The sequence below is a fragment of the Falco rusticolus genome, chromosome 10 (assembly GCF_015220075.1).
Source record: "Falco rusticolus isolate bFalRus1 chromosome 10, bFalRus1.pri, whole genome shotgun sequence".
Classification (NCBI taxonomy): Eukaryota; Metazoa; Chordata; class Aves; order Falconiformes; family Falconidae; genus Falco; species Falco rusticolus.
Window position 1 is genome coordinate 37,395,423 of NC_051196.1, and position 140,331 is coordinate 37,535,753.

At 47.2% G+C, this 140,331-nt stretch overlaps 4 protein-coding genes across 19 annotated transcripts in view; 2 read left to right on the forward strand and 2 right to left on the reverse strand.

Moving 5' to 3' along the window:
• The first annotated feature begins 3,552 nt into the window (after positions 1-3,552).
• On the forward strand, positions 3,553-49,060 carry NCOA6 (nuclear receptor coactivator 6). 6 transcript variants are annotated; one of them, XM_037401575.1, is made up of 16 exons: positions 3,553-3,743; positions 10,888-10,990; positions 15,716-15,868; positions 15,969-16,243; positions 18,065-18,220; positions 18,799-18,921; positions 20,329-20,457; positions 22,171-22,986; positions 25,876-26,022; positions 26,944-28,063; positions 34,751-34,872; positions 35,782-38,751; positions 40,355-40,423; positions 42,357-42,393; positions 45,054-45,202; positions 48,460-49,060. In XM_037401575.1, exons 4-16 carry the CDS (start codon positions 16,009-16,011, stop codon positions 48,504-48,506), a joined length of 6,120 nt encoding a protein of 2,039 aa, XP_037257472.1. In that variant the 5' UTR covers positions 3,553-3,743; positions 10,888-10,990; positions 15,716-15,868; positions 15,969-16,008; the 3' UTR covers positions 48,507-49,060. The 6 variants fall into 6 exon arrangements, with proteins under 6 accessions (XP_037257472.1, XP_037257473.1, XP_037257477.1 ...); XM_037401576.1 differs by lacking the exon at positions 3,553-3,743 and adding an exon at positions 4,595-6,780; XM_037401577.1 differs by lacking the exon at positions 3,553-3,743 and adding an exon at positions 11,913-12,018 and having other exon boundaries at positions 6,812-10,990.
• A 4,247-nt stretch (positions 49,061-53,307) lies between these two features.
• TP53INP2 (tumor protein p53 inducible nuclear protein 2) lies at positions 53,308-69,691 on the reverse strand. 3 transcript variants are annotated; one of them, XM_037402789.1, is made up of 4 exons: positions 69,566-69,691; positions 64,120-64,459; positions 59,899-60,208; positions 53,308-58,559 (listed from the first exon to the last, which is right to left on the reverse strand). In XM_037402789.1, the coding sequence occupies exons 2-4, from the start codon at positions 64,241-64,243 to the stop codon at positions 58,307-58,309; spliced, it is 687 nt and encodes a 228-aa protein (XP_037258686.1). In that variant the 5' UTR covers positions 64,244-64,459; positions 69,566-69,691; the 3' UTR covers positions 53,308-58,306. The 3 variants fall into 3 exon arrangements, with proteins under 3 accessions (XP_037258686.1, XP_037258689.1, XP_037258687.1); XM_037402792.1 differs by having other exon boundaries at positions 59,899-60,028; positions 69,566-69,688; XM_037402790.1 differs by lacking the exon at positions 69,566-69,691 and adding an exon at positions 68,895-69,048.
• A 24,689-nt stretch (positions 69,692-94,380) lies between these two features.
• On the forward strand, positions 94,381-135,192 carry PIGU (phosphatidylinositol glycan anchor biosynthesis class U). Of its 8 annotated transcripts, none has more exons than XR_005106566.1 (14): positions 94,381-94,624; positions 96,376-96,440; positions 97,719-97,778; positions 98,763-98,825; positions 100,389-100,498; positions 101,701-101,801; positions 103,803-103,900; positions 106,138-106,292; positions 106,780-106,923; positions 107,749-107,873; positions 109,672-109,814; positions 112,531-112,640; positions 112,887-113,241; positions 135,004-135,192. XR_005106566.1 is itself a non-coding variant. In XM_037403038.1 (13 exons), exons 1-13 carry the CDS (start codon positions 94,495-94,497, stop codon positions 113,071-113,073), a joined length of 1,491 nt encoding a protein of 496 aa, XP_037258935.1. In that variant the 5' UTR covers positions 94,381-94,494; the 3' UTR covers positions 113,074-114,232. The 8 variants fall into 8 exon arrangements, 4 of the variants coding, with proteins under 4 accessions (XP_037258935.1, XP_037258939.1, XP_037258936.1 ...); XR_005106567.1 differs by lacking the exon at positions 135,004-135,192 and adding an exon at positions 121,071-121,357; XR_005106568.1 differs by lacking the exon at positions 135,004-135,192 and adding an exon at positions 118,576-118,986.
• Positions 114,849-140,331, reverse strand: part of SAMHD1 (SAM and HD domain containing deoxynucleoside triphosphate triphosphohydrolase 1) — a 27,034-nt gene continuing 1,551 nt past the window's right edge. Inside the window, exons 1-15 of one of the 2 annotated variants that reach the window (XM_037403037.1) lie at positions 139,095-139,207; positions 136,550-136,622; positions 135,191-135,351; positions 133,361-133,476; positions 131,609-131,679; positions 130,404-130,559; positions 128,171-128,271; positions 127,954-128,062; positions 127,272-127,363; positions 125,810-125,925; positions 123,436-123,575; positions 120,869-120,958; positions 119,501-119,605; positions 118,993-119,130; positions 114,849-116,889 (exon numbers count right to left, since the gene is read on the reverse strand). In XM_037403037.1, the coding sequence (XP_037258934.1) occupies positions 116,767-116,889; positions 118,993-119,130; positions 119,501-119,605; positions 120,869-120,958; positions 123,436-123,575; positions 125,810-125,925; positions 127,272-127,363; positions 127,954-128,062; positions 128,171-128,271; positions 130,404-130,559; positions 131,609-131,679; positions 133,361-133,476; positions 135,191-135,351; positions 136,550-136,622; positions 139,095-139,135 (1,632 nt within the window). In that variant the 5' untranslated portion in view covers positions 139,136-139,207 and the 3' untranslated portion in view covers positions 114,849-116,766. Of the gene's footprint in view, positions 116,890-118,992; positions 119,131-119,500; positions 119,606-120,868; positions 120,959-123,435; positions 123,576-125,809; positions 125,926-127,271; positions 127,364-127,953; positions 128,063-128,170; positions 128,272-130,403; positions 130,560-131,608; positions 131,680-133,360; positions 133,477-135,190; positions 135,352-136,549; positions 136,623-139,094; positions 139,208-140,331 lie in introns of those variants that run through there. The other variant, XM_037403036.1, reaches the window with a different exon arrangement.

Below are 140,331 nucleotides of genomic sequence, written 5' to 3' on the forward strand. Positions count from 1 at the left end.
TCACTTTCCAGAGTCAGAGCATTCATAAAATGTTACATGTCTTGGAGCAGACCTTTTCAGGAAGGGAATGATGCAGTTCTGTGCATTGGATCTCACTGGTGGAAATCTGGGACTTCCTGGTGTGGGACAGCATTGATCCATCCCTTGGGCACAGAGGTTTACTGTGCAGAGCTGCAAAGTAAGTGGTCAAGCCATTGTCACTTCAGTACTTTGCATGGAATATCACAAAACACTTTGAAAGATAAAATTACTCCTTATTAACTGAATTCACCGACTCACTTCTGATGCTGGAGACTGCATTCATTTGGGAGTTAAAGACTGGGTTTGATTCGAAAGGGCACCTACATGCCCCAAGGTACAATTCCACAGCAGTTATTCAGAATCTTAAAATAAAGCATGTTCCTAAGTGCTCTGCTGGGTCGTGGCCAGTGTTGCAAAAAAGGGAAAATTTAAAACAATTGGAAGGTGGGACTTAGGCCCCTCAGTCATGGCGAAGAGAAGTAAAGATATTTTGAATGATTTCCTATTTCTCTGTTTAAAAACTGCATCAGTATAACACAGATGTGTTCAATATGGAAACCTTTAATCTGCTAATTGGCCCAGTGTCTCTGATACTTTTGAGTCCATCTGTTGTGATGAGATCTGATTAATTTAATGTAAGGTACCAAGAAATACCCAGTGTTCCCTTCTGTACAGCTGAGAGACACATTGTAAAATAAAGGGCCATATTCTGGAGATGTGTGTGTGCAGAGTAATCGCGTTGATTTCAGCCCAGCTACTGCAGATGTCTAAGAGTTCTGAAGCAGAGTTTGTTCTGAAGGTTTTACATGAAAGTGTCAGTGAGGAGCTCAGAACACAAAATACAAACCAAAGTGGCTGAGAAAAACCATGAAGGAATAAAATAAATCCAAGCAAAATAAAGGGAGGGGGAAAAAAAGATGCCTTTTCCACATGTGACTATTGTGATCTGTAGGGCAGTCGGCTTGTCTTTGCCCATGTTTGCATTGCTCCCCATTGATGTCCACTGTTTTTTACAGTGGAGACAGGCTCTGCCAGTAAGCTATAGCTCGGTTAATCATATTTCTCACAAAGGCTTGTTGGCATTCATGCACCCAGACATGGGCACACTTCCCTAGCGATAGGTACTGCTGTTCACCTGTGTGCTGATGGCACTGATGGCTGTGTGGAAAAGCCTGGAGGGGGGACAGGGCAGGAGGTGCCACTGTCCTGCAGCTGGGGGACAAAGGTGCCCTGGCCCCTCGGCTGTGCCATTTTGTTGCCATTGCTGTCCTGCTCAGTGCCCAGGCGCTGAGAGGGGCTGGCACCTGCCTCGCCTCCCCTGCTCTGGACAGGGGCAGGTGCTGCTGGGGGTGCTGGGGTGGTTAGGGAAGGGCTGGGGGTCCTGCTGCCCGTGGGCACAGTGTGAGACTAGCCGAAGAGCAGCCCTGGGCACGCCGGGCATTCCTACACGCCAGCGAGCCGCTTGGCCAGCGTGCCCCGCTCAGTGCTGTAGGGGGCTGGGGGCTGCCCGAGGCAGGCGAGGGCAGAGCAGCCGGGGCAGCAGGCTCAGGTCTGGTCTCCAGGGATGATGGCGGGTGCCCTGCAGCTCTGCTGCAGCTCTGCCGGTGTCTCTCTCAGGGGTTTCTCGACTCAGGCACGTCCGAGAGCACCCGCTCAGTGCCAGCTGGGCATGGCCATCTGGGTGGCTGCTGGGTCCCTCGGGCCAGGACATCTCGGAGCCTCCCCCACCTGCTGCACAGCTTGGGAGGCTTCCATGGACTGATCCCATACATGGACATGGAGAGGAAGAGGAGCCAGGCCTTGGTAAGCACTGAGATGAAACCTGCAGCTCTTTCATGAACACAGCAAAACCACTGAAGATTTTATAAGGTTTTGCAAAAAGTCAGGTGGAGTGGGAAGGGCTCCTGTAGCGCCTGGGTATTCCCATCACAGCAGTTTTGGAAAGATCTTCCACACTTCAGTGTCGGACATCTGCACGTTCCCAAGGAAAGGAGAGCGCTGACAGGCAGAGCTGGTGTTCAGGAGGGCAGGGCACTGTCTAAGAATGAAACCCCTCCGTGGGGAGGGCAGAGGAGCTTGGGGATTAGGAGCAGTCACGCACTGAAAAGCGCTGCCCAAGGGGCCTCCAGCAGGTGCAGATTGTCCTGGCGCAGCCTTTTGGGGAAGGTCAGGCTGCAGAAGGGAGAAATTAAATGCAGCTGGGTTTAAGAAGTGTCTGCTGAAGTAGCAGAATACATGATGGCAAGTGGGGAGGAAAGGTGGTTCTTGGGTGTTGTAGGGGTTCTTCCCTCAGCTGTGTGTCCCCAGCCTGCCTCAAGCCACAGTGAGAGGCAATGGCGGGGCACATCCACGCTGCTGCCAGCCAGCTCCCTGATGGGCACCAGTGCAATGCTCCCCCTCGTCACCCCGGGGCTGATGGGCACCTCAGTCACCAGGGGCCTGAGCAGGGGCTTTTCACCTGGCTGCAGTGCACCGCAGAGGTGCTGGCGGTGGGGTCCCTTGTCCCAGGGGCTGGAGGAGGCACAAACAGAAAAGGCACGAACGGAGCAACACGTTGGTGAAGAACTGGGTGCTGGTCTGCTGGCGGGGAGCCTCGATGCTGCGGCCAGTGCCATCTGTTTGCAGCTTTCCACGCACAACAGCATTTAATTATTAAGATAAGTCATACACTAACCATGGTGTTCGTTGTTGTTTTTTTTTTTAATGGAATGCATTTATAAGCCAACTTAAAAAAAAGGGATTTTTTTCTGTGTTGTGAGCTATAGCAGATGAGATTGCTGTATTTAAAAGCTTTTGCAAAATAAACCCCCCATATTCCTCGTCATTTAAAATGCAGTGATCTGCCTAAAGCCAATGCCGGGGGGTGGTGGTGCGAGGGCTGGCGTGGTGTGCGGGCCTGTGCCACCCCCCGGGAGCTCCCTGTGCCACCGGCCTGGAGCCCGCGGGACCCGACGCCGTGGCCCCCGCCCGCCCCCCCGTACCCCGCGTGCCACCCCCGCGCTGCTCCCGCGGCGGATCCGCTACTGCCCCGGTCTGCGACAGCCACCTCCCTCCCGTACATCGGCCGCGCGAGAACGGGGCTTTGGAGAGAGCTGGAGAGGGGCGCGGGGCCGGTAACCGGGCTCTGGTGACAGCCGGCGCCGCGGCCCCGGGGGGCGGGGGGACGGCAGCCGGCAGCCCCCGCGTGGGGCGGGCCGGGGGCCGGCGGGAGCATGTCCCAGCTGCTGGGGACCCCGCCGCGCCCCCCTCCCCCGAGCCGCCCAGGCGGCCGCGCTGCCCGCGGGCCGGGCACGGCCCCTCCCGCCGCCGGCGGGGAAGGCTCCGCGGCGGCGCCGGGGGGGGCCGGGCCTACGCTGCCGCGAGGAAAGCTACCGCGCGGGGCTGCGGCCTCGGCGGCCCCCCCCCCCGCTCCGGGGGGAGCGGGCGCCCCGGCGGGGGTCCCCGCTCCGCAAGGCCGCCCCGCGCCCCGGCGCCACGCGTGGGGGCGCAGCTCCCGCTCGGGCCCGCGCGCTCGGACGCAGGCGCGCGCGGGGCGGGCCGGGTCACGTGCCGCGGCGGCGGAGGGAGGCGGTGGCGGCGGCGCGGCGCTGGCCTGCGCTCGGTGTCCCGGGCGACCCCCCCCCCGGCGGCCCGCGCCCGTCCGCCCCCGCCCCCGCGGGCCCCGTGCGCCCCGGCGGCCCCCGCCCTCCCGCGCGCGCTCGTGGCGGCGGCGGTGGCGGCAGGTGAGGGCGGGGCGGGCCCGCAGCGGGGCCTCCCGGCGGGGAGCGAGCAGCGCGCGGCGGAAGCGGCGCCCCGCGGTGTCAGGCGGGCGGCGGGCAGGCCGGGCCCGCGGGCCGGGCGGGCGGCGCGGCGGGAGGGGGCAGCCGGGGCGCGGAGCGGTGCGTGGGCCCGGCGCGGGGTGCCCAGGCCGCGGGGCGCCGGAGGGCTCCTGGGCGGGCGCCTGTCAGCCGGGTGCGGGGGGCCGCGGCCTGGCGCCCCGGCCTGGGCTGAGCCCGCTCGGCCGCGGCCTGCCGCGCCGCCTCGCCGGGCCGGGGCTGCCCGTGCCGCGCTGCCCCGCCGGGCCGGCCCCGGTCCTCTGTGGGCGCTCGTGTCTCGACCTTCCGCCGCGCCCTGTGGCAGCCGGCGGGCGGCCCGGGAGCGGGATGGGGGGGCGGCCCAGCGGTGCCACGCCGTGCCCGGGGCAGCGCCTCCCGGCCGGGCGCCACAGCCGCGGGAGCCCCGCGGCCCCGGGACGTCGCCCCCGCGCCCGGAGCCTCGGCCCTTGCCCCGCGCGGGCGGTGGCGGCTCCGTGGGGTGGCAGCTGGGACGCGTTGACGTTTCTTCGAGCCCGAGCTTTTGTCTGACTGTCTCGGCAACTCTGGAACGCGGCCGGGGAAAGGCTTCAGCGCCGTCCCTGGGTCTGGTTCCTGCTTTTCTCTGAATCTCACCCCCTTTCGGCCGTCGCAGCAGGCCGGGGGTCCCGTGCCCGCTGGCCCCCGAGGGCAGCATGCTGCAGCTCCGTGGGCTTTGTCTGCCCCGACCCCCGGCACGCGGCTCCACGCCTTCCCCAGGCTGAGCCGGGTAAAAGCTCTCTCGTGCCAGTTTTACTAGAGGACAAACAGTGCCTTTTGTTGGTATTTATAATTACTGCGCATTGTAGCCTTTCTGGCTGGTTCTTTAGCCAAAGCATCTTTCAGAATTTCCCACATGTGAAAGTGGCCACAGAGAGCAGATGGTGGTCTTGCAAAGGGTTGGCCAGTGTCATAACCATGACTTTTGGGTTCAGCAGCTCTTTTCCAGTTATAGCAGGTGTTTCTAGCTTTTCTGTGCATCTCATGGAGAGAGAAACAAAGGTCTTGAGGCCCATATCCAAAATGGCCAGGCCTGTGAGCCTCTGGGCTAAATGCACTCCTGCAGCAAGACATCAAGGTGTTTGCTACGCTCTTCAAATATTTGCTGAGCTGTACGGCTTCCTTTGAAAGCTAACTGGCTGTATCTGAAAAATTTTCCTAGTAATACTGTATTCTGACTCTCCTATGAGAAAAAATTTAAATCAGCACAGGGGAAGCTGCACACAGACCTGATCTTCTGTTGGGAAATGACATTTCTTAGTATTTTAAACCTACAGGAAGGTGTTCTGTTAGGCTTTGGATTTTGGCTGGAGAAACTCCCAGCAGCACTCTCCAGTCATTCTCTCTGGAAAGCCTGTTCTTTCTATAGGACTTGGAGGGAGGAGTTTTTGCAACAGGCTTCCAATTGATGCAATAACGTTCCGTGATTCTAGTAAAAAAAATAGGTGCTTCCTTAAAATCAAAACCGACTGTGTGGGGAAACCTGAGAAATCCAGCCCTGCCCCATGCATCTCTAAACGAAGTGTTAGTGTTTTCATTTTTCACTGGCTTAAATACTTGAAAATATGAGGGTGTAGAAGTAAATTCTGCTGCACAATCATAATGCCACTGTTTTGTTTTAAGTATGGTACTGTCAAAGATGACGTGCCTTTGTAGTAGATATTAGATATTTCAAACATAACTGCTGAACAGATTTGTAGTATACTTTTATTTTCTAATACCATATTGATTGCTCTTGGATGGAGCTACAACTGAGTTACACAGACATACTAAATGTCATAGATTTGCAGTGGCAAAGGGTTTGCTACTGAACGTATTGAACAGTTAATATGGCAGTAACAGTTTGATTGCATTGGGAATAGTGAAATTTTTTAGGTCATTAGTGTACCTCTGAAGAGAAGGCATGATGGTGGTGTCTGTTTCAAAATCATGTGGTCTCTATTGAGAAATACAGATGCTGTGGCGTGGAGAGAATAGAGCGAGCAGAACGCCTGTTGATGTGTAGACCATCGAACAGCAAGACTTAACCCTGTGTACTGCAGGGCCTGTGTTCAAGTGTAAACTTGTTCCTTAACGCTGGACTAGAGAAGAAGTAATGGGAGAGAATGCGTAGGGTTGGGAAGAGTTAAGGGGCAGAAGTGGAAGGAGAGCTAATCCTAGCTGACATGGAGCAGAGAAGATGCATTGTCAGACTCCAGGTGAGGTGTTCTCCATCTGTTAGCCAGATGACCGATCCACCTTTGCTTTACTGAAGCCCTGGGTATTTTGTGTTTTCTCTTGATGCTGTTACGAACTCTGCTGTCCCCTTCTGAGCGGATCAGTGACGTTCTTCAGCAGGAACTGCCCTTTGCAGATAACTGAGAATTTCTGCCATGTAGTCAGCATGTACCTTAGTTTGTATGTGGTGGTAGCTCAAGGTTTGGCTCAAGATGCTTGGATTGCCTAGTGCCCTGGCTAATTGGAAGGAAGGAAGGAAGAAATCATCTTTTCAATGATGCTGCTGGAGTTGAACGTTCATCTAAGCTTTACATTACACAGAAAGATAGTAGTGGAAGTTTTCCAGAGGTCCAGGAGACTGGGATTTTTCTTTAGACCATTGGGGGTCATTTTCCATCCAGTGTGTCCTCTGCCATAAGGATGTTATTAACACCATCCTCCTGCGCTCTGAATAGCACATCAAAAATTGCTATTGTGATTAAAAACAGAAACAAGAAGTGAGTTCTGTCAGGTATATGTTGCAGCCTTGAGGTTGTGTCACAGTAAATAACTTCTTTATGTATTTGGGAAAAAAGAAAGGTGACCAGTGCACGTCACGGTGTAGCCAGTTTGGGAGCTGGGTTGAAGGAGGGGGTGCGCAGGGGACTCCATTGCTCTGAGAGCCATCATATTTCTGGAACTGAGAGGACAGCGGCCTGCTTCTCCAGCTTGAGTGAGTAGTCTTGAAACAGCCCTGCACAGGGGTTTGGATCAGATTTGTATGAAAATTGAAAAGTATAGGAGATGCATGATGCCTTGTCTAAATTCGTTTGTCTTCGTGTAAACCAGTGATTTGGGACAGGGAGCTGGTTGTGCGGAGTTGCATATGTGAGCCTGTGCGTTAGGTTTGTTGCATGAAAGGGAACGATCTAGTTATTTGCACCAAAAGATGCATGCTATTAAATTCTCCCAAGTCCTGTGCACGTCATTTTAATTTTACAGTTTTGATTTTTTAAAAAATCAAATGATCTACCAAGACTGTGCAGCTGGTAGGAGATGGTGTTTCTCGTCATGGTTTCTGGGCAGTGCTTGCAGAGACTGAAGTAAGCCTCTGTGTTCCGCATACATGTGCGCAGGCATGCTTTCACAAGCCTCCCTCCTTGCTGGATGGCACAAGGAAAATGTGAGGCATTATTTCTGCCTTGCTTCCTGGTAAATTGGAAGTTTTGGTGTCTGTAGTAATGTTGTTTTTCACGGCAGCGAGTGGAGAGCACGTGAGAGATGAGATACAAGGCTCATATTAGCAGTTCTGAGGGGGTCTTTTTCGCGGAGAAGCTGAGGAGTTAGCAGTTGCGGTCTTGGGACTGTGGCTGTAGGAGCTGAACCTCGCAAGGCAAAAATATTGCCGGTTTTTTTAGTGAGGCTCAGTTAAAAGTAATACTGGACAAGAAAGAGCACCTCATGTTCTGGTTGCAGCATGGGAAAGTGTTCCTTTGCAAGGGCTTTTTGGGGAACTTTTCCCATCCCTGCAAGAACACATTGCTGTTTAGTTCTGTTGCATCCTAGTTTTACCGGAAGGTGCAAAGTTGGCCAGTGATTACGTGGTTCACAACAGCAGTAAGTGACAGTAATTAATAATGCTTTTGAAATGTGATTCTTCCAAAAGCCCAGAGCAGCACAAAGTTAAGCTGCAAGTTTTTATAGAGTCAGGAAACTCTCAGAACAATCTGGACTTTAACAACAAAAGCTGTACCTACTTCTGTTATATTAAGATTTTTTTTTCTTGGTTTTTGGGTCAGGGAAAACAGTCTCTTCATTACTGAGTGCCTCATATCAGAGGAATTACTTTTAAGCTGTTTGTTTAAATCTTTTCTCCACACTTTATAACATTTCAGAATTTTAAAAATTGTAGTGAAATTTCCTAGACTTTTATTACATGTAAGAAGGAAGAATATTGCAATAAACAAGAGGTGCAGTTTTCAGTCAAACCTTAGTACCGGACTTGTAATCACTAGAACACCTGGGCTGGTTACATTGATGTTTGTGAAGCTCAGTGAGAGTTTGGTGACAAAGGACTACCTGTGGGGCACGTCAGCCCAGAAAGGTTTGGTAGTGGTTACATTCAACTTCAAATAAAAAGCTTGTCACAACACAAACAGTGAATAGATTGCTACTTGAGGAGTTTTCTCGTAGCCTGTGGAAGGCAAGATAAAATACACTTTCTTGTCAAGATACATCTGATTTTAAATAGTATCTCATTTTATTTGTTTGCTGATTGTATTGATGGATCTCTGTGAAAAGTTATGTACTGCAAATCTCCGTCTAGTATTTATCTGTTACAGGCTATAGTGTATGTCTCTCAAATGGAAGTATCCTTAACATGAAATTAATAATTCAGCTATGGGAATTGATTGATCAAATATTACGCTGTGTAGACTGTGGCTTCCAAGAAAATTGGTGACTGAGTTAACTTGTGGTTTAGGAAGAGGACTGGCAGCCTTCTTGTGTTGGAATCTCAGCTGCCAAAAGTGGGAATTTCTACATGGCTAACTTAGCTGTAGTTGAAATTCATTCTGGAGTTGTTATGTTGCTTTTTAAAGCAACCCCAATGATCTCATCGGTCAAATTCTGTTGAAATAAAAATTAATAGCTCAGTTAGACATGTCCATTGCAGCTTGGCATGAGTTGTGGGGTTTCAACAAACTTTATGAAACTAACAAACCAATGTTCCACTAAATCTGCTGTCAAAATACATCAAAGTACACTGCGAAAGGTCATATGCGTTACAACAAGCTGTAATTTTCTCCTTGTCGGAAGCATTTGGGTTTACGTGTTTTATGCTTGAGGGCTGTAGGAGCGCAGCAGAGCAGTATGAGGAGGGGCACGTAGCTCTCTATCAGCAGGAGTGAATGAAGCCTGCCTTCCTCTAGACTTGCTTTGTTTTCTTGATGTTTGGGAAAGCACAGGCTCTGAAGACCCTTTTCTGTAGTTGGAATGCTTCCCAGGGCTGTTCTTGCAGATTCTTCGGTGGCTGCTAAGGTCTGTGTTCAGTCCCTGGGTGTTTCAAAGGTCCCTGTCAGGTAGGTTATTGCAGTGAAAGCTGAAGTTAATGAACCAATGTCAGTTGGTTATTTTCCTTAACCAAATTGGAATTGTCTCCCGTACAATGGGAATGAAGACCACAGCAGTTAATTGTTCTTCTTCCCATAGCCTGGGCTGGCCATGCTCAGTTTCTTACTGGAGCTTGCTAGGACAGCCCATCTTTCAGTCCTCTCTTCTCTGGAGCAGCTGGGTGCCCACAGACCGTCTCATACCCCTGCCCGTGGTGAGGGAGGGCCACCCTTTCCCTCAGAAGGGAGAACTGGAGGAACAGAAAGCCCCTCTGTTCCTTGTACTAAGGAGTTCAGATGATTTTCCCTCTGGCCCAGCACCCTTCAGCCAGATGTCAGCTCTTACCTTGTCGTGCTAAGGCATGGATGGTTTGACTGGAAGCTGACTTTGGTAAGCTTTGAGGGCACCTTAAAAACGGCTTTTACTGGGCAAGTAAGGACTGTCCTTTCATGTGAATGCTTAGCTTTGGAGATAACCAGCCAGTTTCTTACATGACTCAGTTGTAGGCCATCTAAAGTAGCCTGTGGAACATAATTTTATAAAAAGCATGGAAAAAATAGAATTGATGCAGTATCTGCTATAGAACCTGGAAAGCTTTTTTATATTTGGCTTACACTTAATAAACGATAGTAAAATTTCATATTTTAGATTTTGGTTTTGCTTGTCAACTTGGTGTCTGGTCGCGGTATTTAGGCAAGTCTACAAAGGGATGGAAAGAGCAAAGTTACTGCTTATGATTTAGACATTCAGGTGTTCTACTTGGTACTGTACTGCTTCTTGAATTACAATGCTTGTTTAGAAATATAAGAAGATGCCAGAGGTTGACTGAAAGAGCTACAAAGCATGCATAGTCTGTTTTAATGTGAACACTGTTTCCTTCCCTTGGAATTGCTGGACTGGCAGAAGTGCAAAGGCTATGGCACAGTACTAAGGCTTTTAAAAGCGATTTTACCTTGTCATCTAGATAGAAGATAGCAAATTTCTGCTTTGTCTTTCTGAGTCGTCTTCCCTCTTCTGCTTCCCCAGTTTGCTTTTGGGTAGTCCCTTTCCCCACTGATGAGCAGGCTGGTAAGTAAGCAGAAAATCTGCTTGAAAAACAGCACTGGGTTGTTAATATAAATCATCTTGATTTGAGGGGCAGTGTTTTGTTTTTGCTGAAGCCATTAGCTTTACTGCTGCTTTTTCATTACCCTGAGAGGTTTGAGTGCAGCTTGATGAGACTATGAACAGGACTAGGTTTTGGGATTGGATTCACCTTGCTTTGTTGGCCATCTGCAATAAAAATGTCTGTCTGAGGTGGCTGTGGGATCATAACGTGTTCCTGCAATGAGCTTAACCTGAGCCACTTTAGGCGCCTCCTTAGGATAAGCTGAAGCATATCCTAGTTGTGCCAGTTTGTCTTCTGAAGGTGAATTGAATCTAGAAGAGTTTATCTTAAGACTTAAATATATTATTCTTGATAAAACTTGCCCTATTTAGAAGAATAAAATGTTATTTCCAGCCAAAGGGAGTATTCAGTTTTTTGCCTAAAGTAAAAGGTTGATTTTTCCAGATCCTTGGGTTTTGCTGTTAATATTTTAATATAGTAACACATGCTTTTTACATTACGAAGGAGAGAGTTGGATTTGGTGCAAAACTGCATGTTAAAAATCAAAGTATTCACTGTTACATTCAGTATTTTTGGTTTTTTTGCATCATTGTATTATGAAATGCAATGGTTTTCTTTCAGGATTACATTTTTGGGAGTTGCTGTTTAACCATGTTTGCCAGTCTGGAATTACCTGAAGGCCTGTTGCATGCTGCAAAATACTGAAGTCGTGGAATTTGGTTTGGTAGGTAAAATAAGCATATGATGCATCTAAGTATCTCTCGTTCTTACATATTCTCCTGCTAACTGTCCCACTGACAGGTCCTTGCTCGTAATCTTTAAGTGTATTTGGAGGGCTGGGTGGTCCCTGGAGCTGACTTTTCAGCCTGCTGTAGAGGGCTGCGACATTTGCCATCAGGTTTGTAGCTGTTGTCAGACCTTCCTTCCGAAGAGGACAGTTGAGACGCTTTTGTGGTGTTATCCCTCTTTCGTGTCAAAGTCTGATGTTCCAAATTACTGGAACTACCCCTAGCTAAGTTATGTAAGAGGAAATTTTACTACATATTTCACTTTAGTTTTAGGTATTCTTTTTATATTATAACAGACTTGACTGCAGTCTCATTTCTGGACTGACTTCTCTTCCTCTTCCCTGTTGCAGCTTTAAATGGTCAGTGTGAGAATGAGGACCCTGCTCAGTTCTGCCTTCTGCCATCTGCTAGTGAAGGACATCAGTCCATCCTTCTTTCTGCTGTCACCCTTTCCAGTCCTTTGTGTTATTTGGAAGAGTACTTTTTCAGGTGTAGAGCAGGATTTTAGTACTTTTTATTTAATCGGGCTCCCTACATATTTGTTTTGAGAGGGTGCATGTTCTGGTGTGACATCAGTTGTGAAAGTGTTTATTCTGAGTTGGTTGAAATGTACAAACAGCTTGTAAATCAATAGACTGTGTGGCAGAAAACCTCAGACAAGTTATTAGATAAAGCCTTGTTCTGATTTATTTGCTTTGTGTGGTGCAGTGGTTAGAAGAAAGCAACACAAGAGCTTTCAAGTTCTGTTTAAGAAACAAATGGACATAACTTGAAGTTTGGATCAATTGACCGGGTCTTAGGATGAGAATACCAACATACCAGGATGTTGGTTTTTTTCTCCCCTTTGATTTTTTTCAGACTCTGGAGACCACCAGCACTCCCGTTTGGTGGTGCTGGCGCTCCAGACCCTGCTGGCTTTCCAGTGTTCAGCTGCTTCCCAGTTAGGGATTACTGGCTGTTTCAGGTTTGTTCTAATCCCATCTCTCCCAGGGAGTGGATGGGATTTTCAAAGCACTGCCCAGTCACGTGGCACTGGGTTTGTCATGCAGGCTCCTTTTACTAACAGGGCTGTTGGTGGGGGGACACATGGCATGACAAACTGCCTTCTGTGGGGTGCGGTGCGACCCAGATCTAGGCTGCGGCATAGCTGTATCCCACATGAATTCTTCTGCTGGAGAGTCTGTCTTGTACATTGTAGTCTATCAGCTGTATTATCCGTGCGCTGAGTGTGCCCAGGAGCTCCAGCCTCCAGCAGCCCAGGGTGTGCCCTGTGCCCAGCTCGGACCCTCTGCTCAGGCTGCCGCCCCCTACCCCCATACCTGCTGCAGGTGCGTTCAGTCTATTACCTGGCTGTTTATCCCCAACTCTTACTTCAGTGACATCTTTTTAATAATTAGACTATGTTGAGTAAGACCAACTTTATAATAAGCAGGCATAACACTTTATGCTGCTGCAGCCTGTCCCAGGCCAGGTTGACGGTAGGTGGTTGCCACATGGTAGCACTGGACTTGCTCTGAGTTTCCAGAGACAGTTGTCTAATGGGAAGTATTAAATTGGAAACTCTAAAACAACAGAGTGCAGGGGCAGGAAGGAAGCCATGCATGTTCTTTGAATGGAAAATGATATTCAGAGTCCTTTTTTGTGCTGTCACTTGAACATGAATGCTCAAGTTTATGAAATGTGCTGTGGTTATGCAGATCAGTTCAGGTATGGTTCTTACTCATCAGAGATACTCTGTGGTCTGCTGGGAGTTCATCTAGCTTATAGGAATTGTTGAATGACCAGAGTTTCACCTGTGTGTGCTTATGCTAAAGGCTTTTTGTGCTTATGTGGAAGAGCGTTGAGCAAAGGTATGTGCTAATTATGGTCATGTGCTGGCTTGTAATTTATGGAAGTCAACCCTATAACCAGGAGATTACAGAATTTGTTAGGATGAGGGATGCAGCTGGGATTCATTTAGTTTGAGATGGATGGCGTGCTGTGTTCTGCCTGAAGAGGAAGGTTTTGCAAGTCATTACTTTCTCCTGTCATATTTGAGATAAATTATACCTGAAGATAGGAACAGACTGAACTGTGTTTTTGAGAGGGAAGGTGGATGTAGCAGAGATCCTTGAGGCACGTAATGTGAACAAAAAATGCAAAGAGAGCTGTAGCTACATGTTCTTATCCAGAAAGTAAAATTTAAAGCTCAATCTTGGTCGTTTTTTTTTCTTAACTCGAGCTTTCCCTGCAGTCCTATGATTTTCTGCATCACATGAAACAAGGCCTGTGGCCCTTTGGGATTTAGCAAGCTATATTTTAGTAGTGTTCAGGAGGGACTGTAATTTCAGCAAATTCTGTCAGATTTTGGCACGTTGAGGTGAGGCTGGTGGAATCTGATTTAAGCTGCAGCACTTTCACGAAGCCTTTACGCCATGGTTTAAACAATCTGGAAGTCTTCTGCTCTTCCACAGAGAAGATGGATGATTTAAACGCTTCTATTCAAAAAAAGAAATGTTTGTGTTCTTACAGAGAAATATTTACTACTTTGGTGTCAGGGATTGTCAGAAGTACTCGTGTTTCTTGCCGCAAATGGAACACCCCATCCCCTCCAAATAGTTGTGCTTTTTCAACATGTAAGAGCCTGTATGTTGAGCTGAGCTTTTCTCTCCCTGAAAAACTTACTCAAGGTTTTCAGATAAGTATTTTTCTATGTAATTTTCTTCAAAATACAGTGCTTATATTTCACAGGATGCTTGCCACGTTTGGTGCACAGAATGACTGTGCTTGGTCTTTAAAAAGGTTATTTGTGTAGGACTCCCAGCTCCTTTCCTCCCAAAGTCGGTGTGTGAGTGTAATGAGTGATGCAGGAATGCAGAAGGAGAAGGAATTCTCTCCTGATTGGTGTAAAGCCAGCTCTGGCAAGGAAGTTCCCTGTTCAATAAATTATGTGTGAAAATAAATTAAAACAGCTTTTCACAGATGCTTATTAATTTTCATTCTTAATTTTTTGGGCAGCTTATGTGAAACTGAGTAGTTTAACTTAGTGGAGTTGCCAGACACTCGGACCTTTAAACTATATCTGTAGTTTAGGTACAGAGCTGAGCTGCAAGGAGTCTGGGGAAAGAAAAGAAGATATAATTGTCTCCATGTTCTCCTGGTAATGAATTTTAAAAATCTGTGTCTCTGTTCCCCATGTTTAAAATTTCCCTGGTAATAGTAAGTCATTTATGAAAGCACTATAGAAATAGATCAATGACTGTGAAATATTTTTACTTACTTTCTGTTGCAGGACTGCAGAAGAGCTTGTGAGACAAAATTAGCTTTGTTTTTAATCTGAGGTTTGCGTCATATGTGAGAAGGAAGGCCTGGTGCTGCAGTATGAAGAGTGTAACTATATGTAATATAGGTGATTATTCATTAATGCCATTTAGCCTAGTGCCTAGTGTGGTGGTAGGGTGGCAAAGGAGAAAAAAAAATATTTTGTAAAATCACAGTAAGTTTGTGCATAGAGACATCACCAAAAGCTAAGGGTATTTTGGACTTTCAAGTCTTTGTTTTTTCATTTGTAATATTGTCCCTTCAGCAACTTATTGCGAGTGTGAGAACAATGTAGAGCTGAATCTAAAGCTTGTCTAACATAGTTGTTGTTTGGGTTTTTTTTTTTATTAGAAAAGGTGGTTTTCTGGCCCATATCTGCAGCTCACCTTTAATCTCAAGAGCTGTGGTTTTCATTTGTGTTGGGAACTTGAACCACTGCCAGAAACCCAATCTGTATCCTATTCAAGGGTATATCATCCCAAATGAAATGTTGTGGGTGGGTTCTGCTGAATACTGACAGCTTTGGAGTTACGAGGTCTTGACAGTCCTGGCCTTTGAATTGATTTGCTTTTGACAGTGGTGGTCAGGAATGGGTACCGTTTTTGGTTTTGACATCAGCTTTGGCTGTTGATGTAGATGGTTTTGATCTGCTAGCAACACTTGCAAAGTGTTGAGTGTGAGAAGAGAGGTCTTGCCTGGAGGAGTTAGTGCCATAGCCCTTGTAATGGCTTGTGTTGCAGTGGAAAAACGTGTATTTTAACTAAACATCGGTATTGTTCACTGTAGATGTAGGGATAACTTTGATCGTAGGTTGTACTTCTGTACACATAACAGCTTAGATTACTATCATAATGTCAAGTAAAATTTATTGCAAAGTCTAGACATTTTATAAATTAAAGAACGTCAGGTGTGTGGCTTGATTTTTCTGAATTCGTTCTTATCCAAGCTCAATAGGGGCATGGGGGGAGTTGTAGGCTAGCACAGGAGGGACAAATTTGAGGTTGTAATGTGCATAACCAGCTGAAAACACCTAAATCTTCATAAACTTTTAGAAAGAAGGCATAGTATGCCTGAGATTTCCCTGGATGTAAAATACTTGTCAAATGCTAAATTTCTCCTAGTAAAAATATGCTATGGCTTTCCTACTGCTGAGCCTATTGCATCTGCAGTCCCTAAAACTAAATCTGGTGGCTTTTTCCTATGTTTCTATAATTAAAGTATTGCATTTCCTGGCTGTCAGGCACTGCAGAATTGATACTGGGTGTTTGCTTGTCCTCTGTACTATACGGAGACGAATGTAATTGATTTTCTTATTCTTTTCTTTTTCCCTCTACTTTCCTTTCTACCTGACTATCATTTAGGTCAACTGGAATCCTTCTCAAGTCATGTGCAGCAGGGTTCTGTCAGGAAACCACTTCTGTTTGTTCTAGTAGACGAACAGCTTGGATACTGCAATGGCCACTGTTTTCAAAGCCGCACAGTTTGTCTCGCAGACCCTAACATTGAGTCACCTGGTAGGTTTTTCTGTTAGTGGTCTTATGTGCTGTTGAAATAGTTGTTACTATCTTTACACACTTACTATTACACTTATTATAATTTTTTTTCCCCTCCAAGCATCATCTTAACGTCTGACAGGCTACCATTGTTGGAAACAATGGTTTTGGATGATCTACCAAACTTAAAGGATACATATGCCCCCTTGTACTCCTCCACTATGGAAGACTTAGAAGTGGATTTTGATTCAGGACTGGAGGAAGATGAACTGAAGCAGAAGGCTGCTCCTGAGGATTCTACGATCTTTGTAGCTTTTAAAGGAAATATAGGTGACAGAGATTTTGAGCAGAAACTAGAGATTATATTGGAGAATGTCCCTGGCCTTTTACACATGGGTAATGTACCTTCTTGTCATTTTTCATCTGTCCTTAAAATACTCATTTACCTAGGATGCTTGTACAAAGAAGTAGATTACATAGTTTTCAAGGTCGTTAGTTTGTAATAAGATTTGTTAGGGTTATTCTTGGTGAATTTGGGAGCTGTTCTTCTGAGAGACATAGAGTTGTCTCTCCAGTTGTTTTATTGTTTAAAACTGATTTCATTAGTGAGTTCATTTATTCTTATTCAGTTCCCATGTTTTACTTGGGTTTTTTTCCCTCTTTCATTCATCTCCATTACACATTGCTGTGTTATATGAAAGTGAAACCAGGCTTGTCCACACAGGAGGTGGTTTTTTGCTACCAAAACCATCCAATGCAAACCACTGCACTTCATCTGAGAATAGCTTCACTCTGGAGTAATTGTGTCAAGTCAAGACCTTACTGCCCTTTTGCTGCTACATTGACCTACTCTACCTGATGATTATTTTTTTTTCACTGATGGGGGCTCTGGAGTACTCTCACATACTGCTGTATGCCCACCGAGGTCTGGGGACAGCTGTGTAGCTAGTGAATGGTAACAGGCTTTTTGAACAATGACATCTTTTACCAGCACCTTTAGATCTGGAAAAAGATGTCTGTCCACTGTCTGAGCATCTTTGCAAAGGGTCATATGATGATTGCTTGTACGACGAGCAAGGCTATGTAACTGAGCAGCTATAAGTAAAACCTTTTTTTTGTAGACAGCTCTCCCTTGGTAGGGGGTGCAGTGTTGTGATGTCTGTGGGTCACTGTGTGTGGATCAATGATATGTTTCCTCCTCACCACCAGTTTCCCCAGAAATGCCCCTCATCTGTTATTACTTGAATGGTCAGGTTAACAGCTTAATTTCTTGTCATTAGTATAGTTTGCTATAGAAACAAATAAAGACAGGTGGGTTGCCTGAAGTGCAGTGACAGGAACACGTAACTAGAAGAGCCTTGGGGACTGGGACCACAGCAGCACTGATCTGACTTGGCATGATGTCATATAATCGCGGTCTAGAAGCCAGGGAATTGCCCGTACACACTCCCTCTCCCTCTCTCTGCTGTTTGTGAACCAAGCCTTTCCTGATAGCTACAGGTTGCCCTCCCAGCATGCTGCTCTTCTGTTCCATGGTCTTTGGAAATCAACTGTACAATGTTGTTGTACAAAGAAACCCCTGTACAATACAAAAAACTGTACAAGGAAGAATGCACCTTTCTTCTTCAGGCAGGCGGTCTTTATGTTTAAGCAAAACTAGTTTTCTAGATTACGTTTTAAAATGTTCATTGCATTGCTTGTTTTTTCAATTGTCTGCACTCAATTGACTCGATTGTCAAGTTAGTAAATAAAATTGGTTTAGACTTAACAGATGTCACGTTTGAAAAATGAGAAGCTTTGGTACTAATATCTAGAAATACTGAAACTGATAATGCATTTTTTTATATGTAAAATATTGGAACATTAATAAAAGAATAGGACTGCTCAAAACTCCTCAAAAGGAGATTTTTTAAAACTACTCCTGTCATGTTTCCAGGAAAAAACTGTTTGTAGGTAGAAAGAGGACAAGTTTAATAATACCGTTACTGTAGCAGCAGAAAAATTGCTAATTTTTGGAAAATACCTGAAGTGGTTTGGCAGGATCAGTCACTGAACACCTGTGCTGGAGAGATCTTCTGTACCTGAAACTAACCACTGATAATGTTCAAAGCCAAGTAATTATTTCAGTTTTTTCAGCTGTGATTTTTTACCAAGTTATTTCATCACACATGTTTGAAAGCTGCCTTTGCACTGACTCTTGACTGTTTTTCTTTTAAGAATCCAACCAGTTAAAACTGCAGAAGATAGAGCCTTGGAACAGTGTCCGCGTTACCTTCAATATACCCCGTGAAGCTGCTGAGCGGTTGCGAATTCTGGCTCAAAATAATAACCAACAGCTCCGTGACCTGGGAATACTCTCGGTTCAGATTGAAGGTATTTCACACCTAATTTGCTTCCAAAGGCATTAAGCTAAAATTTAAGTATACTCAACCAGCGATTTTGTGTACTTTGTTTCAATACTTCTAATTCTGTAATTTGGAGAATGACTTCTGTGGAAATATAGCTTAAGACCTCTGTTCTTTCAAGAATAGGTTTAATAATAAATACAACAGCTGAAAATCCTCTGAGCGTTAGGAAATCTCCTGAAAAAATTATCAGTGTTAGCTAGCAAAGTGTGCCCTCATTTTTTTCCCCTAATTGTTTCTTATGTGGCTTTCTTAAAAACAAGTTTTCAGTGGATTTTGCAGTTAAAATACCCATTCTGACAGTTGTCCTCTCAGGACACTCTCAGGATGAAACCAAGGGCATTTAATGCTTGTCATGGTGTTTGTTTTTGTTAAAATTGAAATCCAGAAAATAAGGGTAGTGCAATGCATAACTGTCCTAAAGCGTGCAACATAGGTGAAGTTTGTTCTTCTTTCCTTGACACCTTTTAAATGTCCTTTTGAAAGCATCTGTATTCTGCTTTTCTGTGTATCATTCAATTCACGCCAGTTGTGCCTTACTTTTAGGGGAAGGTGCTATCAATTTAGCTTTAGCTCAAAACAGAAGCCAAGATGTCCGGATCAACGGGCCCCTGGGAGCGAGCAACTCCATGCGAATGGAAACAGGGTTTCCCATGCAAGGGGGACAAGGTAAATTTCCCCGATGTTTATTTGCTTAGCTTTATACACTTTGAAATCTGTTACTAAGCTAATCATAACATTTCACTGATTATAGCGACTATTGTTTGCAGAATTTTAATTGCCATTTTAATTAAGGTCTGTTCTTGTTTCTGTACTGTCAAACCACGTCCCACATTGTGTAATCTAAATAGCTGGCTGTTTTGTCCCACAAACATTGGAGTGATTTAGGTGGGGCAGATTGATTTGTTTTGGTTTTGGTGGTTTGGGTTTTGTTGTTTTTTATTTTATGTAAAAACTATTAAAGTACATGAGTCTAGTATAGTGAATTCACTTTGAATTGCACACAAGTTATCACAGTTTTGTTTGGCTACCTTTAATGAAGATGAGCATAATCCTTTATTCAGTGTATAATAATAAACTATTTTAGATTAAATCCATTATAATTATGGGAAGGGCAAGAAACTGTCATTGTTAGTCTCTATTTTCTGGTAAACTTTTAAGGTCTGATTATAGATAATTTTTGTGGAGGGGTGTAGCTTTATTAAACTCTGCATTTTAGAGCATTGTATATGCATGATAAATCGTTAACTACAAGAGTCATTTTTGTGGTGAAAAGTTAAAAGAAAGCTACTACATAATTTATTTTAATAGCTGAATCGTCAGGCAAAATAAACTAATTAGTATCTTGGTAAATAATTTAAAGCAATTAAAAAAACCTGGAAGTGTTTTTCATCAGTGGTATTGTAAGATGCTTGTATGGCTGTTGAGGAGAAGGAATGGAAAGAACATTTCACCTCTGTAGAAACCTGATTAAAGAGTAGTTAAATCATTGTGCTTAACAAGGAATGTGAGACATGTAAAGGAAGGTTTACTCTGAAAGTGGCTGCTCTGATCTTCCCTGTGATGATCATGAGCTTCATTTCCTGCAGGTCAAGGGTATAAATGTAACAATAATATAACCAATAGGTCAACAATATAAACCATTTTATAAAAAAGTAGCCTCTGGAAGTGAAACATTGAAATTCTTCTCTTACAACACCTCAGTTACTTTCTAGTTTCAGATTTTGCAAAAACCTTAGTACATGTACAACTTTGATACTGTCTTGTCACTTGGTAACTCCGGAGGCAAGTCATGCTCAAATAATTCAAGAGTTGGTAGTGTTTCCTTCTGATGCCTTTTTAAAGGTTTGGTGCTAAAAGAAAAGCTTCAGCATGACCTTAACTTGTTTTATACCAGGGAATCTAAACTTTCAGACAGAGATATGTGTCCTCAGGTTATTTTGGACAAAGAATTCTTTAAGTCTAAAGAAATGTTTTATTAACAAATACATTTTTTTTTCTTGTTAAAAAAGTATCTAAAATTCTTCTCTATGTAAAAACTGCAAGACTTGTTAATTTCTATTTTTATTTCTTAAGGTTTAATAAGAATGAGCAACGCTGCAGCTGTCATGATGTCCCAGAGTGGAAGTGTGCCCTCCTCTATGGTGGCAAGTGGTGCTAGTACTGAGCTGCAGCCAAGAACACCTCGGCCTTCCTCACAGCCAGGTGGTAAAAATTTAGTCACAATACTGACCTGAAAGTGTTCTTGAATTTTGATTCTTCAGAACACAGGCTTGAGCATGTAATCATAAGAGTATTCCAGAACTGTCCTGGAGTATTTCCTCTGCCCTTTCTGGAAATTACTCCTTCTGTGACGCCTCCCTGCTTCTATTAATCTGGTAAAACTTTTCAAATACTTTGGGTGCCTGTCACCAGCTTGCTTGGTATTTTGTTCAAATGCATTGAGCAGCAGCAGTGATGTTTGTGCAGTAGAACTGTTGTGACTGAACTTTGCCTTTTGATAAAGGCAAGAGAAGGATCGGCTGAATGAGGCAGATGTCTCTGGTAGGAAGCAAATGCACCAGACTGAGCACAAGTGCTTTTCAGGAGGGGTAGGTAGACTGGAAGTTTGAGGACTGGGGATCTGGGATGTGTGAATGTTTAGGGTTTATTCTTCACAATTCTGCCAGTACAAGTTATTTACATTTTGGGGCTACAGAAAAAGAAAGGGAGTTATTTGTCCCTCCATAAAATGGTGGCAGTACTTGTCAGCTTCAGTGGACCTCTGCAGTGTTTATTCTTACAGACAGCATTTTTCATAAATGTTTTAAATATTCTGGGAATATTAGTTTATGATACTACCTTACTTCCTTGTTCTGCCACTTTTTTTAACTGGTAGGGACAATAGCCCCAACAAGTGGGTTATACATACGAACAGGGGGATGAGAGGCTGGCGAGCAGCCCTGCGGAAAGAGCTCTGGGGGTCTGGGCCGGTGGCAAGTGGAACACGAGTGGGCAGCGTGCGTCCGCAGCCCAAAGGCCAGCTGTGTCCAGGGGTGCGCCGGGCATGGCACAGCGAGGTGCCCCAGTGGGGCGGCTGGCCACCCCATGCTGCACTGGTGCGGTCCCACCGCGGGTTCTGTGCGCAGCTGTGGCACCGCAAGCGGAGGACGACATCGGGCTACGAGAGTGTGTCCGGAGGAGGGTGACCAAGATGGTGAAAGGTCTCAAGGGCAAGACTTAGGAGGAGTGGCTGAGGTCACTTGGCTTGTTCAGCTTGGAGAAGAAGAGGCTGAGGGGTGCTCTCATCACCATCTGCACCTTCCTCAAGGTGGGCAGAGGAGGGGAGGTGCTGTTCTCCACTCTCTGGTGACCAGCGATAGGACACGAGGAAACTGAATAAAGCTGTGTCAGGGGAAGTTCAGACTGGACATTAGGAAAAGGTTCTCTTCACTGGGAGGGTGGTCGGTCCCTGGAACAGGCTGCCCAGGGAAGTGGTCATGGCACCAAGCCTGACAGAGTTCAAGGAGTGTCTGGATGATGCTTTTAGTCATATGGTTTAGTTTTAGGTACTGCAATGAGCAGGGAGTTGTGTCAGTGATCCTTATCGATCCCTTCCAACCTGAGATATTCTGTGATTCTATGTGTCTAGAAGACTTTAGTCTGTAGCAACAAGCACTGCGGAGCTGTCATTCTTTATTGTAGAGGTTATAAATTGGTAAGACCTGGCTTCTCAGGATTCTCAAACATTTTGAAAACTTTTAGAGCATTGCCTGTTCTGTCTGTCGGAGAAATTGGAATACAGGAATGTGAATTTTTGTGCAGAGTAAGCAAATGCAAGCAAGCAATTTACCCTTTCCTGTTTTGGGGTGGGTTTTGTCTACAGGAGGTTATTATTTTTTTTTTTTTTTTTTTTACTTTTCTTTGCTATTTTAATAGATGCAATGGACCCACTTTTATCTGGGCTAAATATCCAGCAGCAAAATCATCCACCTGGATCTTTAGCTCCCCAGCTCCATTCAATGCAGTCAGTTCCTGTAAACAGGCAGATGAACTCAGCCAACTTTCAGCAGCTACAGCAGCAGACGCAGTTGCAGACACGTCCTCCCCAGCCACATCAGCAGCCACAGCAGGGTATTCGACCTTCATTTACTTCACCAGCACAAGTTCCAGTTCCCCCTGGCTGGAACCAGCTTCCTTCTGGAGCAATTCAGCCTCCTCCAACCCAGGGAGCGTTGGGTACATTGACAGTAAACCAGGGTTGGAAAAAGGCCCCATTGCCTGGACAAATGCAGCAGCAACTTCAAGCAAGACCACCTCTAGCAACAGTACAAACTCCTACTCATCCTCCACCTCCATATCCTTTTGGAAGCCAGCAAGCTTCCCAGGCTCACTCAAACTTTCCCCAAATGAGCAATCCTGGCCAGTTTACTGCTCCTCAAATGAAAAGCCTTCAGGGGGGGCCCTCACGGGTTCCTACACCACTACAACAACCCCACCTGACCAGCAAGTCTCCTGCTTCCTCTCCCTCCTCCTTCCAGCAGGGATCTCCTGCATCATCTCCAACAGTTAACCAGACGCAGCAGCAGATGGGACCAAGGCCTCCCCAGAGTAGCACACTTCCCCAGGGATTTCAGCAGCCTGTTAGTTCTCCTAGTCGTAATCCTATGGTGCAACAGGGGAATGTACCCCCCAACTTCATGGTGATGCAGCAGCAAAACCAAGGTCCACAAGGTTTACATCCTGGTTTAGGAGGTAAGAAGTTCTGAGACCTTTTATTTTAAAAGGAGAAGAAACATAAAATGGCTAGAACTAATGTTGCTGTTAGTTTTGAAAAGATCCTTTGAAAGACAGGATAAAGGCATAGATAGAGTATAAAGTGGATATGGGTGAATTTTAGCATCAGTGTCACTTCATTTCTACTAGCTATCTCTGTCCTGCAGTGTCACAGTGATAACCTAAGGGTAGACACAGGGCCACCACAGAAAGAAATTGCTGTATGCAATTGCTCCTTAGGTCTGCCAGTCTTACTCTTCACGATTCTTCTGTTACCTTTAAGCAGGTTATTCGGAGATGGTGTGAGTTTTTTGTTTTCGGGTTGTTCTTTTTTTGGGGGTGGGGAGGATTGGTGATGGTGGATATTTTTTATTTTGAGAAAGAGAGAGAGACAGAGCATGTTAAGAACAAATGAACATTTTCTTTCTCTCTTCAGCTTCCTCTTCCACCATGTACATTTTCTGCTACAGAAGTGAGGCATTATTTTGCATCTTCCTTTCTAAGTTGTGGATGTCTCTTCTTGACCCTGTCTTTATTTGTCATTGATTTCTTTCCATACGAAAGAGGAAAGAGCTATTACTGCCATGCTGTTGTACTCCCTATTCTAAAATTTAAGAGGTCAAGGGATGTTTTAGCTGTGCCTTTGGCTGTGTTGTCTTTAGGGTTTTTTTCTTGGACCTTGGCACTCACATCTTTTACTTAATACTCCTAGAATTCTTCTCTAACAGTAAAGGAATTTAATTTGTCAGTCCCAAGATCTCTTTTGTGTCCTTGGTGTTTTTTTCCCCTTGAGCCTTTTGTAGTTCTGTGCCAGACTTGTAGCACTTCTTTCTGTTCACTTGTTTGTTCATCTTTCTCTTGAATGGCTGCCCTCAGGTACCCATACACAAGCTCTTGCTTAAGCCTTTGAAGTATTTTCTTCCTGTGCTTACACAATGAGCCACATGCTCAAAATATGAGCCACCTACACACACATATATATTCTAGTTTCTTGCATTCTCACATTGTACGTCTGAAATCTGTCCAAAAAGCTGTAAGGAATACCCATTTCTTAAGTCTGCTGACCTGGACAAGGTTCTTGGTTTCACTGTTTGTACCATGGGTCTCATTTGGATCCAGGTGAATTGTCTCTCAGTTGCAAGGTTCTGCTCTTTCAGACTGCTCTTAGGATCTGCCAGTGCCCTATACTTGGTATACCTTATCTTGTCTCCATCTGGAAGCAGTTACTTATTGTTTATTATAGTCATATTTCCCTACAGTATTGTCTGACCAGTCATGTGTCCCCGTCAGGAATCATTTCCTCTAGGGTAGCATAGCCATGACCTCTTGATAGTATAACCTCTGTATTCTCCTTCCTTTCTAAATCAACCTACTACAAACAAAACGCTACTTTTTGTGAGTCAAAAATGTTACTCCAAATAAGCTATCAGAATATATCATTTGGCCTCACTGTAGACCTTACCGCTAAAATCGGTGATGCTGCTGTGAGTTACATCCTCAGCTGATTTAAAAAGACAAGTTTCTGTTGGTTTCAGCAAAGCTGTGTTGCTTCCACTTGCTGAGATTTTTTGCCTGGCTTCTGTGCATGCTCATTCCTTGCTGCAATTTATATGTTAATTAAGTTGTAATTACATATTTTTTAATTTTTAAGCCATCTAACATTTAAAGGTTTGGTGTACATGAATACATTCAAATGCTTTCCATTTCACTGAGTTAATTTAGCAAATCAGAATTTGTATGAGATTTGGAGTAGGCCAAGTTAACACTGTTTTTTTTCTCAGTTCAGGCATTTCTATGTGCAAAACTTTTGGGAAAGTTTAGCAGACCTAAAACTGGAGAGTCCAGTGATGTGATGTTTCGGGGTGTATGTTCCATGTTTGCAGGTGTATCATTTGACCTGTAAACTTGACTGTCTTGAAATATTAATTACAAAACTAAGACCACGTTAATTAACACAAGCAATACAATTAAGTGTGCAAGAAAGCTGTCACTGTAGAAGGAACCAAAATCAAATTCTGGCAGTGTATCGTGGGTCAGAAAAAAAGGGAGGGCAGGGTTGTTTCTAGGTCTGTGGCATCATCTATTTGGCAGTGAGTTAAAAAGAAATGGGTTCTGTTAAATCCATTTATGCTGCTGTGTTGCTAGTGCTGCTCATGTTGATAGGTAGAGGGAAGGTTTTACTTTCTGTCCCAGGGCAGCGGTGCTGTTTTGGTATGTCACAGTGTGAGTGTTGTGCCAGATAGGGGCCTGGTAAATTACTTGCTCTTGCAGTAGGAATCGCAGGATTACTTGAATGAGCAGCCATCTTGGACTCTGGACATGCTGTCTCATGAGGTTATTCGGCCCGCTCTGGTCTGAGAAGTTATTTTGAATGTGCATACACAAAGGAGTGCGAAGGAGTGTGTACCTGGTGTGTTACAGTGAGAGTTGTTGCTGAGAGGAACACATCTGTAACAAAAATGTGCATTACTTGTGTTTGCATGCATGGATTAAGTTAAGGGCCTGATCAGAGTTGAGATGCAGTAGAGAAGAAAACAACAAACTATGTTACTTTAATTTCTAGTTTCTAAGAAGTCTAACATGGACTTTTTGCCTTCTCTGTGGGATAAGTTTTGTACTTAGATTGTAGTTTGAACTGAGTCATAGTAGCTTGTTAGGCAGAATTTTTGCACAGATAAGAACTATAAATGTCTTCAGTGGGTTATTGACAAAATACACAAAGTGTATATTGACAAAAAACGCTTTCTGCCTAAACCTGTAATGTGACTCAAAGATAAGATTCTTCCTCTCATACTCCCAATTGTAGATTTTTTTCTTTTTTTGCTTCCTGTTGTTCATACTTACTAATAAGAAAATTCTTGTGTTCAGGAATGCCTAAGCGCCTCCCCCCAGGGTTCCCTGCAGGCCAGGCTAACCAGAGCTTCATGCAAGGTCAGGTGCCTTCCACAGCTCCAGGAACACCGGTGAGCAGCGGAGCACCGCAGCTGCAAACTAGCCAAAATGTGCAGCACACAGGTTTGTTTGGAATGTGGTGTTCCTCAGTTTTTTCCATTCTTTTGGTAGAAAATTACACCTTTACTTGTGTAACACAGATACTAAAACATTAAACTCTTGTCATGAACAGGGAGTTAGCTAGCGGGGTCTGCAGGGGCATTCTGTGTGTATTGCTAAAGGAGGAAAAGAAAAGCATGAGGCTGATCATGTTTTTCAATCAACCTAACTGTTGTGGATTTGGGCTGGGTACTAAATAGTATCTGTTAAGAAATCAAATGGAAGTAGCACTGAAATTTGAAGGCTATGGGTAATAAAGATACAACACAAAAGGAACTTGTGCAGAAAAAAAAGTGGTGTTAGAATCTTGTTCTGCTTTGAAAAGATTGTTTATTAGTTCCTTTGAAAGCTTTGGAAGTCTACTTAGAGTCACTCCTGTAAAAATTAAATCTTTAGTTCACAAATGTCTCCATTTAAGAATTCGATGATTTGTCTGTTGTCTGGATTATAGATAACCTGATCAAGTCATTTCATCAGTACCCCATGTGTATTTATTCTTTTAACCCATTATAAAATAAACCTCAAGGTTTGAAGCTTATTTTGGTTAGAAATTATTCTGTTGAGTTAGGTCGTATCATGGAAGATTTTCAAACTTATGTACAGATAACAACTGAAATTAAATTTCTGTTATGTCTTCTGCAGTGAGGTGCACCGGAACTACCAGTCTAAGTGTTAATTTTGAGATGTATGATGTTCTGTTTTGACAACTAACATGTATCTGTAGCATCAAACATTGCATCACAGGACTGCAAACACGTCAGATATTCAAGTTCATTGGAAAAGGGAGGAAAACAATTTTGAAGTACTTACTCAACATCAAAAGTTGTAAAAACTTATACCACTCCAATTAGTTTCTTACTGGATTTTTTTTTTTTTTTTTTTAAGGTGGCCAAGGATCTGGACCTCCTCAAAATCAGATGCAAGCACCACATGGCCCACCTAATATGATGCAGACCAATCTAATGGGACTTCACGGAAATATGAACAACCAGCAGGCTGGTGCTAGTGGGGTGCCACAAGTTAACATGGGCAACATACAGGGGCAGCCTCAGCAAGGACCACAGTCTCAGCTTATGGGAATGCATCAGCAAATTGTATCCTCTCAAGGACAGATGGTAAATATTCAGGCTCAGGGATCGCTGAACCCTCAAAACCAGATGATACTTTCTCGAACTCAGCTCATGCCGCAAGGCCAAATGATGGTGACACCACAAAACCAAAATCTTGGTCCTTCTCCCCAAAGGATGACCCCACCCAAACAGATGATTCCCCAGCAGGGACAACAGATGATGTCTACACACAGTCAGATGATGGGACCTCAGGGCCAGGTCTTGTTACAGCAAAACTCAATGATGGAACAGATGATGACCACTCAGATGCAAGGAAATAAACAACCTTTTAGTACTCAAAATCAGTCCAATGTTATGACGGGGCCAGCTCAACTGATGAGAGGACCAACCCCAAACATGCAAGGAAACATGGTGCAGTTCACTGGGCAGATGATGGCACAGCAAGGCCCTGTGAATGGTAATCCTTCTCAGGTTATGGGAATTCAAGGGCAGGTTTTAAGACCCACTGGACCTGGTCCTCACATTTCTCAGCAACTTGGGGACACTACTACTACAACAAGTAATGATGTGAACTTGACACAGATGTTGCCCGATGTTTCTGTGCAGCAGCCAAACATGGTGCCTTCTCATATGCAAGCAATGCAAGGAAACAACAATGCTTCAGGGAGTCATTTCTCTGGTCATGGGCTCCCTTTCAGTACAGGGTTTAGTGGAACGCCAAATGGGAATCAGATTTCCTGTGGGCAGAATCCTGTTTTTCCTGTCAATAAAGATGTTACACTCACAAGTCCGCTCTTGGTTAACCTTCTACAAAGCGATATATCGGCAGGACACTTTGGTGTGAACAACAAACAAAATAATCAGAATGCCAACAAGCCGAAGAAGAAGAAGCCTCCAAGGAAGAAGAAAAATAATCAACAACTAGAACAAACAGCGTAGGTTTAGTATTACATTGCTTTTATAAGGGGCATGGGGAAGCTCCACAGGCAGCTTGTCAATATTTTTTCAGGAAGTATGGGGTGAGAAAGGATCTGCATTGTTTCATATTCTGGTGATTTCTCTCAAGAGTTAAATGATAGCCCACTGACAAGTCTGCCACAGAAAGTTTGTTCAAGACTAAAAAAACCCCATGCAAACATCCCAGCTCAGTTATAAACCCAATTATAGCAGTACTGGTTTTTACCTTTACTGGGTAAAGGAAGCATAGAGTTTGCCACAGCCATTGGAAGGGGACGCTGCCTTTTTTAAGCAGTCTGACAGTTGTGATCAGAGGTTGGGAAGTACTTTCAGAAGAATTAAAAGCATCCGTATAACATGTGCAGTAGATATTTGCTGGGGGGTTGTTTCTCTAATTATATGTATATCCTGACATGTTTCTGCCTGGAGTTGTGCTGGACTTCTCTCTTGAAGCTGCAGCTAGAATTTAGAGGGAGGAATCTGGTGCTTTCTGGGTCTGATGATAACAGGCCCAAGCAGTGCTGATCTTCTTTGCCTAGGAGAGATTAGGAAGGAGAAATATCCAAAGCTTTTGAGAGGAAAGAGGCAAATGAATAATATTGAGAGATAAGGAATGAATGTACCTGCTTAGCGGAAATATGAGATTGCTGAATTTCTTCATTCCTCTTTGGCCAGCATATTCTTTATTGGCCAGCTGTCCTGTAACCGTTTGCTGTTGACGGTTTACCCGTACCAGCACAGGTGGTAGACTACTGCTGCTGTAGCATTATTCAGGGACATTGACAAGAATCCACCTGATGGAACTTCTGAGGATTGTTTCCAGTCTGCTTTAGAAAAAAAAAATGGGAAAACTGCACAGAGAATTCCAGCACAGGGCTATCCAAATTTCAAAGTTAAATTCTTAAAAGGAAGCAAACAAAATGTAGCAGTGGCACATTAAGCTACTGGTGTGGCTCTGGTTCCACCAGTCCCATTCCTTTGAATAATCATTTTAAGTCTTTAACCTGAAGTTTACACTTTTCCAGAGGCAGATGTCCAGTTCAGTGCACAGTTGTTGGCATACAAGTACTAAGCAACTGTTCATTATTTTATTTTTCTCTCTTGGTTATTCAGTGTGTAGCCCCAACCTGCGTTTTCTGTATAGTGTCAAGATTCCTTCATGGGGATGGAATTAATTTTCCTATGGACATTGTAGTTTGGGACTGAGATGACTCACATCATCTATAGCAAGTGGTCCTTAGTGACAATTGTTAATTGGTGTATCTAGTACTAAAATAAAATTCAGGAGCTGTTATGTACATTTTACAGGTGCAGAAATGCCGCATGGCCAAAATAAAAGAAAGCATGCTAATTTAATAGACCTTGAAAAAAGTATTTCAAATACCTGCTGTATAATGATATATGGTCATGGTATGGCCTCTCAGCTCAACACAGCTGCAAACAGGCCATGTGATTTCAGATTAAATCTGAAGGAGTACACACTCTACAGCCAGCTGTGGAAACCTGCTCAAAGTAACTCAGCTAGAGCCAAGTGGCCAGCGTGCAGATAGAGTGCAGCTTCAGGGTGACTTGGAAACCCTGGAAACTGAGATACCAGCTCATCTCTTTCAGTGCCTAACTCATTATGCTTCCACTTCTGAAATGTGTAGGGCAGGGCTCCTTCGTGGCCAGGGAGGCGGTCGCAGACAGCCACGACCCATCCTGCTGCAGCGCTGCCGCAAGGAGCAGGGCAGGCTGGTAGGGAAGGCTGTAGGTGATGATGTGCTGGGCTTTCTAGCTTTGATAGTCTTTGGCTACATGAAAGGGAGGTATATGAGGGCATGTAGGTGTCTTCATTTTGCATTCCAGAAATTTTAAGAGCAAGTAATTTGGCAAGAGTGAGTTGTAACAGTGCGCTGCACAAGGTAGTGTCCTGTGGTCCAGTTGTAAAGAAAAGTAGCATAATAGTAGGATGTGCATCTTCCTGCTTTTGATACATTTGATCCCACAGAGAGTCTCAAATAAATAGCAAGCAGATACATTCCTGTTTGTTGTTCACCTGACATTCAAAGCTATGCAGATGTCTTTCAAACGGTAACTGTCTTTTCTTTGTATCAAAAACATTCATGTTGCATAGCTGCTACCCAACAGCAATCTGTATAGTGCTGGCAGACACTGCTGATAATTTGCAGCAAAGTAAAACATGCAAACCTTGCATCACTGTTAGTCATCTGCATCTTTCATGGAAAGTTTTGGTTTGGTTCTTTTTTTTTTTTTCCTGCCCCAAATCAAAGACAAAGATGGCCTTGTATTTCTAGGTAGGAAAGATCTGGTGCTATCTGTAAAAAAAATAAAATGCTTCAATTCTAAATAGATTCCAATAAAATAATAGTAACCAGTACTGGTAGCAAGCTGTCTTGCCATGGAAATGACAGAGGATTCAGAGGGAGCAGATGAGTTGGCACTCTCTTCTGAAAAGAAAATCTGTTAATCATTAAAGAAAAGCCTTGTTATGATTTTGTTTTCATTGGTCTTGCTGATGATCACCCAGCTTCATTGTGGCCTGAGAGTATCAGTAAGTGGATATATAAAGCTCTTCTGAGTTTACAAAGTCCTACAAGACTATTTACTTGTTAAAAGGCTTTCACAATAAAAGAAACTTAAATTGCAGCTTTTCTATTGAGCTATGATAACTCAAAAGAGTTCCTAGCTCTTAAATAAATACACAACAATCTGATTAAAAGCTTTAACAAAGGAAATCCCACTTCGTACTTATTCTGTCTCTTAAATTTTCACTGAACGTTCTCTTGCTGTTGCTACCTGCAGAATGATGTTTTGGCACCTGATATGGATCAGCATTTTGTTTCTTAATGGGCTATATATTAATCACTTTATCCTTGCAGGAGCATTTAAAAGGGACATACCCTTATAAATGTTTTTGAGATCATTCTCCAGCAAAAGGAGGGTGACTGCAGTGAGAGCTGGCTGTAGTACCTTCCTGCCTCATTGGCCCTCGGCTTCCCTAGCATCGTTAGGCAAGCTCAGTGTTTTCCTGTCTTGGAATTGCTGATTCTTTTAAATCTGATTCAGCTCACTTTCTTTTGCGTCAGAAGTAAGTGGGATGCTTTTCATCTCGGCTTCTCTGTCATTCTTCCTTAGAAATTTTAGAATTTAGAGCAGCAAACCTTGTGTGGAAATGCAGTTAATTTGATAAACACATTAACATTATTCTGGTTTTTTTCTTGGAAATAATTTCTGAGATATAACATAGTAACAAAAGTACCACTAGTAATATGGTTTGTAGACTGAGCCATATTGGAATGTAAGTAGGGTAAGTGAGCTACTGAATTTATTCAGCTGAATCTAAAATAGTTTTAACGGTTTGCTTAATTGAGCAACTCAGCATTGGAATGAAAACCAAGGTATTTTGGAAAAGTAGGTTGTTTAAAAGTGATTGTACCTGTTTTCTGGACCTGAAGACTGTAGGTAGTGGGATGTAAACTGAGGAAAAACATGCTAGATTAAATGGGATTATAGATAAAACATGTTAGTTAATTCTGTTAAACACATGCAGAAACATACAGTTGTTTAATGTTCCCCTGTGCACAGATCATAAACATCATGTGTACTGGTAGGACAGAAACAATTTACCGGTTTACACTCTGAAATAACTGCTAGCGGTCAGATTTGCAGTCTCCAGTGCGAAGTGTGATGTGCAGAAGTAATGTGCGGATGGTGAACAGCACTGCAGCCTAAGAAATTTTTCTCAGCCAGCTTCAGAGAGCTTGTAACCGTAGGTCCGGAGGTGGCAGTCCCCCTGTACACATGGGAAATGAAACTTAGGTAGTGTCACAGGACGACTGCTTTTCTGTAAAAGAAAAAGTGTAGAGCATTGTCAGCAGGGCTGGTTCTGCTTGCATCCGTACTGTAATTTTATTTCTGCACACCTTATTTCATATCTGCAGCCCTTTCGGGGGTTGAGTTTGTTTGGGGTTTTAATTTGTCTCCTGGAGTGTTCTCTCCACTCTGATGAAGGATTTTGTATCTGAAGGTCGTGCTTGGGAATGCAGCTGGTGTTCCCTTATGACAGTCGATGCTGTACCTGATATGCAGTTGGATTTTTTTGTGTGGTGTTTTTGGGTTTGTTAATTGGTTTGGTTTTTTTTTTACACCCAGAGCAATAGGAAAGAAGAACAAATAGGGAATATTTGTCCCTCTTACACAAATTTGTCATCTTGCTTGCTATTCGTATTCAGAATGTGGGGGTTTTTTTTATGAGTGCTGGTTGCTAAATATGCCCAGTGAATTTCAGCAACATTCAAAATTGAAGTTATGTTTCAATTTTCCAGCAATTACAGTAGCAGTGTTTCATACAATAACTGCTCTACTTTGCTAGCCAACTAGTGTCTGTTTTGCAGGGTTTGTACAGCTTGCCTGGTTAGACCCATCTGGCACGAGATGTTTTCTAAGAATTGATTTTGCACCATGATTGTTTTCTAGGTTAAACCTGTTTGTGCAGTGATGCTTTGCATCAGCTTTATCTAATCTTTAACTGTAGCATTTTTAATCTCCCATGATTGTATTCACAATTTTAGGCAGTTATTCCAGTTCACATTGCTGGCACCTACATTAAAGGTTGCAGGTCCTCTGGGTGATTTTGCTGCCAGAACGTTTCTTCATTTATGGCTGCTAATATAATGCTTCTGGGGCATGTGTATGTATTTTGCCAGTTTTAATCAAATTTATTGGCGGAGGCATGTAAGCCTATAACAACACTATTACAAAAATTGGTGGTGTGCTGGATTAGGCAAAAGGTTTAACTCCAGATGCTTTCCCTGGCAATCTTTGTGTGCTCAGCAGCAGTGCTTGGAACGGTTCTGTGTTTGCCCCATTTCTTTCCTTTCTTCTCTCTTGATTTATGTTCTCCTCAGTTTTGACTCATGAAAGTTCAGGGACTTTCAGGTCACACACTGCTTTCTGAGTGTTGGTTAGGTAGCTAATAGGATATTAGACAGGCTTGGCTCTCTCCATGTCAGCTGTACAGATGCCAGAAACAGTTACACTCAAGGAAAATTGAATAAGATAAATCTCTCTGGCTTTATGTACTTTGAATTCTTACTTTGCTGAAAATTTCTTTTGTCCTTGGCATTTCTGCATGATTCTGCATCTTTTTTGGGAGTGGGTTTATTTTGCTGTCATTAATTTTAGCTCAGAGCTTTTATTATGTAGATTTCCGTACAGCCTTCACATAGTCATGATAAGCAGTTAAGGTCTTTTATTCTTCAGCCCTCTCTATCTTACATCCCCTGGGCATGTATATTGACAGCTATAGAAACCTGCTTTTTTTGTAAGTCTGCAAAAGCTGTCCTGATTCAGTGGAAGTACTGGGCATGAATCTGGCTGATTTAAAAATGTCTTAGAGAGTCTCCTGGAGTGTCAGGTACCCCTGGAGAAGGACTCAGGGGTACTGGTGGGTGAAAGACTGAATATGAGCTGGCAGCGTGCACTCACAGCCCAGAAAGCCAGCCGTACCCTGGGCAGCATCACCGGCTGTGGGGCCAGCAGGATGAGTGAGGGGATTCTGCCCCTGCTCTGCCCTGGTGAGACCCTTCCTGCAGCGCTGTGTTCGGCTCTGGGGCCCCCAACATAGCAAGGACATGGGCTCCTTGAGCAGGTCCACAGGAGGCCACGAAGATGCTCAGGGGGCTGGAGCACCTCTTTGCTGAAGACAGGCTGAGAGAGTTGGGGCAGTTCAGCCTGGGGAAGAGAAGGCTCCAGGGAGATCTTACAGCACATTCCAGTGCCTAAAGGGGGCCGACAAGAAAGCTGGAGAGGGGCTTTTTACAGGGGCATGTAGTGATAGGGCAAGGGGGGCGGCTTTAAACTGAAAGAGGGTATGTGTAGATTAGATTTAGTAAGAAATTCTTTGCTGTGAGGGTGGTGAAGCCGAGAGCAGCTGTGGGTGCCCCATCCCTGGCAGCATCCAAGGCCAGCTTGGACGGGGCTTGGAGCAACCTGGTCTAGTGGAAGGTGTCCCTGTCCACGGCAGGGATTGGGAACTAGATGGTCTTTAAGGTCACTTCCAACCCAGAGCATTCTGTGATTCTGTGGTCACTTGCAGAGCATCAGTACCCCACAAAGGTCTGTGCTCTGGCAAGTGACTGTATAATGTCAGTGCATTTTTGCTGTGATGTTAACAAAGGTCTCTGATACCCTGAGCTCATCATTTCTGGGTACAATACTGGAAGAAATGGTGCCATCATTAAATTAAATTTCTACACATCTACCCATGATACTTACTTATCTATACAGATGTTGCAGCAGTATTAGAGTGAAGCCTATTTAATTTATATATCTATTTCATTTGGAATGTTCATTGACATTCTCTTAGTTACAAAACACAGATTCAAAGTAGAAACAAAGAAAATAAATGCTTAAGATCAATTGAGTGCCAGGCAACTTATTTCCTTTTTAGTAGTATTTAGGGCACAGGAGTGCCTGTCAGCAGACACTCTGGGGCTCTGTGTTCAACTTTGTCATGTTATACCAGAGGTGGTGGTGCATATTTTTGAGTTACTTGCAGGTCTGTGAAAAGTGCTAGGAATTAATTACTTGAATGCTTATAAAAGCAGAAGTCAAACACTGATGTGAGGACTGGATCTTAATTGCAGTTATTTTTCTTTCAGTTCTTCAGAACCGCGTCCAGCTGGCCTGGAGGAGAGTGATCAGTCATCAATGTCTGGAGAACAAGGAGTGAATTTAGATAATTCAGGCCCTAAACTTTCAGATTTCGCAAGTAGGCCACCAGGTAGTGGGATTTTTCTGTGGATTATCTAAATGTAATTAACTATAGGAAAGATTTTAATTGATCTTTGTGACAGTTTTATTTTATTTGTGTTATCGCACATTCGAAGTCCAAAGCTTTTTTTCCTCCTAGTAACTAATTGGTACCATTTTGTGTTTTCTTTGAATTAACTCAAAATGAAGAGGTGGACACACTGTCATGTATCATACTGCAGGTGTCATACTGAATACTGTTGAGTTACAAAGCCATAATATAATGGGTCAATAATTCTGTATTTCTAGCTTTAGCACAGACTGATGCCTTAAAAATTTAGCATTAACCAACAGCTGAGTTTTGAGAACTAAGAAATAAAGGTTGCAGTTGGAATTATCCTTTGCATGTAGAGGATTAAATCCAAAGTCCACAAAGGAATTTGTATTATAAGCCACACGGTGGTTCTTAGCACTGTTTTTGTCCAAGTAATATGTGACAGATTCTGCTTTGTACACCGGAAAATGTCAGATCTGTAGCAGGTATGCTAGTCCATGTTCCACAGGGTCTGTCATACAAATCCGTTTTAAGGAGTATTAATCAGTTAAAGTCCAAGTCTACATTTTAAGTGAAACAAGCCCATGGACCAGTTGCAAAGACTTTACAAGTGGCATGAATCTGGAGTAATACCTAGTGGCTGATTCAGTATACTAAGAGATCTCCAACTAGATGTCATGCAAGTCATTTATGTGTTACTTGTTAAAAATACTTTTACTTAAAATCTTTGTCCTTATTTGTAAAGCCTATTTCATTAATGTGGCTCATGCATATAAGATAAACAGGCTCCTGGCTATACTTTCTGTCTGATCCTGTTGGTTACAGAAATTCTGCTTTCTCTGATCTTCCCTTAGATGTAATGAGTGTATCATCTTGTTGTCTTAGGTTATCCATCTCAGGCAGTGGAACAAAGACCACTTCAGCAGATGCCACCTCAACTAATGCCACATACCCAGCAGCCACAACAGCAGCTGCAGCAGCCACAGCCACCACCCCAGCAAGCCCAGGCACCACCACAGACACCGCAGCAGCAGCAGATGATGATGATGCTTATGATGCAGCAGGATCCCAAATCGGTCAGACTCCCCGTACCACAGGGAGTTCACCCACCTAGAGGGCCTCTGAATCCAGATGCTCAGCGAATGCCCCTGCAGCAGAGTGGTAACATACCAGTAATGGTTAACCTCCAAGGTCCTGGATCCGTGCCTCCGTCTCCTGATAAACAAAGAATTTCCTTGCCAGGCAATCCTCCCCTGGGAAATAATGCAAGAAAAATGGTTTATCAAGATAATGTACAGAATCCTTCCAGCTCACCCCTTGGAGAGGTTTCATCAGTATCCTCCCTTCCAGAAGGAGGTGGAGCTGAAGGCCCCCCAGCATCAGGAGCTCAGAATAATTTGACATCTCATTTAGTGGTTTCACAGAACCAGTTAATGATGACTGGACCCAAACCTGGCCCATCCCCACTTTCAACTGCTCAAGGTGCAAGTCCCCAGCAGCAGTCTAATTCTCTGCCTAGCACTCTTACACACCATTTTCCAAATGTTGCCACCCCATCACAAACTTCAAGGCCTAAAACCCCAAACAGAGCAAGCCCAAGGCCATACTATCCTCAGACTCCTAATAACCGTCCACCTAGCACGGAACCATCAGAAATTAGCTTGTCTCCAGAAAGACTCAATGCTTCTATAGCTGGTCTGTTCCCTCCCCAGATTAATATTCCTTTACCTCCCAGGCCTAATATCAATAGAGGATTTGATCAGCAGGGTCTTAATCCCACTACTTTGAAGGCCATTGGACAGGCCCCATCAAATCTCACAATTAACAATCAGTCTAGTTTTGCTGCACCACAGCCACACAAATTGGAAGGTGTGGTCGTTAATTCAGCAAAACAAACCAACACTGGAGGAACAAAGAGAGCAAGTCCAAGCAATAGTCGAAGGTCCAGTCCCGGATCCAGCAGGAAAACTACACCAAGCCCTGGCAGACAGAATTCAAAAGCAGCTAAATTATCACTGACAGCTCAGCAGAATCCATCTCTCTTGCAGAACATGGAATTACAAAGAAATATGATGGCTGGTCCCTCTTCTTTGTCAACGCCTGTGACTACAAGCTTTCAAAATAATATGCTAAGTAATCAGAATCCTGCAATTTCTGCACCTGCTATGACTGGCATTCCTGAGGACAATAAAGAGAGCCTTAGCATGCCTCAGGATAATGAGTGTCAAAGTGTACAAGGTGTCCAAGGTAACAAAGACCAGCCTGGTATTGAATTAAAAGGTATCCCTGCTCCAGAAATGAAAATGTTGGTTCCAGAAGAACAGTCAAAAAAAGACGGGCAGGCCTCGGAGACCAGTAAGCTTCCAGTCTTGGAGGAAAGTAAATCTATGGTATCTCCTGCTATGAGGGAGGCACCAACTTCTTTAAGTCAACTTCTTGATAATTCTGGAGCTCCTAATGTAACCATTAAGCCCCCTGGTCTTGAAATGGCACCGATAGTCACCACTGGTGAGGAGCTAAAAAAGGTAGCTGTCATTCCTCCGATGCAAGATTCATCCTCAAGCAAAGAGCCATCTAATTCACTTAGCTTGCCTCAAAATAATGAGCCCTGCTCAAATCCAGGGCACCAGGAACTGGGAGAAATAAACTCAAACGCTGCACAGAGTGTTCCTCCAGTAATGCAAAGGCCTGTTAGCTCTTCTTCTATTTCAGGTCCTTTACCCCCCAACCAGATAACAGTTTTTGTAACTTCAAACCCTATTACATCTTCTGCTAATACGTCAACGCCATTGCCATCTCACTTGCAACCCGCATTAGTGTCAACTGTTGTCACAATGCCCAATGTGGGGAACAAAGTTATGGTTTCTGAGGGACAGTCAGCAGCTCAGTCTAACGCCCGGCCGCAGTTTATTACTCCTGTTTTTATAAACTCATCGTCGTTAATTCAGGTTATGAAGGGCTCTCAATCAAGTACAATTCCAGCAGCCCCGATGACCTCTAACTCGAGTCTCATGCCTCAGTCGGTTGCGGTTGTTGGTCCTTTGCATATACCACAGAATATAAAGTTCTCCTCTGGGCCTGCTCCTCCCAGCACGTCGTCCAGCAGTCCTGTGTCTAGTATTCCCACCAGCAGGCCACTGGTTCTTAACCCCTTGGCATCTCCTATTCAGCTGCCTTCTCCTGCTGCAACTTCTTCCAGTGCTCCTTTGCATCTTCCTGCTCAGCAAGTCAAAGACTTCAGCCCGGAGGAGACTTCTCAAAGCGGTGGCTCCGGTGACCAGTGCTCCGTTACAGCAGCGCAGCCCGGACCTGTTGTGTCACCTCTGCTTACGAGTAGTCCAGGGTCTGGGAACAGACGCAGCCCTGTTTCATCAAGTAAGGGGAAGGGAAAAGTAGACAAGATCGGCCAACTCTTGCTGACTAAAGCATGCAAGAAAGTCACTGGCTCCCTTGAGAAAGGGGAAGAGCAGTATGCTATGGATGGAGAAGTAGAAGGTCAGGGACTAGAAACGCTGGTCCCAAATAGTTTGGGAACCGAGCAATCACCAGCAGAACTAGATAATAAAACTGTGACACCTCCAGCACCCAGTGTTACAAAACAGAGCACTTCTGGGCCTGGCAGTTCGAGTGTCAGCACCATGACTGCTGCTCCTGCCTCTGCATCGCCAAGTGTGGCAGCCAGCACTCCTCCTGCCAGCATGCTGTCGGCCGGGACCCCCCCTGCCATGCCGGACCTTGCCCCCATGGCACCAAGCTCTAATGGCAGCAATCACGGCGGTTTGCCGGCTGAGCAAACCGGGGGTGGTGTGCTGGAGGAAAAAGCAGGAGCACATCAGGAAGTGCTACAAAGTGCAGGTAAGTGCAGTGCAGCCCTGCATAAGTGGAAGAAATAAGATGGCTTTTGTAAACTTCCGAGGTGCTTTTCCATCAGCATAATAGCAGTTAGACACTGTAGCAAAGGCTGACGCCTGCTTTTTTGTTTCCAATAGCTGAATGACACACAGGCTTGTATTTCACTGAGATTCACCTTTCAGGTGTTTTATTTCAGTTTCCATTTATTGCTTAAATGGGGTATTTGTCATGAACCTGTGATGGAATAACAGGAGTGACTTCATGTAACTGTTAGAAGTGAGAGGAGGAAAAGTGGGTGTATCAGTAATGACAGAAGTAATACTTAAGGTGCCTTGTACACTGGTGTTCTGCTGAGTCTTGCCAGAGACTTTTTAGTTTTGTAACTAATTTCAATTTATTGACTCTAATTACGCTATTTTGAGTTAATCCTAATAATACTAGTTCCCTCTTTGAATAACCTTAACCCTCTAGGGGAACAGCTGGGTAACCTCCAGAAGAAAGAAAAGAACAACACCAAAACCCCTTCTGTCTAGGGAAAAATTAAAATGCTCATTTCAGAGAAATAGCTGGAAAAGTGATTATAAGTGAATTTCACCCAATTCAAAAACATAAAATACCTTCATATCTGAACTGTTTTCTTCTTCACTATTTTGATTTGAGCATGACAGACTTTTTTTATGACACTGCAGCTATTTCTTGATGCCATTTTTAATCTATTGAAAATGGTGTGGAAATAAACCATCACTCTTGAAGTAAGCTGTCTGATTATCTGTTGTGCTTTACATCATGGATTTAGACACAGAAGATAAAGTCATGGAAGATAAAATCCATAGAATTTAGTGGAACTGAGAATTTCAGCTTGAATGTGACTTTCCCTGTGGCTGTTAGATGTATGTCATAGCTGTATGCCACTAGAAAATGGAAATGTTTACTTTGAGCTTCATAGAAGGAATTCTGGTTTGTTCGGAGAAAAATGAAGTGAATATTTTTTAAAAAACAGGAATGTTTTACTTTTTCTCTTCACATTCATTATATCACATAGAAGACTATTAGGCATTAGCTCAACAAGAATTGTTTTTCCATCTTATGTTTTAGCTTGGCAACCTAAGCTATGTTAAGTCACATCATCTTACTGACAAAGGACTTCAAGGGAACTTCTGGAGCGTATTTGCACTCTCGCAATTTAATTGAAAGAGTGAGGGCATTGATTCATTAACAAAGATGCTATTTTTCCCCAGAACTTCTGTTGAAATGAGCATTAAACTGAGGGAGACTAAACTCTTTAATTTCTAGGAATTTCTTTAATTTCTCAGTCTGGTGAAAAACCATTAACTTTAAAAATGTGGTTTATGATACCTAATTTCATCACTTACTCTAGTCTGAGAAAACTTGCTTGGGATAGTTTTGCCGGAGTTTTTTGTAAGACTGGGGAGGTATATGTGATGGTGGGAAAGTAGAGAGTAAGCTAAAAAAATTATGTCTGTAAATGGAAAAAATGCGGTAAGCTGGAAGATACAGCATTTTGTAAAAGCAGCCCAATCACACAACAGAAAATTCTTGTGACTCCCTTTGAAAATAATGCTTTTTCCCTCCACTTTTATTCTAGCATCCTCTCAACATTTAACACAGAAAAAAAGTTCAGTTGCAACATCAGAAAGTACTGTTCAAAGAACAGGTAAATCTTTACTTTGGAAAAGCAGAACATAGGTGAACTAAGCTCTTTATGTTTGTAACTGAAAATGCATTTCTTTTAATGCATATTTAATGGTCACTAATATGCTTGGTAGTTTGGGGTTGGTTTGGGGTTTTTTAATTATCATTTGTGCTTTTGGGATTGCTTTTCTTTGTTAGATACATTGTGCTTTAGAAGTCTCCAAAGCCTTGTTGGAGATTCAGTATTGGGGTCAAGTAAAACAAATGAAAAAAACCACCAAGGCAGTTTTTAGATATTCAGGCATAAGGACTGGATTTGTAATGATACGTTGTGTTTGAGTTTGCAGTTTTGTGAAGAGCAAATAGGAGTTTTTCTTTTATATGGGACACTTCTGAAAATATTTTCAAAAGCTGGGCTGGGAACGTACGTTTTAGAGTTGCAATCCTTTTTTTTTCTGTTCAGCTTTTAACGAACCCTCGGCAGTGCTTCAGGGGTGGAGCCCTGGCAAATGACTTTTTGTTGTTGCCATCTATTATCATGGTGTTTCACCATCAATTCTGTGGTGTTTTAAAAATGTAATTTCCCAGATGAGTAGGGAAAGTGGATAGACATGGGCTTGCACGTGGGAAGTGTCCCTCTCCAGCAATTTGACATCTCTAATATGACTAGTAGTAGAGCTTTCAGAAAGCAAAAATTGTACTAAATTGCTTTCTTTGAACTGCCACTTAAAGACGTTCATGCACCCTATTGTTTTATATCCGCCTCATTGCCCCAGTGCTGATGTGGCTGTGTTGGGGAGTTCCTGCTGCGGGGGAGACACCGACATTACTGATTTTTACTGTTGGATATTCTCCCAGTTTAAATTTTGGGTAGGAAGAACAGTGACTCTTGCCCTGTGTTGCTTAGTCTGTTTTTCTTTTGTTATCAAGACATCTGTTTTTCCAAGACAGTGCTATGTGCATTTACACTGAAGAGTCTGATCTTCTAACAATACAAATTTTAAGGGGTTTTACCATAATGACACAGATATTACCTGTTTTCTTACTTTTTATACGTCTATTCCTTGTGGACACTGTAGCAAACTTCAGGTACTAAACTGATGTTAAAGCAAAGCCACAGTTTTGTGCGCCACCGTCCCAAAGGCTGTAGGGTGTTTAAGGGCTGGTTGGAGTACAGGCAACGTGACAGACAGTGAGTTCATACGTTATGTTGTAATGGTAATCCCTAAACCAGTGGCAGTTTCTCGTGAGAGGTGTTGTGTTGAGGTGTAGATACTCCCTCTCAACAAAGGTGGATGTGGGGAGGGTAAAAAATGGATAGTAAAAAGATTAGGTATCGTATATGAGAAGGAGAGCTGTTTATTGCAGTGAAGACTCAAAAGGGCACCTGATTTGTATGTGTAAAATCACTATGAGAGAGAAAGAAGGCAAGTCAGACTTCTCTTTACATCATCTCCCCAGAGATATTTTTTTTTCCAATTCAGTAGAGGTGTAACTGGGCTTCACAACATTGTCTTCCTTTGCATTAGAAGATACTGCTGTGAGAGGTGGTTGGGTTAAGGCAAAATTTTACATGCATAATAGGTCCAGATTAGTATTTTTAAGGTTTAGAATTAATAAAACCTAGAAGATTTAAAAGTAGTAAATTGTCTAAAATGGAAGTTAAAAAAGTGAGAGGACCGTAGCCCTTGTCAGGAAGTTTCTCTACACTTTTCTTCTGCAGGGTTTCTTTTTAACTTTCCTCTGTCTTAGCTGGTGCAGGCCATAATCAGAAAGAGCACTTGGCTGATGTGGTGCTTTGGTATGTTAGCATGCTGTGCATTGAGAGAGACGGTACATGAGAGAATTTTATTCTTCGGACCCAGTATTTACTGAGAAAAATGTGAGATAGCCATGCCTTGTCAGCAGGTATGTACTTCTACAGCAGACTTTAAAATTATCTTTTTCTCTTGTAGAACTTGAAACAAATGCTCCAGTAGTTGCTGGTCAAAGGTAAGGAGATAGCTTGCGTAGATTCAGAGTAGATACAGCTTTCATGGGAAGAAGTCCCTTTCTCTTTGCTGCAATTGCACAACTTCTGCCACTGCTTTTCATTTTCTTGTCCATACTCTTTCTGTCCTGCTAAGAAATTGGGCTAGCTGAATGTTTCAAAACATAGCTGAAATGCAGAATGTAAGGTAAATTTTTCCCAAGTTTGTCTTTTGGGCAGTGTTTCCTCTTATCCCTTCAGGCCTGAACGTTTCACATTCTGGAAGGGTCTTGATGGTTCCACTGTTCGATATTTTCTAAAAACAAATCAAAACTAAAACCCCAAAAGCCTGCAGCTTAGCCGTCATGTGAATTTTTTTATTTTCTGAAAGTAAGTCTTTTAAGGTTTGTTCTTCCTCTGCCTTCATGACTCTTTTCTCCAGGTTTCCTCAGTGTTTGCGTGTTGACACTTTGCCGAAACCTGATAGGAAACCAGATAGAAACTTCATCTTGTCCCAATTAAGACATTCTTTAATTAAAACATCGTATTTCAAATCACTTTGATCTGCCAGAAGCAAATACAGTTTCCAAGATCTATTTCTGTTAGATTCTAACCCCACCAGGCTCTTAAACTCAGTCTAGGCAGCTGTAATGACAGACCTTTGTAAGGTTTTTATGTAACTGAGCTGGCACAACTGGTCAGGTTTCTGATGCTGCCCTCGTCAGTGGAGTGACCCCCTAAGCCAGGGCAAGAGGTGCAGTTTGCTCATTCTGTTCATCAGGGAATGAGGCAGTTGTCTTTTGTAGGGGAGGGAAGGCAATACACTTTCTCAGATCAGGAATGACTCTGAAATGAATATTTAACTGTATTTACCTTCACATGGATTGGGATTTTTCTAGTTGTATCAAAGAAACTGAAATTTCACAAGTTTTCTTCAGGGTAGAATTCTTCTAAAAAGCTGAAGGCGCGATGCTTGGCAGATTAGCGGAATCTCCAATTGAAATGTCCTTGCATGACTATTCCCCAGACTCATTCAGCACATCAAATTACTGCAAGTGCATTTCTGTTTGTTTTTTTTTCTGGACTGATGCTTCTCTGAGCAAGACCAGAAAAGAAGGAAAGTTTTCAGGCAAACTTAATCTAGTGATGGCTGGTACTCAGCAGTCAGCTTTGAGCTCCTGGAGTTAAAATGCCTTACAGTACAAACCTTAGAGTTTGTACTTACAGCCTACAAAGCACTAGAAATACTTTTACTTGGGCCAACTTGATTTCCTCCTGTAAAAGGAAGGATGTGTTGGTTCCTATGAGACAACCCAAGCTATGGATTAGTCACTAGAATCTGTAGAAAAATTACTGAACTTTGGGTGATGAGACCTGTTTGTTTACCTCCAGGTATCTGAAGCAGGTGGCTGCTGTTTCAGCTGCCTGGGTTACTTAGCAGAAGACCAGTCTGGGACCTGTTTGGAGGATTCAGTTACGGATTGCCCTGTAGTACTGACTTACAGGGAAATAGATTTCAATATTTATTTTGTATCTGAGACAATCCATGTGCTTCCATATTCTCCTCTACCATGTGTTTCCTTGCTTGAGAATGTTTGTCTCTCATTGACAAACTGTGTTTTATTTCAGATGACCGTTACATTAAAAATACAAGTATTTGTAGTAGTTTTTCCCCTCAGAGCAGAACTTCCTCCAAAACAGGGACACTGTTATGGAACCTCTGTAACGCACAGGGCTGCTCTGTGTGTTCTCAGTCTGTTCTCCGATTAAGGCAGCTTTTCTTGAAATCTTGCAAGTATCACCCATAGGGCATGAATGACGTTTTCTTTCTCCTTTTCTGTTATCAGCAGAATAATTTATTTGATTAATTACCTTTGAGTTCACAGGAGATAATTTTAGCATATTCTTCAGAAACCACTTAGTCATTAAAAATTGTCTGGAATTAATGCATTAAGGAGAAAACATCCAGACCTCGAGATGAGTTTGAGAGTGATAAAATAAAGGAAGAGTTTAATTACAAAACGTAGCTTTCCATGTGTTGCCTCAGTGACAAGCAACACAGATTTCCATACTACCTAAAATTATTTTTTGTAACAGAAAAAGCTTTCTGTTATAAAAAAAACCCCAAGATTTTTAACTTCAAGCTTTACAGCTTAAAGGAAGTTTTAAATAAGCCTTAAGCTTTTTAATATGTGAAGAAATCACTTGGATCAATGGAGTGAGTCTTCTTCGCAAAAACAAAAGCTGGCATACTACCTGAAGAGTTCATAATTCCTCCTTATGTTCATCTGCAATTTCAACTCTGTGTTCCCGTATCGTAGCAGTCTCTAATGTAACTTGTTTGCTTTTCCTAGACTTCAGTAATGGTGGCACCTGTGGAAAGCAGAGCAGACAATTTATAATGCATCTAATTTCTTGGTCTTCTAATGTTGAAAATATTCTCTTTGAGGACTTCCCAGTTTTGTATCCTCTGATAATTTTTAATAGAGATGGACTATACTCTGGCTTACTCAGGTCATTCTTCATCTGATAAAACTTCTGGTATCTCTAGCATTTCATATCTTCAGTGCTAATAGTCCGGAACTGGTACCTGTGTCGGTCCATCCTCCAGCTTGTCTGAGTTGCATAGAAAAACATAATTCTTCTTACACTTCATCAGAAATATTTTGTCCCACTTTATTAGTAATGAGGCAAAAGAGAATTGTGAAAAGTCTAAAACTTCAAATAGAAGAAATTCAAGAACAGAGGATTCTGCCGCTTCACAGGAAACTGTAGAGAATGGACAGCGCAAGAGGTCCTCCAGGCCAGCATCTGCATCCAGCACTGCAAAAGGTAAAATGCACAGCCATCATTTCTCTGGAGAGGGCAGGAAGTAACATGCTTCCCCACATAATAACCCTTTCAATAACTGGCTCATAACCATGGTTTACAGCTTGTAAATGTTGTGTGCTTTTAACTCTAGTTTCAATGATTTAGACACAGGTTGGTGTTGAATTATTTACCGACGTCTGTGCTGGCAGTAAAGCTTGTATGAATTTCCCGTTGTTAAATTTGTGGAACTTGTTTTCTGCAGTACTCAGTCACATAGTGTTCAGCGAGCTTGCCTAGTTGAAGTTGAATTCTCTTGGCAGAAACATTTTGCCATTAAAAGGACTGTACTCAAGTAAAAAAGTGACTTTTTTTTTATTCCCCTGAAGCCTGAAAGACACAAGACAAATGCTTAAGTCTTCTCAAGTGCACGGTCAGCTCTTGCGAAGCCAAATGCTGTGGTTCAGGCATGCTCAGAACGCTGTCTGGATGGCAGCCTGGAGCATCGAGGAGTGCTGTGTGCTAGCGCGCAGAGCCTTGGCTGTTTTTTCCGAGAACGCATGAAATCCTAAAGTTACAGATATTAACCCATGGCATTAGCAGCTGCTGATGTGCCTTATTTCTACGCAGGTTACAATCTTTAACAAAGTATTCAGCATTTGTGTGATACATGTAATCGTTACCGGAATGCACGATCTGTGGTGCCAATCTGCATTTCTGAAGCTGTGTCAGCTCCTTATGTTTAAGGGTCAGAAAAATTCTGATGGACGAAAGTTGTGCGAGAGGGTAGAGAGAGATCGTCAAGAGGCAACATTCAACCAATATTTTAAAGATAACATAGAGAACAAAGAGATATATTAATATAGAATTATTACAAAAGGAAGTCCAGTTGAATTCAGCACCCATTTTCCATACTGAAGATACTAAACTTTGATGGTAAGAATATTTGCATTTTAAGAGTTTCAGAGAAGACTTCCAGCTATATGTAATTGTGCGATGACTCTTAAAGGTTACACAAAGGGACCTATATGTTCTGCACTTTTGTGGCTGCTGAATTTAGTTAAATTTACTTCTTGTGGCAGGATTGTGCAGAAGAATCTAAGTCTGTATTGTAAAAATAAATTATCTTTCATGATTGTGAAGAAAAGTTTGAAAAATGTGAAGCCAATGTAAAGTTGATTTGGTGATACTGTCCTGAGTTTGAGGGAATCTGAAACGTATGACCTGCCCCACATACTGTGATGAATAAACCTAAAGATGACAACCAGTGGCACGTCAAATTCTGAATATGTGGGAACATGGAAGTGCATCAAATTGAAATGATACCAGAACTCACTTAGGGCTTTTGTATTGACTGTGTTGTTTACCTCTGTAAGTAAAATCATTGTTTTTAAAACATGCAACTGAAACTGCCACAGCATCTAAGGGTTTTGCTTGAAAACATGGGTCCAGCTTACCGTGTAGTGCCCTGGGCTTTGATTACCTTATCTCCATGCAAGCAACTGCCTACTTCTAAGTTGTAGAGAAAATGAGCAAAACAAGGCTTTCTTATGGAAGAGGGCAGGCTGGAGGATTAGTGAGGCAGCTGAAGGAGTGTAACGAGGTCTGCCACTTGTGCCTACTCTGTTCTACATTTTCATTAGTGAATCATAGCGTAAGAAAGCACATTTGTTTTGTGTGTCCTGGCCTCCTTGTAGACATCTACGGTTATGTTATCTGTGTCTTGAAAAACTTGCTAATCCATGTTAAAGAGAATGTGGAACTGGGGGGAATTACCTTTTGAGGTGGAGGCTGATTAAGGTTGTTATAAAAACAGCAATTAGGAAAAACCTAAATATAGCAAGGAGAGAGAAATAGACTTTGGCCAGTTTATGTAGTAATTCCTTTGCTAAGCGTCAGGAAGGAAGGAGGCAGAAGGATAACCGTAAGAGGGGAGGACACGCTGAAAGCCAGCCCTTGTCCACATGTACGCAGCATGCTGCAGCGTGCAAGGTTTAGGTAGAAGCAGGCAAGGGGGGTACTGGTGATGCTCACAAGGTGCTGGGGACTGGGACAGGTGCTGACCACTGACATGTTCATTCTCCCAAACACGGAGACTTCAGCAGCAGCAGCAGGGATGGCTCCAGCTAATGCTGCTGCTGACCAAGCTACCTAAAGTAGCGTTGCTGCTTGGAGGGAGCTCGGGTGACTGGAAGTCATGCCTGTTAAGGTGTTTCACTTCTGAAAACTGGTACTGTATTGGATTTTCACTTTTTGGAGTATTTTTCCAGCAAGGGCTGTTTCAGCATTTACTGCAGCTTTGAGTATGTTAAAATTTGAAATGTTGATTTTTTTAATATTTTTTTAAAAAAATACGACATTTCACAGCCATGGAGTTGTACTGTTGCTTTTCTAGTTTTGGATGTCATGGAAATTTTTTCCCTTTTGATTCTTAAAATACACACAGCTCTAATAGCTTTTGGAAAATATTGTGAAGAGCCAAAGATACATTGCCAACATTTAAAATCACATTTTTAAAAAATCTGAAGATGCAAATACCCTTGGTACTTATTCTTTTCCTTTTTTGTTTTGAAATGGAAGCTTAGTGCCTTGGTAAGTGCACTGAAAATGTCATCTGCTTTTGCTGTTGATTCTGCAAGTGCTTCTGGTTGTTCTGCTGCAGTGCTGTATAGTATTTTGTATCTTTCTGCATAAGCTGTTTTTCTGTGAATCGTAATGTACACTGAAGAGACTTGTTTTCTAATGACCTGAATTTCCAAGGACTCAAACAACTAGATTCTTAACTTGCATGGAAGCCTCCAAAGTATCTTCCTAAGTTGTTGGTTTTTTTATAACGCCGTCTCTGTGACGCTTGGGTCTGACTGACGTAGTTTGTGCCCTGCGCTGTCCCGCTGTTGCACGGAGACTTCCTTCTGTGGTATGGCTGAGCAAGTGGGAATGTGGGAAATGAAAGTTAAAGAGCAGTTGAAAATGCACCGCTCTTATTTTTAAGGCGGTTATATTAGGACTTCGTAAATGTTAAACTCACAGCTCTGGGAGATAGTGCCCTGACAGAAGCTAGGGGGAACTTTGTGCTGTATCGCTGCCGACAGCTGTCGTCAGTGGAGAGGGTCCATTTGTGTTACGTCCTGTGAAGAGTCACTCCCAGGTCTGTGGAAATCCTGATCTTCAGAGGTTTCCACTCTGGTGTGACGTTGGAAAAATAAAAGGGCAGTCTGTGCACCTCTGGTGAATGGCTTACCGACTTCGTATCCACGCTTTTTTTCTTCTCTTGCTTTCAGAAACGAGTGCCAGTGCAATGCAGTCAAAAAGAAGAAAATCCAAGTAAATTACTGCATGGAAACATGAAACTTGTAAATAAGTGTGAATTTACCAATAGCAATTTTGAGCTGTGATTTTTCTTTTTTTAAATAAAATTCTGTACAGTAAGTCATTTTAATATTATACTGTTCCCAATAAATGATTTTTTTCTAAGAAACAAATAGATATAAAAACTGGGTTCTTTTAAAACCCCCTGGATTTACAAAGTGAAGTCCAGGGTTAGCACATTAGGTTAATGTGTTTGTATGAAATGGAAGGGGAGAGGAAGACAATTTGTAAATGTATTTGTTTCCACTTTTCATAAACAAATTAGAATACAGGGTTGTCATTTTTAGGTATTAAAATAATGTATTGTGCTGTTGTTTAAGTACTGTATGTGAATAGCAGTAAGGGGGTTTATAAACAAACCCAATCTTGTTTGGAAATGTAAATAATTTTATTATATAGTAGATCTGATGTATTTGTTGTAGAAATGGACCAGTGAAACAAAAAATAAATAAATTTAAGGGTTTGTATAATGTGGAATCCCTCATGCTCTAAATAAATGTTATTGTCCTATAATTTGGGTTGTATTATTATTAGCAGCTACAACAGCATCATTCCAAACAGGAAGATTGAAGGGATTATTTAGAGCTCTAGGCCTGCAAGCTCCTTATATGGAGCTTTAGAAAGGAATTTGTTTAACCACAAACCAACCGACTGATGCAGCTGTTTTTGCAAAGCAAGAAAAAAATGCAGAGGCCACCCTCCTGCCCACAGGATCTGTGCAATGAGTGCGTGGGGAGGAGGCCCAGGAGGCAGCACTCCCCCCAAACAAAGCTGCTCAGCAGGGAGACACAGCACAGAAAAATGCCGTGATAAATGGTTTGAAGAATTTCTGAAATGCAGCAGCCTGAAGTGTATTTGTCTGGATACCAGTACTGCCATTGGCGGGGCCAGTTCGTGTGTACTGCAGCAGAAAGTAGGTCAGCCTCTTTGTTCGGGAAGTTCTCACCGCGAGGAGCTGAGGAGCCGGTCTTTTCAGATTGCTTGTTGCTTTGTGCACAAATAGATACTTTCACCTTTTTTCTTCTCTTCAGGAATTTTTAAAATACATTTATATTTATTCAGTCTTTTTGTTATACTTAAGTTAGTTGTCATTAAATATAAATTGTCACCTTTTAATGGCAGAAGTTACCTGTTTGAGACATCCCAGCCCTTGGCCCCAGCTCATCCGTAGGATGCTCTGAGCCCTTCATCACCTCAGAGGCATCCCTCTGCCTCTCGGCCACGAGGTGGGTGGTGAGATCATATTGGGCTGTTGTGTATGTGCTTGGAGGAACAGCTGATGCTGTAGACATCGGCTGCTGTGGGACTTTTCTTTCTCCGGGCAGTCAGCACCTGCTTCAGCTCTTGCATTCACCTGCTCAGTTTTAGGGTTTAGTAACAGGGAGGGCAAAAAAAATCCCTTCCAGTGACTCGGCCTGCACCAGCCCCTCCCCTGTGCACCCGTGTCTTCAAAGGGGACTCCTCACTACCGACTGACAGTTACAGCACTGACTTTTAAACGTTTATGTTAAAAACAAAAGCTTTTTGCAAACAGGTTTACTTGCAGGCTTGAGAGGAATACACACAAAATAGATTTTAAATATATATTTTTTTTTTTATTTCTTGTGGGGTTTCTTTATATTAGATTTTTTTCAGTCAGAAGACAGCGTTACAACTTAACAACCAAAACCATGTTACATACACACTACGTAACGTATTCCAGGCAGTCGTGTCCTTCAGTCTGTTGACACACGGCAAGTGTTTGAACAGTGTCCTACAAGAAGGAGACACCCTTTCTCTGCTAACCTTGCTTACACCAATTTAACACGTAACACACAAAAGGGATGTATTTTGTTAGCTTTGAGTTTGGGATGAGGTTTCAGTCCTACAGCACAGGTGATGTAGAAAAATGTGGGGCGCTTTTATTTCCCTCTTCTCAGGATCCCGGGTGAAGTTGCCCATTGTTGTAAGGCGTTGGGCAGAGCTGGGCTGACAGCTGCTGCGTGAGCACCTGCCCGCGGCGCAGGGGCTGCCGGTACCCGGCGGGGCCGTGGTGGGCCGGGTTGGGGCCGGGCACACTGACATTCTCCAGCACAGGTTAGGGAAGGCTTAAAGGCAACCTCTTCCGACTGAACAGCACGTTCTTCTCGTTTTGCTTGAAAGGAGACGCTGGCTACTGAACAGGCATCTGTCCTGGCCAAGTGCTGGCGCTCGTCCTGCCGCTGCTGCTCGCTCTCTGTGCACAAACCAGCGAGGAGCTGGAGTTTAGGCTGAGCTTTTCAAAGCTGCCTAAGAGATTTAGCATCTGAAATGCTAAATGCTTTTTAGCTAAAAAAAAAAAAAAAAGCTAAATGCTTTTATAATTCTGTTAGGCTTCTCTGAAAATCCTAGTGCCTACTTTTAAAACAACGTAAAAACACAGAAATATCGAAAACTGACTCCCCAGTTGTCTCTTGCATAGGACTTTTAACTATAGTTCACTGAGTTATTCAAGTTCTGCAGTTGTGTTATAAAAAGATGACAAACTATGATAAAGGGTGAAAGGCACATGTACAGTCAGTCCAGGAGATCAACAATGCGCACGGATGAGTTTTATAAGCAGAATACCTAGGGCTGATACGTACAAATAACATGTTGCAGTGCTCAGTGGCTCTGTACAGATACATTTATGATACAAGAGAAGATATTACTGTTTTACTGTTAGGCCTTGTGCTGTGCTCTCCTCCCTAGATTTCCCAAAGCATAAATGTGTCATTGTAAAGCTGAGGATAAGATTTCAGTGGGATGTGGGTGTAGCTGCTCCTGGCTTCCCCAACACGGACGGGCAAGGTGGATGTGAAAGAGTGGAGGAGCTTTGGGCTCCCCTGTGTGACCCATCTTCAAGCAACACTTAGAATGTACCATGCTGGCTTCCCCCTGCAACTGCAAGGAATAAAATCTTCCCCACTCACAGGTGATCAAATATGATCAGTGTGGAAGGTAGAGGGATTTTTGTGGTTTGCTGTAACAGTACCAAAGCTTTGCAGCAGTGTTTCCGTGCTCCAGAGCACGCGGCAGCAGCCCTCTACCAGAGCTTTGTGCTTGCTCTGGGTACGGGGCTGGCAAGGCAGCCCCCCAGCCCCCAGCCAGCCCAGGAGGATTTAGCTGAGAGTGACTGTAAGGGAGGGACACCTGCGTGTCACCTCTCCGTACAAAAGAATTCAAAAAAGGACCACATGTAAGTGCCACCTTTGCTGTTAAATGGAGCTGCTCATCTTTGCCACCCTTCTCCCTTTGGGGAAGGCATTGTGGGTTCAGTTACTGACAAATGGTTGAAGATGCACCGATGAATGGCCGCAGGGGTCCTCCTGCCCAGGCTGTAGCTGCCCATGGCTGGCGAGCGCTCCCACCGCTGCCATCCCGGAGTCCAGTGGAGGAGAAGGCAGCATCTCCGACGGGCTCGAGAACACCTGTCACTGACCAAGGAGCTTGCCAGCCACGCAGAGCCTCTCCCACCGCTTCATCCAACTTCTGTGGCCACATTCACATGACCCATGACAGAAGCTCTGGTCATGGTAAGGAGAGGAGGACTGAGCCCTTGAGGATGCTGGGAAATTATTCATGACTTTGACATTGTGTCGAGCAGACCTGAGAGAAATGGGTGGAGGTGGAGAGCTCCACCTTGATGAAGACAACTCCTGAGGCGATCAGCCCCATTTAAGGCCCTTTAATGTCCCCTGGGATGGAGAAGCTTCGAGCCTGGTGGGTGTCTCTCCTCAAGCTCTGGTCCCTGCCAGCAGCTGCACCGAGGCAGTCACTGGACACAGTCCTGTGCTGGAGAAGGACTTGGGGAAGCTCTGAGGGCTGGGGGTTGTTGCTGGGGTACTGGTGCATCCCTCCCACCACCAGCCGCTGTTTCTGAGTGCAGGCAGCGAAGGAGGCGCAGGGAGCTGGAGGCACAGGGACAGCAGCTGACAGCCCCTGGTGGCTAGAGTCACGGTGGCCACCAGCTGGACATGGATGGCCTCTTGTTTGAAACCCAGATGCTCAGGGAAGACTCAGGCGCTGCCATCATCCCATCCCCATCCCCGGGGAGCAGGACTCAGCGCTGCCTTCAGGCAGGCGGCAACAGGCAGAGCTGAGAACCATTTTCCTTGACTTTAGGTGTCCTGTTGCTTTTTACTGGGCGTTTTCTAATTATTATATGGTTTAATCTTTGAGGACTCACTTGCTTTTCAATAAATTCACCTGAAATTTAATTTTCACTTTATGCAGGGCACTGAAACTGGTATTTATTCTCCACAGCAGCAATTGCAAAATTGTGTGATACAAGGCTAGAACATGGGGTGTAGAGGAGTGAAGGCGGTGGGTTGATTAACATGGATGATGTGCAGTTGTAGCTCGTTCCTGCAAAGTGGTTAAATAGCCCTGAGGCGCATGGGAGGAGAGGCTGGGTGGAGGAGGTGATGGAGCAGTGTGGTCTGGCCTTGCCTCTGGAGGAAGGAAAAACAACATGGAGAGTAGGATCTGACTGATGGTAAAAGCCTTGTTGCAGCTTGCTAGTGCTGTGACAATGGGGCATTTTTAAATTTTGTTGTTGTTCTGACTGCTATGATAAGACAGTTAGTGTGGTTTTTCTCCCCAGTGGGGCTGGATGAAAGAGGAAAAGGTCTCAGTAAGATGTCACTGTAAAATTATCTATTGGTTAGAAACATGCCTAAAGGAAAAGCAAAGACTCTCACAGTGGTGATCTTTGGGATGAGCCATGTGTTCACGTTAGCCACAATGAAAAAGAAACAGACTCCTATGGAAAGAATCATTTTCTTTCCGGATCAAGGTTTCACAGCAGAGTTTTTTTGGGAAGCATGTTTGTGAGTGCAACTTTCAGAGCATGGGGTGACAAGGACTTTTGCCCCACCTCCCCGGCAGCTCCCCTCAGGGCAGGCAAGATCCACAACTCGGTAGCAGCCCCTCGCTGTGCTGGGGGACACCACGCAGGAGCTGCCCTGGGAGGTGGGTCCCTGGGGGTGTGCGGGAGCAGCCATGTCCTATCATGATCCTGCTTTCATCCCAAGAGGTGTACTTCTCCAGGGGAGCTGCCTCTCCCGATCCAGTCCCGATGGCTGGGAGCGCCTCACCTCTGGCTCTGGCGGTTTCACCCGTGCCCACTCCTCGCTGCAGCTCCTGCGCGGGGCTGGGCAGCCAGGCTGGAGCCAGCTCACCACCCGCAAGCCCCAGCAGCGGTGGCTGTGGCACTGCCAGCTGCCCAGGCAGAGCTGGCATTTACTGGGCAGAGGCTTGCCCAGGCCTCTCCTCTGGGGATTTTTCCCCCCTTTTTTTCTTTCTTTCTTTTTCTTTATGCTTTCATTGCAAGAAATACAAAAACTTCCTCCCACAAATCTGCCTGTCACCTGCATCAGCATTTCTCCATGGGATTGCTCTGATGGCTTTCCCTATCCTGGCTGCCTTCTGACCCCAGGGCCATGGTGGGAGCCAGGCCAGCTGTGGCTGCTGCAGAAAGCACAGCTCCATTTCCCAGATCCTTGGGGCTTATTGTTTAAAATCTGTACCTAGTTGCTCACAAACAAGCCCAAGGAGGGACCAGCTGCAATCTAGCAGCTGTATGGTAAATTTTCAGGATGTGGGCAAACCAAGAGGAGCTGCTGCTCAGGGATGGTTTCACCAAAAGCGGCCACAGCTCCTTCTTCCATACTGGAGCTCTGTCTAAGCATCAAGCCCTGCAGCTCCTCCAAGGTGCAGCCACCTGTGCTGCTCTCACTGACATGTGCTGCCAGCGGCTCCAGCCATGTCCCTGCAGCACCCTATGCAGCCAAAGGCCTCACGGACAGAAACAAACACCACAGCCAAAAAGAGAAGCCCAGAAAAAAACACGTTTTTAAAGACCTCAGCATATTTGTCTGTCCCTGAGTCCATGCTTGTAGTTCCCCTTCCTCCCCCCCCCCGCAAGTAAAGAAAAGAAAGCAAGACTCATCCTAGCCATTGGAGCAGGACACCAGCCCAGGGGCCTCCTTGCCAGCCAGCACAGTGTTTGCTTCACCTTCCCATCAGGAGCGTTGCACAGCTAGTCACAACTTGAAAAACAGCGGGTGCAAACCCACCCCCGCCCCCAACAACCCCCTAAAAACCTAAATCACATGCCCCAGAACAACCTACCAACCACCCACGCTGCATTGTGAAATATCTACACATGCACACATGTGCATACACAGAAAAAGTTCTCAGTTTTTAAGCACCTTTCATTTGTTTTAAGATTTGAGGAGACTCATAACCCCAGTGTAAAAGGGTTTTCTTGCTCTGGAAACACTGGCAGGAGATTTGGTATCAGGCCAGGTCTCGTGCTCACTTGGGCAGGAGAGGAGCAATGCAGAGCTTCTGCAAAGCACGGTCTGAACACACCTTTGCCACAGCATAAGAAGGGTTGGCCACACTGGTGGATTGACAGTCACTCTGCAGGAGTTAACAGGAGATTATTAGATGTTAATACATGAGCAAGTGTGCAGACAACAGAGGGGGGATCGCAGGAGCCCATATATGCTGTAGTAAGCACGCTCTGTTGACTTGCAGGATGCTAGGACTCAGGATTAACCTCTTCATGAAAACATTATTAATAATTTATTAACCCTTTATAAACATACTATTGATATAAAGTGTGATAATAGTTCTGCTTCATGTCCTGTGCTGGGTGGGCACAGTGTGATGAAAGGTGTCTCAGACTGGCACGGAAAGAAGAAAGGAAAACAGTTTGCTTTCGCCTCTGAAACCCGGGACGGAGTAACAGCAACAGCCTTTTGGAACAGGTGCTGGGTGCTGGCTGTCAGCAGCCACGGCTGTGCTGAGCACCCCGGCAGCATGGCCAGGGGCTTCTGGCTCACGATGGATGAGTGGGACACGGAGGAACATTTTGACAAGGGGTTTCTCCTGCTGGGGTACCATCTGCAAGCAGATTGGGCACAGAATGGCCTGGTAGGTGAGATGTGGCAGGATCTGCCCCGGGGACACGGTCCCCAGCCAGCCTTGCTGCCCCACAGCCTGTCTTCCCCTGGGAGCCACCAGAGGGGGTGACGGTGTCGCAGCCAGCTCTGATGACAGCAGCAATCTGGAGGGACTGGCAGCATCTCGGATGCACAGGAGGAGAATCTGCAGTGGGGAATGGGCTGAGAGGCAGGGTGTTGCTTGGCTCATCCACTTCTTGACGTATATTTGGGCTAGAGAGAAAATGCTTCCTCTAATGCTGTTGCCTGGTGGCCACAGAGCATATCACCCAGTGACACAGGAGACAGAAGCACAGGGCAGGTACCACCTCATCGGACATCCATCAGGCACCCAAAAGCTCGGGCTCAGCCCCTGCTTGTCTTCACAAGTGCTTGTGCCAGCATCCCTACAAATGCCATGTTCCCGGTTCATAGCAGGCATCACTTCAGGGGCGAGGCGGGAAGGCATTTAATGTGAAGCCCAGGAAGCCAAAAGGTGTAAATGTTCCCCTCGAGTGAAGAAGTCCTCAGACTCTTCACCGAGAAGACATCAGAGGTGGAACAGGATTATCTCCAGCATGGTCTTAGGTTCGGCCACAAGGGACGGTGACTGTGGCAAGGGCCCGGGAGCAGCAGGCGATGCCGAGGGATGGGGGGAACACCAAGCTCCCCAGCTCGCTCTTTCTCTGCTGATAAACCACTGGCTGTGAAAAAACAGCTCCGGTGCCGCCACACTTACCCAAAGGGCTGAAAAAGCGGCAGAACAAACCAGTGGGGTGGGTGCAGGATACAGCCCAGCATCTCCGCCGGCACAGCCACCAGTGCCCCGCTCACCCTGGTGAGCACTGGGCACCCGGAGGGGCAGGAGGCACCACATCATGTGTGTGATGAGGCGCTGGGTCTCAGGAGGACTTGAAACAAGAAACTGGCCTGGAAGAATCAAAAGGGAAAGGCTGGCAGGAGATGTTTGAAATCAGTTTTTCACTCTTTCTGTGCGTTTGGGAACACTGCATCATTGGAGAGAAAGATGAATAATGCAGGTGAGCATCAACCAGCTGGGTCCCACGCAGCCCAGGCTCCCAGGCAGAGCTAGGGACCGGCGCTCATAAAAGGGTTTGGTTTGTTTTTAATTTCATTTTAAAAACTAATAAATATCAACTGTCTGAGGCTGGGCTTACCATAATTCCTTCAGCCTAGGTCCCAAGCCGATATTAAGGGATGTAACATGGTGAATGGAAGAAATTCCTGTGAAATCAGCATTTTGGGGGGGGGGTGTGGTTTTTTCTTGTCTCAGAGGTGGGAATCCAGGCTGTGAGCTGGCCACAAGCAGGACATGACAGCCAGACCTTCCCTGGGGCACAGGGTGCTAAACCAGTCCCTAAAGGGAGGGGGGGAGGGGGGATCAACACATTTCTGCTGGGTTTGGAGCCATCTCAGCTGGTGCTGGAGCTGGTAAGAAGTCTGGACCATGTCCTTCAAAAGGCAGAGTGAGTCCATCATGGGGAGGGGAGGGATTTGTTTCACAAACCAACATTGCTCACGACAGAATTTGGCCCTTCATGGGAAAGGATGCAATTTTTAGCGGGGGAAGAAGGCGTTCTCATTCTGGCTCCACTGCAGCAACCCTCTCACCTGGCCCAGCTACCCAAGCCTGCCCTGTCCAGTCCTGTCCCTTTGCAGCCACTCCCAAGTCCACCTTTGCCCTTATTTCAGCCTCTTCCCTCCAGCCTCCTCCGCGGCATCCCTTCACCACCAGCTTCGACATGCTTTTGCCACCTCGGGGAAGCTGCGCAGGTCCCTGCCTCTGCTCCCCTCCCAGGGATAAACGCTGGGCAGCCAATGCTCTTGGCTTCTTGGTGCCTCTTCCAAGTATATAGGTACATAGAGAAATACACATATGCATATATATGTATATATGCGTGGCTTGGGCAGATGGGTGGCTCGAGGAGGAGGGGGCTTGCTCGGGCAAGGCAGCCAGCAGCTCGGCAGGATCACCAGTCACGGTGATGCTACCACTGACCCCTGGCTGGCCATCTCCTCCCGGCATGGTGGCCAGGGCTCTGGCGAGGCGCAGGGACAGTGCTCTTTTTCCTGAGATTGCTTTTAAAGTTGTCTTTAAAAAAACACCACGAGGCACCGCGAGCTGCCCGGCTGACCCTGCCGTCAAGGTTTCCACACACTCTCTCCCGTGATGAGCCCTTCCAGGACTGGCAGTGGGGTATTTGCCTTATCACAGCAAAAATGTGATCAAGAAATCAAGGAGGGAGGGGGGTAGTTGTTGGTTTTGGGAGAAGGAAGCATTATTTAGTGTCATGGATGAGGTTTTCCCACAGATCCCAAACCTTGTTGCTCCGTTGCCCTTTTCACTTCTGCTCGATGTCTCTGCTTGTGACATCCTGGTCTGGCTACATGTGGAGTCACAACGTCATGAAGAAAGGCACTGATGTCACAGGCTCATCAGGACAAACAGGCTTTGCCGTGGTTTTGGAAATGGGAGATTTCACCGGGAATGCTGATGTTCCTGCGCAAAGGCTGGCGTGGCTGTGAGGCAGGGGGTGGTGGCCCAGCATGGCAGCGGCGCCGGGGGTTGCGGGCCCGGCCAGTGTCGGGGGTGAGAGGACCAACGGAGGGTGTGGGGAGGAAGACTGAGGAGCGGGGGGCCGGGCGTGCCGGTGGGGGTGTGTGGAGTGAAACCGCAGCCCGGCATCAGCAGTGTTCGTCGCTGGTGCTCCCTGGGGCAGCTGGTGTTGGGGCCGGGGTGAGCCCCGCTCCGCCGGGCAGGGGAGCGGCTGCCGGTGGCCCGGTGAGGTCAGTAGTTGCAGTGGCGCTGGCAGGGCTGGTGGACGAAGGTGCCGGCGTGCTGCTTGGCTCGGCGCAGCGGGCGCTGGCGGGCCTGGTTCTGCCGCTGCAGCGCCTTCTGGCTGAGGCAGTGCTTCTCTGCCAGCTGTTTGGCCCGCTGCACCCGCCGCGCCTGCCCGACCTTCTCCAGGATGGCGGCCTTCACTGCGAGGGACCGGCTGTGGTGCGGCACGTGCCGCTCCAGCCGGGGCTCCGGCACCTCCCTGAGGAGAAAGGGGCTGTCAGCGACCCCGGCACCCAGCCCTCGCCCACCCCAGGGAGAAGGGGCCCGGGTCTCCAGTCTCCTGCCCCTCGCGCTGTGCCCTGGCAGGGTCCAGCCCCCTCCCGCCCCAGAAGCCGGGAGACAAATGCCGATGCCACCAGGAATGGGGCTGTCCCCACAGAACCTGCAGCAGCCAAGTCCCTTGCGCCCAGCAGGGCAAGGCCAAGCCCAGCCCTGTTGCCATCCCACTCGCCACCCATTCGGTCCCCTGGCGCGTTTCCCTTTGCCCCCAGCACTGAGGGTCCGCTGGAGCTCTGAGGCCAAGCTGTGGCCTGACTGTGCAATGAGAGAAGCTCTGTGGGAACGGCACCCCCCAGCCTGGGCAGGGGGTCACCCCAAATTCTTCCTCCCCCCTGCATTGCCAAGGGGCTGCTGGGGGACACACTGGAGGGCTGGGACTGGGGGGCGGCAGGCACCTCGCAGCACGAGGGGACCCAGGGCTTGGCCGACAGTGGCAGGGCTGCTCGTGCAGATGATCGGTGTGTTGCCAGTGCCACCGGCAGCCATGGAGAGAGGACAGAGCCCCCCACGGCTGCAGCGAGGCTGTGGCCCTGGGGAAGGATGGCAGGGGGCTCCAGCCCGCAGCTCCTGGGAGAGGGCGGGGGGGCATTTGGGGCACTTCTGTTTAACCTCCTCCCCCTGCTAAGCTGGACTTTGGGACAGGGAGAAACGTCTACATCCAGGGCTGGTGGCACCTTGCTCCCAGCGGCTGCAGGACACCCCTGCACTGGGCACGACAGGGATCTGGGAGGCCACAGCACCCTGTGCCTGGGGGAGCTGGGGGTCTTGGGGGAACCCCTGTGCCTGAAGGTCACCTTGTCCTGCTGGGTTTGCGTTGCTTGCGCCATACTTGCGCAAAGGCAAAGCCCTGTGTTTAAGCCCAGCCTGGCAAACCACCGGACAGGCGGTGGGGTGACAGGTGGCCATGCCAGGAGACTGCTCAGGGCAGGGGAGGGGGATGCAGCCCTCTCCCGCCGCAGCCCCGCAGCAGGCTCATGGTCCTGCACCCACAGCCATCTCAACATGGCATCAAGATCCTGTTAGCAGAATATTTTGGGACATAGAGGCTGCCACCCTTGTGCAGCACCAGCCAGGGTGCAGGGTGCTCCCCGAGGTGGGATGCAGGGACACCAAGGTCCCCCCACAGCCCCATTCCACCTGCAGGCGAAACGCTCTCGGGTGTACACAGCCATTTGTGATGCCAGCACTGACCATCCGCCCCGGTCCCGCAGCCGGTGCTGGGCCAGCAGCCCCTGTGGGCATCCTCAAGCCACACTCACCCAGCAGCATTGTCTTCGGGGCCCTCCCCATCCACCTCGAGGGTGCTGGTGACATAGACAGACATGCTGGGGTGCTCGATGAGCAGGTCCTCCATGGGGCTGCTCCCCACGCCGTTGGGGCCGGGCCCCTCTGCAGTAAAACAGGGGGGAGGGGTGACAAACCAACTCTCGTCCATCAAGCAGGGACCAGCTGGAGCTGGGGAAGCGGCCGGTGGTGGCGGTGAACCAGTGGGTGCCAGGTGGGATCGCACCAGGCGCCCGGTACCACCAGCAGCCACTCGCTGGGCTGCGCCAGGGCGGGCACGGCTGCCTGGGGGTGGTGGGGGTGCAGAGCCATGCGGGGCGCAGCAGGGACACACACACATACCATGTACAGTGGGGAGGGGAGGGGGGAGAGAAAGGGGCATCGTTAGTGCAAGAGACACCCCCACCGCCATCGCCACCGCTAGAGATGGGCACGGCATCGACGGGACCTCACGGGGTCAGACACCAGCAATGCCCTGCACCGCGCCCTGATCAGCATCCTCCATACCGGGCAGCTACCGGTGCCGCAGGGCCCGGCTTCACTAGGCGAGCAAGCAACAGAATGGTTCTGATTAGGGAGTTTAACGAAAAAGTTGGGGGGAAATTGTAGAGGAATGAAGGCAGGTTAATTGAAATTGATAATATACAGCTGTGGGCTGGCTTCAGGGGTGGTGGGTTGGCTGACTGGATAAGGTGCAGCTGTGGCTGGTTCCTGCTGAGTAGTTAAATGGCTCTAAGGGGCATGGGAGAGGAGCACTGGATGAGGAGGCACCTGGAAGAAGCAGAGGGAGGAGAGCGAGTGCCCTGGATGGAGGAGAGGCCCTGGGGGAAGAAAGGGGGTTGGCTGAGTAGAGGCTGGCTGGAAGAGAAGCACGGAGAAGGAAGAGGCTGGACACGGCAGAGGTAAGAAGCAGGGTGAACTGGTCTGTAGAGGATGAAGGAACAGCACAGACAATAGATGAACTTGTGAAACCCTGTGGGGGATTGGTGGCTGTGCTGGGGCAAGGTGTGGGAACTACTTACTGAAGTTAACCTGGTATGGGATGGTAAAAGCCTTGCTGCAGCTGGCTAGTTTTGAGAGTGCTGCAATAGGACCTACTGCAGAGATTTTGATTTTTTTCCTTCTCAAAGCAAAGGAAGAAATTCAGCAGCAAGAAATGCTGCTGTTGCCTGTTCTTATGGCACCTGAGCTGTGCTGCTCCAGAGGAGCACTGGCCTGCCTATACTTGTAAACACTCCCCAGCACTTTGCAAACATTGAAACCAAGCACACACAGAGGAGAAAAAAAAAACTAAACCCAACAACAAAACAGTTCACACCTTTTTGTCTGGAAGAAACCAGGGAATATATAAATTCTTCAGCAAAGGTTTTCACCATGCTTTCAGCTTCAGTCCATTAGAGGCTGAATCCTGGGTGGTTGATCCACAAGCTGCCCCCCCCCCCCCCCCCAACACCTCAGCACCTCAGCCTTCCTTGTCTTCCTTTCCTCACCTCTGCCTGGCAAAAGCACTTGAACTGGTGCTTTTCTGGGCTGCTCTTGCTTGGACTTACTGGCCAGGTTAAGGGAGGGGAGGCTGTGCCTACTGTCAGGCTCATCGAGGAAATTCAGACCTGTTACCAGCCTCATCAGGGGACTGGAGGGAACTAGCCTCAGGGGGAGATGCAGCACATGTGCAACCCTGCAACTGGGTGAGGGTGCAGGAGAAATCAGAGGTGAACATGTTCTTGTGGTGGAGAAATGCAGCATATGAAGCACAAGGCTGGCATTCACCACCAAGCATGTCCCCAGCTCCTCCTGCAGATGATGCCCAGGCTTAGGGCTGGCCACAATTAGCCTTGTGAAGATGAGAGCATCTTTCTTCAGGTCAGTGGGTATCAAGTTATTAATAGCTGTTAGCATATCGGGCTGGAGATTATTTGTCAGCGTGGAGACAGCCATTGAGCCTGGCTGGAGCATTCCCGGTCCAGCAGTGCTCTCACAACTGCAGGGCTGCAGCCTATGGGCACCCAGCATCATGGAACCCTGCTCCAGACATCCATGGCTGCCTGTCCCCATCCTTTGCCAAGTTGAGCTTGAACATTACAAGGAATATTTTGGGGTCCACAAATCCCTGGGAGACTTGCTGCCATACCACTAAGCACCAGGAAATGCTCTTTGCTCTTCCCTGTGTGCTGAGCAGAGTCAGGCTGGGCAATGGGGTGAGAGGGGTGTCTGAAATGCTCCTGGGAGATCTGGTTAACTTGGGTGCATTTTGCAACACGGGTCAAAGATCTGGCTGAGAGGAAACTAATTCAGAGGCTCATTAAGCTGTCCCTGCTACTGGGAGGGAGCCAGGCTGGGAGACGCTTGCCAGCTGCTGTGGCTGGAAGGTAAATGATGGAGGCTGGAGCCAGCAGGTTTGGGTTTTGAAGTGCTTCGCATAACTCCAGCCTCAGAGATTAGGGTGGAAATAAATAGGTCCCTCGCTGGCCAGGGAATGCTATGGGAAAAGGCAGAGGCAGGGCCCGTGGGGATTAGCAGTGGGGTTGCACGTCCCAGGCAGACACTGCTGAAAGCCAGCTCTGCACCAAAGCCTGGCCACTTGATTGGAAAAAACAACAGGAGCCTTTTGTATCAAGGTCATCCCTGGGTCCCCGCTGAGCCAGCCACAGCCTCAGACCCAGGGGATGAAGGCACAGCCCAGCATTTCTATCTGGGGAAACTCCTGGCTCCTTCTGACATGCTGCAGCTGCTGCCAGCTGTCCCAGACACGTGGCAGCTCTGTGCCCATTGCTCCAGGGACCTAATGGGACCTCCCTGCAACCAGCTGCCTCCTGCGTCACTGCTGTCACCACCCCCACGGGACAGTCACCAAAGCTCAGAGGACAGGGAATCCTCCATGGCTGCCCATGCCACCCACCCACCTCTGCCAGCTCTCCCTAGTGCTCCCACCAGGCACAGGGCTGACCCTGTTCCCTCACCCCAGGCTCGTCCATGCTCCCATCCCCTCTCCAGCTCGCCGGGTGGGGAACCCTAATGAATGACTTGCATCATGAAAATGAGCTCTGTTTGGTGCATGGGGGACAGGCAGGGGGTATCTGCTTGGAGAACAGATGCCTGCAAGAGGGAGGACGAAACCCTCCTAAACCTGCAGGATATGTTCGTGGTCCCCTGGGCTGGGGCACCACAACTGACCAGAGGCTGCAGGAGCAGACCATGGCCATCAATGAGCTCCTGCACAGGCAAGCTTGTTTGCCTAAGTTTGCTGCTGGATTTGCAAGCAAAAGGTCATGAAATTATCGTTGTAATTGGTTGAGTCATTGACCCCACAATAGAAACACCAAGGTCTTAACAGAGCTGGAGAAGCTCTTGACACACAAGGAATTTGATCCGCCTGGTTGCTGTTAAACAGGGTTCTGGATGGTTGATGCCATCCATGGGAACTGGGAGCCTCTGAGGGCTCTCTAGGTACAGGGTCCTTGTGGCAAACGTCCCTTGTCTGAGTGCTGTTGGCATGGGCACTGGATATGATTTGGGATGATAAGCCCTTTAGCTGAGATTTGCTACCCCGATGGACTCAAATGACCCAAAAGTGGCCAGATCGCTGGTGGGGGGACAGGCAGGCACTGCTGCTGCCTGCCCTTATGTGGGGAAAACCCTGGCCTCCCCCTATGCTCGGGACCAGCTCCCGCAGGGAACACGCTCCCTGTTTGCTTATGGCAGGGGTGCCACGGGGGACAACCAAGCCCAGACCCTCCTGGCAAAGCGCTGCTTGTGGCGCTGCCTAGCCATGGTGCCACTGCAGCTCACAGGCAGACAGCCCGCATGGGTTGGTGTCCCCCACCCCGCTGCCCTAGCAGGCAGGATCACACCAAAACCCTGGGTGCTCTCCCCGGGCTGGTGTGGAGGCATCTGGATGCTCCTGGCAGCAGCAGCCCCAGCTGGGGACGCTGCTCCCGCTCCCATGCTGGTGGGAAGTCGTGAACCACCATCAAGAGAGGAGAGGGAAAAAGGAGGAGCGGGTGGGGTGCTGCTGCTGTGACCACAGTGCTGGGCGCTGTGGGCAGGGTGGGGGGACCAGGGGAGGAGGGATGAAGGGCAGAGCTGACTACACTTGGTGGAAGCTTATCTGCTGTCATCTCAAGGGGGTTGCCTAGCCCCAGAAAGACAAGGTGCAGCACAGGTTGTAGGAAGCCGGTCCCCATTGCTTTTCTCACCTGCAAGATCAATTATGAGCCAGCCATCCTCTTCCTCCTCCTCCTCGACAAAGGGTTTGGGCTCCTCTAGGCCTTCTGGCGTGTTGCTGTCACTGAAGAAGAGGCTAGTGAGACGCTGAAACATGGTGGGGAGCGGTCCAGCGGGAGGATCGGTGACTTAGAGCTATGGCTGAGCACCAGCTTCCAGGTGCAGAGGGGGGAGCAATGGGCAGGGAGCAGAAAAAACAGCACTCGAGGTCTCGGTGGTGGTGGAGATGCTTTGCTGCTAGCAAAATTGTAGCTGAGCTAAATGGTGTGTAGTGCAATTCTGAGGTTCTTCACTTGGCTTCAGTGCAAAGGCCTGTAAAAGGGAAAGACGAGAGAATAACGCATTTGGACTGGCTGGCAGTGCTGGCCCTTCTGCAAGCCAGGGGCTCAGGCGGGTCAGGGGTGGTGGTGAAAAGGTGGCTCTGGCACTGAGCTGTGTGCTGTCCCAGCTGCTGGCATCTCCAAGGGCATCATGCACTGTGTCCCAGTGAAGGGCTGGCTGCCCATGCCCTGCAGCCCCCAACCTGCACCAGGCCCCACATTGTGTCCCCTTCCTCATGGGTGGTGTGTCCCAGGGGTCCCATCCGCTGGAGCTGGCAGGGGCAGAGCCAAACCCTGTTCTAAAATCAGACTGGGACCTGCCTCCCCCAGCACTGAACGGGCACTGAGTATGGTTGGTGGCACCCAGCTTTGCTGTTAGAGCAGGGCAAAGGGTGCAATGCTGCTGTCCTATCTGAGGATCCATGGCACCAGATGACCCCAAAACCCACCACCAACCCACTGACAGCCCCAGCAGCGTGGCTGCCCTCCCCTCTTTAAGCTGGGTCCCAAGAAGCCCTTGCTAGTGTTTTGCTCCAGCTCTGCCTGGGCCAATACCTGCTTGAGGTTGGTTTAATTTTGAAAGTTGTTACTGTCGGTGTCGTGCTGTGTGTGTGTATCTGCAAGGATGCTCTTCTCATGCAGCTGTGTAACATTGCCACCCTCCAGCCCCAAAAGAGGACACTGTTGCATGTGCCACCACTGCTCCTTTACAAGAACCTTACAAGGAGCCATGGGACAAAGTGCTTGGCTATGGGCTGTGTCTTGGCCCCAAGTGCTCAGGCATGGATGTGCAGGAGCAAGCGGCAGCAGGCTTGTCACCCCCTCGCAGCGGGGCAGGGATGACATCCCAGTCCTGAGTGAGTCTCTGCTCCATCTACGCTTGTCATGGTTTTACCCCTGGGGAAACACATTCCTCCCAGCTCCAGGGGAGGGCAGGACTCACTCATTTTATTAATGACTGCAAAGCTCTCTAACATGTGAAGACAGACAGCAGTGGAAACATTAAAGTGGAATAACGTAAGTTAGGGAAACAACATGAAAAGGGCTGGTATCCAGCTGGGCCATGAATGGGAACTGGCCCATCGGGCTCTGTGTGCTCTGTGCTGAGCACGGTGGGGATTTCCCTCCCATGGGACCTATGTGTGTATCCATCCTCCCCCAGACCAGGCTGGCAAAGGGTGCCTGGAACAGCCCTGACAGCTGTGGTACACAGCCATGGCTTCATTGCATGACAGTTCTCCCTGCCTGCAGGCTGAAATCTGGCATCTGCCTGGAGCACTTTCCTTTTTATTAAAGATATTTTAATATCATATTAATTTCATAAATTGATTAGATCTCTAATTGCAGCAGAAACCCCACTGCTCCCAGGTACCTGCTGGTGATGTCTCAGGAGGTCCTGCTTCTTACCCTTCTGCAGGTCCCCAGGCAGGGGTAGAGGGGCAGTAAGAATGCAGCAGAGGGTGGCAGGCGCAGGGGGCTCCCACCCACACTAGAAGCAGCTCCTGGCCATCATTGCATCCCCGCAGCAATGTTTTTCCCATTTACACCAGGGGAACTGGGGTGCGGGAGGGACCTGAATGCACCCCTGCCAGGGGATTTCAGTTGGTGCTGCCCAAACCATGCCTCGGCACCAGGCAGAGAAGGTGCCCACAGAAGCAGTTTGGACCAGGAGGTTGCTCCTCTGCCCCTCCAGTGGCCCGGGCTGGTCAGAGCCCTGGTGCCTTCTTCCAGCCCACCGGTGTCTGCTAGAAATCCCAGATCTGTGGAGAAGGTATGGCCAGCACTGGGGCACAAGGGATTGCCTGTGCACCACGTCCCTGAGGCTGAGCTGCCCCAGAAACCACATAGCCATCCCCTGCCAGAGCCAGGGCCATCACTGTGGGACAGCTGCCATCCTTCTCAGGCTTCTGCAAGCCCTTGTACTCAGCATGAGGGGACAGGCCACAGGTGACATACTCAGGGACAGATGAGTTCCTTAATGAATGAAGAAGTTTAGCAGAATCTTTCCAGGAAGTCCAACAGCCTTTTAAAACTAGCTAGAGGGTAGTTAATATAAAAAGGCAGGAGTAAGGAAACCATAATGCATTGAGGTTTGTTGGTGGGGTTTTTTTTTTCCCCTTCAGAAACTTCAATGTAATAATTAGTTTTCTGAGTCACCATCACTGCAAATAAGCCCAGGAGCTAAGAATAGGCAGCAAAGCCCCAGGGTGCGCCAGGAGCTTGCTGGGGTGGCAGCCACAGCTTCGCAGGGCTGGCAGCTCCCGAAAGTCACAGCCTGCAAGAACAGCAGCAACTCTGCTTGGAAATGGCAACAGGCTCCCTGAAACTTTCCATAAATACTTGGCGGCAGGAGGGATGCTGCTGACAAGTGGCAGAAGCGGTCCTTCCTTGGCAGAGCTAAGAATACCCTGCGCAGTCATCATGGCAGGCGTTGGAGGTATAAATCAGGTGCCTTCCTCCAACCCACTTGGGAAATGTTATTTTGAATTCATTTTACCTAAATTAGACAAGCGTTTCACAGGCTGCTGTCACTGTGCTGTATGCACCAAAATCTTAAACCTGGCACAGAAACACAGAGCGAAGGAGAAGGGGGTCTGGCAGCTGGGCAGCTCAGGGGTGCCCTGCTTACCACACCAGAAATGACCAGTGAAGCATCGCGGCGCTGACCTCTCTCTGTCCCCATTGAGGAAGGGACCAGAGCCGGCAGGGTCTTGCCCAGGACAGTTTGGCAGGGCTGGATTAATGCATTTGGTCACTCAACAACTGCGCTACAGCTCCTGCTGATCCCTTTACTTTGCCAGAAGGCTCATTTGTGGGGTTGGCCTGGGGGAGCACTTGCCTCACAGGTGGAGCTGGGCCCCGAGGCTGCTGCTGGCACGGACAGAGTGACTGCAGCAAGCCGGAGGCTGATTCACAGCCAGACCCATCTTCCTACTGCAGAGCAGGGAAGCAGAGGGGGGCAAGGCGGCAGAGAGTATTTTAAAAATCCCCCCAAAACCTCTTTATCATGAGACTCTTATTCTCAGTGGCAGACAAAGCCAGCACGTGGGAGGGCTCTCCTCGGCCAGTCCGGGAGCTCAGGTGGACTGAAGTCCCCATGTGCTCCTCCAGATCCCACCTGAAAGAGGGGGACTCAGGGTCGCAGAAAGAGGGCATTTGCCTGGAGCTGGTGTCCCCACCTGCACCAGCTCCCTTGTGTAACTGCTGCAGGAAGGTCCTTGCCCCAAGGACAAACCCGACCATCTGCTATTTTATGTCATTGCACAGAGCCCTGGAAAATCTGCCAGTGGCCAGCAACCATGAAATTTTTAGATTTACCATGAGCTGTCCTATGAAATTTTAGAAGTTTCCTCTCTGGGACATGCCAGGTGAGGAAACATCCCTAGGAGCATACGCAACAGTGGAGCAGCACCAGTGTTACGCCCTTTGTAAATCACAGGAGGCTGGATACTAACTGGCAAATCGGACTTTGATACCACAGGAACCCTGAGCTCCCCACCAGCTCCCGCTGAGCCCACCTGGAGCCACATATGAGCTGGGGCAAGATTTGGCCATGCAGGGTTTGCTGTGCAATTAGCACTGAAAAAAGCTCTTAGATAAGAGTTTGCATCTCAGGTTTTTCCAGTCTTGCTACAAGCAGGTGATATCCGTTTATTCTCCAGGGGAAAAACATCCATTATGTCTTCCCTTTTGTGTTCAGCCAGATAAGCACCAGTTGGATGCAGCAGGTTCTCAAAGGTGACAGTGAGCTGCAGCAGACAGCTTTTGTCTTTTTTTGGGCAGACATAAAAGGCAAGAAAAGACTTATTTTAGAGGAAAAAAAATTTGTTCTCGGCACTTTGTAGACTACGCCCAATGGGAAAGAAGGTACGGCACAGTCCTGTACCAGAGCCCAACACCTGTTTCTGGGATGGTTTCCTACCCCAGCAAAGCCCTGGCCAAATCAGTGACAGCACCTGGTACCTGCCCAGCACAGCCCTCGCTGGTGCCCTGTCAGTGGAGGGTGCTGCTGTTCCCAGCAAAGGCACTTTAAGCCAGTGCTTTGGGACCCCAGGGAGTCCCAGTGCCTTTGCTCAGGCTCTCTAGGCAGGGTTGTAGCTCCTCTACACAGAAGCAACATAAATTTATAGACATAGGCATACATATAAAGGAGATTACAAAAGCAATAATGCCCTTTGTAAGATGTTCCTACAGTCACACTCCATGGAGCCCAAGCCTTTCAGCTGACGAGCCCCGTCAGATGGGAGCAAGTCAGTGCCTGGGGCCTCCCAGGCTCAGCCAGGCTGCTGGGGGTCCCGAGGCGAGAGGCATGAAATCCGTAGAAGAGTTGCCCTTTCAGGACTTAGGACATCTCTGAGCTGTCCCAAAGCAGATGCCCTTAGAGCAGTAATAACAAAAGCAGCCACCACGCGTGGTCCCCAACATACTCGCAGGCTCAGCATCCCGGGACGCGGCGGTGGCACGCCGGGATGCTACGGCACAGACCTCTGCCTGGTGCTGCCAGGGCCCTTCCCGCGCCACGCGTGGCCCCACGGCTCTCTCCCGGGCACCACGGTTCAACTCCACGAAAAAGCCTGAACACGCGGCCCGGTCTCACGCAAACCGCGGGTGCTCGCACGGTACGTGGACCGCGCACACCGGCCAGCAGTCCCTCCCAGGGCGCCACTGACACCGGCTCCGCCGCTGGCCCGGGGAAGCCGCCGCGGAGACGCGAGAGGCCGGGGGCGCCCACGCGGTTCTGGCCACGCGCTGGGCCCCGGCCACCCCCCCCCCCGGCAGCGGAGGCGACCGCGCTCCGCGGGGTCACGGCAGGACAGCGCGCCCGGGACGCAGGGGGGGCCGGGGGGGGCAGCCTTATGACGTCCCAATGTCATATGCAAATGACGCATACGTCACTGCAGCGGGGCCAATGGGAGCGGAGCCCAACCTCGAATCTTAATCCGGTGATGAAGAAACAAACAACAGGGGCGGGGGGGGGGTCCCGGGCGGCGGCTCCCCGGGGCCCCCCGGAGGATAGCGGGCGGCGCGAGCCCGCTCAGCCCCAGCCCCGCCCGCCGCCCCCCCGCAGCAGCCAGGCGCCGGTCGGCGGGACACTCACCTGCCGTGCGGGCGGCGGGCGCTGAGGTAGGGCCGGGGCCGGGGCCGGTGGCGATCGCGCGGTTCTGCCGAGCGCCCGCCGCTCCCCCGCACAAATCGGGACCTTCCGACAGCTGATCGTGGCGTCACAAAGCGACCCGCCCGCCCACTGGTAAACGGCCAATGGGAGGCGGCGCCGGGAGGGCGGGGTCGGTGCGGAGGGCGGGCACCGCCCACGTGAGCGCGGGGTCCCGCGCCGGGGGCTGCGGAACGGGGAGTGGTTTCGGCCCGGAGCCGCTGCCCCCCGCCCCGGAGCCGGGACGGTGTCAGCGGGCGGGCGGGCGGGCGCTGGCTCCGGCCGGGGTCCCGCGCCGGGTGACCCAGCGGGCTGGGGGCCCGAGGCCTCTACAGAGACCCGGTGGGGCACGGAGGAGGGGCCGGCTGAGACCCCCCGGCCACGGCGCCCAACCACTCGGCGGCCTCCCAGGCAGGCGAGGGCTCGGCGGGGTGGCTGTGCCCGCGGGCCGTGACCGGGAGGAGCCCCCGGGGTGCGGGGTTCGCCCGGGCCGTCGCCCTCGGCGCGGCTGCTGCGGGGGGCCGAGGGGCCGAGGCCGGGCCGGTCACACGCGGGAAGCGCCCGCGCGGGGATGGCACGTGTGTGACAGCAGCCAGGGACAGCGCTGTGCACCCGAGTCACGCGTGGTGCAGCTGGGGCTCGTCTGGCATCACAGGTGAATTCCCCATCGCAAATTCACAGGAGGCAGAATTTAATTGAGTCTTATTCAACCCGCAGTCACATATTAAATAACGTTAAGTCTTGTGTAATTGAAGGATCTTGTGGAAGGGTGTAAACTGTTTCAGGAGGAGAGCTGCCACCAGACAGAGCTCTTGCCCTGCGTTGCTGAGAGGGGAGCAGAAGCCTGTGAAGCTTAAAACGTTTCTAAGCAGAAAATCCATTTGGGTATGCCTATGGAGGTCGTTTCCAGCTGGTAACGGCCATTTCAATTAATGCCACAATGAGCTGCAGGTGCTCAGCACCTGCTGGGCAGGGAGGTGGAAGCATCCCCAGGAGACACCCAGAAGTACCAGCACCACTCACACCTGACCCCCAGCCTGGGCCCTGCTTGAAGGCAACAGCTCATGCTGCCAGTGGAACTTTGTTTTGCTGCTTTTCTTAGGACTTGTGTTGCACAGAGTGATTACAATGTGGCTCTTGCTGGCTGCCCCAGTACAAAAATTAACCTTTAATCCCACTGCCAAACAGGAGTGGATATAAATGAACTCATCAGAACAAATCTTGCTAGGGTTAAACTTATCCCAGGGTAAACTGTCCCATTTGCACTGGCATGCTCGCTAAAGGGCTGATTTCATGGTATAACTGACTCTCCCCATTGGGATAGGAAATGCTTTGGTCTCCACTGCACCCTGCCCTGGTCTTTCACTGAAAAAAAAAAAAAAAGGAGGCAGCCTCCCTTCCCATGGCAGTTTTAGCCACAGTGGTGTATTGCTGGCAGGAGCTGCTGCAAATGAAGCAGAGGAGCGAGCTTTGTGCCAGCCAGCTGCCCTCAGCAGAGGCTGCTGGCAGCTGCCGGGCTTGGCACTGGGCGCTGTGGTTGGTGGGCTCAAGTGATGGCTGGCAGCTGTGTCCACGTGGCAACAGAGAACGATCTGGACCTTGCCGGTGACAGGGAGAGCGGGCAGGAGGCTGCGGTCGCCCAGCCTGCAGTGGATGTGCCCACGAGCCTGCACTGACCCAGTTGCCACTCTGAGCTAGGGTCCACGTCTCTGCCTGCTGGCTGGGCTACAGGACTAGCAAGGGGAGCCTGCAGGTGTGGGAGCAGCCCCCTCTTCAGTCCCCAGGGACAGCAGTGCATGTTGACGCTGAATAAAGAAAACCAGTGACTTCTCTGTGGCGTGCTGGGGTAGGATGCAGGGACAACCGACCTAGCAAAGGGGATGGGGATGGCCCGGCTTTGGCCCCTGGTGGGTCGCTGAGGAAAGTCACGCTGCAGTGAGTTGACCTGCAAGGCCCAGGGTGGCTGTGCCTGGAGAGGGCAAGCGGGCAGCTGACTGCACATCACCTGCCTGCAGGTAATGCAGAGTTACCTGTAGCCTTGGTATGTCACGGCACGAGTCTACACCAGCCTTGGGCTCTGCTGCTCAGATGTGTAACCGGCAGCACTCTGTATCTGCGTGACTGCTGAAAACAGAGTGGTGATCACGTTGGCTTCTGCTTCACCCAAGAGGTTTTGGGAAGCCGTGCTGATAGCTCCTGGCAAGGCGCAGGGCTGGCACGTAATGCATGTGCTTTGTTTCACCCAACAAATGGCATGCAAATCAGTCAGGCCTCTTATTATTCACCCATCCTTTATTAAAATAAAAAGGATGCTGGCTCCAGCTACCCAAAGCTTCTAAAAAATAAGAGATCAGGAAATAATAGCATGATTGGATCTTTGCAAAGCCCTCCAAGGACATGACCCAAGCATTTGGGATGGACTGAGCAGAGATGTCAGTGAGCTGGGTGCTCATCAGTTGGGGCTGGGGGAAAGCAGTTAATGATGAAGTATGTGTGCAATGTACAGAGACAGTCCTTAAACACACTGCACAAAACAATAGGGAACAGGATAATGAAATGAGCAGAAGCTGATCTTTCTCCTTCCCTGCAGGACACCCTGTCCTGCGCACCCCTGTCCCCCTGCCAGCCCGCAGGGCACTGACTCCAGGACCTGAGGATGTGCCCAGAAACCCTGACACCCGCCCAGCCCCAGTCAAGTGGACTGGGAGGTGCCACCAATAACCCGCGTCTCCAGTGTCCGTGTGTCTGCCACAATTCAGCTCCTCAGTCTGCTGTTTCATGCTGCACCTTTGTCCCAGAGGAACTGCCCATCGCCAGAGATGGGGATGGTCCATCACATGAAGGGCTGCAGCTCCAGGCCTGGGATTTGCCAGAGGCCCTCAGCATGGCTTCCCAGCAGTGGAGCACAGGGGAGTTCACCTGGAGCAAACAACTGTGAGAGTACTCTGAGAATGACCACAGCCAGGAGGTGACCTCACCTGAAAGAAATCTGGGTGTTATATTTACATTTCTCTGACAAGAAGACCTATTTCCCAAAGATGAATGTGGTACAGACATTTTGCATTTGTTACAAAAAAATGGACTTGCTTCTATATTTAGAATTTGGGTCACCAGCAGCTTTCTGCCAGGAGACACCAAAACATCTTTTGAAAACAGGGCTGCAAACCAGTGTTCGGCCAGGCAGCCGTGTCCTGTTAGGAAGGCTGCCCAGGGAGGCAGATACTTTGGGGGAGCCACCAGGGGCGAAGCTGGCTGCCTTCCACAGCAGCACCCGGCCAGGGTGGGGTGTCCCTCCTGGCTGGGGACGCTGCAGGGAGCCCATTGCCATGAGCAGCCCCGGGTGACCCGAGCCCGGGAGCTCTGACTCAGTATGCCCTTTGACTGACATGTTCTTGTTTTCTACAAGCTTCTCCCTTGGCTTTGGGACAGAAGGAAATAGCAGCTGGTGAGATGAGCCCAGTAATTAGACCCAGGGCGATTCTGAGGTGCATGTCTCAGCATGGAGTAACCTTGCCTGGGTCATTGCCCATGCAGCGAGAGCCTGGCATGGGACCGGGCACCACAGTGCCCCATAACCCCTGCTGCCCCCTCCCCGGCAGCCTCAGCACTTCTGCCAGAGCCTAGTGGCGGGAGCTGCCGGCTTTCATGGGCAAGGTGAGCAGAGGTTTGCTGTCTCCCTGCCTGCACTGCAGAAAAAGGAAGGGGGGAACCTGGCTGCTGCCCCATTAACAGCCACTGGTCATGGGTCATCTCGTCCTTAGTGGTTTCTTGGTGATGGGCCCCTCAAACGTGGCTGACCCAGCTTCCACCTCCCCCACGGTGCTGAGAGGAGGAGCTTGCCCTCCACTGCTGGAGGAAAGGCCAGTCCTCCCTCGCTCCTGCTTAGTTCCGCCTGTGCATCCCCCAAGGCTGGTCCTTCCCCGTGTGGCTGGTCCTGTGGGCCCACAGCAGCAGCTCCCTGCCGGGCTCCCCCGGCCTCGCCCCCGGGTGGGCTCATGGCAGGAGCCATAGAGGTGGGCTGCTCCGGCTGGGGGCTACTCCACAGGGGTGGGCTGTGCTCCATAGGGGTGAACTGTTCTCTGCAGAGGAATTGTAGAGGAATGAAGGCAGGTTAATTGAAATTGATAATATACAGCTGTGGGCTGGCTTCAGGGGCGGTGGGTTGGCTGACTGGATAAGGTGCAGCTGTGGCTGGTTCCTGCTGAGTAGTTAAATGGCTCTAAGGGGCATGGGAGAGGAGCACTGGATGAGGAGGCACCTGGAAGAAGCAGAGGGAGGAGAGTTAAGGAGAAGGACACAGCAGAGGCAAGAAGCGGGGTGGACTGGCCTGAAGAGTGTGAGGAACCAGCATGAATGGTAGGTGAACTGTTGAGACCTTGTGGGGGATTGGTGGCTGTGCTGGAGCAAGGTGTGGGATCTACTTACTGAAGCTAACCTGGTATGGGATGGTAAAAGCTTTATTACAGCTTGATAGTTTTGCTAGTGCTGCAACAGCTCGCCATAGGGTGAGTGTGCACTGTGGATGGTGTCTCAGAAGGCATGTTGTGGTGCAGAGGCAAGGAACAGACCCTGGCTCAAGGCTTGCTCTTCCCATGGTCCTACTGACTCCAGTCAGTCTGAACAAGAACACTGGTGGCCCTTGGGAGCTTCAGGGCTATGGAGTCCTACCAGACCTCTGATGTCCCCTGAGTGGTTTCAGCAATGACATGGGCTTGTAGTTTTTCTTAATCAGGACAGCTAGACTTCCCAGGGGTTGAATCGTGCACATTTGGCTCTTCTCCCTGCTTGTGGGTTGGAAGTGACCCCCTCCAGATAGGTGTCATGAGGTGGCCAGTGCTCTGCCCAGTGATGCTTTACTCAAGAGTGCTCCTGAGTTGCCCTCAAGTCCTTGAGCTCAGCCATATGTCCCAAAAGGGTGATAAGCATTTGAGTCAGCATTCAGGGCATCTTTAAGGTCAGGGTTAAATCCTGCCTAAGCTGACCCTGGGCCAGTGGAAGTTCAAGCCTGGCTGTGCCTTGATGCCTGGAGGTGCTGCAGCCCACTGGGTCACGCCAGGATGCTGCTGGGACCCTGTGTGCATCCAGGCTGGGTGAATTAAGCAACCTGTCAGCTCTCACATGGGAGGGTTTCTGGCTCTTTTGACTTGTGCCACATATCTGTCTTTTACAAAATAAGGTCTTGGCTGTCAGTCCTGCTGGAGAACAGTGCTGAGCTCTGGGGATCCATCCAGACAGGGGAGGCTCAATCCTCCCATGGCAAGGGGGAAAAATCATGCTGGGTTGCAGCTGAATAAGAGCAACCGTTCAGGCTGCCCCATAGCTCAGTATGGATTTGCATATGACTTGCCTGTTCAAGCTGGAGCCCTGTGAGTGCACGCAGCAGCAATGAGCATGGAGCACACAGCATGACAGCAGCACCCTCACATGCTTCCAGCCCGCAGCTGGTCCTGTATTGGCTTTGTCTGCTCACGGTCCCATTCATTTGTATCAATTTATTTTAAATTGCTCCCTAGGACAAGAGGCATCCAGGACAATTATAAGTAAATAAACTGAAACCTGGGTCTCCCATTTCAGGGGATGGTGAAATTATAGGGGAGAAAAATCCCTCTCCTGTGGGTGCATGGGAGGCAAGGCTAAAGCTTTCTGGGGAGTGGTTAGGGTGGTATGTCCCAGGCAGACTGGTTCTCCTGCACCTTGCTGGTGTCATCCAAACATGCCCCTTCCCTTTGGTCCCTGTACCTCATGACAGAGGGTCACTTCACACCTTCCCTATCAGCTGGTGTCTGCAGGGGACGATGCTGCTGGCCACCACCGTGGTGATGTGGTAACATGGTCTGGTTCTGGTGTAGACAGAGCTGCTCCCTTGGGCTTTCCTCTGTATGCCCATGCTCCCAAACTGCATGGTCAAAACCTCTCTGGAGGTGTTTTCTGTCCTGCAGTTTGGTTTTGTTCCCAGTGTGGGGAGAAAAGGCTTCCTGGAGCATCCTGGGAAGGGGCCGGGTCCTCATGCTGGCAGCGGCTAGCTGGAGCAGCTTTGGGATGGCCACGCTGCACTCGGCTGCCCTGGCCTGGGCACCAGCTCTGCTCTACTTCCTCTTTCCTCATTAGTGAGTTTTCTACAATCTAAAGGAGTACGTGCTAGAGTAGGAGCCCTGGGACAAGGATGGGTTTATGCAGCACTCATTGTGACCCTCAGCCTTAAATAACAGTCTTGGAGGGTCTGTTCAGGCAGTGTCTCAGCTGTGTTGGTGACTGTCCTTGCGGCGAGTCACCTTGACTCTTTATGGTGCCTTCAGACTACAATGTGCCAGTCAGGAGAGGGGGCAGCTCCCACTGTGGTGTCTCAGCCCCCTGACTCCCTGTCCTCAGGAGGTTAAAGGGCAGCCAGGAGGGGACCTGCTTTCTGCAGCTGTCCCTGGGCAAGAAAGGTTTTTGCTGTTGCTGCAGCCTGGAGCCCTGACTTGGCTCTTCCTGGGGGACAGGGACTGGCTGCCTGCAGTTCTTCCCAATGGCTGCCCATGCGTTGGTCCATCATACTGAGAGGGTTCTTGTCTGCCCTGGGATCTCCCTGCTCATTTGGCACTTTGGCTCAGAGTCTCTCCCTGGAATGTCCCGTGCTCTCAGGACCCTGTTAAGGAGACAAAGAGCTGCTTGAAGCAAGATCTTAAAGCCAGGTGGCTCCATTTGGAGAAGAGGGACCCAGAGAGCTGTTGGAGAGCCTGGCACAAGTGCACATTTGTATGTGGCATCTCTCTAAAGGAGGGCCTTTCCTCCTTGATGAATTCCTGTGACTCCAGTAGCACGGAGCAAAGTCTTTGGAGTCTTACAGCACAGACACTGACAGAAGCAGCATGATACTGGGCCAAGACACCTCCCCTGCCTGCTCACTGCTCACAGAGAAACAGGGTGACTCTGAGGAGCATGAGGTGGGTACTGCAGGTTCCTGGCACCATGGTTACACCTGCTGCTTTGCACCACACCAGCTCCAGACCACAGGGACCCGAGGGCTGTGCAGCATGTGCAGGGCAGGAAGGCTCTGCAACCTCCTCTCAGCTGCCTACAGCAGCACCAAAGCACACTCACAGTGTCATCCAGGACTGAAACCTAAGAGAACCCCTGATAAAGGAGGGCAGCTATAAATGTCCTGCCCTGTGTAGGTTTGGCTATATTGAGGGAATGAAGGGAACACTAAAGTCTTCTCTTAATCCACTGTCTGCTTTTGTGCTGAGGCCTTAAGAACAGATTCCCCATTGCTATACACAGGGTGCCTTCCCCAAGTTTTGATGCCTGTGCGTGCACATCCTTGCATGCACTGTGCCCCTAGCATGCCCCCACCCCATCCTCCCTGTCACCCACCCCAATGACCTGAAAAATATAACATGACCAAGGTTAAAATTAGCTGCGGGCTATTTTCAGCCAGGACAGCAACATTGCTTGGCGGCAACACCAGCAGCATGGCTGGCTGAGCCACTGCCATGGCCCAAGCTCAGAGAAGGAGCACAGCTCCCACATGGAGGTGGTGTGAAGTTTGGGACCAAGGCTCAAGACAACCAGGCATGGGATGGGCAGCTGGAGAGAGGGGCTGCAAACATGCATGCTCTTGTTTTCTGTGCTCCTGGGGCTGTTCAGAGATTCTGGTTAGTCCCCTGGGCTGAGCTACAGCTGGGTGCATGGGAACATGAGCCACAGCCACATGTGTAGAATCAGGGAGGCAGCACCATGGGTGCACAGGCACATTAGGACATTGTAGGGAAACTCCCTACCCCACCACTGTGCATCTGGTGCCTGACATGAGATGAGTTGATAGGCATTGGCTGCAGTGCCTCTAGGTCCCAGATGAACTGGGACAAGTAAAGGGCGTTCAGGGCCAGAAGGACTGAGTCCTGGTCTCACCCTGGCTCTGGTCATGGCTCTGGCTCTCATCCTGCTGCACCTCTCCCACAGCTGGGCTGTGCCCAGGCACCAAACCACCACCACCTTGCAGCCGCGCTGCCTTCTGCACGGCCAGGAACGAGCACCTCCACATGGGGCTGTGCTTCATGCACAGCAGAATCCCAACAGCCTGAGGACAAGCCATCTCCCTTTGCCTGCAGTCATGGGTGGGCAGCATTGATGGCCACCACTGCTCCAGGTGCTGACAAACATCTGGATGTGCTGGCAGCCCAGCATAGGGGTTTGGGGGGGTCCTGCTGTGGTTGGGTGCTGTGTGAGCTGGGCTCTGCCAATGCTAGTTGGGTGCTGAGGTCACCCCCAAGCCAGATGAGAGACAGCAGCTCTGCCCTTCCATGAGCCCTGAGCTGTCCTTGGCTGCGTGCAGCCAGTCTTGCCACATGCAGGCTGGGGTGGCAGTAAACACTGCACAGCTCGATGACGGGACTGAAAACCCTCAAGGACTCTGGCATTTTGGAAATCCTCCCCTAGATGACTGATGCAAGGCAAAGTCTCACTGTGTGTTCCTTGGCACCTCGCTGAAGGACTGTGTCACCCTCCCCAGAAGCTGTGAGAGGAGGTAGGATGGCAGTGACACTGGAGATGGGGCTCCAAATTTGAGGAGAGGACAAGACAAAGGGAAAGTTTTTCCTTTGCTCTTTGAGCACCATCCCAACACCTTTGACACATACACAAGTTTTAAAATACACACGGTCCCCGGACACCCTGGGCCGCTGGGTGCCCCTGCCTGGGTCCTGGTTGCAGATGAAGTGCAGAGCAAGGTGGGAGATGCAGGGGCACACGGCATTGCAGTGTTCACCCGCCCTGCATCAGGCATGGTGCGAGACTGGTCCATGTGTGGTGGCTCTGCTCCCATGACCTCAGGAGCTGTAGCTGCCCTTGGAAACTTCAGAGAGCCCTGACATAATGGGGAGTGCACAGCTTAAGCCCTTGAGGGGGTGAAGCTCCCTCAGCACTCTGGTCGGCACACTGCTCGAGCCTGTCACAGGAGCAGGCCACAGCGCTGCTGGGGACACGTGTGCCTGTCAGTTTGCTCCTGCCCGAGCACAGCACCTTCCAAGGAGCTGACCTTAAAAAGAGCAAAACACAGGCTGCTTTGAAGGTTGCTGCTCTCGGGCGTTTCTACTGGGTCTTGGCAGGCACCCTGGTCCTGCTGGCCAAGCTCTCCCACTGGGAGGGAGGCTCTCACCGAGCCTGCCCACAGCAGCCTTATAAGGACCCATCACTGAAACTGCTCTTGGATCCCCCTGCTCTGCCTGTGATGCACGTGGAGATGAAACCTTCAAAACCCACCCGAGGCACAAGATGTCCCGGCACCTTCTCCCCTTCTCTCGCACATGAAGCCCAGGTTTCTGTTCCTCTGAAGGTCTCGTTGGAAGGAGGGGGAGGTGGCAAAGGCCTTTCACAGTTTCCAGGCTTAGCTGCTCCACCAAAATGCTTAAAAAACCAATTTTCTCACCTTTTTTTGAATATTAATAAAGAAGACAAAAAGCCCACCTGCCTGCCTCCTCAAACCCCTTCTAAACATCTGGGTATTTGAGGACCCTGATAACAGAAAGGCTTTGAACCTGTGATACGGCTGAGCACAAGCGCAAAAAGGTGCCCTAAGTCAGCACATGGCCCAAAAATAGAACAAGAGGGTTATCTGAAAAATGCACTAAATATAGACAAAAGGTTTTGGCCCCCAGCTGCAGTGCTGGGCAGCCTGGCACATAGCTAGGCGTCACTGGCAGACAGACAGGCCTTTTTAAAGGTCTGCGTCCATCCCAGCTGATGGGCTTAGAGCGGGTTCATGCCATACCTCAGTTGGATACAACCCTACGTCACTTGGCCATGGCTCCCAGGGCACTCAGAAAGTGAGTGACCAAGACTGTCATCCCTGCAGATACTCCCAGGGTGAGCATCCCACCCGGGAGGACAGGCAGCAAGCCCAGGGTCTGTACAACCCTGGTCACAGGGGCACACCTCCCTTACGTGAGAGATTTCCGTAGCAGATCGGCAGGCTTTTTGAAGGCATAGGCACTAGGTGATCCTGCTGGGAGTGATATCAACCAGACACCACTGCTGCCACCGCAGCGTGACAGCAGTTTGCACTAGAATCATCACCCCTGGCCACCAGATTGCTCAAATCACCTTGAACTTCAGAAATGGGTTTGCTGTTGTTTTAACCCAGAGGGGAAGGTGCAGGCAGGAGCTCCTTTCATCCAAGGCAGGTCGTTCAGCTCTGTTTACAGCATAGACTGGGAAACCTTCCAGTTTTCTGGCACTTTACCCCCTTTACAGCAAAAGCCTAACTCTGCCCTCTTCCCTGCATGGCATGAAATGGTGACATGCTGCAAGAGCTTTCGGGGCAGGGGGGTCCAGGCGGCCGAGCCCAGCAGCACCCACTGGTTCGAGCAGGCATTTCTGTCTTCAGCACTTTGTGGTTGAGTTGTCCCCAGTGGGTCTCTGCTTGCCCAGGTTGGGGCTTTAAAGCCCGTCTAGGTGGGCTTTTTCCTCCTGCAGCCTGGCAGACCCCTGCCAGCATCTTGCTCTGATAAACACGCCACTTCCCCACCCCATGGCCCACTGAGGCGTAGGAGTGACCGAACCACCTGGGCACAGAAGTTGCCAAGGAGGACGAGCCTGGCCAGAAGGAGCAGAGCTGAACATCAGTGGGCAGAAGGAAGGGAATTTTGCCCATGCAGTGCCCCGACACCAGAGGACCGCTCTCCCAGGAGGTCTTCAGAGCTCTGGACAGGCACCAAAGTGGATCCAGCAGCTCTGTGTATTTCTGAGGTTCAGTGATTTTTTCTCACCAGCTCCTGGGATTAAAAAAACCCCTTCCTTGACTGAGACAAAGGCAGAAATAAGTTTATAAAACGTGCCTGATAGGGCCAAGCCTTGCTATCTTTTTGAAATAAGTTAGGAAAGTCTCCTTGAAAAGGGTCCAAGATCCTTTGAAGTCCTTACAGCTCATAAACTGCAGCCTGAGAGCACCCTGGCAGCCCAGCACCTTCCTCTGCTCGTGCCAGCGGCAGAACCAAGATGCCAAGAGTGAGCCTCACCTGCAGCAGCAGGGTCTCTTTTGGGAACAAAGTCACACCTGGAGCATGAGGCTAGCTTCATCAGCTGATGCTCTTAGATGCACTTTATTAATGAATTTTTTGGTAAATACGCACTTCGCTAGGCACGTCTGATGCAGCTGACTCTGCATGTGGGTGTGGGAAGAGGCACAGCACCCCGTGGCACATCCCACAGGAGCCAAGGCGCTTCCCTGGCATCTGCTCCCAGCACACATCAGCCCTTCCCGGCTGCCAGCTGCAGCAACCCTGTCTCAGCTGCCGAGGAAGCTGGTTTTGCAACACCAGAAACCCAAACACACCTCCAAGATCTGTGACCGGATCTTCACTGATGCTCCGCTCCTTCTTCATGACTTCTTTCATAAAAACTGTGTCATGGTATGGTACAGATAAGCTCTCACAAACAGTGTCAGGCATGCCAATCCTCACCTGTCCTTCACGGGACCATGACACCCCATCATTATAGCTGAGACCAGGAAGGGGCTGGAAAGGTGAGGTCAGCACTGGGAATGCCCCTGCAGGTGTTGGGGGCAGGTTGCTCGCTGGTGTCTGAGGAGAACCCACAGCATGGAGGAGGAATGGGATGGGGAACTGCTGCAGCCATGCGAGTCGGTAGCCCTGGGGGCTCGTGGCCCCTGCAAGCACTCTCCCTTCTGCCCTGGGAGTGGGGTCACCCACTGCAGGAAGTGCAACTGGAGACGGACCAAGGAGAAACGTACTTGGTGAGATGCAGGGCAGAGCTGGCAGTGCTTCAGCAGGCATGGAAGGCTCTGCCCACCTACCTGCTAGCTGTGACCTGGGCAGGCGGAGGCACCAGGGACCAGAGCCCAGAGCTCTGCCCGTGCCTTGAGACACCCGCTTCTCAAAGTCATGGGGCTTGATCCTGCCTCACTGAGGGCACCATGACCTCCATCCAGCAAAGCACGTGCACGGTGGGTGTTCGGAGCTAGCTAGCTTCTCTCCTGTGCTGCCACCTGGGCGGCAGCACCAGGGTGGGACCCTGCCCATGTGTCCAGGGCAAGGTTAATCTTAGGCAAATGCTCCCCTAAGCAAAGACAGACACCAGTGTGGTTGTTAAGGGCTGATGCAAAACAAGGGGGACCAAAGCCTGGTGGGAAAAATCACCCTGTATCCTTCACCCCAGCTCCTGTCTGCATCAACAACCCCAAGTCCCCACAACAACCCCGTAGGCAGCTCTGCATCATCCTTTCCCAGGCGGGCTGTAGACAGGAACTTTATTTCAATAAGCTCTTTCCCTGGTCTCATCTGAAGGAAAGCAATGGCACCAAGGCAGCAACAGAAGGAGCATGTTTAGGAGCACTTCTGCTCTTCTGGCTACAAACATCTTCACCCCTTGTACCATCACACATTTAGACGAAAGGCTCCTGCAGAACTGCTTCTCCTGCAAATTCCATTTTGCCCCAGTTGGATAATTAGGTGTGTGTGTGTAACTTGGGTCATTAAAAATTTTTTTTTCCTTCCTGTTCTGCAGCTGAAGGCTGCTGGTGAGGTGATGCAAGAGGCTGCTGCGATTGCAGCCCGAGTAGGTACAGGCACTGGTGCCAGCTCCGGTCTCCAGCCCCAGGTACACAGGGTGTTGTGCAAGGGGGGATTTACTGAACTGGTTTGAAGGTGAAGTGGAGACAGAGCCAAATGCCACACCTGGACTCCCCTGTGGTGGGGGGAGGGTGTGGAAAAGCAACAGAGAGGATAGAAACCATGCTTTTTGTTATGATGAAGTATTTTCTATGTGCCTGGTTCAGCATCCCAAATGCATCAATTGGGATGGAGCCAGAATACTGCAGTTCCCCGCCCCCGGGGCTGGTCTCAGCAGGGCCAGTTTGAGAGGTTGCCATTCCAGAGGAGCACTCACATGCTCCCCTTTAGACAGATGCTTCCACGGTCAGTGGGTCTCCACCTGCTCCTGTGCTGCCCTTCAACCAGGAAGCTAAAGGTAGTGTTGCTATCGCCACCTCTTTCTGTCAGCAATCTGAAGAAATAAAGCCAGAGCAGAATGAAGATGAATTAATTTGACTGACACATCAAGGAGGGCGGCACACCCCCCCGCCCTGCTTCCCTAAGGTCTGGCAGAGGTGAGAGAGCAGCTCGGTGCTCAAGCCAGGATCCCCTCCGTGCCCACCTGCCGCAGGCACAGCAGGGTGGCACCGGCGTGGCTGGGGCTGTGCTTGAGGCCATGCAGCAGGAGGAGCGTGTCCAGCAGACCTTCCTGCTGCCTCCTGCCACCATGATGCAGGCTGACAAGCCTGGGCAGGCACTGACCAAAACACCAGGGATCACCCTGGGAACAAAAACTGGGGAGAGCTGGTCTGGGTGAGTGGAGCCAGGGGTGGCAAGGAGCTGGAGAGACAGGTTTGGAACAGGGACAGCACCTCCTTAGAGCTTCCTCCAAACACTGCACACAGCCTGGGCTGGCCCCTCCATGGCCCCATCACCCAGACATACATCCCTGCTGTGGCCATCGAACCCACTGGTGCCCTGCAGCTGCCCAGGGGAGCAGCAAAGCGAGGGGTGCCATGGGGGTGACCCCCAGGGTCTGTCCATCTGCCCTCCCTGCCAGGTGACACATCACAGCCCCAGCCTACTCTCTGCAGCAGGTGGGAAGAGCCTGTTGGTGTGTGAACGGGAAGATGTAGTATGGGTGCTGGGCTGGTGAGGACAGTGCCCAGCTTGCACCCCTCTCCCCTGGACCCCTGCATGTAGAGGAATGAAGGCAGTGGGTTAATTAACATTGATAATATGCAGCTGTGGGCTTGCTTCAGGGTAAAGCCTTGTTGCAGCCCGATAGCTTGCTTGTTCTATAACACCTGCACACCATGGCGGTTTCTGTGGCAGACGGGCGGGCAGCACTGGAGCACAGCACAGCATGCCAGCACACAGATAGCAGAGGTGCTGCTATGGCACTAACTCGGTCTGGAACACCCTCCTGACCTAGGGAGGGATGCAAGCCTCAGCCCCGTGGGAGCTGATGCTCTGCTGTCCCCTGTGCCCTGGGGTCCCTCCCTGTGGGGGCAGGAAGAGCCATCACAGGTAGATGTGGGCAGTGGGAGCACCCTGATGGGACAGGGTGCATCCCAACAGGACAAGGTGCACCCCAGTGCTCTTATCCTTCACCAGGCAGGACACAGGGTTGGGTTTGGTGGGGGCAGGGCAGGGATTCAGGGCAGAGCTGGGGCATGGCATCTCAGGGTGCAGGGATGCTCTGGTGTGGCAGCCATGGGGAGGACATAGTTCTCCAGATGTTGGCCACAAATGCCCCACTGCTTCCCCAGAGCTCACAGCTCAGGGGTGGCGAGGCCCTGACATAGTCAGAGACCCCTAACGCTCCCTTTAATCAGCACACAATGGCAGGACCTTGCCCTCAGGGTCATCAACCTCTTCTTGAGAGGCAGCAGCAAAACCTCCTGCCCTGCTGAGCCCCCCAGGCCCTGTGCCTGCTGCCCAGCCACAGGGTGGAAGCTGTGGTTAGAAGCTCAGAACAACATGTGATGGGCATGATGGAAGGGTCTCCAGGGCAGCTGAGTCACACACCACAGGACAGGCTAGGTGTGGACTTCAAAGAGCCCCAGGTCCCACAGGACAAAGCAGCTGAGGGGTGACTCCTCTTGGCAAGCTGGTCACAAGGCTGAGCACCCCAGCAGCCATGCTGAGTGTCTGAACAGTGACAGAGTCGCGGCCAGACAAGTTACGCACCACGAAAGCTTCATGTGTGACCAGGAATAGCCCCAGGTTCAGGCCTGGGGAGGCAGGAGGCCCAGAGGTCACCAGCTGAGTCACTGGCAAGTCTGAGCACCCCAGTCCTCAGCACCAGTCATTGGCTCCCCTCCAGCCCTTCTCCCCGAAGTATTGCCCAGTGCGTCCTGCCAGCACCATCCTGCCTTGATCAAACTTCTACCCCCTCCCTGCCAACACCTGTCCCCCTTCTTTTCATCCAGACACCCCGTCTGGAACAGGAGGCTCTATCCCCACCATGCTGGTGCCATGGGGAGACCTCTAGGAGTGCCCAGGGTTGGGGTGACCTGTGCCGGGCAGGCTCACCCTAAGCCCGGCAAGGAGCCAGCCCTCAGTGCTTGCCTGGCACAAGGAGAGGGAGCGGAGACTCCTCTTCTGGGAGTGCCCACCTCACCCAGGCTGCTGTCTGCCCGCCCCAGCCCACCGGCTCCCGCAGGCATGCCAGGGCTGGCATAAGGCACGGTGATGCTGGCACCTCTGCACGGGTTGTGCTGGGCAGAACAATCCCAGGCAGCTCCCGCAGCTGCTTGCTCATGGTCACCACCTTGCACCAGGGCTGGAGGAGGACAGAGGTCCTTTTTTTCACCCTAAGCCTGGAAGCATCTGGATGAGGCCATGGGGTGAGGTAGGAACATCCTGAGTTGCACCTGCTGCTGGGGCAGAAAACATGAGCATGTGGCTCTGGCCCTGCCTGTGGGGTCCAGTGGGGTTTGTCAGGTGGGATGGATGTTTGCCCCCCCCGGGGGTCATGTGGCCACCCAGGGAAGCCCAGCTGATACAATGGTGCCAGCAGGAAGGGAGCTCCTGGCAGCCCAGGAGCACTTCACAGCCCACCGGCATCACCCATCACCTGGGGCGGCTGGGGCCACCAGGGCTTCGGGATCAGGGTGGTGTGGGTGAGAGAAGGACAGTCCCAGCTGTACCCTGATGTGCAAACTTTTGTAATTAGAAAATTCAGCATATTTTCAAGCTGTGGGCAGCCCCTTATCCATGAGGGAGGAGGCAGTGTGTGCAAGGGAAAAGTCTCCAGTGAAGGACCATTTACATGGGAACGTGGTTTTGGGGCAGCTCCTTTGCTCCTCATCCCAGCGAAGACAGAAATGGTGTGGAGTGGGGGCAGCTGCAGTTGTGGGCAGCAGCACTTTTGTGCAGATTCGCAGCAGTGTGGCTGTGCGTGGGGGAGTCTCAGAGAGCTGGAGTAGCCATGGGGTCCATGCAGTGCCCCAGCCAATGGTCCCAGTAAGATGCTGGACATCCTGCACCCACCTGGGGCCACAGCAGAGTGCCCACACCGTGGGTCAGGTTGCTGCATCCCCACTGCAGAGGCAGCTCTCAGCCCTGACTCAACTCCCTGCAAACTCCGGCTTTAGCATCAAGAGGAACAAATTAATTCTAGCATAAAGTAAATGTTCAGTCTGCAGCCTGGCAGAGGCAAAGCAACACCTGCAAGATGGTGTCACTATGGGGGAGCAAGCTCCAATCCCAGCCAGGGAAGGAGAAGTGTGTCCCCACCCCCTCCTCAGCAGCGCAGCGCATCCTGTGTGGAAAGCACTGTTGTACTTCAGGTTATGAGAGAGCAAGAAGAAACCCCTGTTTTTGCTTGGCTTTTGTCCCCCAGATCACAGTGGTCAAAGAAACCATCAAGCTGACAGGCAACCAGACTTGAGCTCCCAAATCCCGCACACCTGGTAGTGTTTTCTATAGCCAGGCTTTTCACGGTAATAGGTATGCAAATAAAAACCAATTTGTGGTTTAAAAGGTCTGACCTAGAGTATTTGCTAGTAGGACACAGGTGCACTTGGGCTTCAGAATGAATATATAGACTATATAGAATTGATAACTTCTGTATAATGGGAGAGATGTAAAGTCCATTTTAGCCATCTAGGTCCTCCCCGGCTGGGACAGGGCTGAGCTTGGTAACGCACCCCCTCACTGCTCTTTGCAAAGGCAGGTGGGCCAGACCCAAGCTGAACGCACAGACCTGTTTTCCTTAGAGACCTTGTCCCACTGGCCCTCCACAGAGGAAAATATGGACAATAAAAGAGAGTGTGATATACAGAGCTGCTTTTCATAACCACTTTGCCTTTCCAGCCTTCCCTTGCTCCAGCTGTTACAGACCTGCCTTGTTTTATTTTGCTTGAAAAGGAGGAAGGAAACAGGGCTGCCAGCTGCGAATGCTCAGCCTGTGTCCTTGGGATCCTGGATCAGACCCAACCTTTTGGTATAAAGGCCTTGAAAGCCGATGTTTTACTTGACCAGAACAAACCCCATGTATTTGTTATAAATGAGTGAATCTAGAAGATCCACAAGTCCATTCAGTTGCAAAAATATTGTCTAGAGTACTGCAGAACTGGCTGCAAATTTGCTGCCACATTAAAATTGCTGTTAGGCTCTTTGATGTATTAAAATCACAGAGATATGCAGAAGTCAAAGCGCTGGATGTACTTGGAGCAAAGACAACGTGATTGCCTTCAGCAAGGAGAGGGGAGGGGATCAATAGCAATGTGTTTTATTAGCCAGGTTAATCTGCCACCAGGATGCAAGTAACGTCATGTCCAGATGCGCGATCCCATTGTCCAGGAAAGCATTAACGGCTTCAGGGCCTAGCTAGATACAAGAATTAGAGCAGCAACCTAAAAAACCACTGGAGTGACAGTTAATCGTGAAATTTGTGAAACCCAGAGAGCTCTCAGAGGTCTTGGCTCAGTTGCTGCAGCGCTCCTGGCTCCGAGAGCGAGGGACCTCTAGTGATGGAAAAGGGGCTGGGACCGCGCTGAGCCCCTGCCTTGCTCAAAAGCCTCATCGCTGGCTCCAACAGTCACCTACATCCACAGCAGTCATACTCCTTTTATTCCTTTGTACATATTTGGGGTTGGGTTTTTGGGGTTTTTTTTCCAAATGACAAGATGTTGTTCATCTTGAGGCAGCTCAGCTCCTCACTCCTCTCTGAACGGGCAGTTCTAGACAGAATTTGTCTTAAATCTTGAAAGAAAAGTTTTGAGCTGTCCTTGGCTAGATTAACTTTGAATTTCAAGCTCCTGATAGCATGTGGCAGTTGTGTTTGGACTAATCCCTCTGTATCAAGTGCTTCGGTTGGCTTCAGCTCCAGGTTGTTATTACGGCAACAACATATTAACCAAGCCTTGTTCCAAATACAGCTTTGTCAAGACTGGATGACAAAGTTTAACTTGCATTTATTTTTATCTACAGTCTGAGAATTTGCAGAGCCTGAGCCTCTTCCATCTTTGAAGGACTGATCAGTGAAGGTGGTTGGGTGGTTCTGATCTGTTGACTGGTGAGTGGATGACCTGGACTTACGTCAGTAACTGGTGGGCAGCTGGAGGTAGAAATGTTTTATACCATCTTTATTAACTTCTTAGTCAGTGCCGCTGTACAAAGAAGGGGAGAGAGAAATAATTCCATTCACAGATGTGTTTCTGACTGCTAACCGTACTCTCACAGCCTGGACAGTGTGCATGTCTTGATAACATGGTACCTTTGCCCACTAAAATTCACCACTAGAGAAGTATCCATCTTTTTTCCTGAATCCCAAAGTTCAAGGGGGAATGCTCAGTATCCTCACTGCTGGTCTAGGAGCCCTGGCCTGCCCCTGTTACAGTCCTCTAGGCTTCAAGATTGAGGCTGAGGTTAAATGAAGGATTTGAGAGGTGCTATTTAAAATGGGCCCCTGCATAGTGAGATTTTTGCCAGCTAAGGGAGATAAAAGAAGTGAGGTTTGTGGACTCAGCACTTTTACACTGCTTGTTTAAAAGAAAATCTTTAATTCCTGGGATTTTTGTACAAATGTAATTGTTTGAATGCCTCAGCTTCACAGTCACACGACCTCTGGAGTAGCAGTCATACACACTGTATCTAGACGAGCTGCTGATTTCTCAAGGCCTTGGATGGCTCTGCACGAAACAGAGGATGTGACACTGCTCCAGACCCACAGCCTGGGAGCAGAGAGCCAGCTGCCCTGGACTCACTCCAACACACTGCTCTCTGTGATGGCTCACATGTTGGCCCCTACCTCTGTGACAGGTCACTGCTGAAGCACATGGTTCTCGAGCAGCTTTCCATGAACACACCTCTCTAGGAAGGCAGAGCTCCAGTGCCACTGGCATAAGCCACCAGCCTCTCTGGTTAATGTTGCAGACAGCCCATTGTAGCAAACAGCCAAATTTTAAACACTTGCTTTCTCTTTCCCAACACTTAACGACTTTCTTCTGGCCAGACTGTTCCCAAAGCTGAAAAAAGAACTACAAATAATCTCTCCAAACCTTGCTGACAGCAGCAAATACCCTACCTGTGATTCCCTGTTGCAGTGGGGATGTTTGTGCTCCAGCAGACTACTGCAGTTGGAAAAGGTGAACTAGGTACCACAGCAAAGGTCTGGTAGGGGAGGAGACGCTGCTCCTGCAGCTAGCAACACACCCTGGGAACAATCCAGTGAGGACACAAGAGAAATTCAGAGGAGGGTGGAGAGGAGTGACCTGGGCAAGGGCTGGTTTGCCAAGAGTCTTGGTAATGCACAGATAGATACTTCTTTCCCATCTGTGTGGCAGATCCCAGATGGAGGTAAACAAGTTGGGTTAGGTCTATCTGGGAAAAGCTGACAAGCTTCCAAGTGCCCAGCACGTTTTCTGAGTTCCCTCATCTGCCTGTTTCCATTTGCCATGTCAAGTGAACAAGGCAAAGCAAAAAGAACAGCTAGTTTTAACAATTGCTTTTCCATCCATCACACCCTGTTGGCTTCAATTCTTTTCCCGAGTTCCTCACCAATGAAGCAAATCATGTTGACTTGGAAATCTGTAATGTCAGCCCAGCAGTGCACACATCCTGCATGTTCCCTCCCCTCCTCTTTCTGCTTCCTTTCTTTAGCCCAGCTGGTGGATGTGCTTCCACAACAGGGCGGACCCCTGCACATGGGCCTGTGCCCTTGGTGAACACAGGACGTGTAACAGACCACGAGGCAGGTTGTCCCAAACTCTAGGTAGCCCTCAGCCACTTGGCCAGCGGCTGTTGCAGACGGTTCTCAAACCCTCCAAGCGGGCAATACTGTGGAAAAGTAAAGCACTGCTGAAATACGGTACAGAACTACTCTGAACTGTTAAACCAGTGACCTATGAACCCATTACACCTGAAGTGCTTCTCATAGTATGAAAAAAGACCTAAGACACCCACTGGCCTGCAAGACTGTGTTTACTCTGTTTTTTTCTCAGACTTGCCAAGAAAGGTGCAAAGCAGGTGGCTCTGCCAGGCAGCTACTGCAATGGGAAGTGTGATACTGACAACCAAATCCATAAACCTTCACAAGTCTGATATGAGCAATCATCACTGCAGCCCGGCAAGGGATTTTAACTGGGGACCTCCCCAGAAGAAGGGTGCCAGGTGCATGACAATGTTATTACTGGGAACTGATCACATGCCCAGGCGGTACAGCTGAGTAGGCTGCATGGAATGACGGCAAAGCCAACACCAGCTGGTGAGACAGCTCATTTTTTAAGATGCTGCTGTCAAGGTGAGTAGTTTGTAATTGTTTAGACAATGCCCAAAGGCTGAACAGTGCTGTTTGTCAGACCTTTTAGATTAATCTTGCCTAATTTCAGCTGTCCAGAGTTTCAATGTCCAGCTGACGTAATCAGCTTGGCCCTTCCCCACCTATGTCTGAACTAAGTTTTTAGCTCTCTGGACAAGCCCATCTCTCCCTCGTGTAGATGACGAGCTTCCACTAGATGATTAGTTGGCTAAAGTTAGCTGCCAGGAATTACAGATTTCCTCTTTGGTTATTTTTATTTTTTTAATGTTGCGATTTAAAACTCACTCTGGAAAATGTTCAGTGTGGCACCACAAATACAATCTTTCTGGGGGCCGAGAAAAGCTGATTTCCTTTCTTATAAAAAGATCTGTCTTTCATTTAAAGGAAGTTTCTGGGGTATGAAGCCACCCAGAGAAATCTGCAGTGCAATTTATTCGCTTGCCTCTCTGAAGCCAAAGAAGAACAGCTGATCACCCAGACTCTATTTTTGATACAAACCACTGCCAACCTCTGTAAAAGACCATAAAGCTCACACTGTCTTCCGTCAATCAGCAGAAGATTGGAAGATACCTACAGTACTGCTATTCCAGCCTGCTAGGAAAATCTCGTCTTTTCCAAGTTAGTAAATAAAAGGCAAGCACCTTTCTCCCAGCAATTTATAAAAACAGCAATACCCTTCAATTTAACAGCAGTTTTTACCCAAGAAGGCCGAAGAAAAGAAGTAATGTAGCCCACACAAATGCATTTGGCCTGGGGGTGGGTATTTTCTCATTGGCAAAACCAAAAGCTGGCAGGTGTTCTAGCCAATAAACCCCAACAGGAGACAACTTGGAAAAAGCAGCTGAAGTGTTTTATCAATAAAGGATCCTGGTATGTAAGATAGAGTACATAAAAGCAGACTTCACAGGAAAAGTGAAACCACTGAGAAATGATAATGACTATGTTGCAGCTATTGCTGTGTAAGATCTGTGGTAGGAAAGGCAGAAGCAGAGAACAGAGTGTAGCACTGAAGTGGTTGACTGCAAGGAAATAAAACATGACAGCTTGGCCAAAATAAATGGTGGGTGAAAATTATCCCTTGGGGACATGGGGATGGGGTGGAATAGATCCCATAGGAAGAGGAAGCATCTCGAACTACAAACACCACTGCACTGGGCCCTGATCAGATCTTAGCTACAATAATACATATAGTTGTAGTCTCCTGAGTGCAAAAAGATTGACTTAGATTGGAAGAGCTGTTAGGAAGGACTGTAGGGAGCCTAAGGAATCAGAACACCTATTTTGTACAGTGAAAAGGAGTGTTTTGTTTACCCAGAAAAAGGTCACCATTGCATAATTCCAACAGGGTGCATAAAAAGTGCCCAAACCAGCATCTGTTTGCAGGAACAAAGATGAATCATCTCTGAATTGGCTCAGTCTTAAACAGTGTTTTATGAAAGTTCTGTGATGAAACATCACCAGGTTGTACTCATCACCTAAATTATCTGTGTGGGTGCCCCACACAGGCAATGCACTCAATGAAGCGAAGAAGCTTCCAACAGCAGCTCTCAGTCACCTTATGGCTCCATCTGTATATGCATTTTTTTGTTAGGCAACAAAAACTGGAGGCTTCAGGGTAGGCAGTGAGAGTAAATCCCCTTCAGAGCTGCATTTGCTGCTGCCTGTGTGGACCAACAACCACTTCCCCACCCCACTGCAGTACTGCTAGTGGTACCACGGTAGGAGATACTCAAACTTCAGATGGTTAAACTGCTCCCATGCTTCACTATACCAAGCCCTCTGTGCATGTTGGTACCAGCTCACTTCTACAGCAAGGAATTTCAGGAAGAAAGGATAGCAGGTAAAACCCCCAATGCTGCAAAAACTACCATCTGTTTGGGGTAAACACCAGGACACAGGAGATCAGGATTATACCCCTGCTGAAAAAAAACAAGCAAGCCCTTATTTCTTGGGGCTTTCTGGTTTGCATCTTTACAGTTCTTTGCTGCACATCTCCGTTCAACGCTCAGTATCAGTCTCTGATAGTCCCTGAGAGCTCTTCCCTGTTGTTTCTGCCATCGTCCCCCCCTGCCTCTTCACTGCTGCCTGGGAAAGCGGCCATCTGTGCTGCGCTGCCTTTGAGCTACACAGCACACGCTGCCAGGTGATCTCAGACTATTGCCTTTCCCAAACCCATACCAGTTTGGGTCTCTAACCTCTTCCTGATTTCCACAAACCTTGTAGGAACCCTGAGGTTTTTAGAGGTCTGCTCCCATGTCTCATTTGGCTGAAAGTAAGTTCACAAGTTACTGCCAAAAGGCAGAACCACACAGTGAGTGTGTGCTTATCACAACTCCCTAAAGACCCAGGTCCAACCTCCCAAATTATTGTCAGTCTCTAGGCAGATACTAAGACTCTAGCACTTAACCCACTCATGTTTGCTTTGAGGGGGCTAAACATGTGAACTTCGCTTATGAACATCACCCTATTGCTAGCCTCAGGATCTCCTACTTGGAAAAGCATTTGAGCAAACCTATGCTCCAGAAATAATTGCTGCATTTGTCGTGAATTATTATTCTGATGTTTCATTTTAGTTGGCTTTTGCACTCCAGTTAAACACAGAACTGCAGCGACATGATTTCACATCTGATTCCTGGTGCCCTCGGAGGTTATCTGAATTTCTCCAGGGCTTCCATTTCCCTGTGCTGCGTCAGGTGGTGCTGGAAAGCATATGGCGCAGCTCAGACTAGCAAAACCAGCATCTTGGAGCAGTGCAGCTTTAACCACATGACTGTATTCCAATTATTCAGCAAAGTAGCACTCTCAGGCAACTGCTGTCAATTACTGTGGATCAGAACTGTCACTTGGGCAGCCATCAGTGCTGGGAAAAAAGCATTTCTGATCAGAAAACTGAAAAGAGCATTGTTAGCAGCACAAAGAAGAATCATCAGCATTTCTGGCTTCTTATTTACAGATGCCTGCACAAATAAATTAATTTGAACAAATCGACTCTGATTAATCAGAGGATGTGCCAAGCCCAGTCAGTCCTGGGGCCATCAAGTCCCACAGCCAGCTACTGCCTGTGCTACTGGGAAATCTGCCAGAGCCCAGCCAGCGCCCTCGTGCCAGTGGCCCCGCGGCGGCAGAGCTGGCACACCACAGCCTGAGCACCGAAGCTCCCCTTTCCGCCTGGGGACCAGGTTTGTTGCCCTGTGGCAGTGGATAGGACCACGGCTGAGGGAAGCCCTGCAAAAGCAGGGCTGAACAGGTACGCTGCCTCCCCTGGCAAGGGAGCCAGCACGGCAGGAAACTCCCCCCCCACCACCTGAAGGTGGTTTTGTGTCGTGAAGGGATCAGTGCTGTTCTGAGTAGATATGGCCTTGGTCCAGAAAGTGCCTGTGATATACCGTGTAAATCCCCCAGTGCCAGGGAGAGTGCCAGCCGTGCCCCGGCAGCACGCAGTTTGCACTGCGGCTCTGAAGCTGCGTAAATCCAGTGTAAGTGTTGGGACTTGGGACATTATCCACCTCTTCTAAACAGCAACCCCAGCGCAGTCAGCAAACCCTGTCGGTTTCTTACATGAAAGTAAGTGTTGTCTTCACGCACCATATGAAACGTGTGCTTTCATCCCGTCCCTCGATTTTTTAAGACTGCCGGGGTCTTCCTGCCATTTCTCTCCACCCGGACCGAGTGCTGCAAAGGCCGCTTGTGTGAGCGCTCGGCGGGGGCTGCAGGGCGCCGGGGGTGGCGGAGCCAGAAGGGAGGCGTGTGGCGGCAGCGAGGCGCGGGGCCTCCCGGGCAGCCATAGGCCCTGCACGCCGATGGCGCCGTTGAGACCGGACGGGCCGACGGGCTCAGCAGGGCGGCGGCGCTCGGCTGCGTGACAGCCGGGGGAGCTGCGGGCACGGCAAGGCTGCGGGGGGGCGCGTACCGGCTGCCACTCTGCGCCCCGAGGGCCCTTGGCCCGCCGGTCCTGGGCAGGCACTGCACTGCCCCGAGCCTCCCCCCCCCCCCCCACCGCCGGCTGGAGGAGTGGGTCGGGAGGGGCCGCTGGGAACCCCGGCCGCAGCCTGCGCCCGGCAGCCGGGAAGCAGCGCCCCTGGCAGCGGCCCGCCCAAGCTTGCTGCGAGGCCGGCGGGCTGCTGGGGCACGGCCGAGGCACCGGGCCGGCTCCGGGCAGGGCGAGGGCTGCGGGGCCGCCCGCCGGAGGGGTGGCGGGGCCACGGGGCCGGGCCCGCACGGGTGGCGGCGTGGGCCCTGGAGCGACGCGGCCCGGCCCCCGGCGCCCCGGCCGCCGACAGACAGCGGGGCAGGCGGAAGCGGGACGTGCGCCCCCGGCCCGGCCGCCCCGCAGCGCGGGCGGAGCAGGAGCGCCCGGCCCTCTGCAGCGGCCGCCCCCGCCGGGCGGGCCGGGACGCGGCCTTCGCGCTCCCGCGAAGTTTGCGCCGCCGCGCGGGCCGTAGTGTTCGGGAGGCGGCGGGGCGGCGCGGCGCCTCCCGGGAGCTGTAGTGTTCCCGGCCGGCGGGGCATTGCCGCCGCGCTCTGCGGCCCCGCCCGGGAGCTACAGCCGGCGGCCGCCGCTGCGTGCCGCGAGGATGGCGGCGCCCCTGGTGCTGGTGGTGCTGGTGGCCGTGACGGTGCGGGCCGCGCTCTACCGCTCCAGCCTCGCCGCCTTCATCTCCGAGCGGGTGGAGGTGGCGTCCCCACTAAACGCCTGGAAGCGAGGTGAGGCCCGGCGAGCCCGGGCCGGGGCGCCGCGTCGCCAGCGCGGCTGAACGAGCCGCGGCCTGCGGGGGGTGTCGGTGAGGGGCTCCGGGGCGGTGGCTGCCCGGGGCTGGGGGTCCCCGGGCCGGGGAGCGCAGCTGCAGGCGGGCAGGGCCCTGGCCCCGGCCCCGGCCCTGCGCCAGGCTGGGGAGAGGCCCGGTCCGCAGTCTCGGGCCCGGGCCCCGGCTCTCCCGAAAGCCGCGTGAGCCGGTCCGCGGCCGCTGTCCCGGGGGAGGTGCGGGCGTTTGGCCGCAGCGGGGCAGGACTTCGGCCGCGGTGTGCCGCCAGCCTGCGTGCGCTGATGCGAGCGGTGGCGCCGAGGTGCGCGTACAGCGGCGGCCCGGCAGCGCCTGGCCCGGGGGCGCGCGTCCCGCGGGCCGCCCTGGGGCTGCACGGCCCCGGGCCCGGCCCCGCGGAGCGGCCGCCTGGTTCCGCCTGGTACCCCGTTCCTGCAGGGCTGTGCGCGGGTTCGTTTTCCTTGTTCTGTTTCTGGCCCCACACGTTGTTACCGACACGATTCAAAGTCTCTTCTGAAGACTGAGGTTCAGGTTAATCGGGGGTTTTCAGTGGCATTCATGTCTATAGCGTCTGAGCCTGTTTGGAACCTTAATTTATTTTAAAGATAGCCTTTTAGGAAAATAATATCCAGCTATTATGCATTATTTTATTATGCATAAAATTATTTTCAGTTTTGGGGTGGAAAATAATGGCACAGTGTAATAAAGGTGAAAAGTGTGAATGCATTTGATGACCTGAGGCCTCTGCTCCACAGACTGTAGCACTTCACACCTTACAGTTTCAAAATACAGCTCCCAGAAATTCCGTTGCAGCAATGGCTGCCTTCTCAATCTTACATTAGAGCGTCAAGGTAAGCATCTAGATAGTAAGGAGCACAGTTAGCATCAGTCTTGAAAAGTCTGGGCTGTCATCATACAGGAACTTTGTGGCAGAGACAGAATCTGCTTCGCCAGCATATCGCTGAACTGGGAACCTCTTGTTGCTTCATGTGGCCTTGTACCTCGGAACATGTGGGCCTGTTTCCCATGGCTTCTCTCACTGCATGCACTGCTCGGTCCCCAGGGAACCTTTGGGCTCCATAAGGTGGAGATTCTATGGAAAAATGTGCATGTGTTGCAGTGCAAGCTGCAATTGCATGATTGCAGAGGATCTGAATTCAGGCTGCAAAATGTCAGGAAGTTTCAACAATGGATAAAGCTTTTAGCTTTGCCTGATGATATATATTAATTTCTGCTCTTTTATTGTGGTTTTGGACATTTCAGGTCTCTCTACATCTGATTAGGCAAAATAGTTCAAATTCCATATTATGTTGTGATTTGTCCCCAGTTAACTGTTTCTCCAGCATAGATATCATGTATCACATAATAGGTGACTTAAAATCAGTAAATATTATACATGTGATTTATATATAGTTAAATGTAAAGCATTTCAGCTATAACATTTTTAGCTGAAACAAATAAATATATTAACAACTGACCATTCAGTTACTGAAGAAATTTGCATGGCAGAATTAAGAAAGTGATCAAGTCTAGCTGGTTGTTGGCTTTGTGTAATTTTTGTGTTACCCATTCAGATGGCAGTTCAATGTGAGATTCTTACAAGTGTGGATGTTTTAAAAACTATAGTTTTACTGTTAGGAGATCTTTCTCTTCCCACATCACAGGATTCTAATGCAGGCGTTTTGTATGTTTCAGTGGTCGAAGGATTAGCTCTGCTGGATTTAGGGGTCTCGCCATATTCTGGAGCTATTTTTCATGAGGTGGGTATGCATGCTTCATTTTAAACATGGTATTCAAGTGGCCCATTGCTTAGTCTTGCTGCTCACGGGCTGGCAAAGGCTGGGGACCTGTCTTGCCCCAAAGACTTCAGAAAACTTGGAGCCATGTAATTGTGCAGTAGCTGTATATGTAGTGTCTAGCACAATGAGGAGATACAGTTCATCACAGAATAAATCTCCGTGCAGATGATCAGCATCATAATAATTTGTTACTGCACAAGGAGAGTCTGAAAGAGGGGAGATTTGTAATAAAGAAAATAGTCTGTTCACATCCAGATGTTTCTCTCGGCAGAAGCCAGAGCAGGGAGAGACAGTGTCACTGTGAATCTGAACACAATTTTACTGGATAGCAGCATCTTGAGTTTCTGCATTTGCAAAAATACTAACATTAGCACAAGCATGCAGTACATCTGTTCCTCATTTTGAAAACACCTCATTCTTCCAAACACTGTGGGGTTTTGTGGCCTCAAGTGGTCTTAATGACATGGAGGGTATGTCCATACATAGTGTTACCTAGGGGTGAGACATATACTTTGTATTCCTTTGAAAACCTGTTTCTCTCCAATAAATTCTCCTTCTTTAAGCACAGTTTTCTCCCAGACTGTGAAATCCATGCTTATTTATACCATCACATTATTTAAAAAATATTTTAAAAGAAATTTATTTTTTCACAGTGAAGACTGAATTTACACCTTGCAAATATAGTACTTCCAGATTAAGCTTTTCTGTCACAGGAATAATTCAGAAGCATGCTCTTCCTCTTACCCTAGAACGAAAAAGCTGTGGGAGTAAGAGGATGATTGGGCTGTAGTTCTGCTGCTTTGTTTCTAACATGCTTACTTCTTTTTGCTTTATAAAAGACTCACCTAAACAACAGGCTATGTAGGAACTACATTCAAAAGTACCTGCAAACATCCTGAAAAAATAGATTCTCTAGGAGAAATATTTTCTAAAGCTGTTCTGTAAATGCTTTCTATTGTAACTCTACCACCATACTGGTGGAAGTGAAAAGTTGGAATAGAATATAATTTTCAAAGTTGTCGGTGTCTTTTATAAAGTGTATTGAGAACTTTGCAAGGAGAAAGACCAGTAAGTGTGCTTGGATTATTCACTTTACCCTGCAGTAAAAGCATTGTAGGAGAGACTAAGGAAAATGACCTTTTGCAGTCTCTCATAGTACTACTGCTTTTTTCTCATCAAATCGCCTGTTGTTTTATCTGGACAGTATTTGACATGGGTTTCCCTTCTGCTCTCTTTTAGACCCCACTGATAATATATCTCTTTCACTTCCTGATCGAATATGCTGAATTGGTGTTCATGGTAAGCGCTCCTGGAAAGCTCCTCTTGAAAGGTCCCATTCTGTGAAATGCTGATGTATGACTTTCCTTTTGCTCCTGTAAGGATAAAGGACCTTCAGCCTCCCTGTAGTTCAGATTCCTGCTGAGCTCACGGTTTAATTAGAAAGGCAGCTTTGCCTGTACAAACCCACGTTCGGGCTTCTTCCTTGTTGTACATACTCCTCCTTTTCTGTGAGTTCTTGGTTAGATAAGTATCCCCACAGAGGGATGGGAAGTTGGCATTTGTTTTCAAAGGTTACTTCTTAACAGGTCACAATATTTTGTCCCCCCACCTTAATGCCTACGCTGCAGCATTTTTCACTAAAACCTGCTGCCAAACCCCAGGCCTGCAAAGAGAGCACAAATGAGTTAGTCCTCCAAATGCCTCTTGTAAACTATTCTCTTCAGTTCGACATAATTCAGAAGGACAGAAATCATATAGCTGGCTGCACATGCCGCCTGGTGGAGCCTCTCTCCCCAGATCCCTGCTGGGCAGGTCTCACGCAGAGCTAACAGCCATCTGTGTTGTGCTTGTGCTGATTGTTCAGATGACTGTACCACTGCCTGGTAAGTTTGGGACAGCTCAAGGCACTGTTGTGCTGGATTAATGGACAGGTGGATTTAGCCAGCTGGGCACTGCCGCAGTGTTGCCTGTGCTCTAATTAGACCAATGTTTCTCTCTATTACCCTCGCATACTTCTTTCCGTGAATAATTTTTTTTGCCCTTAATTCCCTGTTCTCTTGTTTTGTAAATATTAATATCTCTGATACAGCTCGTGGCTTCAAGGTTAAGCAGTGGTGTGTGAGCACAGCATACAAATCTGCCATCTAGTGTTTTTAAAGCTTGTTTTTTCTTTTTGTGAGCTGATTCAGATCAGAATCCTTGTTCAGCATTGCAGTACTGTCCAATATCTTTCTCCATTTGTTTATTTTGCTTACAGTCACTGTTTATGCCTTGCTTTTTTAGATAACTGATGTGCTAACTGCTGTTGCCCTTTACTTGGCCATCCAAGACTTCAACAAAGTTGTGGTAAGCTGACTTGCCAGCATTGCTGGTCCTCTTCTCCCAGCAAGTATAATTGTCTTGTACCAAAGAAAACACTTGCCAGAAGATGCAGTGTCAACCAGTCCTTGTGGCAATAAATCTGAGCATATCTCAGTGATCAATAAACATGGGGACTGAATGTGGTAAACAAGTGAGGTATTTTAGGGTTTTTTGTGGCAGTATTACAGTAGGAATCAAATTAGTGACTGTAGCTACCATACTGCACTTGAATGATGATCACAACAGTGTAGATTATTTGATCTGAAAGGAGTATAAAGAATTTGAGAAATCTGTGAGAATGCAATAGCCAATGAAATGCAGACAAGTCCAGGGTCACAGTACACAAGAGGAGATGTGAGATTTGGGAGTGTGTACTGAAAACCTGAAAAACTGAAAACTTCAGTTGTTGTGGCAGTTTGCAGTATGCAGAATTTAATTACTGGTCTATGGATCTGGCAAGACTTGAGCACTCCCTTTTCTCACCTCTGCTCCTGCTGCAATCCTCTGTACGTTTTGTACCTAGAGCCTGGAATGTTTTACCTTGAACAGAGTTTGTGTTTGCACATGGCATGGGTTAATACACAGACTGGAAATGTATAAAGGAAGGAATAAAACCTTGCAATGATGCTGAGGTGACATAAATAATTCTGGTGAGCAAGGTAGAAGTCTGACACCAAATATTACTTGATCTCTTCAAATTATAAGTACATGTAGTTGGTCGTGAGTGATTCCTCCCATCTCTCTCTCATAAGTAGCTCAAAGAACGTTTGGTATAAGCAATGCTGTGCTCTCTGCAATCCAAGAGGGGCAGTGATTCAGTATCAACGTGAACAGGGAGGCTGCATTTTCTACAGCATCTGTATGGCTCCCATCCAGCTATGTGCTTCTTCCTTGTCCTCTGACTTCGAGGTTGAAGAAATAACTCAGTAACTCTGTTCAATGACAGAACTGCAGATGTGTAAAAATTCTGCATGTGAGTTAATTTGCTTGTTGGGAATTTATTGTCAGCATCTCTCCTTCTGTCTCACCATGACATAGTTCACTGGGTTCATAATTCTGATTTCTTTCCATAGGGAGCATCATAGAACAAGATAGATTAAAGAGAGACATTTCGGGTCCCAAAAGGGAATTTGGCACAGCAGATACAGGGTCCCTAAAGGGAATTTGGCATAGGAGTGTCCATCTTCAAAATAACAAAGAATGCATGCTTCTGTGACTTGGTTTCTCAGGGCTTGTATGTTGAACAGTGAATTTATAAAGTCAGCTTTTCATTGGAGATCCAAGCAGGCTTTAGGAAGATTGAAAGTATTAAACTCTAGTGTGTTGAATTCCCTGTCAGCTGTGTCAAGAGCTAGACGCAGGTAATTAAGGAAGTTCAAGTAAGTAGAGATTATCTCCTTTCTCCTGACTTCCACTTCAGTTGTTAAGTATGTGGGAAAAGAGAGGGAGTTTGGCTCATGCCTGGGGCTACATGTAATGAAAATCCTGAGTAGTAAGAAATAATGACTTTCCTCACCTGACAGTCTTTGGTCATTCTCTCTTCTTCAGTTCAAAAAGCAAAAGCTCCTAATAGAGCTGGATAAATATGCACCAGATGTGGCTGAACTCATCCAGACACCTATGGAAATGCACTACATCCCCCTCAAGGTAGCATTATTGTAAGTATTGCTGCTTGTAGGCTGCAGTAGGCTGCTTTGGTCCCTCAGCTCCCTTTGGTTTTATTTGTCTGATTGTTAGAAGATTCACCCCCCCCCAGAATTCTGAATTGAATATTATATGTAAAAATCCCCCCAGCCCTAGTACTCGGTTTAAAAGTAAAAAGCAGATGCTTTTGCAAATGTTTGTTGCCAACAAATAAATTCACGCACACCCTCTGAGGCCGGCTCAACAGCATAAGGTCATTAATTTGGTAGCCAGAATGTTGTGTCTGCACAGTTCATATTCCCATTTATCTTGCCAGTACACAAATGTTATCAAAATTGGTTCTATGCCTCCAAAATGTTTGAGTGTCTTTTCAGAAAAGTTAGGAGAATTTTTGAGCAATTGGAGAAAGTGTTTGCTGAATATCACAACTTGAATATCCCAGAATTGTTTTTAACAATTCAAAGATACATTCAGTTGGTCATCTTAGTAGTGTTGTGTCTTGCTGTTCCTCTGTATGCTAAGCATTTTTTTAATTTCTGAAAGCTTCAACTAAAACAAATACTCTACAAGCAAGGTACTTAATGTCAAAGAACTATTTTTTTCTTTGGAGTTTTGACATTAATAGATTATTACCTGAATTATTCTGTGTCAGAGAGAGTTTTCCATTAGATATGTTATTTTTTCTTATTTTCATATGATTTTGTAAAATGGTATGTTCACCAGGCTGAGAAAGGTAGTTTGTATACATTGCAGACTGTTTTGTATTTAACATTGTTGCACATTGCCATGGCAAAGTCAGGATTTGGTTCCATCCTGCTGTCTTATTTTTATTCTTCAGAGCCAATAAATGTGAGTAGCAGAAAGTGTTTACTTTGGACCCAATAACCCTAGGTCTGACGGAATAAATGCACAATGTTTCTGCAAAGCAAGAAACGTTTATGGTTGTCATTTTCTAGGATAGAACTTGCATTTTAGACATCTTCCCAACTGTCTCCTTTTCTGCAGTGTGCTCTCTGTGGCCACTGTGTCCAAGACCACAATCCAAAGATGTGGGTTTTGCTCCAGACTGAGGAACCTGTTCAGCTGAGTTAATTTGATGAGAGGACCCCATCAAATGTGAATAAGTAAATGGCAAAATGCATCTGTTTTTCCTTTGAACATCGCTTTATTAGATGCTGTCTCCTCTGAATATAACTCGAGCTTTTATGTTTTTCAGCTATCTGTTAAACCCCTACACTGTGATGTCTTGTGTGGCAAAGTCTACCTGCGCCATCAACAATACTGTCATTGCATTCTTCATTTTAGCTACAATAAAAGGTAACACAATGAAGAAAAAATGGTTCTTTATGACTTTCTATAAATATTAGAAAAGTAGTAGAAATTAAACCAAGGGACTTTTCAGATAGGGTTGTTACAAAGATCTCGGTGAAACACAGCAGAAACAGGACTGGAACAAGGCCAAAGTTCTACCTGAAATCACAAGATCAAGAGATTTTATAGTCAAGTCAAAACTTACTTTCACCTCAGTGTAACTAGGAGTTTCATCTATAAAAACTGACTCCTTTTCCTGGATGACTTCAAATAGTTTTCTGTTTGTGCAGAAATGCATGTCTGTGTGTAAGAGGACATGATGCTCTGCTGCTCTTTCTTTTGTATGTGAATATGCACTTGAAGTATTGTATGCAATTTATTTTCAAAGTGTATTCTTTGAACTTTTATTCAAAAGCAAGCAGTTGCCTGCAGCTCTTTTTTGGCTTTCACTCACAGTTGTAAACTTGGTTTGAAATCAGCTAACTGAGCTTTGGGGAAGCAGAAACAGTAACTAAAGACCCATACCAGCACGGCTGACTAGATTATGGCCAAATAGCTGTTTCATTCATCTTGTGCATAACGCCAGGTTTCTGTTTCTTTTATGACTCCCCAGTGCTAAAGTCTTTTAGCATATGTGATTTGTACTAGTCACATGAGTTTTAGGAGTTCTCTGCTGGGTCAGGGGAAAGGTCAGTCTGATCCCTTCTCCAGCAGTGTCCAGACCCAGACCTTGCAAGTAAAGCTGATATAGATTGTTTTTATTAGTGTCTCCAAAAGAAAGCTTTCTTCTACTTGTTGACTAATTGAGGCAGGACGGGTTTTGATTTAGAAGCATTTGCAAAAGCCAACCAGTGAGGGTCCATTTAATTAAACGATTTGTAGCTGTTCACTGTTACCATAAGACAAATAGTTCAGTCATAGACAAAACTGTACTGGCTGTCCCCTGAGGTTTTTTCCTGACTGGGAGTGTGGCAGGCCCTAGGTTTTCAAGTGAGCAAAGAGATGAAGTCAGATTATGACTGTGATTTCTGGGTACCATTTCCTTATATCTGTGCAGAATTGAACACATGGTAAGATAGAGGATAGGGATTTTTTGTCTAGGAGAGTGTAGTTGAAGAATGGAGAAGGCTTATCACCAGGTAACGCTGTATTTTCACTTTCAAATGGTGGAAGCAGATTGAAGCTTACAAAGTGTTTGATGTCAGTAGGCTGACAATTAGTCCAGTGCACTGAGTCAGGATGCTTGCTGTCTAAGCTTTTTTACAGGTGACTTCCATCAAGTGACATAAGACTGAAAGCTATAACCAGACTACCGCACTGGGTGCTTGTATTTTTATTGTTTAACCTGGGACCTTTTGGACTTGATTTCTGGTATTGGTAGTTGGGCCGTGTGAGTATTCAGCACAGCTCAACCTGAGGCACCTCAAGTAAAGCTTCCTTAATAAAGGGATTCATATTTTTAAGACCACATGGAAAAAGCTGTGCTAATCCTCTCTGTGCCTCAGTTTTGGTATCTGTAAAGTAGGGCTGATGCCACTTTATTCCTTCAGCTGCAGACTTTCTCTTGCTCTCTTTCACAGAGCTTTGCTGAGGGCCCCGACATATTCTGGTGACGACATTATCCAGCATGTCCAGTATGAGTGTAACAGCTGTTTCATGCGGGTATGACTTAAGTGAATGCATTCCCATGCATAAACAGCAGCTGGCATGGCCTGCATATAGACTGAATTACATGAATCTCTTTCTATACATGAATGAAAGGAGATATAAACCAGTCAGTGGTTCTTTCTTGTGGGAGAATCACCTTGGTATGAGTCATTCTCTGTTCAAAATGTAGTTAAGAAAAGGACGCAGCCCAGGACACGTTCTGCTAAAAACACCTTTAAGGGGTGTTTTGATATTTGTAAAGCCCCTGAAGGGGGTTATGCATTTATTCCCATTTGTTTGTAAGGCTGTTATATTAAATGTTCCTTACAAATGAACAGTTGGGGTTTTTTTTCTTCGCAGGTAGTGCCTTCCTCAGTGCTGTGTTCCTGGCCTTAGCTACATACCAGTCACTCTACCCTCTCACATTGTTTGCTCCAGCACTCCTTTACCTTCTACAGGTATGTGATTTCTAACTGTTGGCACCTGTCGTCGTCTTGTAGCTGTGCAGGGACAGTACTTAGCTATTGAGAGGGGAGTCAAGCAAGTCCTGGGTTTCAGAAACAGTGGCTCTCCTCAGGCTATGGAAAGTTTGAAGCCTTAATGGGGATGCCTGTGCATAGAGAGAAGGAAGCCAGAAAGTCATATACAGAACTGGCGGGTGTTCGGCTTGCTTGAAATAAGTGCTATTCTTTGTGTCATGTGAATAGCAATGAGGATTTTAGACCTGGAGAATTCCTTTGCACCGACATAGATCACTGACCTGTGTTTGAATGAGGAGCTCTGTGTTTGAATCACTCAAGCTCGGAAATGCTGATCTGGAGTTTAATGGCAAAAGGTGTGTGCTTGTGAAAGTGCCTGGTTTCCCTTGTCCTTTATCCCTCCCCAATAACAAGGCCCCTGAATTCCAACAGGACTGACCTTGCACATTTACCAGTAAACAATGCCTCAACAGACAGACACTGCTCCAGGCAAAACTAGCCCCGCTGTAGGGTGGTAGGCACATCGGCAGGCAGGGGTAGGGTTTAAAGCTGAGGCAGCTCTTTCCTAGTGATCGGGTTCATCACTGGTTTGCCTGCATGCTTCCCACTGGTCTCTCTCTTAGCTCTTGTGCTGATACTGTACACAGTGACTTAACTGAGAGTCCAAATTATAATGCACTTAAGGAAAACTGATCATTTTCTAGTCTTGCTGTGATGTGGGAGCAACATGAGGCTGTGACCACTAGCAGAGGGCTCTTACCCAATTCACAGATCATTTGGTGATCTTTTTTATTGTGTTTGCCACTCTGAAATTTCTGCCATTGAGTATTTTGCCAGCTTTTCTTGGTTGCTTCTGTCCTATCTCCCTCATGACTTTTATAGCTAATCTTAACTACAGATTTGTGACAGCCTGTTCTCAAATCTCTGAGCTTCGAAAGAGAGTGGAGAGTCAGTTCTAGTCCATTTTCTTTCCCTGACTATCTGGTATGAATGTCTCTTACTTTTTTCAGAAATTTTATTATTATTAGTCTTTGCAAGACAAGAACTGCTGTGGAGTCAGTGTTACTTTTTCAGTTTGCTAATTTTTCGGAGCATTTACTTTATATATTTTAGTCTCATTTGTTGTCTTTTAACTTTGGCTAAAGTAAAGTGGCAGTAAAGTAGAAGCACTGTGTTCACAAGCAACAAGAAGTGCTTTGATATGTGAATGCCTAATTTGTAACTTTTAAAGGGGATCGTGTTAGTGTGTGTTCTTTTATCCAGATTTGTAAATGAACTTCACTGCATTCTTTGTACAGAACTAAATAGCTTTTCTCCAGCACTTTCCAATCTGTCCTGCCAAAAATCTTTGGTAAACTTGCTTACATTGTTCCAGCAAGTGGTATTGAACATGCTGTGACTGAGAAAATAAGAGTGTGCTTTACACAGGGCTCACATCAGTTACAGCTGGTCTCTGTACATCTGCCAGTGTAAACCCTAGTACTAAATGGAAAAGCCACATCCCTTATGTGGAGTTACAGAACCCTGAGCAATTCCCAAAGGTTTTTGCCCCTGTGTGTGTATTTGTCTTTACAAATGCAGTCAGGGGACCTCTTGGAGTGAGATACCTATGTATCATGTTATGTGACAAGGGCTTGTGGTCGACCTGTCAGGACATGTGGCAGTGGCAGGACTGCAGCAGTTGTCTTTGTCTGAGGAGACAACCTTTTAGAGGGATCCTTTGTGCTTAGGAGCCTGCTGGATGTCCTCTTTTCTGATTTCAGCAGAGCATGAATGCCAGTCCGTGTGGTGGAGACCTGGCATCACAGGGTGGTGGGTTGTGGAGCAGGGCTCTTTGTCACCCAGACGATGTGGGCTCGTGCAGCAGAACGCACAAGCAGCAGTACAGTATTGCAGACCTCTAAGGTACAAGTATAGCTGTGCAGAGGTGGTGAATGTTACACTGAGTGCACGAGAACTGACTCACAAGCAGAAATTACCAGCCTAGGTACAGTATTTTCAAGCACAGGTCTGGGAATCATGTGCAATGTGTATGACTTAGTTGGCCAGATTGAAGAACATCAAGCAAATTGTGCTTGAGAACTACTTCTTCCAGTGCTATAGTACCAGTGTTTGACGCTTTCTTTCATCAATTTAAAATCATGTTCTGAACACTCAGGTTTTTTGTGGCTTTCCACCTGATAAGGGATATCTGCCTGCTTGTATTTAATTTTCAGCGTCAGTTCATACCAATAAAACTGAGAAGTAAAAGTTTCTGGCTCTACACCATGCAGTATGCAGCCCTGTACCTGTGCAGCCTGGTGGTGATCATCTGCCTCTCCTTCTTCCTCCTCAACTCCTGGGATTTTATCCCATCTGTTTACGGGTTTATGTAAGTATAAGGATTCTTACTGTTTTGTCTGTCTAGCCCTGCTGTGTTGTTTCTTGTGCATCACTCCCTGTCCCAAGAAGCATGTGATCTGTGATTTTACTGGCAATGCAAGAAAACAAAGAGTGTGTGGAGAAGAGCAGGCATTAGCCAACTTCCGTTAATTAAGTTACAGCAAGAATTAGAGAAGACAGGAGATGTTTTCCACTGAGTTGATTGGAAATGGATTTGACTGTTGAGCTATCGTGGCTGTGGAATTTTTATCTCTGGAGAAGTGTCTGTTTGGGAATGGTTTAAATCCTGCTGGGGCATAGGGAAACATTAGTCCCTTTTCTCTCCAGGTTTTCACCCCTTTGATTTCTCTTCCATGTATTTAAAATATAGGTCCTCCATCCGTTAAGCAAACAATGCTTGCTTAATGCAACAGAAGCAGGGCAGTGAAAAACAACCATATAAAAATGTTACCTTGACTTTTCTTTTCAAATTTCAGCCTTTCTGTTCCAGATCTGACACCCAATATTGGCCTTTTCTGGTACTTCTTTGCAGAGATGTTTGAACACTTCAGTCTTTTCTTTGTATGTGTGTTTCAAATCAACGTGTTCTTCTACACCATTCCCTTGGCAATAAAGCTAAAGTAAGTATGTTTTTGTGCTAGTTTTTTTACTCTTACTTGTCTGGTGGAAGCTTATGAGGCTGGCGTCAGATGTCTGGATCTACAAGCCTGAAAAAGATAGGTTTTTTTAACAGGGCCTATCCTCCTAATTTCCCAAAGTTTCAATCTTTATTCCTCTTAAATGGAGTGAGTTAGGCTCTGCTATGCAACAAACGTGTTACAGGCATCAAAAGAGAGAGCAGAAATTTAGGCTACAGAGGTGCCTGTTCCCTGCCAGCATAAGCCACTGTAGTCAGAAAGCAAGAAGGAACTCTTGGATGGACCGTCAAGTTTTTTATTGTCAGAAAAAAAGTGAAAATTTGGGGACATTCCTAGCAGACTGCGCTGACAATGTTACCCTTCTTTCTGATAAAAACACCCGTTAACACTCCTGGATTCTCAGTGAGCTTATCCTCTTGACTTGGAGTGGACAGACATCATGCCATACCAGAAGGATAACTGTGGGCTTCTCCAAATAACCTTCAGAGAGGATTTTTTCATTGCTTTTTAGCAAATAAGACAGAGCTGGGGAAGAGCGGCCCAGATGACCAGCTGTATAAATGTGTGAGGTGCGGCATGATGTCTCTGTGTGAGGGCAGTGAGCAGATGTGCATCCCCTTACACTGCTTCTCTGCAGAGCAGCTCTCACTACCCTACCCGGCGCTCAGAGGCTTGTGTGGAGAGAACAGGGGTACGAGAGCCTTTATCAGCCTAGCCCACAGTACATTTGTGCCCTCGCTGATACTTATTTCCAGTTTCCAGAGACTCTCTTGCATCCTCTTATCCTTCATGTCTTTTCCCTTCTAGGGAACACCCTGTGTTCTTCATGTTTGTCCAGATCGCAATCATTTCTATCTTCAAGTCCTATCCCACTGTGGGAGACATTGCACTGTACATGGCCTTCCTTCCAGTCTGGAGCCACCTTTACAGATGTAAGTTCTTTGTGTTTGATTGTTCCTTATGCAATGGGGAAGGGCCTGTCCAATAACTGTCACCACTAAACGAAACCAGGCCTGTGTCTGCAGGCTCTTGTGGTTTCCTTTGGGTGTCTGGAAGGAGGCTTGATTTTTCTGGTGATACAGTCTCTAATATGTCTTTAGGACCACGGTTCAAATTGATTGAGGAGGGAATTTTCACTTATCTTCCCCACCTCTCCAAGTTGTTCCGAAGACTAACGTTTTTGTAAGAATGTTTCAGTCCTGCACAAGGGATGTGGCTTGTTAAAAAGTACATCCATCCTTCAGACGCTTCACTCCCATTTAAGGATGTGTAATTTGAACACTGCTTCTGCAGTCGGTGAGTCCCCCAGCCTTAAAATGCTGCACCATGCAGCGGTTCTTTGTTTTGCATCTGCTTATTTGCTTTGAGTGCAAGTAACTGAACTACTCCAAGCAACTGTTTGTTTTTTCTTAAATGCTTCGTAAAGAACCTCTTTAGCTCTTTAAATCACCAGAGAGCTTCCTGATGATTTTCAAACTCAGGCTGTAGCTCCTGCTACACTGGGGAGGTCTGGAAGCACTGTGCTTTTCCTGATGTTTCTTGCTTAAACCAACTGCTTTGACCAACCCTGCCAGGTTGTCTGGGCCTTTTACTGCAGTCTTCTCTAACCCAGGCCCAGCTAGCCCGCCTGATGGTCAAGAGGCTGGGAGACCATCTGTTCTATTAGTTTTAGACTAAGGAAAGCTGAGGCCAAAGCAGCTGTAATAAAACAGGGCAGGAAGCCCCAGGCTAGCCCTGAGCATGTCACAGCCATAGCAGGTGATGTAATTCTGGGAAACCCAGATTCATCGTAGTTTAGTTGCACCTTCCAAGCATGCAGATAAGGGGACTGTGGCCAGTGAGAGGGACAGTCATTTGCTGTCACATGCTCCGACCCCACAGCGAGTGCATACACCTACTGAACAAGAAGTTTAAGAAGAGGCGTGAACAGGTTTGGATGTGACAGTGCTCTTAAAATGCCAGATAACTCCCTTCAGCTTCAGAATTGTTGGGAGTCTTTCCGTTACCTTCACGGACATTGGCTGAGCTATGGCCAAGCACAGCAACACCAGTGCCAGGATACTGGTGCCAAAGGACAGTAGTTCACAGAAAACAAAATCTCCTCTGACCTAGTAGTTCTGGCTCTTTCAGACAAAGTTGTGCTTTGGTTTTGTCCATCTGGCACATATGCAGACTAAGGGATTCTGGCCACGCTTGCACCTCCTGAGGTCATGTGTTTGTCAACACATTTGGCCTATACGAGTCTCCTTTTATGGTGCTTTCCTTTCCTTACCACCTCCCAAGAAAGTGTCTCTTCCTATGGCCCACAGGTTCTTTTTTTTCCTTTGTCATCACCTTGATGAGGCTAGGGAATGGTGTGCTCTGCTCTCTGAATCATGATGCTTGTGGAAAGGCTCTTCTCAAAACTGCTGGCTTTGGCTTTTTGGCGTCTACACTACCAGAGTCCTTCAAGGCAGGAGTTTGGGAGCAGGACCTGGAAGGAAAGAGCTACGAATGAGGATTTCACACTCAAGTGAAGGCAGAAGTACTGATTTTAAAGGGAAATATAGTGTATTTCTTACAAAAACTAGCCAGGAAATTATTAAAGCAAACTGAAAGATTATTGGAGAGAAGTATGTGTTGGCAAGTGCCTCTCCCCGCCCCCTGCACATACCCTAAATACCATTGCTGGTTGTGTGAGCATGGCTGCTCAATAATGCATCATTTTAACAGCTTGGTTTTCTTTTGCAGTCCTCCGGAACATCTTCATCCTGTCATGTGTGCTCATTGTCTGCTCCCTCCTGTTCCCCGTTCTGTGGCACCTATGGATTTATGCAGGAAGTGCCAACTCCAATTTTTATTATGCCATCACGTTGACTTTCAACATAGGGCAGGTTAGTAGAGCAAGGCAAACGAGGCTGCGCTTTGGGTAGGTCTCTGGATTGGGTGTCCTGTCAGCAGCTGCAAATTCTGCAGGATGTATGGGGCTCTTTGCATCCTGTGTAGTCCTGCATAGCAGCTTCCCACCTCTCCTTGCTGAAATCTGCCTGGTCCTCGCCTTCTGGCACACTAATGGGAAAGAGTTCTTGTATGTAGTATTTGAGCTGCAGCTTCACAATCCAGCTAGATTTTACTGCAAGTTACATGGTCTGTTGCTTGACATCTCAGTATGGCATGACTAAAAAGCACATGAAAATAGAAAAGGTGAGGTAGAGGGAAAATGGTGAGAAAATATGGGGCAGCAGCAGTGGGGCCAGAAAACAGGCAAATGAGAACTTCTTGTACATGGGGACATGGCACCAATTTTTCTGAGCATTATACCTCACTGAAATGTAGGGCTTATGCAGGGTCTCAGTCCTGCCAGGGCTTGCTCTCCCTGCTTCTCTCAAGGCTTATCGCCCCTGGAAGGTGGGATTCAAGGTACACAGGTGCTACAACTCTTTTTAAGTCCTTCCTCTTCTCTCTGCTATTTCTTAGTGTCCCTAAGTCCTGGGATAGTTTCATATGAGGATGAGCAGAATGTTCATTTCATGTTAAAGTTGCCTTTATTTTGAATGTGCCTCAACCATTTATGTTTGTCTGCTTCTCCTAAAACTAGAGGAGCAGTTTTGCCAGGGGCTAAAAAGTACCTGCTTGTAGATCCCCCACCCCCTTAATAAATAGGGGCAAACACCCATTCTGCAAAAGCAAAAAGGCTCCATGCAGTGAGTGAGATGAGAGTGGGATATGGAGGTACTACCAAGAAGGGCTTATAGGAAATTGGTAGTGGTTCATTAGCTCTCTAACTACATGTCTTGCTAGAATTAAAGGAATAGTAAAACTTTAATTAGAGATGGTGGATGTTGATATTCTAAGAGTATTTTATTTCCTACCTGAGAAAGTCATGACAGACCCTGCAAGGTCTTGCCCTCTGTATAAATGCAGACCGAGCAAAAATCTGGTTTCTGATTTCCTTGTGAGAAAGAAGTAGCCCTCATCACCACTAACCTAAACTCTTTCTTTTCCCATTAAGATATCTGCAGGGAGGTTTAGTTAAAAGTAAAATTAACCATATTAATGCATCATGTCAGTAGTCAGCCATGGTGTTCAGCAAAACAAGTGGATGCTTTCTGGGCACCTCCAAGCTTCTTTGTCTGTTGTCCTTCGCACTTTCTCCTCTGACCTCAGCAATCTGCAGCCCTGTTTCTTTTTCCCTCAGTCTCCACCTGGTCCTCCATATCCTCCCGTCCTGCCACTGAGCCTTCTTTGCAGCAGCTGTATTTAACAGTAATCCAAGCAGGCTCTGGCTGACAGCCTGACTCTCCCTCCCTCCCTCCCCTTTAGCACTGCAGCAAACTTCAGGTGAGGCACTGTGCCAAAGCAATGCATTAAGTAGCATCTGGACATTGGGACGATAACTGCTAGCTTGGTCCGGCACCGAAAACATTTTCCACTCTAGTTATGCGGTGCTGTTTTCAGATGGAGGTTGTCAGCATTCCTGGGGAAGGGTGGCACTACAAGAGGCTAAATGACAAATGGCACTTACTGAGCCAGCAGGTCACTGCCCGCGCTTAACAGCAGCCCAGCCTGGCCCTGCAGAGGCAGCTTGCCTGTGGTGACTGCATTAGAGAAACCACCGAGACCCACTCTTGTGTTCTTAGTGCTTTTAGGCAAGGGAGCAGTCACGCTGTGGAGCCTCAGGACAACCAAAGCGGGGCTGAGGAGAGAAGGGACCGTGTGATTTCCACATCAGGTGTCCTTGTTCACTGCAGTTCTTTGGCACTTCAGTTGCGATTTCACACTACAATGCAGCTGGTGGCAATGCTAGCCTAAGGTACACCTGTCACCCAGGCACCACAGACAGGGTGGTGCCGACATCCATGTGCGTGTGGCAGCATGCCCTGACCTGGACCAGGGGAAAATCTGGGGGATAACTGGCTCTGTTCACTACGTAAAGGGGGGACAGTGTATACACAGGGTTGGCTGCCCCACCGCAGGCATGACAGCACAGGGGCAGAAAGGAGATGCAAAAGTGTTGAGGGTGGAAGAGGTGCTTTTAGCTGGTGTTGCTCCTGGACATTTTACTGTGAAGCCACAGCCTTGACATTTCAGCTCTTCTCTTCACGCCTTAGCCTGGTGAGTATTATTTTGTTAAACCACTAAAGCTTCTGTTTGCTAAGGCTGACCTGGGGAGCTGTGGTATTCCTTCTGCTGCCTGCAAGCTTACCCCTTCTGAATAGAAATGGCAGTTGGAAAACAATCACAATTGGAAAGTGCTTAATAGCAATCAGCAGTAGGAGACCTTCAGCATTTGGGTTGGACTGCATGACGGTGCTTGCATGGGAGGAGGCCCGTGGGTGAGGCTGAGAGAGTCTGTAAAGCTGTGGCAGTGATGGACCTGCCAGTGTCATACATTTTGGCCAGTTCTCCTTAGTAGAGATGTCTGCAAGATCACATGGGTAGCACAGCAAATAGATTCGTTTAAGACTCCCTTGGCTTAACACCACAAGGCAGTAGACAAGGGGTGTTCACAGGCTCAGAGAACCTCTTAAACCCCTTCAGGGTCTGTCACAAACACATGCCCCTTTTTATGAATCACCACTGATGTGTCCGAACATCTCACTTCTGCAGATCCTGCTCATCTCGGATTATTTCTATGCCTTCCTCCGGCGGGAATACTACCTCACTCATGGACTCCACTTGACAAGGCAAGATGGGACAGAGGCCATGCTTGTTTTGAAGTAAGGATTGTGCCCACTGTTCCCTGGGACATGGACCATGCTAAGGAACATGCAAAGCATGGTGTATGTGGGGTGGGTGGGGAAGGTTCCCTGAATGAGGTCTGACTTTGGGAATAGTACCTACTGAAAGAAAGGGCCGAGGTTCTTCTGGGAATACCCTCCCGAGCTGCAGGCTCAGTGCAGAGACTAAGAGCTACAAGCAGGAACTGCAGTGCCTCTGTTGGAGCATCTCCCTTTTTCCCTCAGCTGTGCTTTTCACTGCGACCTCAGCCATCAGCTCTGGGCAGTCCAAGAGGAACTGAAGAAAGTGTCTGAGCTAATACCAGGGCTGCATCTCTGGCCCAGAAGGAGCTCGGACCATAAACTTACTGTCACTGCTTCCTGGAGATGTTTGCTTCTCTGGAGATTTCCCCTTCACTGCTTTGACCAGTAGTGCTCCTGCTTAGCACAAGGCATCTCTGGGTATACTTCTGGGTTCTCCTGCTGTTGTGGGATCTGGAAAAATCACATGTACTCGGGCACAGTGGCTGACTGTGAAACAAATGGCTGACCACGGATGAATGACCTGCTGGAAGGAGGAGGGTGGAAGCTGCTGCCACAGGTAATAATTTTGTGCTCAAACTAGGAAGAACTGGAACTGGGGTGAAGACAGCAGGGTGGGTACTGGGTAACTGCTGTATCCTGTTGAAGCAACACAGGCACTTTCATGTCAGGAGCAGTACAGAGGCGTTACAGGGTCCCAGAAGGAATGTTACTGTGGAGATAAAACTCCCATTCCTCCTCATTTCTGTAGGGTAACAAAGCTTGATGGTGCAGGGCTTACACTATAGTTGTGATCGCTTGGGGCAGCAGCCTGGACATGGAAGGAGCAAGCTGCCTGCCTGGGCCAGGGACCAGATCTGTTTACATCTCCCCTTCAAGGCCCCAGACCAAAGCCAGAAGGAGCCTCAGCCACCACTGTTGTGGAGTTGTCAGGCTCCAGGTGTTCCATAGTGTTACACGGCTACAGGATACACGCTTTCCCTGTGTTACCCTCTTGCAAGTACAGCACTGGCCGTGTGGCTGTTAAAGCGTGAGCCCTTGGTTCCCCTGTGAGCTGCTGCCCCCGTGCATGTGACCCACCTGGGCAAAGCCACCAGGCTGGCTTCTTGCTCAGCTGGTTGTACGGTGGCATGGAGCAGTGGTAGCCACAGCGTGCAAGCTTTCTCACTGGTGCTGGGCAGCAGGTAGCCAGCTTCCCTACAGATCCCAGGAAAAATCCAAAGGGCTGGGAATGTGGCAACATCGAAACCAAACTGCACCTGGTATAGTGGAACTGAGAGATAGATGTACCCAGGCAGCTGTGTAAGCAGGTTATTTCTTTCTGGACCATTAAAACTTTTGCCTTACTGCACTGCTGTTAGCGCTTTGGTGGGGGTTCGTTAATCCGAGCCCAGCTCAGCCCCCCGCACTCAGCCACTCCGGCTGGGGCAGGCCCTGCAGCACCCCTGCGCCTCCAGCCATGGCAGGGGCACATGGAGCCACAGCTGCTCTGGGCTGCCAGCTCTGTGGCATGTCTAGGAGCATAATAAACTGTGCAAGTTTTAAACACCCCTGTTGGCTCTGTGTTTGGAAGTGGGGTGAGGGTGAGTGGGGGCTCTGGACAGCACCAAGAGCCACACAGAGGGGTCGTGAGTGGACTTGAAAGCAAACACAGGGGTCGGGAGGAAAAACAAGTGGCCCTGTAGCACACCAAAAAGCAGACGATATTTCTACGGTGTGATGAAACCCCAGACAGGCCAGCTATGCACAGTTCAACCCTGCAGCAGTGTTAGAAGTTAGTAAGAGGGTAAAGAGCTGGGGCTGTTGGGGGGCTATCTATTTTACAGGCCCTCTCTTCCCACAAAGCAGAAAATAAGTCACCCACCAGGAGGGAGATTATGCTGAAGCAGATGGCAGGATGGAGGTGCAGGGCCATTGGCAGCAGCTCCCATCCTGCCTTCAGCAGCTGAATTTGTTCCTGTGACTGTGCCCAGGGTCCCGCTCCTGGCCACCCACCAGCCCCTGGTGACACTTCTGGCACAGCCCAGCCATTGTCACTGCTCATGTCAACTCCTGTGCCCACCAGGATGCCAAGGTCCTTTTCTGTCCACAGAGCAGCGTTTGTCCTTTAGAAATACATCTGGCCATTTATAACCGTTTTAAATAAAGTCCACACACTGCAGTTCCTTAAAAGAATAGTAAAATAACTGTTTATAAATTTAATCTTAGTCCAGAGAGGCTCAGATTAACATATCTGAGAAAAAGAAACACTCTGTCTCAGAACTTAACATTAAGTATGAATTTTTGCTTAAACGTAAGCAAAGCATATTTCCCAAGTATAAAGTGCACCTTTTATAACAGTTCAAAACAAAAGCAACAATAACAAAATTAATTATTCTGAACAATACTTGATTTTATGCATATAAGGGAAACAAATGCCTTCACTCTATGATACTGTTTCTTGAAGCATAATAAGTTCTTCAAAAGCCTTTAGAGGTCACAACCCCTTCTAACAGTTACCTGGCACACCTGCTGATAGGAAGTACTCTTAAAGACATGAACAGCAGAGGTTGCACCACATCACCTTTAGATGCACGAGCACAGGTACGTAAGAAAGCAGCAGAGCGCAAAACAACTTCTGGTGACTTCAACAAATTAAATCTGAGTGAGTACAGGTGTACTCCTTCCCTCTGCCTGATAGCTATCCATTCCCACAACAGAGGGAGAAGAAATGCCATCAGTTATGAAGAGTCCTGCAGGTCGGCCAGAGGGAGTTCCTGCTGTGCCAGCTTCCAGGAACTAACGTGGTTACCTATGCCTGGCTGGCAAAACCGCACACCCAACTCTTCTTTCCCCACCCCACATATAAACCCCCAAAGCTCAATCCAATTTCTGAGCATTACTGCACCTTTTGCTTTGCATTTTTCGCTTTCTGGGCAGGCTTTTTCAAGCTTTTAGGTTTTATTCAATGAAAGCAGCCTTCCTCTTAGACCCAAGTAAAAGAGGAGAGGAAGGTCTTTCTCATTCACCTTTTCAACTGGACAGACACTTAGCAAAACTCACACTAGTACTGCCAGCAAGGGAAGAATCTAAGAACCCTTATAGTTCTACAAGGGAGAGAAAAATTATGCAGAAACAGCCATCAGAGGTCCAAGAGAAACAGGGAAGGGATACAAGGATGGCAGAATTCCTGAGGAGCCTGTCTACCTATTACAGTGTGATGCAGAAAACAAGGTGCACTCAGTGCAAAGAGCCAGTGCAGCATCCAGCAGGGACTCACTCACTGCACCAAAACCTGTGCGCACGTCCACCTGCCTTGACAAACATTCGGGTCACTCTGCTTTCCTGCCAGCACTCAAACAATGGACGTTTTGCAGTTCAGTCAGTAAAAAATAAAACATTAAATGTATCAAAAATACACTATAAAACAATAAAAGGCTGCACGTCACTGCAATGCATTGTTACATCAATAAAAACTGTGGTCACATTTATAGCAAGAGGCCCACATCTTCATCAGCTTTTTGAATGCCAGAAAAGTAATCTTTGGTTCTTAAAAAAAATTCCCCTCTCCCTTCCTTTTATTTTTTTAAATGAAGTTAACTTTGTTATTCTTGAAGATGCCATCTGTGGTTATTTCAAAAGTTAGATTACCTCACTATATTTTCAGAAACATACTTACTCCCCTCTTTCCTAGGTACTGGGGGAAAAAAACCAAAACCAAGACACACCAAAACCTGAGCTGCAAGTTTTTCTGCTAGCTCATGCAACACCACAACTATCTTAAGAAGGGATCAGAACTAGAAGGACCAGTAACATGTCTTCAGAACTTCTTGTAATAACAATTAATTGGCATTTTTAAAGTTTCTCTTGCAACACAGTGCCAATACTTTCATAAATAAATGAGAACTGAGTTTGCTCAGCTGTAACAGCTGACGTTCACTTGGAATATGCACTTCTTTTAAGCACCTACATTAAAACATACTGTGTTGTAAAATGCAGAAATGCATTGTTCCATAAATTCCATCCAACTGCCTTTAGAAGAATTGCTGCTCAGGTTTACTCATCTTCTGAAGAAGCAGACTGAACAGTGCCAAAAGGAAGAGTGTTACTTATCAAAAGGAAGCCTTTGTTTGCAGCTGGGCTCTGAAGCTGTCCTGTGTTCATCATCTGTCGTGTTGTTCCAGCTTTCCTTCATTGGAATTAGATGAGGGGCAACCACATCACCATCCTATTATTAAAAATCAGAAAACATTAATGATAGCACATTAACTTCTGCTTTCTATGCTAAAGCAGAAGAAAAGCAGCTCCGTATCAGACTTAGTAGAAAAAAATAAATCCAAGGTCCTAGAAGCTTTGTAAGGCAACAAACATTGAAGACTGCACATCCCAGAGATGGCAACTGCTATAGTCAGTGGTAGTGTCTGGTGGAGAGAAAGAAAACCCCCTGCACCTGAGAAACCTTCGCTGTTGGTAGTGCACTTGTTCCTGAAGTATTGCCAGCAAATCTAGAAAGATCAGCAGGCTTGTATTTTGGGCATCGATATTGAACCGGAAGCATTATTATAAGCATTTCCTCTGACTTTGCCAGGGTATCTCCTTTAAAACTGTTGCGATCTACCAGCCCGAAGTGCTGCTACGGTCTAAGGCAGTAGTGCTCATCCTTGTGAGATACATATGTTAACCTAGTACTTGAGCACCACAAACACATACAAGAAAGCAGTAAGCTCTCTAAGTTAGAAATAAGCTGGTGAGATGCACGTTGCCATGCTCTGCAACCCACCGGGGCCTGCGAGATGGATATGCCTGAACTAGAAGAGCATGCTTACAGGGCACAACCAAACTCTACAAGCAGAGAAAGCTTATTGCTTGATCCATTTGTAAAACACCCTTCTGAAATTAACTGCTCTCAAAAGACTGGTGCCAGAAGTAAGACATAAGAACGAGCCTTAAAACAAATTGTTCATGCCTATAGCTGTAGCTCCAGCACCTAAAAGCACTCATCTACTGGGTGGCCTTTCATTTCAGAGGATGAATGAAACTTACAGGTGCCTCTAGCAAGTAAGACGCAAAGTCAGTGTTATTAACATACTTTATGAAAAGGAAAAAAACCCCATGGTTCACAGAATAAACTGTTCATACTGTATTTTTTAAGCAACTTTGAGATTTCAATATAAGCATTTATTTTACTTTGAGGCTTGATCCCAAATAGTGGAAGATATCTGAAAAAGTACATGGAAGTGAAGAAAGCTATCCCTTTTCCTGGTATGATTATCAGACAAACAAAAGTGAAAGCCAGCCATTAGGGGAGAAATGTAACAGCAGATTTGCCAGGACATCTATCAAACCTAATGATGCTTCCAGTCTAGAAATTTCACAGCTCATGCATGTAGCAGAGTGGCTCCATTACCATTTTCTACTGAGAAAAACTTACTTCATACAACCGTAACTGCTTCTCTACAATGATGAATATTCTGGAAGGATTTTTTTTTAGATCATAGAATCATTTAGGTTGGAAAAGTCCTCTGAGATCATCAAGTCCAACCAATGAAGGTGCCCACCTTCCTGCAAGGGGGATGTGGTGGTGGAGATGTTGTATCATACGTCACCAGTTTACAGCCGTGACTGTTACAGGCTTCTCCACCACCTCTGGCAGGAGGAATGCAAAGCAAAGTATGAACTCGGGGTCTGCTTTAGAGTCTCCATTTTACTTCCCAGGGCAGCTCTAACAAGGTTCCAAACACAAAAATGTCAGGTGAGCTGTAACATACTCTCTTCCCTCCTCACAGCTGGATACTTGTATGTTCTGAGAAGTTGACAGAAAAGGGAAACACAGAGAACAGAGAAAGCCTTGCAGGCAACTCAGACTACAGACTAGTTGCCCAGAGAGTTGATGTTTTCAATCTTACTCCTGCAGATATTTTCCACTCTAACTCAGAGCAAATGGACTGACCGTGAATCTCCTGGGGGAGAAGTGACTTTTAAGAGCTGGTGAACAACAAAGGAAGAGAGGGAAAGCCATAGAAGAACTGACCTGACCTCCTCCCTAGATCTTTTAATCTCTCAGTGCTGTTTTAAGCCTTTGTGTGAGGAAACCTGCATCCATGAACTACTGAGTGTCTGTGTGGAAGTTAAATCAATGCAAATCCATCACTATTTCAGTGAAAATAAGGCACACCCAGATGTGAGCCACAATAAAACCAGAAGCTAGGTTAGTGAGAAGTGGCTCTGCCACAAAGACAAGGCCTGAAAGCCAAGTTTTTTAATGAAAAAGCCAGCTTATGGACAAAGGTGAAGAGGTCTAAGAACAAGAAAAATAACATGTGAACATTACCTGTGGTTTGGTGAAATTCTTTTTTATACACCACTGAATAAAATATTGTTTTGCAGCTGAAACAATATCTGCATCCTGTCTTTTGCAATAAACCCGAATAATCTGCTCTGCAAACGTCATGGGTAAAAGCTTTGAAACCTTTGAAACAAAAAAGAAATAAGCTTTAGTATGTCTTGAAATTTAAGAATCCACTGAACTTCAATTTTTTCATCTGAATACAAACGGAAAGCAGTAAAAAAAATCGCACTACAATCCATGAGCTTTATTCAAATCAACTGTATTTTTCTAAGACTTCCAGTGTATTCAAGTTAAACACTGTTCATATGCAAAGGCTGTCAGAATTCCAGATTGTAGCAGTACAACAGACACCAAAGCCCTGCAAGGACATGGATTCTACCACCTCTCCACAACTCCTGCAAGAACTACCATAAAGGACTGTAATCACTTCCATCGCAAGTTGTGAAGATGCTGCCCTTCAGCAGCCAGTTGAAGAAAATAAAAAGACTACCTGTTCTTTACTGATCTTGACTGCCTTGGAAGGATCAGCCTTGCAATAGAAGAGAACATTATCAATGGGATTCTGTTCTTTCATTCCATAATCCATACGGACAACCTTGCACATCAAACAAAGAAAATGGCATTTGTTAATGTTTGTCTTTAGTATTCTCACAATAAATAAAAGAGGATACACACTATACTTCTGTAAATTATGCTAGTAAAATAGAACAGTAATTATTACTTAATAAAACAATCTGGTATTGCATCTTATATCTTTTCTTCCACCACCTTTCGCTCTGAAGCTGCTAGGTGGATATTGACATTTACATAAACCAGCTCTGAGTCACGCTCTGCAACGCTCCAGCTTCAAACAGTGGAAGCATGCTGGTCCCTTGCCAGCCTGTGCCCTTCTGAAACGCACATCCTATGGAGGCAGCACTAGAGCTCACAACTTTAAACATGAGGTTCAGACTGTGTTATTTACATCTACTTGGTACACCAGCAGTTTTGTGGTCAGCAGGGAGAAGCCCACTTTCCCATGACTTTAGTTTATGGACAAGGAAAGCGCAGTCAATTTAAAGCCAGGTGAACTGCTACAGTTTTACTCAGCCTGAAGTGAATCTTCAATGCAAGGGAGCTTTTGAAGTGATCTGTGATGCACTCTATGCAAAGCCATTTGCTACCTCTTCCCAGAATTAACCAAGAACAGAGATCAAGCTATTTGATACTTGCAGACTGCTCAAGCTCTCTCCTCTGCTTCAGGGTCTCTCCTTTCCCACCAGTGCTGGCCAGCAACCAAGCTGTGGCAGTGAGGTGCTTTATGCAGGAGACAAAACCCAGGGATGACTGCCACGCATCAGGCTTGCCATACCAGCAGCCTGGAAGTCACTGTGCCCGTTACCCTCCCACTGGGGCCTGCCCTTCGCTTGACTTCACAGCCCACAGCAGTGGTTCTTAGACTGCTGACTTTAACACCCATATGCTAAAACCCAAAGGATTCCCTACTGCTGCTCCTTTTCAAAGTCAGGACAGTTGTGGGACAACCATGTGTGTCACCAGGAGCAGAAGTGCCCAAAGAGCAGCTGAACACCAGCCCAGGGAAGATGCCTGATGCCTCTGCGCCCAGGCCCAGCAAACCTCCCAAGGGGAAGCTCGGTGCTCTCGGAGCCCTGAGCTGAACACCTGGGACAGCACTTCGGAAGCAACCCTGTGGGTTTGGGGTTTTTCGTTTGCTTGGTTGGTTTTGGGTTTTTTGTTTGTGGTTGGTTCCCCCCTCCCATTCCAAATGTATTGAAATGTATCTCTGATTTTCACTATGGTACACAAGGCCCACTGATTGAGAAGTTTTTACTCTGAACTTGCCCTGAGAGATATTTACATCAATTATGAAATCTTCGGCCTTTAGCTCCACATCTGGAGGATCCTTTTCTGGCCTGGAATTAGCAATGCTTTCTGCCAGGCTGTTATTCTGAAAAAAAGACAGTAATTCAGGTTACATTTAGGCACTACCAGGTCTAGACCAAGGCAAAAAAATGCATGACAGAACACGTCACTAAACTAAATATTTAATTTCTTCATAGCTTGACAGACTCTTCCTGCACCAACCTGGTTGTTTGAATCCCTGCATATCTCAGCCATAAGTTTTCTACCGATTTTCAGAAACCAAACAAGCTTATATAACTGAGAAGACTCCAATACTGCCAGCCTGTGGAGGACAAATTTTCACCTGATGACAGGAAGACGCAGGGGGAAGAATGTCCATCCAGGATGTTGAAATCTCCACAAAAACAGAAAATAATTACCTTTAAGAAATTATTTCATTTATACAAATGTTTTGCAATTAAGTTCCTAAAAGCTAAATATTAAATGTTTTTACTGAACTTTGGGTTTTTTTTAATGAAGGGCTACAGGATCTCACCCTCCAATGAAGCTTTTATACCTATACATTGGAACATATCAAAAAAACCCCAAGAGACAGACAAGATCAGTAATGTCATTGACCACTGTGAAAAAACAACTAGAAGCAGCAAGCTCCTAGGCAAACTTTGGAGAGGATGGTGACCTACTTCAAAAGCTGAAACCTCCAAGGGGTTTTGCCTGGTTTTGGACCCGAGAGAATATTCCCTGCTGACAGCTAGGCTAAAGCCAAGCTGAGAAGCAGGGTATGATGAAGAGGAGTTGTTCAGGGAAATGTGTAAATTCTCATTAAAAGGCTGTGGCTGGCGGGAGAGAGAAAGTTGCCTATTTACCAGGCTGCTGTGTTCTGGGTAAGATGCAAGATTAGGTGAAGCAAGATTTCCTGGGAGCAACTGAGACTCATGGAAGAAAAGGTTTGAGCGCATCACATTGCTTCCAGGAGACAGGTCCAGAAGGGAAGGATTTCAGCTAGCAACATTTTTTTGCTGCTGCTTTATCCATTGCAAAGATAGGGAAACTAGTAAGAAAAGCAGGGAATGACACACATTGCCAAGCTGAGGCATGTGTCGTTTGTTGTGACTCAAGAAGCCAAGGGAAGGTTTAGACTGAGACCAAACCTAGAGGAAAGAATTGCCAGGAGGCAACCGGCAGGAGGCAGCCTGCTTATAACATATTCTACTTCCGTTCTTGTTTCACAATGTACATAGGCTAACTTTCTCCTTTTCTTTGTTGTTGCTTGCTGCTTGCGCTTGTTCTTAAGTTACATCTTCCAGTTTGCCTTAACTGGAAACTCTAGCTTTGAATTTAAGAACTCTGTAGCTATTTGGGATGTTACCCTGGCTCTGGCCAGCATGAGGTGAGGACCACAAAACCGCACAGTGCTTTGAGCAACCTGACCTAGCTGAAGGTGTCATGCTCATTGCAGGGGGGTGGGGTGGACTAGATGGCCTTTAAAGGCCCCTTCCACCCCAAACCATTCTATCTAGCCACTGCTCACCTCCAGCACTTCAGAGGAAGTTGAGCCTCCAACACTCCTGCAACAGGCAACTCCTACACTGCAGGAGGAAAAATTTGCCCCTGAGCCCTCAGCTGAGCATCAGAAGCTGCAAAGCGTTGGCTGGATGTAATTATGGCACCAACAGGGATCCAGTCTCCCTTGAAAACAACACACTGGATACCCCAAGACCCAAGACCTCTGGCTGGATTTTCAAAGTGAGAGTTTTTCTTTTCATTAACGAGTTCTAAAAAGAAGTGTTTAAAGGTGGGACTCATGCAATTCACTCTCCTGCTAATCTCCTTATTTGTAAGGCTATCTATCCTGAACTACCCCTCAGAAGGGCAGGAACTTGACAGCTGATGTACGAGCATTTCATGTTTTCCTTCCTATTTCCTCCTGCTTTAATACAGAATCTCTTAATGCTACCTTTTCTTAGACACTAAGAATACAAGCAAGCCATCTCTTCAAACAAAAAGAACGGAGCAGTAAGACATCCAGTAGTCCTTCTGTAACCTTATTCTTTAAGACAGCTGAATTAATCTTACTAAGGCTTTCTAGATACAGCCATCTCAGCCCCAAGAAGTTTGGAAGTTATTATTCAGTTTGACATCTGTTCTCAAAGTAAAGGACACAAATCACAATTCAAAGCAAATGTGTTCCTTATTATTCTGAAATTGTAATGAACACAAGATAATAGTAGTAACATTCTCGATCACTGGACTGACTCTAACAGCTTTTTATGCAATTTTGTGTTTTTCAGAAAAGTTTTTTTCTGAAAATATTTCTGCAATAATCAATTTCTGAATTACCACCTCCTGCCATTCTTCTGGCTGTTTGTAGATAAAACTCTTCCCAATTCCCTGTATGTTTCATGGCTCAGCTACATAGACAGGAGGATGACTTTTAACTCTAGTTTTGGAATAGTAATTAAGCCAAAAAAACCCCAAAACCCACATGGAGACAGAGAAAAAAAGATGGTCAACAACTTTTTACAGGGACAGAATTCAGAATTTTCCACCAACAGACATTACCTTTACAATTTCCATCATTTTTTCAGGTTGAGTCTCTCCTAAGAACTTGTATAATTGACGTCGTTCTAGTTTCTGCAATATCTCTCGTGCCTCCTTCAGTTCTGGACAACTTGAGTGCAGAATTTCCAGGTAGATATTATCTGCCAAAGTTGCATTGATTGTTGTTAAGTATGTCACAATCCAGTGTCACAACAAAATGCATGTACAGGGATAAAGGTTAAGACAACAAGAAAACCTGCTGGTTCAGTAAAGTCACTCACTTTCAGAGAATGGCTGAACATGCCAAGTCTGACAGCTGAGAAGTCACAGTATCACCTTGATTATTGTCAGGTTCATAACACCTACTGACAGGAAGACTAGCTCAGTTCTCACCCTTGCAACAAGTTTTATCATTTCACTGGAAGTTGCTTCCTCCTCTTATTTAGCCAGTCTTGTTCAGCAGAATATCTTAAATCCCAGCACTAACTAGCCCAGGGACAAGGGTGCTCTACCTTGTAAAAAGAACAACATACTTCCGTTAAACCTTCCGAATTTGTCAGGCTTTGGATGCTAGCATCAAAGCCCCCCTCCTGTCTCCACATCACAGCGAGGTACGCAGTGCATTTCCCACCATCAATACGAGCAGCAAGACAGGTTTCTTTTGATGTGGCTTTGAGCAGAAAGGTTATTTCTGGCTGTCCTGAAGAGACTGCTGCTGTCAGGGTGCTGCTCACCTGTCACAAGCACCAGCTGCGCTCCACATCTATACACACTCCCCTGTCAGAAATACCTGGGCAGCTCTGACGCACACTGCAAGCACAGCTCTGCAATGCCCTGCCTACGGCTGCAACTGGCTTAAAAAGCTCCCAACACACTCCAGGAGCAAGTTATGGGCCATGCACCAAAACACCCTGAACCGAGGGTTGTTTTTAAGGATAAGGTTGGGCAAAGTCAGGAAATTCTCCATGAGGAACAGACTAGGTCTCTTCAGACTGAGAGAAGAGATAACACAAGGGAAATAAGCAGCCCACAAACGCATCCATTGTGCAAAAGCAGTAGTGACAAGGAACAGTTTGCTGTCTCAGCCTTTACTAAAACGAGGATTTGCTGTCAAATCACAAAGCGACAAATCAAAAACTAACAGTGGTTCTTCACCATTCATGGAAGAAAACTAGGGAACTTTCTGCTGCAGAACCTCACAGAGGTTTATCATTTGCAAAGGTCCAAGAGGCAACTGGGCAGTTTCAGAGAAGCATCACTCATCACGGACTACTGAAAACAAGCCTCCTGTCCTCTCAGAAGCCCCCAGGTGGCAACTGCTGAAGGCAGGAAGTGCCTTAGTTTAAGAGAAGAACATATTTGTCCTTTGTGGTCTACTGTTACATTTGATGTGGGCATATTCCTCGCATCACTCCTCTTGCTGTTCAACTCTCGTCTTGTTGACCAGGACAGCCCTGCAAGCAGCTCCTTGCTGCGGCAGACTGTAGGAGGTGGCGGACAGCCCTGGTCTCCCTGCCCTGAGCTGCGCTCCTCGCCAGGTGCCACAGGTCAGCAGGCAGTTACAACAGGGCCTTGGTGCTGATTTGCTAGCATAGCTGATCTTACAGACCAGACAGCCCCCATGGAACAGAACCCAGCCCATTAAGAATTTAAATCTTGGTTCTTGCCTTTCTGCCCAGCCTTTCCATGGCCCAACACTGCAGTTCATGCTCTCCAATAGTCACTCCCCGCAAAAGCCAGCCCCTTCTCCTCCCCTGGGGCATAGGCATGCAGTGTCAGCGGGGCCAGGCAGCTCCTCATCTCAGCACTCTGTGCAGCCCCTTTACCCACTTGATGCAGCAGGTCTATGGTCAGGCTGAACGTGGCCGTGGCAGATCGAGGATTGCCGGAAACTTACAGCAATACTCTGAGTTGTTCATATATTCTGTTTTCTTCTGTTGTATTTGCAAGCAGGGTTGCAACATCTGAAGTGAATCAAATCAGGCCCCATCAGTGCCCTTTGAAACCTGCTTTGGGGTTAAGTTTCACAAGACACACACACAGACTTATATCCCACTGTGACAAGTGCAACAAACTCAAGGCACAGGCAGGACCTCCTGAGAGGACTGCTTGCAACAATGTGAATTTGAATGTGTGCAGAACATAGGTAGTTGGTACTTCTCTCTCTCAACATAAAAGTCATTTAAACTAGAAGGTCTTGCTCCCCCAGCCAGATATGAGATTGGATGGTGCAGGTCTGCCCCACCATCTGTGCACAAAAGCAGTACTTGAGCGTCCTAGTCATGGGCAAGGGCCCACCACACCAACAGATGTAAACCCAGCATTTTAACAGGTACTCATGTTCTTTTACTTAAAAAAAAAAAAAAAAAAAAAAAAAAAAATCTGAGTGCCATACCAGTTAGCTTAGTGTAGGCTTCCATGTCCTCCATTGCTGTAGAAATCTGGTACAGTTTTCCTCCAGAGCCTTCTATTTTAAAAAATTTGTCTGCTTTTTGAAAGGCTTCTGTAATCCTAGTTTGAGACAAAATTAAGACTTAAGGATAGCATCATTTTGAAACAGCTTATTGCTCAAGAGTAAAAAAAGAAATGCATTAATATGTTCTAATTATAAGACAATGGATGAAACTGCATCCCTTGTGCACAGCAGACCCTGATGGCACTGCAGTTATGTCCCATCTCCATGCTGTGATCACACATTTCAACAGAGTATTTCCATCTACTGAAAACTGGTTCAGATCAGACCCTTCAATGAATGAGCCGCTTTATTCTGCTGCAGACTACAAGTTTATCATTGTTTAGACAATCGCAGAACCCTGCAAGACAGTGACATGGTCACTCAGCTGCAATGAGGCTGCCTCACAGATAACCATATTCTTTTACAGACCCATTGCTCTAGGAGTTAACCAAGAGAATACGGAACACTGTAAAGGTAAAGCATCATGAACATGTGGGATTTTCAGGTGGCAAAAAATAATATTCTGAAGATCAAGTTCTTCCAGAGTTCCCTGTACCTCATCATTGTTACTTCCAGCTTGTACACTTACTTGGATAAGCTGCTATAATTATGGTACTAAATTTCTCGGCTGTTCTACTCCTCATACATAGGTTCTGCCAAATCTTAGCATTTTTCATGTGAGTTTTAGAGGATCACTAAATCAGGAGCTGAAGTTTATGAAATGAAAGCAGTACCAAATTACTCTTATACTGTGTAGTCCTCTGTGTTCCTTTCTTCCAAGCTCAGCAGATGGTTACTCAGCAGCCAAGATCCTAGTGAAAAAATCTTTGGGAAAACTAGTACAGATGCTTTTCAAGAAAAGTAAAAAGAATAATGCTATAGGGAAACTTCTACAGACATCGACAGAGGTACAAATGCAGGCAGCCAGTGGAGTTTGTTCTGAACAATTCCTGCTGTGGCATTACATAAACACAAAGTCAGGCCTCAGCTGAGCTACAGTAACAGTAAGCTTGCTCATTACTTTACTCTGTTAGTAACGTTCCTCTATTAACCAGCTGGTTTGAGCTAAGTGGTCTCTAACTTGTAGGTATAGCTTTGACTTCAGCTGTCAGCACTTAAAGCAGCATTAGCACATCCTGATTCTATGCTTCTTCAGGGCTTTAGTAATCTCCTTCTAACTGATCTTCACATGGAAGGATGTAGTTCTTGCCCTCTTTTTTCATTCATCACAGCCTCTGTGACACTCTAAAGACTGAGCCTTGCCACAACAACTGGGCTATACAGCCCAGTGGCTTTAATTTTATGTCACACCTTTTTGACTATCCCAATATTCCAGACAGATAAACACTTTCAAGAATTTAAAAATCAACGGAATGCAAGAAAAGGAAAGTATAATACTTGCATTATTTCAATGATGTTGCCAATCTTATGCTGGTATGCTCGCCGATGCAGGCAATTCCGTGTGTGGAACATATCATACAAATTTCCAACTTCCTGAATCAAAAAAAACCAATCATCTTTTACTTTTCACATTGTTATTGACTGCAAAACTAAAACAATCAAGGAATCAAATGAGTTGTCTGCTTCCATTTGCAGCACAGAGCAGAATCGTTATTTTTCACAGTCTACAAATTTCGAAACAGCCTCAGGCTGCCATGGGAAAGCAGAGATCCTACAGTGACGCTGGCAGAGAAAAGGACCTCTTGCTTCTTTAGCAGCCCCTTGCCAAAGCCATATTCACCTCTTGCTCAGAAGACTTGGAGCAGGATCATGCATGCTGCTGGTTTTGTAAGGTCTTCTCTGGAAGGACCCACCACAAGCTCTTTCAACAGAGGCTTGCTCTGTCCCGCCCCTTCCTTAAATTAACTGCTTCTGAGAACAGCTTTCAAAGCAGCAACTACTTCTTCCTCTCTTGGGCTATAAAAGCATCCAGCAGGCAACCCCAGCAAACCTCTACAACCTGGAGTGCAGCTGCACCGTGCTGACCAAGGCAGGCTTTGCCACAGCCCATATGTTCTGTGTGCTGCTATACTTTGCATGCATTTTGCTGCTGGGTGTTCCCTCAGTTCATGCACACTGCTTACCTTGTCACGGGTACAGATATGCTTCTGGTTTTCTACTTCACAGACCCGAATGAATTTAAGTAATCGCTTATAATCAAAATTATTCTGGATTCCTAAGTGATGGCAATCCCTAAAAATATTCCACAGAGAGTGTTTAACAATGAGATCACACTTGTACATACAGTAGCATTGTTTCAGTAGGAATTCATAATAAAAACCCAAAATGTAAGATTTGTACCTTGCAAAATAATCCCATTTGTCAACATCAATGCCATTTTTTTTGTTAGCTACTATCTCATATAGGAAACTTTTCTCCTTCCGTCGACCATGGTAGGGCCACTAACAACAGGGGAGCCGAGAAGGAAAAAAAATAAATATCAGAAACAGTAAGAAATTAAAGTGTGCAAACAATGTCAAAGCAATTTTTTTAAGACAGCAGAAATACACTTTGATTTTGTCTGTGATAAACATCCAGCACTGAGGTAGCAAAGAACAGAAAGACATTAAGAAGCTGTTGGGCATTAGATGTTCAGAACTGGGGCTTAATCAGCTGACTTCCCAGAGTATCAGGAAGAATAAAAACCATGTACACCAGTACTTAACTTCCCATTCTACTTAAGCAAAGCCTGCAGCTTTGAAAAGCTTAAAAAAAAAAAGTACACAGCAACAAAGAGAGGAAAAGGTTGGAAGCATTTAATCTTCAGGGAATTAGTTAAACCCACAAACATGTCACTGTCTTGCAGTCTCCTGCAATCAACAATACAACTTTATAGAACAGTTTTAAAACAATAATTTAGAGTTTTAAACAAAAATTGTACAGATATCCCTTGTGGGTTAGGAGTTTAAGTAGCTGGCAATTCAGCCATAAGGCAAACAGGAAATCAATGCCAAAATAATAAGATACAAGTTGCAAATAAACATTTATTTTCTTGAAAATCTAATGATTCTTCAGCTAAACAAAAAATGCCATAAAATGGCCTTGAAATTCTGAAGGCGGAAAACATGGTATACAAACAGATACGGTTTTCATGTTATCTGCATTACAGAATTTTTAAAACTGATATAAGAATGGAAATGTAAGTAAGCAGCAGGAAGAGAGCACATCACTGATAAAAACACCCTGTGCTGATGAAAAGAGCTCTGCTACTGGGACAACGTCCAGGACACAGTTTATGTTCAGTGCATAAATAACTTACGGTTCATTTCAGGACCAGAAGTCCTGCCATGTGATAGCATCACAGCACATATGCCTCAACAGCAGAGGTGCCTGTACTCTGGTAAGACCACCACAGTACAAGTGACTGCCAGCAGAAGATCCTGCAGCCTAACACCAGGAGGGTAGCAAGAAGGTACATGCAGCGTACCATGTATGACATTCCTTTTCCTGTTATCCTGCTGGAAAACAGGCATAGAATCCAAACAAGGAAGAAGAGACATTGGGTAAGCACTCGGCACAAGACCAGTGCAAGTGGTGGGCAGCAAGGTTTGTGTGCAGTGCAAGTAAGTGAAAAATCAGCTTGCAGTCTTTGTAAATCAATATCCCCTTCCTACAAGATCTCAGACTGAATTTCATTATGCTAAGTTCCCTATGTTTGTCACCAGAGTGCTGCAGTACACATGGCAGAATTACACACTACTACAGCAGAAAATAATGGGTAAGTGCTAATGTTCACAGGTGATTTGTTTGGGACAACGCACAAATTCTGATATAGGACCAGATTGTCATGACAGATCTCCCACTGACAGGTTCTTAAATTGTAGGGGCAACTGAATGGGTGTCCTTGAAGAGATAACAAGCTGCAAAGTGAGGAGAGAGGACTTAATACTTCATAGAGTGGCAAGGAGTAACAATCATGATCTCTTCCTCCTTGTCTCGAGGCAACACATTTCTTTGAGTCTTATCCCTGCCTCTATGTATGTTACTGCAATAAATCCAAGCATTTTGCTACTGTTAAAGCTGATGTGGCTCTGGCGCTGGGGCCACACTTCGGGTTGCTGGTTGCCTCATCTCTGCCAGTTCTCAGTTTTGATATCCATTATCAGCTTGTTACCCTAAACTGTCTCGTGTTTTCTTCATGTGAAAACACAATCTCCCAGCACCATCACCTCCAGGCATCTAATAAACAGGCTGTTATCCTAACCTGGTCATTTAAGGTTCCATTAAAAATTCAGTTCTACCAATCTAGTTACAATAAATCAGGTTCACTAAATACAAATAACATTCTTAAGCTTTCCTCTAATCTGAAGACTTTGAGTAAGAACTTCTCAGGCAGATGTAAGCACATGATGTAGTGAAGCTACCACCTCCTGCCAGCACTATAAGAAATAAACACTACACGTCTCTAGCATCTCTTGTGCCAGGATTCTCAGAATTCCGCAGGGCGAAAAATAAATAAAACATAGTTATCTACACTTTCAGTAAAATCAAAGACATGTATTGGGACAACCAGAGGAGCAGTACACTGACTTACTGATGCCTCACAAGTGGCTCCACCTATAGGCCCTCCTATTTGTTCCTTGATGAAGGTCATATCTTCTTCCAGGACAAGTCCATATGACTTCATGACTTCTTCTAGTTTATTGGAAGTGATCAGGTGCTCAAACATTTCAACAGAAGCAGTTTCATGCTGTGAAAAAAAACACTTCAATATTGCACTACAAAGGCTAAGCATCTTTCATGCACTGTCACAGCTTTCCCCTAACCCAGCAGCGCTGCCTGGCAGGGCACCTTGGCACCGTGGTGTCCAAGTGCGGCTCTTGCAGGATTTTCTATTAATTTGTACTGAACCAAACAGGAAGACACCTGGTCTACAGAAACACCAGCTCCAGCAGAGAGCTGTTAATTTTAACAAACAGCAGTAAGACAGTCACAATGCTAAAAGACAAAATAAACAATTCTGTTGTGCAGAAGACTAACAAGTTTACTCAGCTGATTTTGCTCAGCAACTGCAAGCAGAGAGAGGCCCGGAAGGACTGTCTTACATTTCATTCACGGCAAACAACCCTTGAAACTCCACCCAAAGTTTCTGAAAGCTGGAATTCTAAATGCTGTATTAAATATCCTGGCCTTGAACAAAAATCTTAAACTGGAAAGGAATTTCCCAGTTGGTATTTTGCATCTGTAAAATACATTCTGAAGAAAGCTCACAATACACATTTTAAGACACAATGCTGGCTTTAAATGATCAGTGCACTCCTAACAAATTCTGCCTCTTCAGAGCCACACTACAGGCACCAACAAGACCACATTTCACTTCATTTCTCTGTGTCACCCAGTGTGACATCTGCAGGAAGAAGACATATGTACACAAACAGATCTCATGAAAGTACACAGGAGTTCAAGAGCATTTGCACTTTCGGGGGAGAGATGCTGGTGACAAACATCTGCCCTTAATTCTCCCCATGCCTCTTTCTGCTTTGCTAGTAAGGCTGCTTCTGCTCACAGCCATGCTGAGGGGGCTGACATTCCCCAAACATACAATTAAAGCGAACAACAAGGAAATAATCACAAAAGTAGAAGATATTCTGGTTTTCAATTATGACACCAAAATGATGCAATAAGAGAATGCTAGAAGATTGTTATATTCTCACAAGCACTGGCAGTCGTTTAAAGATGAATTATTCTCCCTTTAAAAAATCCAGTTTTCTATTTTTACTTTAATATTGAAAAGCCTACCTTCCACTTCAAACTTGGACGAGTGAGTGGAATAAATCTTCCATCAAACATGTGTGAAAATGGCCCATGACCTTAAAAACAAAGATTATACAGGTGTAATCTGAGACATGATTGTCAGTAGAAATATTCTGAACAAGCTAAAAATCTGGATTTTCTTGTATTTGACGTGACCTTGACATATATTAGAACCACAGAAGCCATTGGCTGGAAGTGACCCTAAACACCATCTAGTTCTCACTCCCTGCCGTGGGCAGGGACACCATCCACTAGACCAGGTTGCTCCAAGCCCCGTCCAGCCTGGCCTTGGACGCTGCCAGGGATGGGGCACCCACAGCTGCTCTCGGCAGCCTGTGCCAGCGCCTCGCCGCCCTCACAGTGAAGAATTTCTTTCTAATACCTAATCTACACATACCCTCTTTCAGTTTAAAGCCGCCCCCCTTGCCCTATCACTACATGCCCCTGTAAAAAGCCCCTCTCCAGCTTTCTTGTCGGCCCCCTTTAGGCACTGGAATGTGCTGTAAGATCTCCCTGGAGCCTTCTCTTCCCCAGGCTGAACTGCCCCAACTCTCTCAGCCTGTCTTCAGCAGAGAGGTGCTCCAGCCCCCTGAGCGTCTTTGTGGCCTCCCTGCTCCAACAGGTCCATGTCCTTCTTATGTTGGGGGCCCCAGAGCTAGACACAGCACTGCAGGGGGGGTCTCACCAGAGCAGAGCAGAGAGGGAGCATCACCTCCCTCATCCTGCTGGCCATGCTGCTACTGATGCAGCCCAGGGTACAGTTGGCCTCCTGGGCTATTGAGTGCACATCACTGGGTCATGTTGAGTTTCTTGTCAACCAACACCCTCCAGTCCTTCTCAAAGCTGCTCTCAATCCATTCCCCACCCAGCCTGTATCTGTGCTTGGGACTGCCCTGAACCACATGTGGGACCTCACACCTGGCCTTGTTGAACTTTGCAATGTCCACACAGGCCCACCTCTCAAGCCTGTCAAGGTCCCTCTGGATGGCACCTCTTCTCTCCAGCGTGTTGACCACACCACACAGCTCGGTGTCACTGGCAAACCTGCTGAGTGTGTGCTCAACCCCACTGTCCATGTCACTGACAAAGATATTAAACAGCGCCGGTCCCAACACTGACCTCCGAGGAACGGCACTCGTCACCAGGCTCCACCTGGACAGAGCCACTGCCCACAACTCGAGTGTAGCCATCCAGCCAATTCCTTATCCAAATTCCTTATCCATCATCTATGAGAAAGTTTTAGCTACTGCAAGTGCGCTTTCCCAAGACACCTTAAGTTCTACTGCACTTAACACAGCCAGTTCCATTACCCACACAACAGGCAAGTGTTGCAGTAACACTGAGAACATTAACTATTCTGTGCCAGCTCTGAAGAAAACATTATGTAGTTATAAAATAATCATAACAATTTTTGAAAGGGCCATTCATTTTCACTCTGAAATGTTTTAAGAGACCTGAGGACACCACAGGAAGAATAGGACACTTCAGCCACCGAGGGCAGAACTCTAAACACCATATGGAAACATGACAGAAAACTAGCTAAGAGCGGCTACAGACTCACCAAGTGGAGTTGCCTCCACATACATACTCTGGACCAAACAGAAACAGAGAAATCCTGTCTCAGAATACGGCCATGCACTGAGTGGCCCAGAACAGCTGTCACATTCCAGTCCCACAGCCAACTTTTCATCCAGGGTAGCTTTCAAAGAGCAACAAGCCACCTCAAGTGTTATTTACCCAAATCATGACAAAGCCCAGCAATTTCTACGCAGAGAATGTCTCGCTGAGTTATATCCAGTTCCGGTTGTCTCTCCTTCAGTGCACGAACCACACATCCTGCGAGGTAGCCCACCCTGTGGCAGAGGGGGGGGAAAAAAAAAGTTAATGTACCAGTGGTTTAGGCTGAACAGAAGATCAGTTCACCTGTTCTATTTCACTACATTAAGTCACAGCCCTTGTCTGAGGGGTAGCATACAAAGAATACTCAAACCCTATCCTGCAAGAGAATCATAGAAACAAACTATTTCCTGTAGTAGTTTTATCACCAGTAACACATTTGAAAGCAAAAAAGCGTAAGATACCATGCCCAAAACAGAGACAACAGCATCCTGCAGTATTTCACAATGCACAAGCATGGAATAACTGTGCAAGCAAACAGCAGTGCATTACTGACAGTGTGTGTCTTGAAGCACCACGGCTTACACATCATCCTCCTACTTCCAGTCAGTGCAACTGCAAATGTCCACAACAGTCACCAAAGCACTGTTCTTTCAAATTGCTATTTTAACAATAGTTTATGACAATTACTTCTCTTCCTTTTGTTCATTTCAGATTTGCCATTTAATTTCACTGAATGGGACCCTCTGTTCTCATGACATGTAAAAAAGCAGTAACATATGGTACCAATCCTATAGACTGTTTACAAGCGCTACACCAACTTCCTTTTCTACTTGACTCAACAGTCCCCCTTGCAGAGCATCTTAAAGCAAGACAAGGTTTTATATGACAAGGCAGTATCTTTTATTAGACCAAATTTTACTGTTTGGTGGTTTTGTACTAGACCAATATAAGCACAGAAAGCTCACTTTATTTTAATACAGTAAAAATCTTCCAAATTGTATACAAATTGAGAACAACTGTCTTAAGTTTAACTATATAGATTAAATGAACTGTTTAAAAGAAAAGGCTGTCAATACTATTGGAGCTTTCAGACTCCTGTTGTGAAAGTTTTGTTTATATCCCCCCCTTTTGCCTTTTCAGGTTTACCAAATGCAATCAATTCCAGCTTGCCTCACTGATCTGACCATTTTACAATGGTCATTTGCATCTTGTTAATGTCAGGGAGCAGAGGCAGAAGCCAGACTGGCTCCACAATGTCAGCAGTAACAAAAGCCATTTTAGGCTGGCCAGATCACCTGACTAAAAACCATTGACTAGTTTAACTTCTCTGCACCTTGGGATATACTTTTAAAACAAGCCTAAATTTGTCACTGAACAGTTTCTCTGTGGAGTGTGAATGACTCAGCAACACTCTGGGAATCCTCATGTCCATCATCTGTTTCTGTTTCACTTTAATTACGGCTGACAGCCTGACAATCTGCCATGGACTGCAGAAAGCACACAACTACGAATGCAAACATCACAGACAAAATGGGGTTTAGGTGTGCTGGACAATATAAGGGGATTACAACTGTCCAGCAAGTCATTTATAGCAGTCCCAGTACCCTTCCCAGGTTTATGCTTTAAAACTCAGATTTTGACCAGGAGAACATAAAGCACTCACAGTTTTTAATTAACATTATTATTAGAAGAATAAGGGGCAGGGGAGGAAATCTAACATTGATCCATTTTGCAGGTTTCTTTATCTGTCTTTAATAAAGGAAGTTCGAGGGAACAACCCATAGTCACACAAGATATCCGGGAACACTCCTGAGACCGAAAATGTCCCCCCCAGCAGTTCACCAATGCTCAGAGACAACAGTGTCCCTTGGCTAGCACTGTGCATTAGCACAACGAAGCTCCGGGAAATCCAAATGCAACAGACCTTCGTGCAAGACGTCGCCTTACCCTATAGAGTGCTCAAAGCGGTTGTGAGAGGCTCCTGGAAAAACAAAGTAAGTGCCACCCAGCTGCTTAATGTATCTCAGGCGCTGAAACTGAGGTGTGTCAATGATACAAACAAGAAGGGGATGTATTTCAATGTGCCCATGAATCGGATCGTTAAAAACCTACAAAAGCCAAACAGCAGCATAATTAACACTTAAAATTTGATTTTGAAAAGAAACAGGCACCAAGGTAAAGGATATCTAGAATGGTCAAGTATTTGGTGGGAGAGGGCAATTATTTTGTTTTCTCCTGTAAAACAGCCATTACCTGCCTACCCTTTATCAAGATTTACCCTGGAGAACTACTTAAGCATGGCATCAAAAAAGACAAAGCTGCACATTTCAGAGGACAAGGGAATTAAAGTCAAAATCTCTAAAAATGTAATCTGTACCTGTGCAATTCCAAAATTTAACAATTGAGAAAACCGCTGTCTTTATTAATCTGCTGTTCCAGTTAAAGCAGGATACTGCAATATGTGTCTGAGATATCCCATAAGAAGTGTTTGGTTTGATATTGTTCATGTTTTTTAAAAATGAAGTGAAATTTAGTAGAGTGGAAATTATGATTTTTACCTTTGTCACAAAATAAAATGCAAAACCCAGGATAACTGAAACATGAAAGATGTACTCCCTGATCATCCCTAAGCACAAGTTTTTAAGAGATATCTCAGTAACTACAGTGACTTGCTAGAGAAGATAATCACACACGTTTAATCCTTGACTCAGAACAGCAGATAAAACCATTTCACCACACACATCTCTTGGTAAAATACTGAAGCAAATAAGGTTTCCCTGTGTCACCTCCATGCTGGGCCACTGAGCTCATAAGGCTCTAGCAGATGTGCAGGCTACGACAGAATGTACGCAGCTCTGGCCCGAGTTAAACCAACATACACCACTTCGAGAAGCTGTTGGACATGGCAACCAGTGGCAGCGAGGAGTCGTCTGTTAACCAGGCCTGGGGGCAAAATTAAAAAAAAAAAAAACAACTCAGGGAGGCTCTACACAAAGAGATGGGAAAGGGGAGCTTCTCAACACATTGCAAACATCATTCAATCTCTCACAACCGCCAGGTGCCCACATAAAGCTCCTAGCTGGTGATTTTAACAGTTTTTCTGGTTAATGTGGCTTTTCAAAGACCACCTGCTATCAAGGGGAAAGGCTGGGGAGTGTGCAGCTCTGCAAAGGCAAGGCACGGTCGCAGCAGCTCTGCAAAGGCAAGGCACGGTCGCAGCAGCGCGCACCAGCACCACCAAGCCAGAAGGAGGGGAGGCAGCAAGGTCCTGGCCGCTGTGTCCTCCGGCCACTGCGCTGGAGCTACCTTCATCATGTCGGCGTGCTGCTGTCTCACTTTGTTCAGGCAGGCCAGCACTTCCAGTCTCTCAGCTGGGAGGCTAGAAAGGAAAGAAAAAGTCCTTGAGAGCAAAGTTTGCTATGCCCTTCCCTTTGCAATCTGCAGAACATACGGAATTAGTTTTGCAAGTTCACTATCTCTCTGTTATTCATTGACTCTTGAACAGAAATACAGACTTCTGCAGCTTTTTCAGAAAAATATTGAAAGCATTCACTCTTCTAAAATCAGGTACAGAAGGAAGAGAACAAATAGCTACAGAAGTTGTCTGTAAAGCAGTTTAAGTGCTTTCTCCCACTTACACTGAACCAAGACACAGAAATACCAGGTAATACAGAGTTTTTTTCAATTTATTTTAGGGAAAGTCATATTTGGGGGTAAGCCTTTTAAATTTATGGGAAAAACAACACTCAGTGCCTGTATAACTGACACATTTTAAGGCTGAAAAATTCCTTAAACTAAAATGTTAAAGCCCCAATAAACTATTTCAATAAAAATTTCTTTCAGTTAGTAAACTCGGAAGTAGTTTAATTTTGCCCAATTAACTTGAATTTTACAGAATTAATCTCAGGTCCAACAGCAGAACCACTAGAGTTTAAGAGATGCTCCAATTTCATTGAGAACTGATTCTTCTATTTTGGAAAAATGTTTTACTGTCATTCTTAATAAAGCATTAAAGGTCCCTTTCACAATGCACACATAAATTTCCAATGCAGGTGCCCTGTTGTAGCCACGGTAGTCTAAGAGCACAGGCAGGACAAGTCTGGAGGGAGAGAGAACACACTCTGTTGTTACACCCACTTTTACTACTTCTGTCTGCAAGCCTTCTCCTTGAGCAAAATACTTCAGCCTCAGTATGACAGCAAACACTTTATCACAAGAAAGTACTATTTGCTACCTTTACCCTCTTCAGCAGTCAACCACCCTGAGATCAGTTTTACATCAGTTTTTCAATTTAAACTTTAACAGAAAGCAATACTATAAAATATCAGCTATTAGCAAAAAATACTGCTTGATGTACTACATGTTTTCATCCAACCATTTAATAATTCACAATCCATAAAATATTAAACGCATATGATGCCTAAGCTGCTGGTGGCGAGTTTTTATCTTAACCACTTAGTATCCCTTTCCCTAACAGGGAGGGCTGCAGCCTCTGCTGCTTACAGTCACGAGGCTTTAGCTGCCCCTTCCTGAGAGAGCCCACTATTTACAGGGCAACAGAAAGCACCTAACACTGAGGACAAGAGGAGGACCACCTGAATCTGCCCATCCTTCTTGCTCTCTGCTAAGAAGAGAAGATGACCTTTAGCGTGGTGGAAAAGCAGAGGAACCCTTCTGCAGCCAGCCAACCAGAAGGTTGTATGGAACTATAATTACACTCCCAGGAAAAGCAACCACAACTGCTCTTTGAGGTCTGTCCTGAAAATGAGACCAAGAATATTCAACTGCTGTTTCTAAGAAATGTGTAACCTTCCTGACCACAGGTATAGCTAGCTCAGGCAGGACTAGCATTTGGGCTGGTAACCAAGCACTTCCATCACACCACCCTCAAAAACGGTTCAGGGACAGCAAAGTCAGAAGCAATCCACCTCCAGCCATCTACACTCATTTAGCTTCTGTGGAGAAGTTCTCTCTCAAGGCACTCATCTAACATGCAGAACCACACCTGGACCAGAGCATCTTTGCTTCAGCAGACCTGAAAAATTAACACCCAAACTTGACATGCAGAGATGACCCTCACGTTCCTAATTACAACTGAGATCTTCCGTGGATAGCACTTCAAAGCATGCTAATAATGGAGATCAAACTTCACAAGCATGTTTTTGAAAGAGCTGCAATGCTGCAAGAGGTACAGTAGCACCACCACATAGTCATGCAATAGACCTCAGGTAACAATTGCCCAAAAAGATACTCTGGGTCACGTGAAGTACACGAGGTAGGACTTCATTACATTTTTGAGAAGGTGAGGAGTGTAAAGCAGCACCCAGCATTAAGTGAGGGACAGCACTGCCAAGTACAGAGCACAACCTGTTGCTTTGAAGCACTTGGTTACCCTTTCAAATTCTGCAAAAACACAGGAGCAAGGAGAAAATTAACTGGAAAATAGCCAGGTACATAAGGAGGAAGGTATTTTGAGTGCCTACCATCTCAAGAAATTACTGACTGCAACTACAGGAACAGGCGAGAAAGGATGGTTCTGTACTACTGACACTACAGTTTGTTACACAACTACCTATGCAAACACGTGTCCACAAGAAGCACAGCCTAACACAACGTGCTTTGCCCCAGAAACTTAGCTCCAGCAGGGCTGAATTAAACAGCGCTAACACAGCTCTCTGCACTGTATAACACATCTGCTGGAGTCACCCCTGGGACGGATCAGTGCTGCACACGGGTGAGAGAGCAACAAGAGGAATAGGCTTGACCGGGGATGCTGGGAAGTCCCCGCCTGACATACCATGTCAGTGGCCTGTGCGTCTTATCATCTTGCCCTGCCTCGTGGAACACTAACCTTTGTTTTGGGTTTGGCCTCCAGATAACAAAGCATGCCATAAGTGCAGTCCTAGCACAACAGATCACAGAACATCACCCCATGGAGAGCTCCCTATCCTTCTTCAGACAGAAAACAGCAGCAGAGGATTTTTCACCTGCTGTCTCTATGAAAAGACTGGCTCAACAAAGACATTACACACAAATCGCATATTAGTACTGTGGTTTTTTAGGGCTCTGCAGGCATAGCTCCTCAAACAGCCAAAGTGGTAATACTGCTGGCTGTCTTTGAAAAGGTGACAACCAATGCCTCCCCATCCACCCTCCCCACCCCGACCCCCCATGCTGCAGGTCACAAGGATGAGAAAACCCCCTTCCTGCACCCATTAGAAGCTTAAATATTCCAGAGAGGTCAGCCAGACAGCCCTACTCATCATCTGTATTTACCATGCAGCATGCCACACGCCTCACAAAACATTCACTTCCAGGAACGTGAGAACACGTAGGAAACCCACAGCACTGCCTCCAGGCCCCTGTCATCCTGAGGTCTCCCTAATGAGCTCTCCCTATGGTCCAGGAACGGCAGGGAACTAAATATAAGCATTCACTACCAGCCTGTCACAGAGAAACAATAAAAGTTACTGTAGAACAGCATGCAGTGGAAAGGCCCATGCAAAGGGATCATTCTTTTTTGTAAAGTTACGATGTTTTTAAAAAAGCAGAAGGCTCTAGCAGCTTCTCATCCAACTGGCATCTTCAGCTACACAGAAACAAGATATCAGATCTTAGTGAAGGAAACATTTTATAAAAGAAAACAGACAAGCACATCATTCCACACCCCCAGCACCATCCATTCTCCGTAACAACTGAGCACTCTTCACAACCATTTGACTCCACTGCCTGTACCCCACACTTTGAGGGACTTCCTCTTCGCCCCACCCTGCCTGCCTACGGTCAGCACTACCAGAGCCTGACCTACGAGTTTCTGACGACCCGCAGAGCAGCCTGCAGACAGCCGCGGTGTCCAAGCATCCGTATGGGCACTTCTTGATGCTCGGACAGCCAGCAAGGCACTAAAACCAACCAAGCCTCCTGCTAGCCTCTAAACAGGAACTATACACCTAACTGTCATTTCAATTAGACAATTACTTCATGCTTCAGAAACAAAGCCTTTAGCTACCTTCCTCATACCATGCCATTTCTGTCCACACACTTTAAACAGCTGCAGTTAAAACCCTTCTTCCAAAAAAACCAAAAAT

Excerpts from the sequence above, each read along its gene's own strand:
- NCOA6 (XM_037401575.1), top strand. The coding sequence starts at position 16,009 with ATGGTTTTGGATGATCTACCAAACTTAAAGGATACATATGCCCCCTTG. Across the intron at positions 22,987-25,875 it reads TTTACATCCTGGTTTAGGAG|GAATGCCTAAGCGCCTCCCC; the intron begins GTAAGAAGTTCT and ends TCTTGTGTTCAG. Across the intron at positions 45,203-48,459 it reads TGCATCCAGCACTGCAAAAG|AAACGAGTGCCAGTGCAATG; the intron begins GTAAAATGCACA and ends TCTTGCTTTCAG.
- TP53INP2 (XM_037402789.1), bottom strand. The coding sequence starts at position 64,243 with ATGTTTCAGCGTCTCACTAGCCTCTTCTTCAGTGACAGCAACACGCCA. Across the intron at positions 60,209-64,119 it reads GCTCATAATTGATCTTGCAG|GCAGCCGTGCCCGCCCTGGC; the intron begins GTGAGAAAAGCA and ends CACCACCCCCAG. Across the intron at positions 58,560-59,898 it reads CCCGAAGACAATGCTGCTGG|GGAGGTGCCGGAGCCCCGGC; the intron begins GTGAGTGTGGCT and ends CTTTCTCCTCAG.
- PIGU (XM_037403038.1), top strand. The coding sequence starts at position 94,495 with ATGGCGGCGCCCCTGGTGCTGGTGGTGCTGGTGGCCGTGACGGTGCGG. Across the intron at positions 103,901-106,137 it reads CACTCCTTTACCTTCTACAG|CGTCAGTTCATACCAATAAA; the intron begins GTATGTGATTTC and ends TTTAATTTTCAG. Across the intron at positions 106,924-107,748 it reads CCCTTGGCAATAAAGCTAAA|GGAACACCCTGTGTTCTTCA; the intron begins GTAAGTATGTTT and ends TTTCCCTTCTAG.